Source organism: Peromyscus leucopus, chromosome 8a, assembly GCF_004664715.2.
Source record: "Peromyscus leucopus breed LL Stock chromosome 8a, UCI_PerLeu_2.1, whole genome shotgun sequence".
Taxonomy (NCBI): domain Eukaryota; kingdom Metazoa; phylum Chordata; class Mammalia; order Rodentia; family Cricetidae; genus Peromyscus; species Peromyscus leucopus.
Window position 1 is genome coordinate 42,781,425 of NC_051085.1, and position 144,179 is coordinate 42,925,603.

The following is a 144,179-nucleotide window of genomic DNA, read 5'->3' on the forward strand; positions in this document are numbered from 1 at the left end:
CTCCTGTCTCTGCCACTCATCTCACAGGAGGACTGTTGGGAATATGGGTCCACGTCACTTGCTACCTCTTCCAGGTTTTTGCATGAGTTCTGGGGATTGAACTTGGCTCATCAGGTTTCTACAGCCACAAACACTTTCAACTTTTGAGCCATCTTCTGGCTCTGTGTTGTTTTGAGGCATGGCCTCGTGTAGCCCAGGCTAGCCTTAGATTCCCTGTATAGCCATGGGTGGCCTTGATCTTCATGTGCTCACCTCTCAAATGCTGGTCTTACATGCCTGTGTCTCTATGACCGGTTGGATGTCTGATCTTAGAAGTGAGGTGTTTTCAACTCCCTTCTAAAAATTTTTGGTTCCCCAAAAGCAAAGAAGGTGTTTTTAAAATGTATTCTTGTGCATTTAGTTAAAATAATTTAAGCTTATGATCTTCCAAAGTTGTTGGTCTGGTAGAATAACAGTAAACACTACTTTTGTGGTCCTTATGGGGAGAATTCGCTACTCTATTTCTAGGACAAATAATGCTAATAGCTAACACTTATTAACTTCATCCCAAATTCTGCATGCTAGGTACTTTGCACATATTAAACAGTATCATCTTTATATCAACCTCACATTAGTACCTCTATATCACTGATACCAAAATAGGTTTAAAGAGATTAAAGAATTTGTCCATCATCCTAAGACTAGGAAATAGCAATATAAGAATTTGAACCCAGACAGCCTGGATCAGGATGTGTCCACTCTTGTGATCTGAGGACCTCCAAGCCTAGGGACAAATCCAAGGACTTTCCATATTTTTTAAATGATAAAATATCCTTTACTTTATGGTCATTTTTTTCATATATGTGAAAAGATCTTGATCTCATTAATAATCTGATTTCAGTGAAGAGTTAATTGCTGATTGCCAACTTAGTTAAAGTCAAGAGGATGCTTTATTCTACATCATTTTCCTTGAGCCATCTATTATTTTTAGCCATCAAGAAGAAGAGTTGGGCTTTTGTCTGGGAAAAAAAAATCTGCCATCTCCATTGGCCAGTTTTGATTTCTCGGGGACCTATCTATTGAGGACTTTTGCTCCTGGCTGTCTTCCTCTATCATCATCCTTGGTGACATCAACATCCAACTGGGTGACCTGTCCAGCATCTTGGCCATTTAGTTTTTTGATTACCTGCTTTGGGAGCAATGATTTTTTCCCCCCATTTTTCAACTGAGTTACCTGTTTCCATGGTTACAGCCTAGCCCAAGAGCTGCACTGTCTCTGGCTTCAGACATCTCACTCTACCCAGCACCCACTGTCTTCTCAATTATTTACTGGAATAGCCCATTGCTGCCGGGTTCTGACCTCCTCATATCTTTCATTCATCACTCCTGCACTTTCATTATTACTCTGTAGCTCTCACATGCTCTCATTTTTCTTCCGCCTCCACTTCCTGTACTATCCCGCTCATATTCCATATCCGTTATTATGACGGCTCCCTTGCAAATACAATAAGGTCTCTGTTCTTCTCTCGATCTGACTGGCCTGGTATAACCTTGACCTTGCTTGAAGGTAAATGTGTTCCATTTTCCTCAAAAAAATTGGAACGGAGGAGAAAAATCATACAATAGAGACCACTGGTTTCATTTTAAAACCTTGACCATAAACCTTAGGTGTTTCCTCAATGCTGCTAGGAAGTCCCACTATTTCCCAAATGCTAGCCGTTCCCATGTCACCTAGAAGATATTTTTGTGTCTGAATACTTCTTATGCAATGATTTACTACATAATCTACCTTAAATTGACTCTGGATGAAAATTTAAAGCTGGATGTGGCAGCACACCCTGTAATTTTTGCAATGAAGCAGGAAGATTACTGCAAGTCTGAGGGTAGCCTGGTCTCTGTGGTGAGTTCCAGGTCAGCCAAGGATACGCAGTGAGACCTAGTCTCAAAACAAAAACAAAAAATAAAGGAAATGTATCTCTATCTCAGATTTTGTTCTAGACTATAGGAGGCATGTAGGTCCTTGTGTTCACAGACAAGTCACAGGGAAATCAGGAATATTAACCTCACAGGGTTGTCTCTTCAAAGAGAGAGATGGATAACCTGTTTTCTGCCCAGAACGCTGGGATCAGATGTGATTAATAGCCTGGTGACCTTTGCGCTGTTTGTATGGCCAGGCCACAGCTGCTAGCCTAGCTCCTTATCATGAGCTTGTTTACCTTGAGCCTCTTTCCTTGGTTAATCTACAGAACCTATCTTTGTAGATGACGTCATTTGTACTTTGCAAGAGTTTGGAGTAGTCACGTCTTAAGCTGTGTTGTACGCGGGGGTTTGAGTTAATCACCAGCAGGAAACTTTTTTCCAAGTTCTGCTGCACTTAAATGTGCCTTAAATAAACTACTTGGGGTCAGATTCTCAAAGTTTGAACCAACACCAGCTACTGAGTCCTGTTGGAGTGGATTTCCTTCTTGTCTTCCTCCATTGACACTCTGCTGGCCATGGCGTTTGCAGAGACCGTCCCCCACCCTCACATGTTAGATCAGGGATTACAGGTTGGAAGCATGGCCTATGGGCCAAATCTAACCTGCAACCAGTTCAGGGTGCATGTTTGTGCCCATGTGTGTACATATTTGTGTTTGTCTGTATGTAGGAAAAACAACGTCCGTCAACATCTTTTTACCCTCATTGACTTAGAATTCACAAACAAGGCCACACTGGCTGGACTAGCCCCCTGAAATCTGCCTAGCTCCTAGAACTGGGATTACAACTGAGTATCACTATACCCATCTTTGTTTTATATGGATTCTGGGGATCAAACTCAAGTCCTCCAAGCTTGAAAAGCAAGCACATTCCCAACTTCAGAAAGTTTTATAATCTCTTTGATGCTTTCCCGGATCTTTTTCCCATGGTGTTAATACTTAAGACTCTATTTTCTCTTTGTTTAGTGCATGTGTGTGTATAATGAGTGTTCTATCTTGTTGGAGGAGAGGTCTCCTTTCTTGTTTGCTGCTATACTGTAAACTGCAATGTGTAACTAGTCCACAGCTTCTGAGGAATTCGGTCTCCACCTCTCATCTTGTAGGGGTGCTAAGTTACAGTCATGTGCCACTGTGTCCAGATTTTTTTCATGGGCACTGGAATCTGACCATCAGGCTTATGTGGCAAATGCTTTTACCTAATGAACCATTTTTCCAGCTTTAATTTTGTTTTTTAAACACTACCAAAAAAAATCCAGTGCAAATACATCTAGAAGTTATTATATTGTAGAGCAATATTTGGCCTATTTAAAATTTGTTATTTTTTTAAGTTTATGTGTATGTGTGTGCGCTTGAGTGTGTATATGAATACCATGCATGTGTAGTGCCCGTGGTGGTCAGAAGAGGGCATCACATCCCTTGGAACTGGTGTTAGAAGGGTTGTGAGTCACCATGTGAGTGCTGGGAACTGATGCCAGGTCCTCTGAAAGACCACTGAGACATCTCTCCAGCCCCTTGGCCTAATTTTTTAGAATTCATAAGAAATCCTGCACATACATAAATTAATCAATCCTCCAATCACTGTTTTTACATTTATTATTTATCTGTTTTCATGGAGAAGGGATGCACCTGCTCCGGTGCATGTGTGGATGTGGGAGGACAGCTTTTAGGAGTCATTTCTCTCCTGCCTCTGTGGGGGTCTGAGACGTCAGACTCAAGCTGTCAATTGGTTGCAAGCACCTTTATTCACTGAACACCCTTGAGAATCCTAAGGTCTTTGCTTCTTAAAATAGCAATTATAATTCCCCTTAACAGTGACAGAGAAGGTGTTTGAGTGGGTTATTTCCCATGAAGTGAGCTCTCAATGGCTCTCTCAACCTCTCTGACAGTAACGTTACAAAAAGGATCATGTTTATTTCTGTTATTAAACATGTATGCTCGCATGTACATGAGAAAAAAAAAAGTGGACCTTAAACATAAATGGGATGGACGTTTGTGGAGATCACTGAAAGTGACATTGATAAGTGGCTTCACAACCAGCGTCCTATTACAACAAAAGACATAACAGATGGGGGGTGCATTTTAGGATGAACTGATGACCACAACCATTGTTCATTTATCAGAGAGCAGGGATTAACACCCACTCAGGGACCTTTCCCTGCTCTGACATAGGTTTCTGTAATGTGTGTTTAAATTATTTCTCTTTTTCTTAAGTGACTGAATAGCTATTTGCAGCCTTGTGCTAGGTTTCATTCAGTTCCGTCTTAGTCTATGCCGGTTGCTATAATAAAATACAAAAAAACTAGAATGGGCCACTGTAAACGTAAAACTATTTCTCATAGTTCCGGGGGTTGAGAAGTTCAAGGTGAAAGTGCCAGCACTTCCGGTGGTTCTGAGCTCTGCTCTTTGCAGATGACGACGTCTGGAGGCAGTGTCCACGGCAGCTTGCTGGAGCAACTCTTACACCGGCACTGATCTCTCTTTCTCCTTTTTAAAAAATAACTAACTGACTAACTAACTAAATATATAAATAAATAAATTTATTTATTAATTTTACATCCCAGCTGCAGTTTCCCCTCCCTCCTCTCCTCCAGCTCCCTCCCCTACCCCATGGCCCTGCAATCCACTCCTCATCTATTTCTGTTTAGGAAAGGGCTGGTTTCCTGTGAGCATCAACAAAAATATGGCACTTCAAGTTTGCAGTAAGACTAAGCACCTCTCCTTGTATTAAGGCTGGGCAAGGTGACCCAGTATAAGGAGTAGGATCCCAAAAGCCAGTAAAAGAGTGAAGCATGATCCTAATTAGTTTTATTAATTAAAAACCAGGTGCTGTGGGATGTTCTGTTTGTGCTGTGGGAGCCCATTCTCAGGTTCCTCATGGCTTTACCCAGCAGGTCCGCATAGAGGATGATTAGGACCATGGGCCTGAGTGCAGGTGTCTGAGATGGTCCGCACTTGGCTGTGCTGGGGGATGGTCTGTATGTCAAGTTGCTTTGATTGGTCAATAAATAAAACCTGATTGACTGTGGCTAGGCTGGAAGTATAGGCAGGACTAACAGAGAGGAGAAATAAAAGAACAGGAAGGCAGAAAGAGTCACTGCCTGCTGCAGCCGCCAGGACAAGGAAGATGTAAAGTACCGGTAAGCCACAAGCCATGTGGCAAGGTATAGATTTATAGAAATGGACTAATTTTAAGATATAAGAACAGTTAGCAAGAAGCCTACCACGGCCATACAGCTTGTAAACAAAATAAGTCTCTGTGTTTACTTGGTTGGGTCTGAGCAGCTGCTGGCAGGTGAGAGAGATTTGTCCTGACTGTGGGCAAGGCAGGAAAACTCTAGCTACAACCAGGAATCAGATATTGGGGTAAAGCTGAAAGATCAGAGAAGCAAAAGAGCAGCCACAGTCATTCTTACCTTTCTGAATCATCAGACCAAAAGGGACCGAGATCCTGTCTCCCCCCGTCTTATATTCCTGTCTCCACCTCCCATTTGTGCTGGGATTAAAGGCTTGTGCCACCACCACCTGGCCCTGTTTCTCTTTTAGACTGGTTCGATCTCATGTATCCCAGGGTGGCCTTGCACTCCTGATCTTCCTGCTTCCTCCTCCCATGTGCTGGGATTAAAGGTGTGTGCTACCATTGCCTGGCCTCTAGGGTTAGTTAGTGGCAGCTAGCTCCATCCTCTGATCTCCAGGGAAGCTTTATTTGTCAGAACACAAACAAAATGTCATATAACAAAAGAGTCAGAGACAGTCCTGTTCCCACTGTTAAGAGTCCCACAAGAGGACCAAGCTACAAGACTGTAACATATATGTAGAGAGCCTAGGTCAGTCTCATGCAGGCTCCCTGGCTGTTGGTTCAGTCTCTGTGAGCCCCTGTGAGCCCAGGTGAGTTGATTCTGTGGGTTTTCTTGTGATGTCCTTGACCCCTCTTCAACAGGATTCCCCAAGCTCTGCCTAATGTTGAGCTGTGGGTCTGCATCTGTTTCCACCAGGTGCTGGATGATGCCTCTCTGATGACAATTGGGGTAGTCACCAATCTATGAGTATAGCAGAATATCATCAGGCATTATTACATTGACTTTGTAGTTTTTCTCCAGTCATGCTTGGTTCTATCCTAGGTCTCTCGGTCATCTAGCCTGTGGGTCCTGGTGCTCCAGGCAGTGCCAAGAGTGGGCTTACTCTCCTGGCATGAGTTTTAGGCTAAACTGGTCATTGGCTGGTCACTTCCTCAATCCCGAGACCACTCTTACCCCAGCACATCCCATAGGCAAGTCAGACTATAGGCCTAAGGCTACGTGGCTGAGTTGGTTTCCCAGTCCCTCCACTTGAAGTCTTGCCTGGTCACAGGAGATGGCCAGTTAGGCTACATATTCACTATTGCTAGGAGTCTTAGCTGGGGTCATCCTTGTCGATTCCTGGGAGATTCCCTTGCACTAGGTTTTTACATGACCCTGAAACGCCCCGCCTTTTCAGTAGTCTCTTTCAGTATCTCCCCATTCTTCCCCCTGTATCCTGATTGCTCATGTTCCCATCCATACCCACTTGCAGTCCACTCATGAAATCTCTTCTATTTCCCCTTCCCAGGGAGACGTAGGCATCCCCCCATGAACCCTCCTTATTACCTAGTCTCTCTGGTTCTATGGATTGTAGTATAGTTACCCTTTATTTTACAGCTAATATCCACCTATGAGTGAGTACATACCATGTATGTCTTTCTCTGTCTGGGTTACCTCACTCAGGATAATTTTTTTTCTAGTTCCATCCATTTGTCTTCAAATTTTCTGATGTCCTTGTTTTTAACAGTTGAGTAATACTCCATTGTGTAAATGTACTGCATTTTCTTTATCTATTCCTCAGTTGAGGGGCATCTAGGTGGTTTCAACAAATAAACTATTTATATATATAAACAAATAAACTATGGCTATTACAAATATAGCTGCTATTAACATAGTTGAGCAACTTTCCTTGTGGTGTGGTTGAGCATCTTTTGGGTATATGCCCAAGAGTGGTATTACTGGGTCCTGAGGTAGGTTGATTCCCAATTTTCTGAGAAACTGCCACTCTGCTTTCCAAAGGGGCTGTATAAGGTTTCACTCCCACCAGCAATGGAGGAATGTTCCCCTTGCTCCACATCCTCTCCAGCATGAGCTGTCACTTGTGTTTTTGATCTTGGCCATTCTGGCAGGCTAAGTCATTTTGATTTGCATTTCCCTGATGGCTAAGGATGTTGAACATCTCCTTAAGTGTTTCTTGGCCATTTTGAAATTCTTCTGTTGAGAATTCTCTGTTTAGATCTTTACTCCATTTTTTAATTGGCTTATTTGGTTTGTTGATGTTTAGTTTCTTGAGTTCTTTATATATTTTGGAAATCAGTCCTCTGTTGGATATGGGGTTGGTGAAGATCTTTTCCCATTCTATAGGCTGCCATTTTGTCCTATTGATAGAGTCCTTTGCACAGGCACTGATCTTAATCATGACAGTGAGGTCTTCCTAGAGGCCATGTTTCTTTATAATTTTGTGTGTGTGTGTGTGTGTGTGTGTGTGTCTGTGTCTGTGTCTGCGTGTGTCTGGGGGGTGCATTTGCCTGTGTATGCATGTGTGGAGGCCAGAGGTAGATGTTGAGTGTCTTCCTCTATTACATTCTACCCTATTTTTTGAGATAGGGCCTTTTACTGAACCTAGAGCTCACATAGTTTGGCTAGGCTGCTGAAGCAGGCTCTCTCTGGGGTGCCAACCAGCTCCCAAATAAAGACGCAGAGACTTACTATTAGTTATGACTGCTTGGCCTTATCTTGTGCTTGTCCCACCAGCTCTTATAACTTAGTTTAACCTGCTTCCCTTCATCTACATTTTGCCTTGGTGCTTTTTACCTTTCTTTCATTCTGTATGTCCTGCTTTCCTGCTTCTTCCATGTCTGTCTGTCTGACAGTAGCCTGGCTGACTGGACCCAGGCATCTCCCTCTTTTCCTCCTTCATTCTCTCCTCTTGAGCCTAGATTCCTCCTTCTACTTATTCTTTCTGGCTGCCAGCCCCACCTATCCCTCTCCTGCCTAGCTATTGACTGTTCAGCTTTTTATTAGACCAGTCAGGTGCCTTAGGAAGGCAAGGTAAAACAAATGCAAAGCATCTTTACGTGAACAAATGCAGCATAAACAAATGTAAAACATCTTTACACAGTTAAAGTAATATTCTGCAACATAAAGAAATGTAACGGCCAAGTGGTGGAGGCCAAGTGGTGGAGGCACATGCCTTTAATCCCAGCACTCAGGAGGCAGAGCCAGGGGGATCTCTGTGAGTTCCAGGCCAGCCTGGGCTACCAAGTGAGTCCCAGGAAAGGCGCAAAGCTACACAGAGAAACCCTGTCTCGAAAAACCAAAAAAAAAAAAAAAAGAAAAAAAAAAAATGTAACACATCTTTACACAGTTAAAGTAATATTCTGCAACATAAACAAATGTAACACATTTTTACATAGTTAAAGTAATATTCCCCAATAGGCTGCTGCCCAGCAGTCCTCCTGAGGTCTTTCTCTCTCCTCCAGCCAGTGCTGTGATTACAGATGTATGCTGCTATGTATGCCCAGCTTTTTATGTGGGTGTTAGGGAACCCATCTCAGGTCCTCAAGCTTGCAAAACAAGCACTTTACCCATGGAGCAATTTTTCAGACCCCTTCCTTTTTTTTTTTTTTTTTTTTTTTTTTTTTTTTTTGGTTTTCTCTGTGTAGCTTTGCGCCTTTCCTGGGACTCACTCTGTAGCCCAGGCCGGCCTCGAACTCACAGAGATCCGCCTGCCTCTGCCTCCCGAGTTCTGGGATTAAAGGTGTGCGCCACCACGCCAGGTGGATGACACACTTTTAAACACACGTTAAAGCTCCAAAAAAAATCATCATAGCAATTTTTTTCTTCCCTTTTTTTTCTATTTCATTTCTATGGGTATTTGACCTGCATTTGTCTGTGCACACGCAGAGCCTACGGAGGCCAGAAGATTCCTGGGATGGGAGTTACAGACAGTTGTGAGCTGCCATGTGGATGCTGGAAACAGAACCCAGGTCCTCTTGAAGAGCCATCTCTCTAGGCCCAGTACAAATTTTCTTATAAGAAGCACATGCATTTGCAAAACACACAAGTAAACAAATGTCATGATTTAGAACGCAAGAAACTATGTCTGAATGAAAAACAGCTTTCCATCTTCCTTTCCAGAAGCTACTTTCAGGCTTAAAAACAAAAAAAACTTGTCTCAGCATTTACTTAACATGGGTGTGGGCACTCCAGGATTTTCAGGGTACTTCAAGACAGGGTTAAACACTGTTGGAGAATGAGCTGAATTTCTGCTTTAAGCTCCATGTGCCCAACACTTCTCATTCCATACCAAAAAATATTTGTCTTCTCCTCTCCACACCTCAGTCTGAGTTTGTCCCTGTGGTGGTTTCAATATGTATGACCCCCCCCCCCAGACTCATGTGTTCTAATGCTTGTCCCATTGGGAGTGGCACTATTAGGAGGTGTGGCCTTGTTGGAGGAAGTGTGTCACTGTGGAGGTGGGCTTTGAGATATCTTCTATGTTCAAGGTATGCCCAGTGTGGCACACAGTCTCCTTGTGCTAACTGTGGATCAAGATGTAGAACTCTTAGCTACCTCTTGAGCGTCATGTTTGCCTGCATGCTGCCATGTTTCCCACTATGATGATAATGGACTGAACCTCTGAAACTGTAAGCCAGCCCCAATGAAATGTTTTCCTTTATAAGAGTTGCCGTGGTCATGGTGTCTCTCCACAGTACCAGGACAGTCCCTAACTGAACGTCTCCTCTTCACTCCTTAGCTTTGTCTGCTTGCTGTCTGATTAGGTCCCACTATGATCCCCTGTGTGGTCGAAGATGTAAGTACACATCTGTCTCCCCTCTCCTCAAGACTCCCCTACCCTCTGTTGAGTCATGTCTCCCCTTCCCTGTGGCAGTTTTGTCCCTGGGTCTCCTTGCCACCCTTCCCCTCCATCCAGCCCAACACTGTCCTGCTGCCTTCTTGAAGTTTAGCATTTATGATATTGCTCTTCCCAAACTTACTCGCTTTAGAACTCCTGGACCACACAGTTCAAATTCAGCTTGAGCCCACTTAGGAGCGTTCCTCTTCTGCAAAAAGTTAGAGAATGTGTAAAAGGGAGAACAGCTGGTAGCTCATATCTCTGTTGTCACTGTAAAGAAAAGCATAAATGCACACTGGGATATTATGGACCATAGCGAATTACTCACCCATGGATTGCTCCCACTCATGGAGTTCTGTGAGAAGACTGGATGGGAGCAAGCTTTACTCATTTTACTTCTTTCTTTTGCTAAAATGACCATCATAATGGAATGCTCCAAAGCCCAGCCCAGAAAGCTACATTATGCAGCCCCCTCCGTAATCCAGGCCTCTGAATCCACCTGCCTAACTGCCTAGACATTGTTAGATTCCAGCATCAGACAGAGGCATCAAGAGTCACTGGGTTCACGTCTTAACACTCCAGAAAGATCGAAGGCAATGCTTGTCTGTGTCCATTATGGTACGAGTACTTATGCCTTCACATGGAGACAAATCTTTTCACAACAAGTCTTGAGAACGGTGAAAGCTGAGATCTGTTTTCCTGAAAAAAGTCTGAGGTCAACCAAAGTGATCAGAAACAGACTTCAGCAAATGAAATTCTGCGATAGGCTTTAGAGTTATTGGAGAGGGGGCTTTTTCCAGGCTGGTTCTTCCAGAGGCCTCAAGTTTTCATCTGCTTTGAAGTTTCTTGGACAGTGTCAGTTCATCGAAAATTAAATAAATCCACATTGATTCCCATGTGATGAAAAAAAAAAAAAACTAACTGGAAGGTATGTTTCCGGTGAATTCCACTGAAAATAGGAGATTCCAAAAGCATAGTTTCCACTGAGGAAATTTAAAAATTAATGTGGCTTCAAGCGAGAGTACTGACAGGAGCTTGGATTGAATATATGGCTCTATTACTGTAAGGCTACAAGCCTCTGTGAAGCATTGCGTGGTACCCTGTGAATATGCACGGCTCTGATGTGTCAATTAAGGTAGTATAGGTTGTTTTTTCAGTATTCACAGTATTTAAATTATGGAACCATCCTAGATATTTGGTAACAGAGGACTGGATAGAGAATGTGTGGTACATATTCACGATAGGATTTTTTTCAGTCAATTAGAAAAATTCTGGAAAATGGATGCAACTGAAGATAATCACATCAAGTGAGTTAAGCCAGCCTCTGGAGGACAAATTTTCTCTCATTTGTAGTTCTTAGATTTTGTATGTATGTTCGTATCTGTAAATCATGTGTATATGTGACATAAAAGTAGAAATAAAACTGTCCTTGTGGCAAAGGGGACTCATGAGGGTGCAGAAAAGGTCGTGGGAGGTAGAATGAAAAGAATTATGCTTAGCATACAATTTATACTTGTACAAAACCTCAGAAAGTTGAACAATAATAACCGCTTGTCAAGGTCGAGACACCCTGAGATACATCTAGATACATGTAATGGATACATCGAGAATGACTGGACAGACCTAAGAAAAGCTGCCTCAGCCCTGATTTCATGTGTGTTTCCAGCAGCACATGTGTCCCCCAGGGTTCTCAAACAATGTGACTGTGGGGTTCACGTCCATTTCCTCTAACTAAGGCAAGCTCCTCCACCACATTTAGTTTTCTGGTCTGGGATGTCATCAGTCTTCCATTTGATGGCTCTGTGTTTTTGGCTTTTATTTCATCCCACTGTGACTGTTTGCTTATTTGGAAAACGGATTATTCTAATATCCACTTCCAACTCTCACGGGAACACTTGGAGCTGCTGGAGAAAGGCCACCTGCCTGCGAGTATGTCGCAAGAAGCCACGAGGTTACCTGCACAGCGTTGCTACAGCTGTGCTCCTGGGCAGGGTTGTTGAGAAGGTGGGATGGAAGAACGTTCACTCACTGGGGCAGGCTACATATTTTGCAGAGCCAGGTACAAAGTGAATGCATGACTCTTAAAAAAGAAAAAAACAAACAACAACCAACCCAGCTGAGATGGTTGGACATGTGGCTGAATTGTCTAAGTGCTTGCCTCACATGCATGAGGCCCTGGGTTCAGTCTCCAGCGTTGCCTAAGACCTGGAATTACACTCACGGTAGCAATGTGCACCTCTCCCCCTCTTAAGAACGACTTCTGTCCCTAAGTGTCATTGGCAGCCAGGAGGACAGATCCCTGAGGGATAATTGCACTGTGGCCTGCGGGCCTCCGTGGTGGCTTTGGCCACTGGCTAGTTCAGGCAACAGGCGCCGCCTCCTGATTCTGTTTACTTGTTGCCCCAGGAGACGCACCGGCGTCCCCGGCTCCGTGCGGTGCAGCACTCCGCTTCCTGGGTCCCAGCGGCATCTCGTGGGGGCCAGCCAACATGAGCCACAGCAGCTCCTTGGGCTCCGGGAGCCTGGAGCGCCCCCGCGACGCCTCACCACCCGAGGTAGAGTTCTCGCTGTTGTTTCCTGGGAGGGGCACGGGAGTCTCGGGTTTGCACAGTGGGTGGGAATGGAGCAGCTCAGCTCCTACAGGGAAAGTGGTCAGGAATGGCAGGTCTCAAGGTGGTGCCACGCCGCGGCCCCTCTGACCCTGAAACTGGCTGAATTCCCCAGAGCAGCCTCTTCTGGAGGTTCTTCTCCCACCCTCTCTCCAGGGAACAAAGGGATTGCTTCAAGGAACTGAATTTTCCATTTGGTGCAGCGTCTTTTAACCTAGAGGTGGCGGGATCGGCGCTGGGCCTCACAAGGCCTCCAGCCTGCAGGCTGCTAACAGGTCCCCAAAGAGTGGTTGGAACTATTTCCTCGTTACTCCTAGGATCTACTAGGCATTGGGGACCTTAAGAGGTGTCACACTCCCAAACAGGAAAGGGAAACTTCTGAACCTGCCTGGGGTCCTCCTCCTCGGAAATTGTGTGTGTGTGTGTGTGTGTGTGTGTGTGTGTGTGTGTGTGTGCGCGCGGCGCGCGCGCGCGCGCGCGCGCACTTCTTTCAGAATAAATCTCTAACCTAGGAGGTGTCCTCAGGACACACCCACCATGTACATACTCTGGGCAAAATTGGATGGATTAAAAACATGGGTTGGAGCTGGGCGGTGGTGGCGCACGCCTTTAATCCCAGCACTCGGGAGTCAGAGGAAGGTAGATCTCTTGAGTGTTCGAGGCCAGCCTGGTCTACAGAGTGAGCTCCAGGACAGGCACCAAAACTACACAGAGAAACCTTCTCTCGGAAAAAGAAAAAACCCCAAAAACCCATAGGTTGGATTCTCTAACATGATATCAGAATTCAGTTATTTAGCACACTCGACTGTCACCCCACTTCTAGGTTTCTCTGATCCCCACACATATTGTAGGGAACCAATATCATGCGTGATATGCAAATATATCTAATTTTTCTTCTGACAATATCATATTTGGTGTTACATTTTTTTTTTTTTTTTTTTTTTTTTTTTTTTTTTTTTTTTTTTTTTTTTTTTTTTTTTTTTTCTGACAATTTTATTTTGTGTTACATTTTATCTTAATGTAGTGTCTGTTCTCTGAATTAAGATGGTTGAATCATATATAAGTTATGTAATACATTTGTTATTAATATATTTTTAGCGAGCCCATTCAAAGTAAATTACAGGTCCTACCTCTAAATATGTTCTTGTAAGAATAAGGGAAATTCACCAAAGTGCAGTGGTCAAATTCAGAATGGTTAGCATTATTATAATCATATCGTCTAATGTATATTATTTGCTAAATTTTGGCAATTATCCCAAATATAAAATATTTTACTCCACCCACCCACACACACACGCATTGTGTTTAGTGTCTTTAAATTTGAACCAGCTCCTCAGCTTTTTGCAACTGTGACTCCCCATGAGCTGATGATTGGTAGGAGACTACATAGGAGATATTGTGTCTTGGTACATTACTTCAGGAACTGTGAAATATCAGCATGACCATTATTGTTGATGTTCCCAATAACGGGGACTATGTCTGCTGGATGCTTCCACCATAAAATTCCCCTCAGTGATAAGTAAATGATTATCGGGGCTGGGAAGATGGCTCAGTGGTTAGATCATGTGCTGACCTTACATTGATATGGTGGCTCAAACCAGCTGTTCCTCTAGTTCCATTGGACCCACCACCCTCCTCTGACCTCCTGTGGGCTCCAGGCTTGTACATGGGCACCTACACATACACTTGGCAACACATTCATACATGTAAAAGCACTTGTTTAATCATCATAATCATCATAATTGTGTAATTATCTTTTAGGATAAGCTCCTACCTACTATAAAGGAGAATTTTTGCTACACTCGATATTGGAGCTGGCTTGGAAGAAATAGACTTTATTGAGAAGGGTGGAAAGAGAAAAGCCAGCATTTATTACCATTAGAGTTTGAATTTATAAAATAGTTCATCTGAGATGATCTTAGGTAGATAATGAAAACGTTTCAAATTATATAGTTGGGTTGCTCAGTTGACAAAAGACGAAACTAAGACTTAACTGTCTTCTGCAAGTTTTATGCATGTCCTGCTGTGCTGCGCTGGAAAATGGATTAAAATGCAAAGCATGGACAGGAGGTCCCTTTCTGATAGCAGAGATATCCAAGGGACTGAGACACCAGGCTTGGAATAAAAGCAGGGCTCAAGCAATCTGGATTATTCTACTCCTCCAGAATATTTTGGTTAAAAATTCTTTAGGACTTTAGAACTTGAATGTTCTCACCAGGAAGAAGATGCATTAATGTTACCCTTTTTGCTATGATACAATACCATGACCAAAAATGGCTTATGGAAGAAGGAGTTTATTTGGACTTTTGGTTCCAGAGGGAGAGTCCATGCACGCCCTCTGCATGGCAGCAGGCAGCTGGAGCTAGGAGCTGAGAGACCACACCTTCAAACACACTCAGAAAGTAGAAAGAGCAAACTGGAAGTGAATTCTCAAAGCCTGCCCAGTGACATGCTTCTTCCAGCAAAGCTCCATTCCCTAAAGGTTCCATAGCCTCTCCCAAACAGTGCCATTAACAGGGGACCAAGTGTTCAGATATGGAAGCCTTTGGGGGGGCATTTCTCATCTAAATCACTAGAGAGAGAGAGAGAGAGAGAGAGAGAGAGAGAGAGAGAGAGAGAGAGAGAGAGAGAGAGAGAGAGAACTCATAATACCATGTAGTGTCTTGGGGATTTCATAGTCAATGTGTGAAGGGCACTTAACAGATTGTCTGCTATGATACTAATTAAAGTTAGCCATTAGTGTGCTTCCTGCTATAACCATCACTGGTATTTCAACCAGTACCTCTGCCGCCACCTCAACAATCGGTTTCTTGAGGATTCAAGAGTGAGACTGAAGCTAGAAAAATAAACGAGTTCTTGCCTTTCCTGGAGAGTTAGTTTGTGGTCAAGGGAACTGGAACCACGACAGGGATATTCCTTCTCTGATGTCACATGAGAGTTTATGCCAAGATTTTCCTCAGTTGAATTTACTGAAATCAAATCACCCACCAGAAGAGCTTTCTGAGGCTAGAAAATGTGAGAGCTGTGGGCGGTGTTAGAACTGACCAGAGCTTCTCAGGCAGGGAGGAGGGGGCCGTGCGTTGGAGAATTCATGAATAGTGTGGTAGAACTGGGAAGTCCTCGTGCACTTGAGACAGTAGCGAGGTGTGAAAGCGCCACCCAAGGATGGGGCAGTCGTCAACAATCGGCAAAAGCTATAAAGCGGGAATTTTCTGAAAAGTGTTTTGATTTCTTGTCAGGGCCATGAACTAATGATAGCGTGCAGGCTATTTTCCAATATTGCTGTTTTTACTCATTTAGAGGTTCTGAATGAAAGTTATGACTCCAGTGTGAGCTACTATTGGGAAATGGAGCAAGTCTCTTTCCTCTGGGTATCACAGGGGCTGGAGAGATGGCTCAGTGGTTAAGAGCAGCTGGTTATTGGTACAGAGGACCCAGGCACATAAGGAACCAAACAACTGAATATGTTAAGGCAAAAAGGCATCACTCAAGGTGATGGTAAAAATTGATATGCTAAGATGATAAAGATTTCATTCACTGAGAAATTGTAATAGTTCTAAGTGTGTATGTAGCAAGTAGTATGGCCTCAAATACCAGAAGAAAACCTGGTAGGTCTGTTAGGATGAACAGACGAATCCACACGAGGTAGCACGTGTCCTTCCTTTTGAAATTAAACATTATTGTGTGCATGTGTGTGAGTGTGTGCGTATGTGTGTGTAAGTGTGTGAGAGAGTGTGTGTGTGAGAGTATGAATGTGTGTGTGAGTGTGTGTGTATCTGTGTGTATGTGTGAGAGAGTATGACTGTGTGAGTGTGTGAGAGAGACTGCGTGCGTGCGTGCGTGCGTGCGTGCGTGCGTGCGTGTGTGTGTGTGTGTGTGTGTGTGTGTGTGTGTAAGCCAGAGGATTACTTGTCAGAACCAGCTCTCCTCACTATGGGTGTCTGAGTGACTGGAATCAGGCTTCACAGTTAGTACCTTAGCTCCCTGAGTCATCTCCTTGGCCCTAGAACACTTGCAGCATACCTCAGTTAGGGTCAGGTGGATCAACCAGTCACGAGTTTGGTAGGGGAGGCGTTAAAAGGCTAAGATTCAGATGTCGTTAAGTTATTGTGAGAATAAACATGTGTAAAATAGTGGAAGGCTGGAAGAGGAGTTGGAGAGGAGGGAAAAGGAGGTGGATTTGATGAAAATACTTTATGCACGTATATAAAGTTCTCAATAAACAGACAAACACCAAGCCCTGAACAATAATTTGAGCCTTTGAGTATCTTCACTCGTGTGGGTTGCTGTCGATCTTGACAGCTGCTCCTTCCTAATCTGTATTATTTCTTCACTTTAAAGTTTTATTGCTCTGTTGCAATCCCTATGAGATAAAGTTATCAAGATGTTTTTCTCCCCTGTGCCGAAAGTGGTGTGTGTGTGTGTGTGTGTGTGTGTGTGTGTGTGTGTGAGACTCCTTAGATCATGAAATAATTAGACCTAAGCCTAGAAGTACTTTATTGATGTGTGTGTGTGTGTGTGTGTGTGTGTGTGTGTGTGACTCCTTAGATCATGAAATAATTAGACCTAAGCCTAGAAGTACTTTATTGGTAGGGACTGAATGAAATGAGAGCTTTATACTATTATGAACGAAGGAAAACTATCAAATCATTTGAGAAAGTTAGATAACCCAGCTTCAAAGGAATTTGGCAAAATCCTGGCCAGTACCCTTCCAAAGTGTTGAGGCAGCGAGGGAAGGCTGAGGGGATCTGAAAACCAAAGGTAATATGGGAGCCTGCATTGGCTGCTGGTCTGGAAAGGGCTCTTACTGCAAAGACTGTGAGACCGGAACAAGGCCTGTAGAGCAGTCATACTATAACACTCTAAGCTCTTAGTGTTGATAAATGTGCACAAGCTGTTTCAGGGGAGGCTGGGGGAAGATGTCTTTGATCAGAAAGTCTTTGTTCCGGTTTTGCATCATTTCCAGAATCCTAAGTCATTTCAGAGTAAAATACCTAAGAGGTAAATGAATAATGATGACAGGCTTGCTCATTTACACTTTGACTTGGAGATTTTTATTATACCGTTCATCTGCTCCTGGCTCCTACTCGCCGGCCACCTGGCTTCAGAATGCTGGGGGAGATAGCACCTTCTGGCTTCAGAATGCAGGGGGAGATAGAACCTTCAAAGAATGGGCAGGACTTTTTGAACACCAAAGAGAGAATCACTTTTTTTCATAATATCCTTTAAAGTTATTGTCTTTACTTAGTGTCAGCAAATAGAATGTGGAGGCATTTTCGAACAATAGTGGATGCTTCTTGGTTTGAGTTAAATTGATGCATTTATAAGGACTTACTCCCCCCGCCCCATGTTCAAGGACTAATTTTTTAAAAACTGTATGAGGGAGCCACACTGAGTACACGAGGAATTTTTTTTATGCCATGTTCTTTTGCTCAAGGTTTCCTTCTTTCTTTGTTTTACTTCTAGTTTATCTTCTCCTTTGAAACTGGTGTGTTGCGGCTTTGATCTCAGGGTAGGGAAGTTCAAAGGCATTGCTGGAGTGGACCAGGATACTTCACTCTTTGAATTCCTGATATGCCAGCCCAACGGGCTACAGTCTCGGTATCAAGTTGTATATTGCTTGAATAACTAAAGGTTGTTTATAAAATTATCAAATGGAATAAATAAATATCTCTTTAGGTCAGTAGGAGGGTATTAATTCATAAAATAAATACCTGCTTTATAGTTCTGAGTAACCGAAATGATTTTCTTCTCATTGAATTTCCTTTATATTTTTCTTCTCAAACCTTCCCCATGGATATTCATTTTCAGAAATGTGGCTTTTGGCAGAGGAAGGTCAACATGTTGTAACCTCAGCATCAGTGCCAGAGGCAAGAGTTTTAAGGAACAAGGGCGATTAGGATGTTTCTATAAATCTCTTGGATTTGGGGTCAAAGAGACAGATAGTAGGATTTCTGATTGGAGGTCCTGATGTTGAAACCTAAATGTTTGGATTAGCAAAAGTGAGAACTTGGGAGGAAATGGGAACCACAAGGGTTCTGCTAGTGAGTTGTTGTTATAGCCAGTCACAGGGCAACAGTCTCAGGATGCTGTTGTTACACACCAAAGGCACAGGAGTCCCTTCCTGCAGCCACCGTGGGGCCTGCCTGAAAGTCCGCTCTCACAGAAGTTGTGTGTGAGTGAGAGAAAAGGGTTTATTAAAAATGAAGCAATGAGCCGGGCGGTGGTGGCACACGCCTTTAATCCCAGCACTCAGGAGGCAGAGCCAGGCGGATCTCTGTGAGTTCGAGGCCAGCCTGTGCTACCAAGTGAGTTTCAGGAAGGCGCAAAGCTACACAGAGAAACCCTGTCTCGAAAAACCAAAAAAAAAAAAAAAAAAAAAAAGAAGCAATGGAGAACAGCATTTGAGAGAGTGACAAAGGCTTTGAGAAGAAAACCAGACAGGGTCATGAGCTGAGATTTGTAGGGTACAGGGCAAAACCCACTTGGCTAGGGTAAGGAGGGGTGATTCCAAGGAGACGGGTGGCAATGGCTGAGTCCGGGGTAACCTGGAAGGAGCGTGCCCTAGAAATAGCAGGCCTGTTGATGGGAAAGAGATAGATGTATGTGGTGATATTTTGTCTGTGTCCCCCAATAAAGCTAATCTGAGGGTCAGAGGAAAAAGCCAGCCACTATAGTAAACATAGAGGTCAGGCAATGGTAGCACACGCCTTTAATCCTATCTCTCAGAAGGCAGAGATCCTCTGTGAGTTCAAGGCCACACTGGGAACAGAGCCAGGCATGGTGGTACATACCTTTAATTCCAGCACTAACCATAATGGTCTGGAGGTCTGTACAGACAGACAGGGAGTGACAGAGCTGGCAGGAAGAGGAAGTGATGTAGCTTGGTGGAGAGAAGAAATGAGATGGCAGAACAGAAAGGCATATAGGCGTGGGTATACAGGAAGTAGGTCTTTTTGGTTGAGGATCTCCAAGTGGTGAGAATGTGGCTGGCTTCTGTTTGCTTTTCTGATCTCCCAGTTTTAACCCCAATATCTGGCTCTGGTTTGTTTTTTTTTTTTTTTAATTAGTAAGACCGTTTAGCAATTCGTCCTATAGATGTATTTATTCAAGAGTAGTTTGAGCCAGACATTCTGAATTTCCAGCCAGAAATCCAAGAATTTGGGATGCTGAAGCAGGAGGATTGCTATGATTTGAGGCCAGCTTGGTCTTCTTGGTGAGACTTTGTCTTTAAAACAACAACAACAACACCCACAAAAAATCCTGCAAACAAAAACAAACAGCAGTAGATTGTTTTCAGAAGTGTGGCTTTTGGCACAGGAAAGTTAACATATTGTAACCTCAGCATCAATGCCAAGGGCGTAAGTTGTTGATTAACAACAGCAAAAACAAAAGTTGTTTGTTGACTGATGTTTCTCAGTTTGTGCATGTGCAATGTCTCCATGACTGACAGTTCCATGGAGGCGCACGAGTAGTCCATGACAGTTTATTCCATTACTGAGGATATGAAAGACAAGCACAGGCTGAGGCACGGCTACTTGACAGCCACATGCCATGCGTTCACTGTTACTCTGAGAGAACATTACTGGGATAATTGGTGAATAATTCTGCAGCCTTGTTAAACGTCTTGAATTTGACGTTACGTGGAGAGGAATGTTTTTGTTCTTGGAAAATATGTGTCGAAGGACTTGGAGGTAACGGGCCATTGTGTGTGCAAATTGCTCAGAAGTGATTCAGCCATCAGAATCGTCATTCACACACGAAGAGGTGAGTCAAAGGTCGCCAAATGTTCTCAGAATTGTTGACTGAGTCTAAACGAGTCTTGAGTTCATTGGATCCTTCTTGGAAGTTTTCTTCATCGTGAAGCAAGAAAACAAAAACAACAACAACAAAAAAATCCCGCCAGCACATGCCAGTCAGCAAAGGAGGTTACAGAGTAGAAAGTACTGTTTCTGGCAATTGAGTTTATAGTTTAGTTAAGTGACAAGTAATGAGCAATAAGTGATGTGTGCACAAGGGAGATGCCATGCATGGCGAGTGTCAACACACTCATTCATGGAGGAATCCAGAGGGGTAGACACGAGGAAGCACACACATGTGGGCGTTTGTAGACTAGAGTGTGGGGTGTGCGTGAAGGGAAGCCTCGAGATGAATGACTCCTGTCTTTGTCGTGTGAGAACACGGGATAGGGCCCTACGAGCTAGGGAGAGTGCTCTCACTGAGAAAACCTTGATTTCAGCCTTGCCAGCCTTCTGAACTGGGGACGAGAAGTGTTTTTGGTTTAAGTTGTCCAGGCTCTGGTATTTTGTTATAGTAAGTCTGAGTTGACTGACAGACAGCCTTTGCTGAAGTTAGAATCCTTATTCATGTACTTGGGTCTTACACCCAGCAGATCTGATTCAGGGCAAAGACCTTTGGCAACATTCTGGGCAGTATCTTTAACTGCAGAATCATTCCTCATATGAGGGCTTCTCATAGACTTTGACCACTGTAGCGGTAACGCCCACATTACCGATACCCGTTCACCATGTCTGAGCGAAGGGCTGCGGATTAAAAAATAGAGACAAAAGACAGCGGGTCATCCGTACGATTGGATGTCGAATGCCGTTTATTGAAAGAGGGAAGAAACCTTAAATACGTACAGGCTTACAGCACAAATGGAGGAACCCCCGGAGGGCAGAAGTTCGCTGTCAATGGTCCACATTCCAGACTCAATGTTCTACATTCTAGCATCTAAGTAGTTAACGCCCAAAATGCAGGATACACAACAAGGAACTTCCCTTAAGCATTCAGAAGGGTGGATACCGGCAGGGAATCTGAATAGGGAGGACATCTGATCAAGGTCAAGCAAGCAAGGCTGCAGCCACTCCCAGTCGGGGGCCAGGGCCCATGGCGCCCACAGTTCCCCCTTTTATTAAATGAGCTTCTGACTTAGGTTGCGTGGGACCAGCAGACCACCTTACCCGTCATAGAGACACTTGCCCAGGCCACACAAGTGCTCTGTCTTAGGTTGGTGGCAGCCCCCCAAGCATTACCCGTCTCTGAATACTCATTAGCATACAGACTCAACCATGTGAGCTGTAGAGTGACTGCTGCCAAAGATCTCAAAGTGGCACTGGGCTTGCAATCTGTGCGACACAGAAAAGACCAACAGAAGTCCGAACCCACCCATAGCCAGGAGGCTAAAGGCAATTGAACCATTCCCTTCTTAAACGAGCCTTACTGTAAATAGGAGTCCTTGTAAGGTGGTATCCCATAAGCAAATGGAACTTGAGTTTTAATAATTTACAACTTACAAAGCCAATTATAATGTATAAAAGTGGAATTAAAGTTATCATGCCCAATAAGAAGAAAGATTAACTAACCGTGGTAGCTAATTTTGCTGCCAGGGTCTCCATTGTGCTAGCTGTAGTAACCAATTATGAAATAGCAATCCAGAAACAATACAGCAGTGGCCACCACTGCTATAACAGCAACAACGGCAACAGCGATGTCAGAGTCTCTTCTGGATCGTGTGAGCATCATCTGTGTCTAGCTGCCACGGTCCACTGGCATGGACACGGCTCCAGGAACACGAACCACCAGGGCCCATTTTTCTTGATCCCAGCACTACTTAGGCTGGCAGGTCTGCAAGAGAACAACTGAGAAACAAAGAAAACAGAAAACAAAAACAGCAAACAAGGAGCAGAACTAATGGCCTCAATAATGGCTACATTCAGGCTCACAAATTTTGAGGTATCTTCAAAAAGGGCTAGATGAATTTCAGGAGGCAAATAAATGTTACACAGAGCCATTCCTGAAAAGTAGGTACTACACCAGCTTGAGGGGGGTTGCAAAATGCGAAAAAGGCTTAGCTGGCATGCTACTGTTTACAACTGAAGTTCATTGACCTTCAGAGTTATCCTTAATCTCCAAGGTGTGGTACATTCTCAATGTTTTTTGAAAAAAGGTTACCATACATTACCTTCTGAGGAATCCAACCACATGGCTACAGTTCCTAGGCTTAGAATAATGTTTGCCAAGGCTGGCTGTATTGGGCTCTCAATCCCCATTGGCATCAGAAGGGAGAGTTTTTTACGAAGGCCCAATAGGTCTCTGTCATGTTGGGATTCAGCAGCAGCCACAGGGTGCACACAGCGTTCAGGAACCCAAAGAGGAACTTCATTGTCCTGTGGAAAGACACAAACAGATCCCCGGGCCCACACCGACACGGGATCGCGTCCCCTCCAAGTGCCAGTAGAAAGATCTTTCCATTGCACCAGAGGATGATTTGCAACAGGAGCCCTCCAGTGCTTATCTGCAGCAGATACTCCAGCAGAATCCACCGATAAAAAATTTAAAATATATAAAACAAGGGAAAGAATAGAATGTGGAGAGGAAAGATGAGCCCCTAACTCCCCCTTTTTTACTTTAGCAATATAAGTTTTTAAGGTACGATGGCAGCGTTCTACTATAGCCTGCCCTTGATGATTATAAGGAATACCAGTCTTATTGACAATAGAAAAATCTTGGCAGAATTTTGAAAATCCCGTACTACTGTAGGCGGGACCATTATTAGTCTTTATGTATTTTGGCACTCCCATGTAAGCAAAAGCATGAAAACAATGATTCTTTACACAAATACAATAAGGGAGAATTAAGATCTATATACTGTACGTGAGCCTGTTTCAGGGTCTCTTGTATACGTTGTAGGGCTATACGTCCTTCAGCTGTTAATTTACGGGGAGATGAAGGGTCAGGGTCGCCCTTTAAGACATCATACAAGGGGCGAAGCTGACCTGTTGGAATTTTTAAAGTGGGCCGAAGCCATTGAATATCTCCCAGAAAGGTTTGGAAATCATTAAGTGTGCGTAGCTGATGCATATGCAGAGTAATCTTTTGTGGGCGTATGCCCGTGCGTAACAATTCATGACCTAAATAATGATAGGGAAAAGATACCTGTACCTTTTCTGGGGCTATCTGTAAATTAGCCAAGCTAAGAACCTCTTGTAAATAAGAAAAGGCATCAAAAACAAGTTTTTTATCTTTAGCAGCCATTAATATATCATCCATATAGTGAATTATATAAACACCTGGAAAAGCTTTTCGAACTGGAGCTAGGGCCAAAGACACATAAATTTGACATATAGTAGGGCTATTAGCCATTCCTTGAGGCAATACCACCCACTGATATCTCTGATAAGGTTCCTTAAGATTTTCTGAAGGAAACACTGAAAGCAAAGCGAGGACTGTCCTCGGGATGCAAAGAATGGTGAAGAAACAGTCCCTCAAGTCAACCACAATTAAATGCCAATGCTTAGGAATTGCCACAGGGCAGGCAAGCCAGGCTGTGTTGCTCCCATGAGAAGCATGGTTTTATTTACAGCTCTAAGATCCTGTAACAGCCTCCATTTTCCTGATTTCTTTTTAATGACAAATATAGGTGAGTTCCAAGGTGAAGTGGAAGGAATGATATGTCCAGCATCTAACTGCTCCTTAACCAATGCATACGCAGCCTCCAATTTTTCCTTAGCAAGGGGCCACTGCTCCACCCATACAGGGTCATCACTCTTTCAAGTGATTTTTATCGGTTGTATTATTGAAGGCTGCTGTGCAGTGACCTCTATGGAAAAGACCCTAATCCTCTAGTATCCCCAGGACCCCTAGTGACACAGTTTTTGTCTGCTGCAGGGAGCGGGTCTCCTTGCAACATTTTCCCTAAGCCTTTGTCCGGGCAGTAGCCCTGACTCTTTAGCATCTGTTGTACAGGCTGTGTAGTAAGCACAGCTCCAATACCATCTAACACATCCCGTCCCCACAAGTTCACTGGAATGTCAGGTGGCACAAAGGGTTGAAAAGTTCCTGCATGACCTTCCTCATCCTTCCAATTTAAAAGTAGCCTGTTCTGTAATGGCGTCTGAGCTGTGCCAATACCTTGTAGGTTAGAGGTAGAATTTTTAAGGGGCCAATTGGGATCTCAGGATTCTTGTGAAATTATAGATATATCCAGCACCAGAATCCAATAAACTTTCAATCTCAATCCTATATAATTTTACTTTTAATTTAGGCTGTTTATCATTGATAACTGTTTGTCAAAACACCTTTTTTTTCCCTGTACTTCCAAAGCCTCCAGTTTTATATATCAGCACCATTTTGAATTTAAAATATGAAAGCAATAATAATTGAGAAACTCTATCACCAGCTTCTGTTTTTATGGTCTTTTTTACATATGTCAATTACAAAAGCATTAAATACAATCTCTATAGGATTTGAAGAGGTAAACTTTAGGTAATATTCTTGAGTATTTTTATAAAATCTTTAAAAGAGAATCCTTTCTTATAAATTTCAAGTAACACATTAATGCAAATAAACCAATTATTAACAATGTGGACCAAACAATTTACCTGTATTTTATTTACTGGAAAAATAATTTTGTAACCTCTTTATCAGGAAGAGATTATCATTTATGGGTTTATCTTAGCAACATTATTTAATAGGCTAATAACCCAATCTATTTTAGGTATTATATTTTATAGAATTAAACCAAGAATTTCTAGAAAGCAACTTAAATTGCAGAGCCAAATTTTCAGTAATGATCAACAGACAAGAGCATACCAAATATATATAGTTTAAAATTATGAATTTTGTTTCTTTAGTTTATCTACCATGAAAATCAAACATTTATCCAAACATTTATTAAGACAATCAAAAGAACAGAACATCCTTTATTCAAACAGCATTGACTTAGCATTCAATGTCCTGACCGAAACCATTTTTCACCAGAAGTTAGGCCCGTTTAAACTTTTAGTGCTAGTCCCTTCCCGGCCTCTGCTCGCTTGGTGAGAGCTGAGGCTGCAGCTTAGCTTTGCTTTGCCCACTGTTTGGGCTCTATTGCCAGCGCCTGCCTGGGCCGCACTCCATCACGGCTCTGCCTCCCACCGGCGTGTACCTGTCCGCCCGCTGCTCCGGGCTATCTCCTGCACGCCTTTGTCTGCCACAGCCACTGGGCGCGCCCCGCACACACAAACTCACATTTAAATTTTCTACTCCCATGAAGGGACTACCTAACAATGAGTTATTCCCACCATAAGGGAAAACAGAAAAACATTTCCCACAAAGGGATCCTAAATATTGAATTATTCCCACACTGAGGGAAAAATAAAAAACATTTGAACCCAAATTAAGCAAACAGACAGCAAAACTTTAAGCTCTGGGCTCACTTGCTGTTCAGCCAGCAGCAATGAGGCCTACCTGCCGATTTTTTGTAATTCAGATGCTGCAGCTCTGTACTGGCAGGACGAAAAAACTCAAGAGTTTTCAGCTCTCCTGAAAACTCTACAGTTGGAAAAAGTCTTTACATTTTCCATTACCACGGGAAGAGGCTTCTCTCTTTCCTTCATCCTTCCTCTACAAGACCCAAATCTTTAGGCCTAGTTTTAAAAATTTTTTCTCTTTTTACCGGGAAAATTCTTTTTTCTTGATTAAAATTTTTTCTCTTTTTTTCTTACGGGAAATTTCCTTTCCTTCCCTCTTCTCTATTGGGAAGATTTCCTTTTTCATTTAAAATCTTTAGCTGTCTTGCTCTTAATAATAGTGCCTTGCCGCCTCAACAGTCCAATTAATTGTTCCTCGAGGAGTGACTGTGAGCTAGCGGCCCCCATTCCAATCCACTCTTACCTTAAAATGCCGGCCGGCCTTCCAAGAGTGTCCGTCAGCTGGTCCTCCTTACTCAGACCTCGGTAGGAACCTCCATTTGTAGCGGTAACGCCCACATTACCGATACCCGTTCACCATGTCTGAGCGAAGGGCTGCGGATTAAAAAATAGAGACAAAAGACAGCGGGTCATCCGTACGATTGGATGTCGAATGCCGTTTATTGAAAGAGGGAAGAAACCTTAAATACGTACAGGCTTACAGCACAAATGGAGGAACCCCCGGAGGGCAGAAGTTCGCTGTCAATGGTCCACATTCCAGACTCAATGTTCTACATTCTAGCATCTAAGTAGTTAACGCCCAAAATGCAGGATACACAACAAGGAACTTCCCTTAAGCATTCAGAAGGGTGGATACCGGCAGGGAATCTGAATAGGGAGGACATCTGATCAAGGTCAAGCAAGCAAGGCTGCAGCCACTCCCAGTCGGGGGCCAGGGCCCATGGCGCCCACAGACCACAAAATGTTAAATTGGGTCTTGGAGAAGTTCTTTTCTTTTTTTTAATGTTTTCTACTTTTATTTTATGTGCATTGGTGTTTTGCCATGAGTGGCAATGGAACTGGACCTACAGAGAGTTGTGAGCCGCCAAGTGGGTGCTGGGAATTGAACCCGGGTTCTCTGAAAGAGCAGTCAGTGCTCTTAACCACTGAGCCATCGCTCCAGCCCCCTAGAACTTCTTTTCTTAGAGGACTAGATTCTTGGTGCTCGGCCTTGCAGGACTGCAGGCAATGGCCGCTCTGACCCTTTTGGTTCACCTGAGTTTTCTTCAGGTGGTCAGCAGATGATGGCAAAGTCTGTGACGAGGGCTAAAGTCCAGGGCGGACAAACGCATGAGTGTGCACTTCAGAGATGATGTCGTTTAGGTGAGGAAAATGAAGCTTTTGGTCACGACTCCATTTATTATCAGGAGACATTAACTGAAGTGGAACTATACCTCTTTCCCTGTGCAAGGAAACCCGCCCCATTATTTTCTCTGTCTCCCTTACACTAATTTCTGATGGTGAAAATGATCATGAATATGTTGTCATGGGGCTGAAGATTAGGAACCCTCTTCATGACCTTGTGACCCCCAAGTCTTTCTTCTTGGCCCCCATGGACATCAGTGTTGGCTGGGTTCTTGGCTCTGCCCTGGCTTCTGAGGGTTCAGGCAGCGACCTGGTCCCACTCCCATTCAGAGGTCCTTTGAGTCTCACCTACCTTATTCTTTTAGTTTTTCTTGGGAAAATGGAAAGCCACATACAGTTTCCACCTAGCTAGTTGTCAACAGGGCTTTCCGCTGCCTCCATGCCACTTAAATGGCAGTGTTCCCATTATTCAGTCATCATCCATTCAGACAGAGGCACCTAATACCTCCTGTGGAGAGAGAGCCAATTTAAATGCAAAGACAGTGCTAGATGCTGAAAACAGGCCCTGAAGTCAATTAATTTCCCTGTGACTTCTTTGAGTCCAGTTTGAGAACTATATTGGATAAAATACACACTTCTAAATCGGCCAGATCCAACCTGTACATTTCCGCACCTACAGAAAAAAGAGCTCATCTTTTAGACAGTAACTGGAAAGAGTTATGAATTAAAGTTAAAGCCCTTAACATTACATATAGGATGCAAGCCATCGTTATAATGGTCAGACTAGCAAATAGTAGTACTGGGGGTTAGGGACAAGTTCAATTTATGAAGAGATTATTTTAAACTTTTGACCAGACAGATATAGGATAGTAATACAACAATTGAGAATATGGGCTCAGGAGTCAAGCAGTCTTGGTTTGCATTTGGGTGGATCACTCACTCTTCATTCATTCATTCATCCCCCATACATTTGCTGGTGGCTAGTCACTGGAAAAAGCAGCAGTGAACAAAACTGACATTCTCTTGCTAATAGTCTCTCAGGGGAAATGGATGTTGTATAAATAGTCATTCAGGTAAATCATAGCCACAGTGGACATGACGCAGAGGATAAAGGTTGGTCCCACGTGAGGGAATAACACAAGAACTTACCTTATGTGGAAGGGTCAGAGGACGCTGATTTAGTGGCTAAAGAGCCACCTTGGTTGGAGGAGACTGAGCATGGGAGGGGGTGGTTAGAGTTGAGGGGGGGGAAAGGAGACAGATGGCTCCTTGTCTTCTTAGAGCCTTGTTTCCTTTTAACACATTGTGGACAACACCATCAGCATTACAAGGTGACTCCAGAATTAAATAATGCTGCATTGCATTTTGCTGAGTCCGGGCTCGGTTTCAGTATTTAACACTTGGTGTGTCCTTTGTGGAATCCCTGAGATGGTGTAGACAAAAAACCAGTGTGGGCCAGGGTTGGCTTCTCCAATGGGGTTTTGAGTACAGAAGGGTACAGCACATGACTTTGGGGAAGTTCAAGAAGAAAATATATTTTAAAAATACTATCTTCATTTATATTTTTGTGTATTTTGGTGATAAACCAGATATGCACAGTAGTACACTTTATATAAACATAGTCCTGGCAAGATACTAGCAAAATTATTTGTAGATCCCAAGGTAAAATAATGGGTTTAAGGATCAGATGAGCAGGTAGACTTGAAAACAGCCTCTACAGCACACTCCCTATGGGCTCCTTGGGCAAGACCAAGCTGCTCAGTCTTGTGACATTACTGTAAGGGCTGAATGCTGTAAAATTAGTATAATGACAGTTTATGTTTTCATGTATCCAGTCCTTGAGAAAGGATCACTAATTGTGCCCTTCAAGGAACAAATATTGAATACAGACATCTTTTTAAAGATGTGTATGCATTGCCGGGTGGTGGCGGCACACGCCTTTAATCCCAGCACTCGGGAGGCAGAGGCAGGCGGATCTCTGTGAGTTCGAGGCCAGCCTGGGCTACAGAGTGAGATCCAGGAAAGGCACAAAGCTGCACAGAGAAAACCTGTCTCGAAAAACAAAAACAAAAACAACAAAAAAAGATGTGTGTGTACGATGCTTGTGTGCATGTGTGCATGCGGGTGTGTAGATTTGCATATGTCATGGCATATGTGTGGAGGTCAGAGGTCAACCTTGGGTGTTTTGGTCTTCCTTTTATACTTTGAGTCAGGGTCAGTCTCTCTGTCATTTTATAGTTGTGCAAACCAGGCTTGATGGCTGTGGGGTTCTTTTTCCTGCCTCCCATTCTCCTGCGGGGATTACAGACACTCGCCACTGTATCCAGCTGTATGTGGGTTCTGCGGGTTTGAACTCAGTTCCACATGGTTGTGTAGCCATCGTTTTACCCACTGAGCGCTTTCCCTAGCCCTGGAAAATGACATTTTGAAAGGCCTTTAGAAATCATGAAAAGCTGGTGTCTAAATAGTGACCCTTCATCAGGGACTCCACGAGAACACGACCCACAGAATCAACTGCCTGGGACTCATGGGGAGCTCACAGAGATCGGAGAGCCTGTAGGAGTCTGACCTAGGTCCTCTGCATATACTTTATGGTTGAGTAGTTTGGTATTCTTGTGGGGTTCCTAACAGTGGGAGCAGGGACTGTCTCTGACTCTTTTGCCTACTTTTGGGACCCTTTCCCCCTGCTGGGTGTCTCATCTAGCCATGGTGGGATGGTATGTTCTTGGTCTTAATGTAGCTTTGTTATGCTGTGTTTGTTTGGTTGATGTCCTGAGAAGCCTCTTCTTTTCTGAAGGGGAGAATAGGAGGGTGGGATGGGGGAGGGGCGGATGGGGGAGGGGCGGATGGGGGAGGGGCTGATGGGGGAGGGCAGAGGAGGGATGGGGCGGAGAGGGAGAGACTTGGGGGAGGGGAGGGAGGGGAAACTTCAGTTGGGATGTACTTTATGAGAGAAGAATAAGAAAAATATATAGTGACCCTTCATGTGATGAATCTCAGTTTATTGGTGAAGTGTGAGTTGGTGTTGCTTTTATGTGAGATAAGCACCCAAATCCTTAAAATGTTTATTACACAGCCGTGTTAGCAGACATTGCTGAAGGTCAGAGGTCGAAGCCTCAGCAGGGCCTAGCAGCTTATCTCCCTCCCTCCAGCAAAGCCTCCTGCTCTCTACCCGCCCTTATCTGGAGAATGTCCCTGGGCCTGGAGGACTGACCCGGTCTGAAAGCTCTCTCTAAACCAGATGCCTGATTCATCTTTAGCTTGACCCTTGGCACAGATCCCTGCTGAGAAGACTTGCTCTAGGAGCCCTGCTATAGGACCCTACTGCCACACACTAACTAAGAGTGTCACAGTTAGTGTAAATTAGGGTTTGTCCCCAGGTGCCCCAATCCTATGTATTCCTTATACTCTGGAGTAAAATTGAGCTGATTCACTGAAATCCGTCTCCCAGAGGGCTGTCTCCATTTGTGCTCATGGTCGCCAAAGCTTTCTGTCTTCCCATCTGCCTCTTCCCCTCCTGACCTGGTGGCCAGAAGGCCGAGGGGGAAAGAGGACCTCCACACAGCCATTTCTTTTTTGGGAATTATTCCTAAGAATAAATTAAAATACATCTTTTATGCTGGAATATCATGTAGGTGGTTAGAACTGCTAGGATTGTGGGGACCGTTGGAGAGGGACTAAATGCATTTCATAGTATAAGATGGACATAAACTTTTGTGGGTCCTAGAGTAGAATTTTATGGTGTCTATTTGGGTCAAATAGGCATTTTGGGTGTCTATTTGACAAAGGGTGGACTTAAACCCATGATGATTTATCCTGAATCTCAGCTTGATTGGGCTGTGAGATGCCTAGGGATTACTAAAGTACACTTTGCAGCGTGTCTATGAAGGCATTTCAAAGAGGACCAGCTAAGGGAGAAAACCTGCCTTGGATGACTGTGGCACCATCCTGCAGGTGGGGAGTGTTTTATAGAGTCAACATGAACAAAGAGAAAGCTTCCTAGTATAGGCAATCTTTATTGGTCCACTTCCTGGCTACCATGCCATAAATTGTTCTCCTCCACCATGCCCCCACTCCATGGTGGACTGAAAGTTGGGCTAGACGTTGAGGATTAGAATAGAAATGAGGGAAATGTGGATTCTGGTTAAATGAGAAGTGTGTTATATAGAGCTTGAGGAGTTTATTTCTTACCTTGTTTACCTGGGTAGGTTTTATAAGGATATTCCTATTGATTGTCACCTTGCCAGGATCTAGAATCTCCTAGGGAACAGGTCTCCAGGGACACCTGTGGGAGTTATCTGCTTAAGTTGGCCTCTGGCCAAGCCCATAGGGGATTACTGTGGATAACTGATGTGAGAAGAATCATCTTAATTGTGGGCAGGCTCATTCCCTGGGCAGGGAATTCTAGACTATATAAAATAGAGAACGAGAGCTGAGTTTTAACAAGCATGTCAGCATGCATTTATCACTTCTTCTTCCGATGGATGCAATGTGAGCAGCAACTTCAAATTCCTGCTGCCGTGAGCCCCCCCCCCCCCCCATGATGGACTGTACTTTGAACAATGAGCTAAAATAATCCTCCTCCTCTTCCTCTTCCTTCTTCCCCATTTATTTACATTTTATATGCATGAGTGCCTGTAGGCATTTATATGTACCATATGCATGCCTGGGGCCTATAGAGACCAGAAGAAAGTGTCAGATCCCCTGTAGCTGGAGTTACAGATGGTTGAGAGCCCGACATGTGGGTGATGGGAGCCTACCCTGGGGCCTCTGCAAGAATAGCAAGGGTCTAACTGCTGAGTGTTGCTACAGTCCCCACCCCCTTCTTTATATTGAAGTTGCTTTTGTCAGGGAATTTTATCAGAGCAACAGGAAAGAAAAAGACACCGAGGAAGTAGTGATCAGAGCTTCGGGAAAGATCAGCACGAAGGAAGATGGAAGGAAGTAGGAATTCCTCCTACTCTGTCAGTCTTCACTTGTTTCGGGGTGGGGTTTTGGCAGAGCCATTTCAGTCCTGACGTTGACATGCTTGCTTCAACTCAGGTGCTTGAGAGCTTGGTGAGTTGGTGTTAGTCAGAGGAGGCTGCCACACTTGCCTCACAGAACACACCTTGCTATCTGTCTTAGGGTTTTTATTGCTGTGGAGAGACACCATGACCACAGCAACTCTTATAAAGGACAACATCTCATTGGGTGGCTTACAGTCTTAGAGGTTTAGTCCATTGTCATCATGGAGGGAAATATGGTGCCGTGCAGGCAGACATGGTGCTGGAGAAGGAGCTGAGAGTTTACATCTTGATCAGCAGGCAACAGGAAGAGGGCTGTGACACTGGGTGTAGCTTGAGCATAGGAGACCTGAAAGCCCACCCGCACACTGACACACTTCCTCTAACAAGGCCACACCTACTCCAACGAAGTCACACCTCCTAATAGTGCCACTCCCTGTGAGCCAATTACATTCAAGCTACTGCATTATCTCAACAGGAACCTGGGTGAGGTGATGAGGAATACACACCAAAGGACTTGAATCTTGGAAACTGGGGGCTGGGGCGATAGCTCGGATGGTAGCACATCTCCCTCCCTACTGGCCTGACCTCACTACGTAGACCAGGCTGGCCTCAAACTCACAGATCAACCTGTCTTCTGAGTGCTGGGATTAACATGTTCAGTTTAGTCAGCTTTCTTAGACAACTGAATCACAACCCCACAGTGGGCCGGGCCCTCCTCATCTGTTAACAGTGAATACAGTTCCTCACAGACATGGCCATAGGCTAACTGGATCTGGGCACACACGCCCTCTTTGCAGATGATTCTAGGTTATACCAAGTTGGCAATAACAGCTAAGGAGGATAGCCTCTGCTGTCTTCTTCTTTGAGTCCTCAGCTGCCTTTACTCTCTTCACTGGAGCTTATGGGGAGATTAGGATGTGGGTCCTGGCGGGGAGGGAGGTAGATCTAGTTTAAGGTGGATCTACCTTTCAGAAACATGTGGTTCCTTCCTAAACTGACACCCGTCACTCTCATGCTACATGATGTCAGTGGATGGAGCTTGAGATCCACCTTGACTCATTCTTGACTTATTCTGAAACAAACTATACAAATGTCATTCTAAACACTTTATTGTGAATCTTGTACCTTTGCATAAATTATTTAAAAATTTTATTACAAATTAGTGTGTGTGTGTGTGTGTGTGTGTGTGTGTGTGTGTGCATGTGTGTGCATTCCATTGCCCACATTTGAGGGGTGGATCCAGGGGTTGAACTAAGGTATCCTAACAGGCTCAGCCAGGTCAATGATCCCAGGTTTGCATGATTTCTTATAGGAAGGTTTAAAATTGTTAGAATATTTGTTTCCATGTTCTTAAGATTTCCACACTCTCTTGTGTTCTGAATGAACCTCTGAGAGCCTTTGTTACCACCAGGAGATGGTAACAAAGTCCTGGAGACCATGCATTTCTCTTACCAGAAGAAAGAGCTGCTGGAAAACATGAAGCAACAGTGTTTTCAGGAGGTTTTCCTGGGCAGCACCAAGGCCTTGTTTGGAAGAGAAAACAGGGGTTTGGTTCAACACAGATGTTATTTAGGAAGGTTTTTTTTTTTTTCCCTTCTCTTGTCTGGTTTGTCCTTTGTTCATTGGAGACCTTTTACAATTAGGGAAAAAAAAATAAAAGCATTGAATTTCCGTTTCAAGCTTCTGGGACACTCATATTTTGGCTGCCACATTATTTTTGTTTCCTCTATCAGTGGTGAGTTTTCTGCCTCAGAAAGAAGTAGTTCAAACTGTCCCTCCTCCACAAACACATCCCAAGCACTCCACCCACCCCCCACCTTCTGCTTTATCTTCAATCACCCTAGGGTTCAGGTTCAGGGTTTCTTGTTGCCTCTGCAGCCAATCAGAGCTCACAAAGAAGCCAGGCATGGTGGCACACACCTGGAATCCTAGCATTTGGGAGGTGGAAGAGAGCAGGAGTTCCAAAGTTCAAGGTCATTTTCTGCTACACAGTGGGTTTGGAACTAGCCTGGGCTACATAAGACGACACCTCAAGAAAACTTTGAAACCCAAGAGAACAAAACACAACACCCAGGAGATTAGGAACGTGACTCAGTGGTGAAAGGCTGGCTGTGTAGAGATGAAGACCCAAGTTTGGATTTCCAGCACTACACACACACACACACACACACACACACACACACACACACATACACACACACACACACACATACACACACACACATACACACACAGAGAGAAAGATACATATATGTGTGTATATATCATATATAGACATGCATATATATATGTGTATATATATCATATAGATAATATGTAATATATAATATAGGCAGGCATTGCAGTTTGTGTCTGTAACCTCAGTGCTGGGGATTTGGAGACAGAGACTCTGGAAGGCACTGGCCAGCCAGCCAAATCAGTGAGTTTCTGGGTCAATGAAAGACCCTGTCTCAAAATCTATGGTGGTAAGTGATTATGGAAGACACATGACATAGACACTGGTCTCCACAAGCATCCACATGTGTATGTGAACACACACACACACACACACACACACACACACACACACACACACCCCGACATGTGTGCTTGTATATACAAGAGCATGCACACACATGCATACACACAGAAAAAAACAAGACCTAAAACCCCAAGCAAACAGAGATCACAAAACATACAACTTCTGCGGTCTCTAGAGGTTAGTACGTGACAACTGAGAACTTGGTGATTTAAACTCCTAAACATGCTTCCAGCTATCACTTAAGATTTTTAGTATGGAAGTTCATCACTTTAAAAATCTATTTGGAACAGAACCACAAGCATACATAAAGTGTGCATGTTTATGGGTATCATGGGGTGTTTTGATACACAGATAAAAGTTAATTGTTTTCCTTTAGGAATCATGGACATTACCAAAGTTGCTATTGTTCCTTTTGAAAATTATTTCTACTCTTGACCTCTTCAGCAGTAATTAATATATAGGACACCCCCCATTGGTATCTTTCAGGCCACTAAAAATACTTTGTGTGTGCATTTGTATCTAGAGAAGTTACTATTTCTTTAGCATGTACTTTTAAAACTAAACGGTGGATTCTGGAGAGATGGCTCAGCTGTTGAGAATACTGTCTACCCTTCCAGAGATCCTGGGTTGAATTCCCAGCACCCACATGGCAGCTCACAACCATTTGTAACTTTAGTTCCAGGAGAGCCAACATTCCCTTCTGGCTTCCAGGGGCTCAATGTGGTGCACAGACATGCATTCAGGCAAAACACCCGTATAGATAAAATAAAAACAAAATCTTAAAGACATAGATGGTCTGATACTGTTAGCTTTGTTCTCTAATTCACTTTATTTAAAGATGTATGCTTTTGAAATCTCCTTATGTTGATCACATAGATTAGATTGGTTCTTTTTTTTCCTGAAAAAAAATTTTTTTTTGAGATTTTAATATAATTACTTCATTTCTCCTTCTCATATACCTCTCTACATCCTCTTTCAAATCCCTGGCCTGTTTTTCACTAATTGTTATTGCATGTACACATATATATTCATAAAGATAACCTGTTCAGTCTGTATAATGTTACTTGTGTGTGTGTTTTCACAGCTGACCGTTTGGCATTGGACAAACAATTGATGTGCTCTTCCCTGGGTAGACCACCTCCCCTGCTCCCAGCTTTCCTCAGTTGCCTATAGTTCTCTGTGTTTGGTTGAGGCTTCATGGGCTCTTCCCCAAGCTGTTTGGTGTGTTCGCTGGTCTCCTCCTTGTTCAGCTCACCTTTGAGCAGTCATGTTAGTGAGACTTTACAGATGGAGCTTCTGACGTCACTGGGAGGCACAATCTCACAGCGAAGTCCTTGATGCTCTGGTTCTTCACACTCTTTCTGCCCACTCTTCTGTAATGTACCCCGAGCTTCAGGTGCAGGACTGTTTTGTAGATAGAGCCACTGGGACTGGACTCTACACCTCTACATTTTGATTGGTTGGGGTTTTCTGTCATGGTCTCTATCTGTTGCCAAGAGAAGCTTCCTTGACGAGGTGAAGATAACTCTTAACTGTGGGTATAAGGGACAAATGTTTATAGATTGTTGTCAGGGTTAGTTTGGTTCCTTTAACTGCTTTCTAGAGTCTCATCTTATGGATAGACAAAAGTTTGCTATTTCCTGTTGTAACAAATATTACAGTGATAAGCCTTGTGTAGAACTGGAAGGACTGTGGGGCAGAGAGTATACACAAAAGTGACAGCCACATTTTATACACCCATTCACAGAGTACACATTGAACTCATTTTTATGTAGATCTATAGTTTTTCTTCTCTCTCTCCATCCCTCCCCTCTTCCTCCCTCCTTTGCTCACCTCCCCCCATCTCCCTACTATTGGCTTTTTAAAAAATCTGCCAATATAATTTTCTTTTGTGACCTTACTTTCCTCAGTTTTAAGGACAGCCCCTACTTATAGGGTCATTGTGAATGGGGACAGCTCCTGGATCAGTGGATATTAGTGGTGTATTGTTATCTAACACTCCAGGAGTCATTTTTAAAGCAAATACCAAAAGGGATTGGCATTTATGTATTTGTTGGTGGAATTTTCTATCCAGTCAGCCAGCTCCCAAATAATCACACAGAGACTTACTATTAATTATAAATGTGCAGCTGATAGCTTTGGCTTGTTACTAACTGGCTCTTACAACTTAAATTAATCCATGTTCCTTTTCTATGTTTTTCTATGTGGCTCATACCTTTCTTCAGCAAGGCATGTCCATCTTACTTGTCCCTGAGTCTCCTGGTGACTGTGTCCTTCTTCATCACAGTGCTCTCTTCCTGTCCATAAGTCCCACCTAACCTCTTCTTGACTAGCTACTGGCCATTTAGCTCTGTATTAAATCAATGAGAGCAACACGTCTTCACAGTGTACAAGAAGATTATTCCACAATAAACTGTGACTCCTGCTCACCACATAATGTCTTTAGCAGAGCAATAATATGAAGGTTGTTCAAGAATAGTGTTTTCTTTTCAGGGAGTATATTGAATTAGAAGGGGTTATGTGAATAATAAATGAGTCCAAAGGAAGATAATATGAAATGACATGTTCAGCTTTGTTTGAAGTCCTTGGATTCATGCAGAAATATCTTCTGAAGTTTGCCTATGTCTGCTAAGTTGTAGGTACTTGGGCTGCTTTCTTAGGTCCTCCACCCATCACTTTGCCCCATTAGACATGAATGAGCCCTAGAGACCAAGTGCAGGCAGAGGAGAAAAGCAGAAGGCTCAGGAGAGTCCTGACAGATCATCAACATTTTGACCAGAACAACCATGTCCAACCTCCAGCCAATGGTCTACGTGTCTCAGTATAGGTCTAAGTGTGGTCCAGCACACTTTAGGTTAATGTCATATTGCAACATCAAAAAGACAGACATCTGTGGACTGGAGGAGTGATCAGGTAGAAAAATTTGTTTTTTAAGAAGATCAATGTGCTGTGAATTAAGGAAGAAACTAGTTGGTGAGGAGAAGATGGACAGCAGAAAAGAATATCTTAGAAGGGGTTTTTCACTAGGCAGCACTGGAAACGTGTGTGTGTGTGTGAAAGAGAGAGAGGGAGGGAAGAGAGAAAATGTGTGTGTGTGTGTGTGTGTGTGTGTGTGTGTGTGTGTGTGTGAGAGAGAGAGAGAGAGAGAGAGAGAGAGAGAGAGAGAGAGAGAGAGAGAGAGAGAGAGAGAGATTCAATAATGGAAGAGTCTGTGGTAATTCAGTTGAACATTATGGTGTGGTGTAATGCTGGAGCAAAGGGAAGAATAGCTGTGGGACCCGGAGATGAGAATAGAATGAACCTGAGAGCTTTTGAGTGTCCCATACTGGTAGTGACTTTCCTCTTCTCCTTTTTTTTTTTTTTTTTTCTGTTTTTGTCCATGGGATGATAAGATAGCTAGGCACTGTAGTAGCAAGACTGGCCCGGACACTGCCCACAGGTCAGATAATTGGGCACATTGTGTACTAAATTATGAGTGAGCTCATCTTTGCTTTATGGCACCGAACTTCGAAACTATCCTTTATTCTGAAAAAAACTATGAGCCTCCGGAAAGCAATTTCATTCATTATCATAATAGTATCAGCGGCAGAATCAAATCATATGTAGTTGGCTCTCTAAAATTAATGTAAAATTGCTTCATGCTAGCTGGGTGGTACCTAATGGCTTCAATTGTCCTCATGGGAGGACAAATGGATGGGGCCTTAATTTTGCCACTGTGGGTAGATTGGAAAAAAAAAAAAGATTGTGTTTAATACTTACAGGTAAAGTTGAGGGATTTTAAAAAAAAAAGAGGGCTGCAGGAGGGTTTGATTAAAAGAAACCTCCTGAAATATCAGTTCTCACCCGTGTTCCAATCTGTGCTGTCAGTCACCTCTTTGTCACTGTGGTCTTCACAGAGAGACTGCACAGGAGGGCTGGTGCATTTTAGCTCTGCTTGACCCTTTAAAAACTACTTAACGGGGATGGAGGATGCCATGAAAATGAGGTTCCCCAAATCAACCTGATCAGAGCCCATCTGAGCTCAGAGAGACCGAGGCAGCATGCACAGGGCCTGCACGGGTCTCTGCCAGGTGCTTTGGGTGTATATTGTGGCTTCCAGTTTAGTGTTCGTGTGGGGCTCCTGAGTGTGTGAGCGAGTGGGGCTTTGATTCTTGTGCCCTCTCTTGGGCTCTTTTCCTTCTGTTTGTCTTGTCCAAATCCAGTGGGTGAGTTTTTGTTTATCTTACTATATTTTATTTTGTTATCTTTTATTACCATCCCTTAGAAGCCTATTTGTTTTCTTGTGAGGCAGAAAGGGAGTGAATCCCCGTGGGAGGGGAGGTGGGGCATGGAGAAGCGGGAGGAGTAGAGGGAAGAGAACTGTAGTCAGGATATATTATGTGAGAATATATTCTCAATAAAGGGGGGAAAAGCAACAGAGGACATGCATTCTGATGATGCAAGTAATACACAGTCCTTGTGATGGACCTGGAAAATATGGGAAGAGGAAAAGAATCACAGCATTTCTGGCCAGCATTTTAAAACTTATATTTAACTATACAAATAATATAAAACTAAGCCATTGCACTCTTACCCTGTGTTCAACACTGGTGTCCCTCCTGGAGGTCATTATTACTACCAGGCATGTGTGTTTTGTTCACTTTGATTTGTCATAGACGTACAAATAGGAAATACATAGTAGTATTTTCCATTTTCCTTTCAGTTTATGAACACAAGCATCAGGTTGTGGCTCTATACTTTTTTGGTATTGTTCAGTGATGTCTCTTGGAGACAATATAATGCTCTGATGTGCAGATCTGTCTCCTGTTCCCCATTTTGTGGGGTTCTACAGTTCAGGAAGGCCTTTGTTTAATAACTGTTCATGTGAACAGGAGTTTACAATGCTTTAATAACTTCCCCCCTTTGTTGTTACTATAAATCATGTAATAATAATAATTATCTGTATGCTGTCTCTGTGCACATGTGTGAATAGTTTTCAAGGAGAAATAGCTGGAGAGCTGAGCTGTTGGGTCAGCTTGTTTGCTTGATTTGGTAGTGCAAGAGATTGCCATCAGGGCTTTATACATGCTTGGCAAGTTCTCTGACATGGACTGCTTTGCACCCATACCCATGTTTTTAACTGAGATACATCCGTGTCCACCCATGAACATTTGAAGATGTTAATACTTTTGGTACAGAGCTCCTTTAGATCAGGACCTGCTAGGATGAAGGGCTATTTCTGAACTGTTTCATATGGCTCTTAATATTATATTCAGTGGGCACATTGCATTTATTAGAAGGGATATAAAACAATGAGATAATTACAGCACTTCTTAAATGAGATAATTACATCACTTCCTCAGTGAAATGTGCTTTGTTGTTGAAAGAGATCACAGGCATTGGAGAACTTATTCTCCTAATAAAATTTTTATTAAGTGGTGGGCTGTGTACACTAAGGTTGAAACCTCTCCCGAGCACACTTCAGTCTCTCATGGCCTCATGTAGGAAGTGTTGAGAGTCAGTAGGCCCTTCTGAATCCTGAATGAGGCCGGTAGGACGGGACCCTGCACCAAGAGCTTCCATTCAACCTGTTTTGGCTCTCTCCCCAGGAGTATTTAGCCACCTTGGTTGTGTTGTGACTGTAAACAGGCACACACACGTGGTGCACAGGTATACATGCAGCAAAACACCCAGACACATAACATAAAACAAAATCGAAAACAAACAAACAACAACAACAACAACAACAACAACAACAAACCCAAAAAAACCTGGGACGATTTGGACAGGCAGGGACCCTTACTTTTGCATCAGCAGTTGTCCGTGGGAGCCCAGAACTGTTACCTTCCAGAAGGGCCTAGACTTCCTGTGAATCTCCACCACCCCATCTCTCATCTCATGCATTCACTTAAGTTGCTTTCATGATCTGAGAGTGATTGTGATACTGAGGAAAATGGCAAAATGAACCATTAGGAAGAAGGCGACCTTTTACATGTAAGCCGCATAATTCCTCGGCAAAGAAGTGAGATCGGAAAGCAGCAGCCCATCATCTTCGTATGTGGAAGGACAGTGAAGCTTGCTCCACAGGATGTAGCAGTTAAAAAGAAGCTCTTTTCAGAATTCTTTTCTCTCTCTCTCTCTCTCTCTCTCTCTCTCTCTCTCTCTCTCTCTCTCTCTCTCTCTCTCTCTCTCTCTCTCTCTCCCTCTCTCCCTCTCTCCCTCTCTCCCTCTCTCCTCTCTCCCTCTCTCCCCCTCTCCCCCTCTCTCCCTCTCTCCCTCTTTGGGTTTTTTGAGGCAAAGTTTCTCTGTGTAACAGAGCCTGTCCTGGAACTTGCTCTGTAGAGCAGGCTGGCCTCAAACTCACAGAAATCTGCCTGCCTCTGCCTCCCGAGTGCTGGGATTAAAGACGTGCACCACCATTGCCTGGCTGCTGTTTCTTTTTGTTCTGGGCTGATGTGAGACATTGAGTTAAGTAAAAGGAAACTTGAAAACATTATTTTAATTTACTTTTTTTGTGCATGTGCGTGTGAATGATGTGTGTTCATTTACAGTCAGTGCCCATGGCATGGTTCTCTTGTGGAGGTCAGAGGAAAACCTCGGATGTTGGTCCTTACCGTCCACCTTGTTTGAGACAGGGTCTCTTTGTAGTTGAGTGCTGTGTATTCCAGACTGCCTGGCTGGCCTGTGAGCTACTGGGATTCCTCCGTCTCTGCCCCGCAGCTCCCTGTAGAACTGCTAGGACAGATGGACGCCTGGCTTTTATACGGGTCCTAGGGATTTGAACTCAGGTCCTCACATTTGCACGGCCAGTGCTTTATCCACTGAGCCATCTTCTTAGCTAGGAAAAAACTCTAAGCTAGCCACCTCCAATTCTTGCTTGCTTGGTTTCTTTTTCTTGTTCTGCCACCCCCTCCTCCTCCTCCTCTTCCTCCAACCTCCTTATTCTATTGTTTTGTTTTTGCTTTTTTTTTTTTTTTTTTTTTTTTTTTTTTTTTTTCCATTCAGTTCCTTACCAGATTCCTGTTTCTTGTTGTTTTTGCTTTTTAAGATAGGGTCTCATGTAACCCAGGCTGGCCTTGAAGTTGACAAGTGGTCAATGTTAATCTTAAAGTCCTGGTCCTATTGTCTCCAACTCCCAAGTGCTACCATGCCTGGCTCTCCTCCCTCCCTCCCTCCCTCCCTCCTTCCTTCCTTCCTTTCATTGGAATTCCAACCCAAAGCCTCACACATGGGCTCTGCTACTGAGCACCCACATTATTTTTCTCATAGAACAGTCTAAGACTTATTTTTCTTGTAAGATACAGGGTTTTGCTATGTTGTAGAGGTTGGCCTCACACTCTGGATCCTCCTACCTCGGCTTCTTGAGTGCTAGGATTATAGGTGTGGGCCATGGCACCCAGCTCTAAAGATCAAATCTTAAATGCCTTATCTCTACCATGATCTCGGGTGTGTCTGTGCATCATTATTTCTTGGGCTGCTTCTTGTTTCCTTTTGAACTTTGAGAAAAAGACACAGTATCTACTCGGTAGCATTTTCTATGCATTTGAAATACAAAGGAAACTTCCATCTGAGATACCTTTGTGCAGTCTCAGATGACAGACTGTTTAACACTCCTTTTAATGCTTTGTCTTTTGTGGAAACTCTACCAGGAAACTGCCAATCATCCCACGGAATTCCCAGTCACCCGGGAACAGCTGAACCACTACCGGGATGCGGCTGAAAATGCTCAAAGTGAACTGGCTGCAACTTTGGTCAAATTCGAATGCGCTCAGTCTGAGGTTGAGACGCTGTACACATTCATCACTCAGAAGTGAATTTTTAAAGCCTTTTATAGGGTGAAATGGGTTGCTGAGGATTAGAAATAAGATAGTAAGCAAGGGATTTTTGACCTATTGACAAAGTTTAGACTTACTTTCTTGTGTGCTTAGCACCTCTAACTCCATGCTGGCTTTTAGATTTTAGTGAAGTCTGTATAACCTGGGGACACTTGAGGACTTTGGGTTAAAGTTGCATGGGCCTTGAGGAACTTGAAGTCTCCTTCAGAATGTCTTCCCTTAATATGGGTTGCTTGTATTCCAGAGCTCTTAGAAGGATTTCTGAATTCTCGTCATGTGGGAGTTCTGATTGGGCAAATTCCAAGATTGACTAGTGTAGTGGAGTTTTGGAGCCTCTCTGGAATCATTCTGCCCCAGAGCAGTGGCTGTGAGGGGTCTAGACTGGCCTGTGAGGTAATGAGCAGTGTCACTTGAGGGTGCCAGGGACCAAATGAGAGATGAACTTGTAACATGTGTGTGACTCTGCATGCACGCACATTCTCAGTTCTGAAGAACCACATGTGTGTGAAGATGGTCCTGGCAGAAGAGACCGGACGTTCTTGGTCAGTAGAATGCAAATACCCTCCAGCATTTTGATGCTTCAGAACCCACAGAAGTCCAAAAGTTCCCTTTGCATAATTTCCCTTTGTTGACAGATTTCTCCCAAGAATCTGAATGTTATTTTTCTTTACCACCTACAATTATGGTCAAGAAGGCAAATGGGAGAAATACAGTGATATCCTGAACATCTGGATTTATTTGAGAGACAGTTGTGGCTTAGAGGTTCCCTGAATCATTGTAAATCAGTGCTAAATGCAGCAATACTGATAGAGTAAATGGGTTCCCACTGTGAAATATTTTATTGCTTTTTGTAATATCCACCACAAATATTTCTCGAGTAGCATGAAATCAACTTAAGATGTTGCTCAATTTTATTTTTGTCTGTGTGCTGGGTATTGAATTCAAGGTCTCTCACGTACTATATAATTATTCTTCCACCAGGCTATCACACTAGCCTTCAACTGATTTTCGAAAAAGATAGACTATGACTATTAGTCAGGAATTTATTCAGCCATAATTTCTAATTTGGTAATGCAGACCCAAATTCAAGAAAGAGAAAGTGAAATTGGACTAGGTTATGAATAAAAAGATGAAAATTTAAATTACAATTTTGGTTCTTTTGGTAGGCACTTCCAATGGCACATTGTTAAATCTCCCCCCCTCTTCCCCGTCCCGGTCTCTTTACATTAGCTTCGAGAGCTCCGCTCCAAGATGCTTTCTAAAGAAGTTTGCTGTCAAGAGCTGAAGGCTGAAATGGAGAGCTACAAAGAAAACAGTGCCCGAAAATCATCTCTCCTCGTCTCTTTGAGGGGCAGAGTGCAGGACCTCCAAGAGGAATTGGCAGCTCTTTCTGCTTCTAAAATCCGAACAGAGATCTCTGCTCACACCACGATGAAGGAGAATCAGGAACTAATGAAGAAAGTCCTAGAATTGGATGAAAAATTACAGTAAGAAAGTTGGAAATGTTTCTCTGTTTGCTAGTGGCCATACTAGCTTTAGATCTCAGCCTATGTCTCGAGCGGACTTTGAAAGTTATACATTATTTTTCCTTGAAACTCAAACTGAAAAAAAAAATTACAGACCTCAAATATCCTTTGTAGTCTTGGAAACTTTGCTCGAGTTCAAACGTCATCAAGTATTTCAACAAACACAGCATTGTCTTAGGCATGCTTAGAACCTGTTGGTGAGACCTGCAAAAACTTATGGCATATATTAGATGTGAGAGTTTTCTTAAGTACAAGCTTAACTTTGGAGTGACAGGGAATCCCACAGGAGTATATTTAGAGGTTTGCTAAAAAAATGCAAGGAAGCCAGACATCCCTAAATAGGTCTTATTGGCATTTTATACAGAGAACTCATGAAACTCAGTTTTTTTTTTTTTGTTTTTTTTTTTTAACTTCGTTCAATCAAGAGGTTACTATTAAAACAAAATTGGGAACTTCTGGCTTCCAAAATATATTTAAAAATTCTGTGTATGGCTTTATTTTATTTTATATTTTAAGACAAGAGTCTCTCCATGTAATTTTGGCTATCCTGGAATTATAGACCAGGCTAGCCTCAAACTCAGAGATCTGCCTCTCTACCTCTCAAGTGTTGGGATTATATTAATATGTTTTGAGACATGGTGTTGCTATGTAGCATTGAACTTAAGATGGCTCTGCCTCTGCCTCCTGAGTGCTAGGATTACAGTCATGCCGTGCCATGACCAGCTTTAAATATCACTATTAATGAAGTAGTTGATACTATTTTTATGTATTCCATCTTAAAAAATGAACCAGTGCCCCCAGCCCCGTCCTTTTCTACCTATAAACAAACTTTTTTTTTGTTTGTTTGCTTGACTTTAAACCAGTCTCTCTCTGTGTAGCCCAGGCTGGTGTTGAATTCATAATCCTCCTTCCTTTTCCTCTTGAGAACTTGGATTACAGGAGTTCTTACATCTTTTTATGAAGCGGTATCTCCAGTTTATCTCTTTTCTCTGCTCCACTGAAATTCCTTGGTAATGATCACCAGTAATGGCACAGGGCTGCTGGCCTCTGCAGCATCAGTTATGGCTGATCTGTGAACCAATTTTCTCCCTCGGCTTCCAGAACATTACACACAACTGGTTTATCTCTTCCTTTTCTTTTTTTCTGATTTTCTTCTTCCGCTTGACTTCCAAATATTGGAGTGCCTTTCTCCTTATTTCCATGTTATTTAATCTCCTGCCTTTTAAGTATGAGCTAGATTCGGGTGATACCACAGCAACTCTGTTTTCAGCTTGAAACGCCTCTCACACACAAGACACACAAACCTGGGCATCTTCATGTGGACGCCCAGTAGACATTTCAACTTTATGCATCTGAAACTGGGATCCTGAGGTTCCCACCATATCCTTCTGTACTTATTTGATTTGGTGATAATTTCATTCTTCTAGCCACCAGGTAAAACATCCCTGGTTCTCTTTTTCTTTAATATTCTTCTCTGTTTAGCAAATGCATTCACAACATCTTAAAAAGAAAACTAAATATGAACTATTTTGCATTTGTTACCCCAATCACACTATCATCTCTCATCTGGACTTATTGTAGCAAGAATATACTACTTGAAGACCCTATTCCTGGTACCAGTTTATTCTTTGAGTAATTTAGGGTATTGTTATAGTGTAATAGAACATGTGGCTTAGCCAACAAAAATTTACTGCTCATAGTTCTGGAGGCTGGGAAGTTCAAGATTGAAGTGCTGACTGATTTATTTCCTGGTAAGGGCTCACTTCCTGTTTGAAGACAAATTTCTTTTTTCTTTTTCTCCCCAATGGTAGAGAGAGAAAGAGAGATAGTCTCTTTCTTGTTTCCTTCCAAAAATATAATAATCTTATTCATAGGGATTCACATTCGTGACCTAATAATTACCTCTTGGAAGCCTCAAGTATACATACTCTCTCACGGAGGATGAGCAATTCAGCGTATGGGGACCAGAAATAACCAGTTCAAACGTGTTTTTCTTCTGTCAATGTGCAACCCCAGCCAGAAAAATCCAGAATTTAAGCACACATTAAATCATGTCAGTCCTCAGCTAGGACTCCTCCAGTGACTTCTCTTCTTACTTAGGGTAAAGACCTAGTGTTTTCACAACCAAAAAGGCTCAGACTAACCTGCTCATGTCACCCTCCTCTCCCTTATCCCTTCTGTTCCAGACCACTGGCTTCTTTGCTGTTCCTTGAACTGACAGACACGATCCTTCCTCAGGCCCTTCGCAACTGCTCATCCCATTGTTGCCAAGGTCCTTCTGAAGATAGCGTGGTTATGTCTGATCTAGCCGCTCACTCGGAAGGACCTGGGCATTGAGTCCTTCCAAGAGTGCTATGTCTACAAACTTTTTACTCCCTTTTCTGTTTGATCGTTTCCCTCCAGTCTTTATATGACAATTACATGGATTAATATTCTGATAAGCTTCATGGAGCAAGGATTGTTATCTATCTTGCTCACTTCTGTGTGGGAGCCGACAGAGACTCCCTAGTAAGGCCTTACTCAAAGTCAGAAAGTCTGAGCTTGCTTTACCCAGCGGGGCTGCATAATGGGATCATTTGGCCAAGGGTGTGGTTACCGGCTGTTTGGAAGGGTCTACACTTGTTGGTACTTTGTACCTCCACCTTGAAAGGGGGAGGTCTTTTGCCCCTCCCCGTGGTGATATTTAAAAGGCCCATCATGAATAAAGTCTGGGTGACTGGGTATGGACCCAGGGCCCTCCCAAAGCTATCCTGTGTCTCTGTCTTTTCTCTCCGTCTGTGTCTATATTTCTGTATAATACTTCTTCACACCTCTCTCCTCCCACCAAGAACCCTTAGACAGGTCAAAGCTGGACCCCGACACTTCTGCATCTTTTACACCCCTGATAGGATCCAGTGCATAGTTATGTTCACTAATTATCTCCTACATACATGTGTAATGCAAATGTCATATACTTACTGTAAAAACACCCTTTCAATACAGAAAATCTCAAGAAGAAATTAAAATTACTCAAAACCTTTGTTTATAGAAAATCTTATTAGCATTTTTGAATAGACTTTCTGATGATTTTGCTGAATTGCACTATGTAAGATAGTACTTTTTACTTTAATAGCACTTGGAGCAAGAGGCGGATTCTGTGAGTTGAGCAGCTGTAAATGATCAAAAAAAAAAAAAAAAAAAAAAAAATAAAATAAAATAAAATAAAAAAATAAAAAATAAAAAAAGATAGTACTTTTTCTGACTACTACATTGTTGATGTTTTAAAAAGTCATTTGGTTTATCATCTTAATGGCATTTTATATTCCACTTCTAAAATAGCTTAATTGGGAGCTGGAGAGATAGCTCAGTGGATAAGAACACTTCCAACTCTTTCAGGGGAGCAGGTTTGGTTCCCAGCACCCACATGGCAGCTCACAATTGTCCGTTTATAACTCCAGTTCCAGAGGATCCAGTGCCCTCTTCTGGTCTTAATGGGTACTAGGTAGAAATGTGATGCACATACATATAACTAGCTAAACACTCATGCCCATAAAATATAAATAAAAAAAAATCTTTAAAAGCTAAACTTACTTAAAACTAGTTCCTTGGCTCTTTCCTTTAAACATTTAGATTCATTTCATTAAAAAGTTTACTATAAAACAATCTGAATAGGACATCTGCAGACACTCGAATTTTTACAGTTATGTGGATATTTCCTTAGGGTAGATTCTTGGGACTTTATTCGGTCAGTTAAAAAGCAGATAGCTATGGACATAATTTAGGGACCTTTGCAATAGAGCTGTGATGTTGAAATCTTGTGGTTAATGTGTGGGGTCACCTAGGCAGATCTATCAGAGCCATGGCAGGCATTGTGCTTTTTTTGTGAGTGCGGAAACTACAGATAGATCAACACTAGTCATTTATTAATGCACTTTCCTAAATGGAAATATGATATGCTTTTGAGTATGTGCAATTACATGCTTTGTTAATCTTTGAATAGAGTCAAAAATTTTGCAGTAAACACTTAACGTGGGAAAAAGAAAGCAATAATCATGATTATTGTCTAGAATACTGAAAAATGGTACTAAATTACTGAGATGATTCTAATTTGCCTTAAAAGTATGCCTGTTTTTTGATGATATCTCTCTGAACATTGAAAGCATTGGAAATGCACTGTGCTTTTTCAATAGACCTATTGGAGACCAAATACCTGACATTTCATTGACTTGTCAATTTCCATACATTGCCAATATGCTAAAGATTCTCTGTGTACCTGCTCATATTACTCTTTGCTGGTGCTTGAATATTTTCCTCTCCACAGGTGGAGGATCCCCTGCTTCAGATATTATCTTTGTATGTATGTATGTATGTATGTATGTATGTATGTATATATGTATATGTGTCCACCAGTTATACTTGGCTGTGAACCTTATAGCGACATAATATCTAAAAAGAAAATGAAACTTGGCCTTCTAGCCTCTTTGAGGGCACAGTAGAGGCCTCAGGGCTTGTGGATTGTGACCACACCCATGGTGGAGGGTCTGTGTATGAACTAAGTGCTTGCCTTTATGTCTGCAGATCAGTTGAAAACAGGGGGCAAAGACTCTTCCCCTCCTGGTATTAGATCTAGGTACCATGGAGATTTTTATCTTCCGTAGACTGTAGGTGTGCTGAAGTTGCTTCAGCATTTCTCATTTCCTGCCAGAACTTAGCTGTCAATCATTTGTACTGGGTCATTACGACGTATTGAAAGTGGTAGTTATTCCCCATGGAGAGCTTTCGTTCCGACTTGGTTTGATGAATGTTATCTGCTATAGTGCTAACCCTTGATCTATTTGTTATTTCACTGATAGAAACTGTTCAAAGGAAAGTGAGGAGGCTAAGAAACAAGGCTCAGAGAATCTCCGGAGACATGAGGAATTGCGGACTCAGCTCCGCGACTGCTTGAGCCTAGACAAGAAGCACGAGGAAGAGTCCGATGAAGATTTCATTTTAAAGGTATTTGCATGCAGGTTTAAGGCACACTATACACCCAGGGTCACACTGACATGGGACAGGAAAGGGCAGTGTGGTGGATGGGTCTAGAGTTGGCAGAAGACTGGACAGTAGCCCAAAGGGAGCATTAATTAATGGTGTAGACCAGGGTAGACCATATCACCTCTATGAGCTTCCATTCTCGGTTCTTCACTAGCATTTTTTTGAGATTAATTAGTGTCTAAAAGGGATTAATTATGTTGTCTAAAATGCATTTAGGTATTCAAATGCAATTAATTATCGAAATGATATGTTTGTGCATGAACTTTTTTCTTTTCGTTACAAACACACACCAACAAAATCAGACAAATAAAACATTAATGTTTTAATTTTCATTTGATTTTTTTTAAATGAACACATGTGGCATTAGACTTCACTATTCATCTTCAAATAAAGTGTTTTTGTGGATTCTCCTCCTCCTCTTGCTTTCCCCCATGTTCCCATCCCATCCTGTATCCTTCAAAGATGGGAACAGGACCAGAGGACCCATGCGACACCAAGTGGAAAGACGTGGGCTACAGCTTGTACTTTCGTTACTGCCCCAGCTGCAGCCCTCTGTGTAGTGTGCTTAATAAAATATTTCCTGTAGTCTGAATTTCTCGGGTCCCCGCCCAGCCCCCCACGGTCCAGACAAATCTCTCTCACCCACGGTCCACAGTCTCTTATCCATGGTCCCACAGCTGGTCAGTCCCAATTAAACGCACAGAGGCTTATATTATTTACAAACTTTATGGCCCATGGCTAAGAATTCTTGCTGGCTGTCTCTTCTAACTTAACCCATTTCTATTGATCTATAAGTTGCCACGTGACTATGGCTTACCTAAGGTCTGCTGGCATGTTGTTCCTCGGGCGGCAGGCTGGCGTCTCTCTCCTTCCTTTCTCTCTCCTTGGATTTCCCACCTGCCTCTAAGCTGCCTTGCCATAGGCCAAAGCAGCTTGTTTATTAACCAATCATAGCAACACTTATTCACAGATTACAGAAAGACATCACACAGCAATTACCCCCAACTCTGCCCCCCCCCAAAAAAAGTGTCATTTTAGGCATATGTAGTGAGTAAAAAGCTAGACTTCATTCTAAAGTATTATTACCTTTTACATCAGAAATAATAAAATCTTATCCTTTGGCAGATTGCTATTAAAGGTGGAAACTGCTAATTCTGATGTAATGCTTGGTTTGGTACATGATGATTCATACAGGTGTCTGCTCATTCATAAACATCTTGTGTCCTTATATCCTGACAGATTCAGCCATTCTTAAAAGTCTCCTCCCAGCTGTCTACTAGTCAGCCCTACGGCGTCCCCTGCAAGCTGATTCATTTTGATTTAGCAACAGTCCACTGCATAAAGCGAGGGCTAGAGTGCCAGGGACCCTCATGTGTAGCTGGGGTTATCTCCTGGTCCTGCCTGGCCTACCGTCAGGATGAATCTCTCTCACCTGCCAGTCCTGCAGCCAAGTAAACACACACAGATGCTTATATTATTTAAACTGTTTGACTTAATGGCTCAGGCGTCTTGCTATCTAGTTCTTATATCTTAAATTAACCCATTTGTATTAATCTATACCTTACCACATGGCTCGTGGCTTACCGGTACTTTACATCCTGTTCCTCATGGCAGCGGCTGGCAGCGTCTCCTTGCCTCAGCCTTCCACCTCCCAGCATTCTCCTCCTCCTTGTCCCGCCTACACTATCCTTCCTGCCTGACTACCGGACAATCAGCATTTTATTTATCAATCAATCATAGCAACATATATTTACAGCATACAGGACATCTCATAGCATTCGTGGGTGGTGAATGTTCCTACTCCTCCTAGTGAATATAGGACTAGGTGCTGGCTTGTACGAGTCCACTTTTTGGTGTGGTTTGGGGGACTTGTATGTTTCTTAAGCCAAGTGGTGGGCAAAGCAAAAGGGAACTTAAAATTTCTTTGGGAATCCCTTCCCTGTACTAGTGACAACCTAAGCGTATTTCAGTAGGATCTCTGTTAATCATGCCCCTTTATTTTCTGTATTCCCAATGCTTTGCCATTTGGCCCTTACCTACCAGGAGAGCCCATCCCCCCAAACTCAGCCAGCTCGTGCAAATGGTAGGTGATTCCCTTGGATGGCCACTTTTACATGCAAACAAAAACAAAGACCACTCCTCAGCCGCCTCCTGGATCTTACACCCTTGGCCACAGTCCTGTTGCTCTGCTCACCTCAGAACTAGATATCAGATGGCTCTGAGCAACCCCGGCCCCACCTCAAGTCCTGCAAGTATTCATTCCAGCCAGTCCTCAGCCTGGATCACTCTAGTTTCTTCCCACAGAAGCCATAAGGAAGCCGCTTGTCTGTATTTCCTTGTTCCTCTTCCTTCTCAGTGGACCCAGGGATTCTCCAAGTACTGACCCTTGCAACAAAGACATGTATAATGAGTAATCTCTCCTTTTCTCAAACATTTTATTTTTGTGGTGTGTGTGTGTGTGTGTGTGTGTGTGTGTGTGTGTGTGTGTATGTGTATGTGTGTATACACATGTGAGTACAGGTGTTCCTGGAGGCCAGAGGTGTTGGATCCCTTAGAGATGGAGTCACAGGTGGTTGTGAACTGCCTGACATGCGTGCTAGGAACTGATTTGGGTCTTCTGCAAGAGCAGTCCACACTTGTAACCACTGTGCCATCTGTCCTGCCCTGAGTGGTCTCTTCAATAACAATTTCCTTGTAGGCCTTATCAAACTCAAAAGCAAGGAGACCTATGTTTTTAAACAGAGTACCCCAGCTGGAGCAGGTACTCCCCCTTTTTTTTTTTTTTTTTTCCGAGACAGGGTTTCTCTGTGTTGTTTTGTTGCCTATTCTGGATCTTGCTCTGTAGACCAGGCTGGCCTGGAACTCACAGAGATCTGCCTGGCTCTGCCTCCCAAGTGCTGGGATTAAAGGCGTTCACCACCACCGCCCGGCACAGGTACTCCTTTTTAAAGATCTCACTGTCAGACAGGAAATCTTGTACCTACTAAGCATCCCTATGAGAAGCAGAAGAAAATCCACACTATCACAGTCATTCCTTTACTTTCACATGTCTGTGTAAACACATGGTAAAAAAAATGCGGGGGGGGGGAGCATTCTTTAACAAAAAAAAGATCTTAGTTTTGGTTATGTGTATGTGTGTGTACATCTGTGTGGGGGCATGGGTATATGCTCTTGGAGATCAGAATAAGGCATCAGATGCAAAGAAGCTTCTAGTCCTGTAGGAGGAGTAGGAACATTCATCACCCGTGAGGGTCCCTGGCACTTTAGTCACTCCATATACTGGACTGTTGCTAAATCAAAATGAATCAGCTTGCAGAGGACGCTGTAGGGCTGACTAGTGGACAGCTGGGAGGAGACTTTTAAGAATGGCTGTATGAGTATCTGTCAGGAAGCAACTGGAGTTGTAGGTAGTTGTGAACTGCTTGATTTGGGTTCTGGGAACTGAACATGGGTCCTCTGGAAGATCAGTATATATTTTTTAACTATTAGTTCATTTTTCTAATATCTCCCACATTTAGACATGGTCTTACTATGTCACCCTGGTTGGCCTGGAGCTCTCTGTGTAAACAAGATGGGCCTTGAACTCGAAGAGATCTACATACCTCTGCCTCCTGTGTTCTGGGAGTTAAGATGTGTCACTATGCCTAGCCAGGAAGCAGTCTTCATAATTGATTTGATGTTCATGCATCCATTTTACCAATGTTTAATGAATGTACATTACATGCTGGGCACTGTTCTGGGGATGTGGCAATGAATGCCACAAGGTTAATTCTACATCCTTGGGGAAACACCCAGCTTTCATTGTTATGGGGTGGAGATGGTACCACGGTGAATAACTGTGATGCCATCCTATCTGGTGAAGGGTTCTGTGAAGAAAATCACCTTGTGATGCAGGCTTAGGGAATGAAGGATGCCCGCAGTTTGGGAAGCTGGCGTAGGCAGACCGGGGCACTACCCCAGAGGTAGGGACTTAGATGGATGCTGAGAAGTGAGCATGGGAATGTGAGGTAGTGTGCAAGAGTTGATGGACAGCATTGAGTTGTGACTTGGTCCCAAGTGTAGGGGCTGAGAGATGGGCTACTTCCATGGGTGGTCCACACACAAAAGCTGACCATGCTATCTGGGCTCTCAAGTCCTGTTACGGGCATTGTTAATGGCCCTAGAGAGTGAGCTTATCTACGTGGCTAGTGTATTGGTGAAATTATTAAGGCCACCACTCCACATAGTTAAAAGGGAGGTTTATTTTGTGAGGTAACTTACAAGTGAAGGGATAGGTAACAGGGTCTGGGAAAGGTGTGCCACAGTCCAGCAGTGTTCTCTGGAGAACTCTACTCGGTTTAGCTCCAGCATCCAGGGTCCAGGAACCAAGAGAGCCTGCGCATCTCAGCCCTGCCTTGTAGGTGTGACCATTACCAAAGCCTCAGTGGGGGTTGGAACTTCCAGGTCAAAGCTGGAATGGCTATGCACTACACTAGTGAGTCTTATAAATGCTTCCAGTGCACATTTTTCAACACACAGCATGGAAAGCAAAAAGCCCTGTGAACACTAATCCCCACGACAACCATTTTTAGCACGTTCCATAGGATGCTTACCATTATTTGGAAAGATATTCGTAAACACAACTGCTCTGTTTTCTCTGCGGTGCCCCCATGCCAGCACCTTGCACACAGTGGGTGCAAGTGGATGTGGGCTGAGGGCAGCTCTCTTGGTCAGTGACCTTGGCTGTCTTCTTAGCCTATGGTCTCGCCTCCAGCATACTTCATCTGGCACTCGCCAAAGCTTACTCACCTCCCACCGTCCTTGCCTTGTGGCCTCCTTTGAATGATTTTAATTTGATCACTGGGTCTGCAAATAGTGGCGTGTAGAGGCTGCCTTTGAAAGTGTGACTGTTTGGATCTGTCTTTTTTATTGTTCTGTAAGATCACAACCTCATTAGGCTATAGATTGTGAATTGCTTGGAGAAAGTGGATGGAATTGTCTGTTTTTGTTTTTTTGTGTTTCTTTTTAGCACAGCTGTAATTTTTTTTCTCTTCAGCTTAGAGAGCTGTGCAAGGAAAACACGTTCCTGAAAGAACAAATCAGTACTCTTGAAGAGACTATAAATGTCCATGAGATGGAGGCAAAAGCTAACAGAGAAACGATCATGAGGCTGGCGGCGGAAGTCAGCAGGGAGCAGAAAAGAGCTGCCTCCTGGGCGCTGGAGAAAGACAAGCTGAATCAGGTACAGTGGGCTGAAGGTGCCTCTGTGCCGAGCTCACAGAGCAGAAATGCGGGAGCAGATGTCCTGAAATTATGGGCTACTGTTTCAAAGGGCTGCTCTCAGCAGGAAGGGCGGCCCATTGTGGGGCTAAGTGATCCAAGTAGCACATTTGATGTTTGAGATATACTTTTTATACGTACTAGTTATATATTTCTAATTGCAAAAAAGAAGTACAAAATGTTCTAAAGGATTTGTAGACAGGATGGCCTACTTTGATTAGATAATAAGGATGTTTTTCATATTCAAGTCTTAGACTTTGAACTAATAGGTAATGAGTTTAAAAGATGCAAAATTCTAGTTGCACAAAAGATATTAAATGTCAGCTCCTCCCTCTCTTCCCTTTTCTTAGGCACCCACTTCTCTGGGGAAACTTTTTGTAATTCCTTTTTTATTTAATTAATTGTGTGTGTGTGCCCTACACACGGGTGGAGGTCAGAGGTTGACAATGGGGTTAACAATGGCGGTCTTTCTTTATATCTCTCCACTTTATTTTTTGAAACAGAGTTTTCCACCGAGCCAGGAGCTCGCCAACTGGCCACACTGGATGGATAGAGGGTTCTCAAAATCCCGACTTCACCTTTGGGATTATAGTGGTGTTCTCTCTCTCTTCTTCTTCCTTCCTCTCTCTCCCTCCCTTTCCCCTCTTCATACTTGGCTTTTTGCACAGATAATGGGGATCTAAATGTAAATTCTCTTGTTTATGTAGAAGCAATCTGAGCAATCCTAGCCTTTTTTTTTTTCTTTGAAACACATTTAAAAAATATATATAACCTTCTGGAACTATTCAATGTACTTGTATATGTATAATACAATACACTACACACTGTTATCAACAAGACCATTATGAAGAATTGTATCACTTACTTTGCTGTTGTGATAGAATACTCTAACAAAGGCAGTTTTGGGGAGAAAAGTTTCATGTTGGCTTACAGTTCCAGAGGGGATATGGTCCAGGATGGGAGAGAAACCATGACAGCCGGAGTGAGAGGCCGTCTGGTGGTCAGGAAGAAGACTGATCATATTTCATCCACACACAGGAAGCAGAAAGAGAGGAAACAGGAAGTAGGGTCAGCTATAAAATCCCACCTCAAATCCCACCCCCAGTGATATACTTCCTCCAGGAGGGCTCTGCCTCCTGCAGGTTCCAGAACCTCCCCAATAGCACCACCCACTGGGGACAAAGTGTTCAAACACATGAGCCTATGAGGGGCATTTCTCTTTTAAACCACAATAGTCCTATATATTTTTTCACATGTCATTTGTCATGTAAAACAAAATCCTAGAAGACTTGGCAGATCCAAGTACATGGATGCCATAATTCTGAGAGGTGTCCACCAAAGGAATTGGCTCCTAATTATAAACTTTTGTTTACACAATGAATAGCTTGGTCTTTTCCAACTAGCTAGCCCTTGTTTGAGTGTGAGAATAAATACTGTATGTTTAACACTGTGTAATCTTTTAATTATGTTTTGAATTACGTGTTGAAGAAACTCATTATTGGATTAACACTAACCATTCACTTTCAAAAGCTACAGCGAGTGTAGCCAATTAGGGAACATGCCGTGGCTCTCTCTAGTCATGGATTGGGACTTTCTGATTAGGTACTAACTGGATGTCCCAGAGAGGCTCCACGAGGGAGGAAGGCCCAGTGGCCTCAAGGCTAAGAATGATGTGAGTTGGTGTGTGAAGGAGGCATCTTCCTTACACCTTCCTTATCTACAGCGATGTCACTGGGTCTGACAGTGATCTGCAGTAATGATGATGATTTCCAATTATTCCACAGTCACGATGGTCATTTCTCATTATTTCCAGCGCTCTTCATGAACAAATTCCCTTACCTTTGGCTTTCCTTCCCCGGTACTTCAGCACTGGGGAAAAGCAAAGACTGTCGTTTTCATCAGCTCCTTATCTTGGACAGTTTGTGCTTCTAGAACAAAATGCCACAGGCTTGGCTGGCGATCCAGTGCAGTGAGAGCATGAGAGTCTCACTGTGCAAGCCTTGGGTTCGTTTGATTCCCAGGACTGTAAAAATATAGGGAAATGACACTTAAAAAAATTCAGAGTATATGGCTTATACTAGAGTGAGTTGGAAATGCCAGGTCATGTGCTGGTGTGGCTGAATTCTAATGAGGTCCTCGTCTATGCTTACACATGTAGCAGGGTTTTTTTTTTTTTTTTCTTTCTTTTTTTTTTTTTCTGTGACTCACATGGCAGAGGGAAAGGGAAGGGGATGGAGCAAGGTGGAGGGAGGGAAAGAGCGAGAGAAAGAGGGAGAAGAGGAGGAGGGAGGGAGATAGATGGATCGATAGATAAATAGACAGACAGATAGGCAGGCAGGCAGACAGAGAGACAGACAGACAGATATTTGTCTAGCATTTGCTATGTGGCTCCAGGCTGGCCTCAAATGCATAGCAATCTTCCTTCATTAGCTTCTCAGAGGCTGGAGTTAGAGGCATACACCCTGTACCTGGCTCCCAACTCTTTAGTGTAACAAAAATTTTTTTTTCCCTTCTGCAGTTACCCGAGGTATCTGTAGGGTAACAATTATGAGGTCATTTCTTGCTTTTTTTGTTTGTGATACTGGCATCGAACCCAGGGCTTCATGCATGTTAGTTAGGCAAGTGGTCTACCAGGAAGCTGTGTTCTTATCTTTATTCTTCAGGATGTTAGCATACACCAAATCTTGTCTTGATGAACTATCCCCCAGATAGTGGCAAAGTGATAATTTATACATTGATAGTTCCTTCTAGATTAGCTGCCCCTCCCTCTCCTCCCTCCCTCCCTCCCTCCCTCCCTCCCTCCCTCCCTCCCTCCCTCGATCTCTTGTTTTTCTTAAAGGACCCAGAATCCAGAACAACGCGCTGACTACGTGGATGTTCGGCTGCTATAATTCTATAAAAAGCAGTGTCTTTTTCATTTTTTGACATTAACTTTTATTGTTTGCTTGTCTAACAGTTCTTCTCTCGATAGTCCAAATTCTCTGATCTTGGGCATCTGAAGCTCCTTGGAGATGGCCCTGTGCCCCTGCCCCATGACACTTGTTTAACGCCTCCTTACTTTCAGGACAAAGGCAATATCCTAGGCTTACTTGAAACTTCCAGGTTCCCAGCCCCAACCCCTCAATTCCCTAGAGAACTGGCGTTCTCCTTGTCAAGGAAACAAGGTGCTTTGAGACCATACTTAATCCTGCAGGCGCGCTCACTTCCTGTACATTCACCGTCTCGCAGTGACAGTGCTCAGTGAGATTGTGTGATCTGTTCAAGTTCACACAGCGATCACGTGGCAAGCCTGGGGCCTGAACCCGTGTCGCCACAGTGCTCGGCCTCTGTCAATCATCCTCTTTGCATGGCGGCAGCCGCCACATCATCCTATATATAATTGTGCTGGCAGGATTATTTATTAGCGGAAGAACAATAATAAACAGCTGTGCAATTTCCTTAGTGAGTATAAACTTTCAAAAAGTGTCTCTGGACGTTAGTAGGAAATGAGTGAGAAAGTGTGTCAGAGTGCTACACGAAACAGGAAAACAGAACCCAACTCCTTTTCTTATATAAGTGTCTTTACTTGGGAGTGATCTGGAAACTCAAGCACTTTGGCTCCAGGTTCCTGCCAGCATCATAAAAATTGTAAAATAAAAATATGGGCAATAAAAACCTGAGGTCTTTAATAAAGTGCTCATTCACAGAACTATTACTCTGATGATTTACTATCAAAAAATTCCACCCAGTGCTTCTTACTGACAAGTTAACAGCCTCAGAAAATCTCCAGACTGCTTTCCAAAGCTCTGTTTTTGAGGTAGGAAACTTTATTAGGAAAGTCCAGATGTATGCAAGAGGCTGGAGTAGCCTAGCCTCACAGCTGGGGGTGGTGGTGGTGTCTACAAAATTTGGCTTTATCGCTTTGTTTAAAGACTGTATTAAGCACCAAGTGTGGTGGCGCGCACTTTTAATCTCAGCATTCAGGAGGCAGAGGCAGGAGGATCTCTGTGAGTTAATGGTCAGTCTGGTCTACATAGTAAGACCCTGACTCCAAGAAAAAAAATCCAGGTGATATATCATGTGTAATAAATATATTCTTTGGAAATCTTTAGCAGTTATTTTGTGTGTTTGGGTACTGGGAACTGAAGTGAAGATATTATGCCTGTTAAGCACATGTACCCCTCAGCTGCACCAAAAATGTTGCAGTGTGGTTTTTTTTTTTTTTTTTTTTTGGTTTTTTTGAGACAGGGTTTCTCTGTGTAGCTTTGCGCCTTTTTCCTGGAGCTCACTTGGTAGCCAGGCTGGCTCGAACTCACAAAGATCCGCCTGCCTCTGCCTCCCAAGTGCTGGGATTAAAGGCATGCGCGGCCACGCCCGGCTGTGTGTTTTAAAAGCTGTCAAAGCTTGGTACCTTTTATCTTTGTGATCTTAAAAAAAAAAAAAAATTCAGCTCTGTTCAAAGTAGCCACTTTGCCCATAAAAGCCACACACACCTTTCTTAGAGCCTAGAAGTTAAATACACATGTTCTACTTTAAATAGCCTCTTTTGTTAACACTGTTTCATATTTCCTTGGTTAGAAAGAAGAAACTAGGGGATGGTACTGTTTTTGGATCCAGTTATACCTAGGTTTGGAATGATGACCCTTCTGTATTATTTTCTTCATTATGCTACGTTCAAGGAGTACAGACAGCAGAGCCTAATATGGTGGGCAGAGGAGTTAAGAAGCAGGCTGGAGTAGCTCAAGTTAATGGTCTCCATCTCAAGATCTGGCATCCCCTATTAGAAAAGCCTCAGGGGACACCTAGGAGGGATTGTTTAGCCTCTAGGACGCTTCATGAGAGACTATGTTGATTAGGTTAATTGAGGTTGGGAAACCCACAGTAGAAATGGGTGGTACTATTCCCTAGGCTTGGGTCCTGGACTATAAAAAGGAGAAAGCTAGCTGAGCATATTGTGTATATAATGGGACCAGCTGCTTCATGCTACCACTGTGTTGACTTCTCCAGCATGAGGGACCAACACCATTAAACCATGAGTGGAAAAAAAAAAACCTCTCCTCTCGAGTTGCTTAGTCATTTTATTGTTGCTGTTGTTTTTGTTTTTGTTTTGTTTTTCCAGACAGGGTTTCTTTATGTAGCCCTGGCTGTCATGGAACTTACTCTGTAGACCATGTTGGCCTTGAACTCAAAGAGATCCACCTACCTCTGCCTCCCAAGTGCTGGAATCAAAGGTGGGCACCACCACCACCTGGCTATTGCTGGGACTTTGGTTGTGGCTCCAGAATCATTTGATTATGAAGTCCTTCCCAGGCATGCAACTTTTCTTATGGAACCTTTGGTTTCTTTGAAAATTATCCCTAAAATGGGAATATGACTTAAGGCTATATGTTATATGTATTTTTAGTATTTTTTTAAGTTATAGGTAATAATCCTTGATGTCTGTGGGGGCTCCAATCCAGGATGCCCCATGGAGAGCAAAAAAAAAAAAAAAAAATCTGTGGATGTTCAAGCCATTGTGTAAAGTACTATAGTTTAGCATACATATCATCTCACAGATTTTAGGTTATCTCTCAATTACTTCTAACACTTAATACAATCAGACTAGCACACAACTATTATTTGTTAAGAATTTACAAGGAAAAGGTCTGCACTTAATTTCCTTCCTGTGTATTTTTGACCTGTTGTTGGATCCATGTATGTAGGAAGCCACAGCTACAGAGAACACACGGTAACATCCGTGTAGTACTCAGTGTGCATCCAGTACACAATTTACTTTTTCTTCTCTCTCCTTGTGACTCACTTTTACCTAGAGATTAAAATGAGCATGAGATTATTTGAAGAGAAGAGGCAGGCAGAACAGTTCCTGGAAGTGAGAAATGGTTAGACATAGATTACTAAGGAAACCAAGGCTGTCTAACACCATGTGCCATGTTGGAAGAAACCTTCAGGTAATTTCCTATCTAGACCCCAGCTCTCATAGGAATGTGAATTATCTTTAGTTATTTGTTTTGAGATAAGTTCTCACTATGCAGCTAGTTGGGGCTAAACTATGTAGACCAGGCTAGGCTCAAACTCACAGAGATCAGCTTGCCTCTGCCTCCCAGGCACTGGGATTAAAGGCGAGTGCCATGCCTGTCATATTTTATTATTCCAATTTATTAGTTATTTTTGGCAGTTCTGGGGGTTGACCCCAGGGCCTTATGTATACTAGGTAAGCACTTTAAAGACTTATCTTTCCCCTGCTACCTGGTGGCTAGCCCTTCCTCAGGCTCCCCCAGAGGTGCAAAGTCCCTGATGTTCCTGCACTTCCAGCTGGGGCAGTTCCCCATCAAAAGAGCCTGAGACCAGAGTTTCTACAATTTATGTCCTAATCCTGGTAGTCTCTTACTTCACAGAGCAAGTGGAGATATATTTTCTTCTTCCTCTCCTCTCCCCTCCCTTTTCCCCCCTTCCCCAACTCTCCCCCCCTTACCTCCTCTTCTCTCCCCTCCACTCCTTACCCTTTCCCTCCCTTCCTCCCCCCATCCTTCCTTTCCTTTCTTGTTTCTTCAGTTCTGCAGATTGAACCTATGGCCTCATTCATGCAAGGCACATGACCCTCAGGCATATTTTCTTGACTTAGAAAAAAAAATTCTTGGAGACCAGGTCTTGTTAAATTGCCCAGGCTGGACATGAATGTATTCCATAGTTTAGGCAAGCCTTGACCCTTCTTCTCAGCCTCCCAAGTACCTAGGATTTCAGGCCTGTGCTACCAGGCCACATTGCAAACATTTTGAAGTAATTTCTAAGTTTCTTCCTTTGGCTAAGCAGTCCAAGGTTTTCCCCAGTGCTCTTTACTTGGACCCTCTCTGTGTTGTCTAAGAGGCTGAGGAGTTCCACTCTCCAGATGAGGAATTGGCATGAAAACAGACACGAATATAACACCTGCTCATGAGGTCCAAGTTCCAGCTGTTCCTGGGAGTCTAAAGTACAATCAACACCTGAGCCAAGGAATGATGGAGAAATGGCAGAAGGTCGTTCATTGTACTCCCTGCCACAAAACAGGAAGAATTCAATCCTCTTAATTTTCCACCCCCCTCTGTTTACTTCTTAGCTTTTTAATATATTATTGTATTGACGTTGTCAAGGTTGACATTCTGATATTTATTAAAATTTATTAGATGATTTATCTTTAGGGTCGTTCTAAAAATTTTAAATCAGAACAGCATTTAAAGATTACACGATACAATATTGTTTATTGTGGGTCTAATCTTATCCATGACAGAGTCCATCGCATCCTGCTGAAAAGATCCAGTGGGAACTGTCCGTGGTCCTCCAGGCACAGAATGACCAGCCTAGGGCAGTGTTGGCAGCTCTATAGTGCAGCCCAGGAACACAGTGGCTTCTGGGGCAGATACATCCCCGGTCAGCCAGCACCCAGTTTGCTAATAATGAGACTTTAAACTTCAGCTACCTTTGTCCTTTTCAACATACACAATGCCACTGGGACAGCCCTGATCTGGGAAAGGTCGGCTCATCTGAAGTAAAATGTTGTTCTGCATCTTCTGCATCGCTGAGCATCTGTTAAGAGTAGAACAGAGCAAAGCCTCCTGGATGAAAAGGCAGCCTTTGGATCCCCTGGAGGCATCTGCAGGGTAAATGCTCCACTTAAAGAAAATCTCCCCCCAAAACACAACTTCAAAACTTCCACCAGTCTGTGTGTGCACTCTAGTATGAATGTCCTCTGGGCTGTGGGTTAGGGTCATAACTATTTATTTTGAGTCAGCTCCTGACTAATATCTCTATAGATAGAAAAATAAATTATTAGGAAAACTAACATTTATTTGCATAAAGTGCAAATCCAAATTTCAAGTGTTTGAAACCACAGCCACAAAATGGAGACATAATCACTGTATGGAGAATAAGTGTGGGGAAAAAGAATCACCCAAATGGTACCCATCCTATTTTGAAAGTTTGTGCACAGGAGACTAATAGTGAAGCTCTTGGTTATACAACATTATCTGAACAAAAGTTAAATTCACACAGCTTTGTGTTAAGAAGAAAACTATCTGCAAATATATTGACAAGGAGTGGTGTTTGTGCCAGCATTGAAGTTTGCTTGTGATCACACACTAGCTTTGGGTTTGCATATGAAGTGAGGTAGTCTTGGTTGGACCCATGATGCTTACAGTGGGCATTTACCCACCAACCCCACAGCCCCCCAGAGTTTTCTTGAGTGCAAGCAACAGGAAATATTAGATAGAAAGATTTAGATTGTGGAGATAAACAGAAAATAAAGGATAGCCTCGAGAGGACCTGGAACCTTTTCCAACGGGCCCTGACTGTCTCTGCCCCAGGGTATTTATAGAGATGCCAAGGGGTGGAGCAAAAGACCTCCCCCCCCCCAGCACAGCCTAGTGCAGACCATCTCAGACACCTGCACTCAGGCCCGTGGTCCTAGTCATCCTCTATGAGGACCTGCTGGGTAAAGCCACGAGGAACCCAAAAATGGGCTCCTACAGCTTACGGGAGGGGTATGCTTGGATTTCAAGACATTTCCAGAAGTTGCTGGCTGTGGTGACATGCTCTTCTGTAATCCTAGCTCTCAAGAGAGAAAGAGAGGAGGATCAAGTTAAAGGTAAAGGCTAACCTGGTCTACATTGACCCAAGATAAGTTAAAGGCTAGCCTGGTTTCATTGTAAGTTCCAGGCCAGGCAGAGCTACAAAGAATCTGTCTCAGCAAAACGAAACAATAAGAAAAACAAAGACACAGGACTAAGCCCTTCTTACAAAGATTTGTTGAAACAAGGTTGTCAAGGTGCAGCCTCGGACCTGGCTTCCAAGAGAATTTAAGGTGATTTCTTCACTTCCAAGATATTTATTTTTAATTTGTATCTAAATCAAACAAGAGTAACTCTGCTTTCAAAATCTACCATTAGCCCTGTGTCGGCCGACAGCCCTACACATTCTTCTGTAAGGTCTAGTGTCACCCAGGGACGTATAACTGCATTCTAATTGAATAATTTGTAATATTCGTCACTTCCATACCTAGTAATTTAGCGTATAGTTATGTTTTGGGGACTAGAATTGTAGTTTTAAAAGATGTTTGCATGTTATATTTTATATAAAAAATTTATACCCACATTGTTGTGCTCACACGCGTGTGCTTGCTTGTAGGCACTTGCAGGATTTATTTGTGAATCTTAACTGCAGTGGGCAGAATTAAACAACTGACATTTTAATTTATAAAATTAGTTTAGAATTGGGGGAATTAAGCTTCAGCCAGAAGTTCCCACCTTGACAAGAACTAATTGTATTTTTCTATTTTTTAAGACAGGGTTTCTCTGTGCAGTAGTTCTAATTGTATTTTTAAGAGATAATTTGATCGCAGAAATATGTAAGTCCATATTGTAGTTAGCAAGTTCATGATAGGATTCAATTGTGCATGTATACCATGCATGAATATGTTTGTGTGTACCAGGCTTTTTCTTTTGAGCCACAAACCAGCTCCCAAATCATGACATGGAGACTTATTATTAGTTATGAATGCTCGGCCTTAGCTTATGCTCATTTCTGGCTAGCTGTTGTTTTTTTTTTTTTTTTTTATAACTTTAATTAACTGTTTCTCTTCATCTGTGTTTTGCCTTGGGTTTTTTTGTTTGTTTATTTGTTTGTTTTTTACCTTTTCTTTCTGTATGTCCTGCTCTGTGTCTGCTGGCTGGTGGCTGCCTGGCTTCTGATCCCAGACATCTCTCTCTCTTTCTCCCTCGTTCTTTTCATTCTTCTTCTCCTTCTCTAGATTCTTCCTCCAATTTATTCCCTCTTCCTGCCAGCCCCACCTGTCCCTCTACTGCCTACCTATTGGCTGTTCAGTTTTTTATTAGACCAATCAGGTGTCTTAGGCAGGCAAGGTGAAACAGCAACACATCTTCACATAATTAAACTAATGCAGCAGAAACAAATGTAACACACCTTTACACAGTTAAAGTAACATTCCACAGCATAAACAAATGTAACACATTTTTGCCTAGTTAAAATAATATTCCACAATGTATGTGTTTGTTTGTGTGTGTGTGTATGTCTTGCATGAATGTGTGTTTGTTTGTGTGTGTATGTCTCGCATGAATGTGTATGTGTTTGTGTGTGTGTATGTCATGCATGAATATGTGTTTGTGTGCCTGTGGAGGCTAGTGGTTGATGGAGAGTCTCTCCCTCTATTGCCCATCATCTCATTTTTGAGACAGGACCTCTCATTGAACCTGTAGCTCACTGGTTAGGCCACACTGGTTCCCCTGCCTGCTCTTGGGATCTGCCTGCCTGTCTTTCCCCACCCAGCAGATCTCTTGGCTTTTTCATGTGGGACCTGGGGATTCAAACTCAAGGTTCTTATGCTTTTGAGACAGCTACTTTATCCACCGAGCCTTCTCTGCACAAACCATTGAGAGGCTTTTTTTTTTTTTTGCTTCAGACAGATTTTTGTCTTCCACTGAACACTTCATGTTATTTGTACACAATTTTGTTAAATGTAATGGTGACCTCATTATTGCTTATTTAGTGACTTAGAGGCCTGAGCCTAAAGCTTTGTTTATTATTATTACTATTTTGATATTTTTTGAGACAGGTTCTCTCTATGTAGCCCTGCCTTAAAACTTGCTATGGCAGACCAGGCTGGCCTTGAACTCACAGAGATCCACCTATTTCTGCCTCCCAAATGCTGGGATTAAAAGCATGTAGTACCACACCCAGCAAGGTTTGTTAATTATTACAAAATGTTTTAAGCATTACCTTCTGCCGGGGGGCCAGCCTTTATTGCGCAGATGTGTCCTCAGTGGAGGCCACTTCTGAGCTTTCTGGGAAAGAAGTTGTGTGTTTCTCCTTCCATGTCAGTGTGGTCTGACAGTTGTCACCAGGTCACGCCTAGCCAATGCTCATGTCACCTCATGTCTCATGCTTCAGGGCATCCTTGAGGTAGCCATGCAACGAGACTCCAGTGCGGTGGCTTGCTCCTGGGGACTTGGGGAGGTAATTGCATTTGCAGTCCCGAGGACATCTATTTCCAGTAGACCAGTGCAGCTGAGTCCCAGAGTGATTAATCAGAGCACCAGGGAGTGGCTGTCCCCAAGGTCTGCTGCTGTCTCTGGTTCCTTCATTTCATAGAGAAACAGATTAGAGTTCCACTGGGCTGGATGTTTCCAGAAAAAAAAAATCCAACCAAACTACTTTTGTGATTTTTAGTAGACATTATGATGGGTGCTTAGATTAAAAAGAGGCAGTGCTTTGTTTTAGGGGGGTGGTTCTCAACCTTCCTAATGCTGTGACCCTTTAATACAGTTCTTCATGTCATGGTGACCCCCTAACCATAAAGTTATTTCATTGCTGCTTAATAACTGTAATTTTGCTACTGTTGTGAACTATAATGTGAATATCTGATACGCAGGATATCTGATAAGCAACCACCAAAGAGGTTATGACCCACAGGTTGAGAACCACTGTTGTAGGGTGTTAGATTAAGTTGGTAGTAGATAGTAGGGTAGAAACAGTCTTCAAAGCTAAAATATTTTAACTATGTTTGGTGCTCTTTTGGTATTAGATGACATTTGATTGATCTGCTTCAAATTGTCAGCGAGTCTATCATACTCTAGCATTTGATAGATTTAAATTAAAAACATGTTATATTTATTTATTTTTGTGTGTGTTGCTAGCATGTGTTGCTAGCATACATGTGCATGTATGGAGGCCAAAGGACAGCTTACAGGTGAGTTGGTTCTCTCCTTCCACCAGATGAGTCCTGGAGATTGAACTCAGGTCTTTAGGCTTGGTGGCAATTGCCTTTATCCACTGAGCCATCTTGCTCTGATAGATTTCTTTTTTTAATGTATCTTAAAGGCTTTTTGTAGGGTTGCTTTCAAATGTCACTACTGACAATAAGAGATTCCCGCTTTTGCATGTGGGGGCTTCTTTTCACACACAAGCTACTATGTGATAGTCTATAGTGGCTTTGGAACTCATTCGGTTAACTTTTATCCTTGCATCGAGTTTAGGGCATCCGTTTTCTAAGTAAAAACACGAGTCCAGTTGTTCATTACCAACACTGCTCCTGGCTACCAAAAGTGAGCAAGTGGGCAGATACCATGTTCCTATCTGAAAGAAATCGGTAAACGCTAAAAATATGGTGTCTTTGCTAAAGGACCTTGGGCTGTACTTTAAGGCCTGTGATTTAATTAGTAGATGTGCGGCGAGCTCCTCGCAGCGAAAGAACGACACATGCGAGATCTTCTCAGAACACACTTTATTGGAGCGCCTCTTGATAAGGGAGGCGGAGGTGAGGGGGAGGACTAAATGCAGCTGCTTATATAGGAATCAGGCAAACGTGCCGTACTGTGATTGGGTCCGAGAATGCTAGCACGGGGCACGGGTAGGCTGAGGACATAAGGCAATTACCATACTCGTGCATCATAGCAAATATGGATTGTTTACAGTAGCTAAGGAGCAGCGCCATCTTTGAATAGCGGCTCCCTACAGTGATGTGGGTGTTCTTGAAGAGAAAGGGGAAACCAAGTCCCTAAAAAGCAAAGCATTTTACAAAATAAGCTCCCCAAAGAGTGATTACCCTGCAAGGGGCAGGCTTTTCTAACTACCTTGCCTCTGGGCATTTTTTCTTTCCAACTGATAACTGAGACTTCCTTGTTTTATTTATTTAATTTTAGAATCACCGTAAGAAAAAAGGGAAGATGTTATATTTTCTCTATGAAATAGGAAGTAGCATTTCAGCCCACCCCTTTTCCTGTCTCCTAACTGTTGGTGGAGAGAAATTCCCTTTTAAAGACCATTTCTAGTGTAAAAACAATGACTGTATCTTAGCTAACAGCCAGAAATGTTACTGGCCCCGTCGGGTGAGTCTGTGGTCAAGGATGTTGTCTCTTTTCTGTGCTTTTTGCCCCTCACATTCTATTTTCATTACAAAATAAAAGGAAAGATCCTTAACTAGGTAACTACGCGTCAAGACTATGTCGTAAGGCAGGCCGGCCCGTTGTTGGAGAATTTTCATGTTTTGGCACTCGACCGGTAGTTAAAGAGGTAGGCGCACGTCTCTGTGGCCTGCATTGCATTTCATTTTTCTTAATCTCTGGCTACCTATGGTATTTTTCAAGATTATTTTTCTAAGTGTGGGTCTTATCTCCTCCTTTTAATCTGCCCCCCCCCCACAGTCTTTTAGCCTTTCTTTCTCAGGCTCTGTCAGTTCCCGTTTTTTCTTTCTGAGAGAAGTTAGTCAGTGAACAGGAAGTGACACTTCTAAGAGACTACCAGTCTAGTTTTAAACACAGGATTAAAGCAGCCACTGCATTCAAATAATGTATGTTTGTTTTTGAGACAGTGACCCATGTAGTCCAGGCTAGCCCCAAACTTGCAGAGGATGACTTTGAACTTGCGATTTCCTGCATCTGCCTCCTCATTGCTGGGTTTTCAGCTGTGCTCTACTGTGCCTGGCTTTCTGTGACGATGGGGCTAGAATACAGGGCTTTGTGCATGCTAGATAAGCACTCTATTGACTTAGTCACAAGCTAAGTACCTCAAACAGCTTTTTTTTTTTAAAATAAAAAGATTTATTTATTGATTTTTATATATGTGTTTTGCTTACATGTATGAATGTAAATCACATGCATCCCTGGTGCCTGTGGAGGTCAGAAGAGGGTGTCTGTAACGTGAATCTTAAAAGGTCCTATTAATATAAACAAACCTACAGCCAGGTATTGGGGTGAATGCTAAATGATCAGAGAAACAGAATAAGTCACAGCTTCCTCACCTCATCAATTCTTCAGCTGATCCTGTTTCCTCAGACTGGATGCCTCTCAGCTGAACTGTGCTGCTTAAAAGCCTAAAAGCTTAACCAGCTCTAGTTCCTAGTCCTCATGCCTTATATACCTTTCTGCTTCCTGCCATCACTTCCTGGGATTAAAGACGTGAGTCACCATGCCTGGCTGTTTCCAGTGTGGCTTTGAACTTACAGAGATCCAGATGGATCTCCGCCTTTGGAGTGCGAGGATTAAAGGAGTGGGCCACCACTTTCTGACCTCTATATCCAGTGGCTATTCTCTTCTCTTACCCCAGATATGTTTATTAGGGTGCACAATATTTTGGGGAACACAATATCACCACAGGTGTCAAATCCATTGGAACTGAAATTCTATATGGTTATGAGACACTGTGTGGGTGCTGGGAATCAAGCTGGGGTCCTCTGGAAGGGCAGCTAGTGCTCTTAACCTCTAGGCTCTCTCTCCAGCCCAAGCAACTATATTTAATAACTTTATGAAGCCACGGAGAGACCTTAGAACCAAGATCATAAGGCACACCTAACCCTGAGTTCTTGGAGTCACGTGGGTAGGAGAGGTAAACGAAGACCTCATCCAGTGCGGATGTCCCCATTACTCTTTCCGTTCTATAATCTTTCAGGACTTGCTCAGTGCTGTGGAAGCAAGAACAGCTCTAGAAAAGGAAGCTAAGCTCTCCCGAGAAAGGCTGCTTGCTGTGCAGCGAGCCTGGGACGCTTCGAAGCAAGAGCTGACCCAGCTGAGGAAAAGCTGCCAACAGCTGGACCTGAGCTTGACCGCCAGCAGGGATGCAGCCGCAGCCTGGCAAAGCCAGAGCTCCTCCTTCAGGGAGAAGCTCGCTGCTGCGCTTCTTTGCGGCGGATTGGATATGGCTGGGTCCACGGAGGGTGCCATATTGGAGAGGGTTCGAGAGCTCGGCATCCAGGAGGAGAGCAAGAAGAAGGTGAGTAGGCCATGGCCCCGTACAACTTCTTCAGCATTCACTCCGCACACAGCAGCTGTGTCTTGGAAGTAGTTACTATGTAATGGAGCTGGTTTGCGCCACCTTTAGCGGTACATCGGATGGCCTGAGTCTTTGATGGAGGTGGAGCTGTCCACGCGGTGCCCTGTTTCTCCTACGCGTTTACTCAGGGTGGCGTGAGCTCTGGCAAGACCCAGAGGTCATGGTTTCTGAGATTTTCAGTGACCTTTCCTGTTTCTTTTTCTCTCCCTTCTCCCTTCCCGGCCTCCATGTGTCTGTGTGTGGTGTATGTATCTGTTTGCATGTGTCTGTGTGTGGTGTGCATGTATCTATCTACTTGCATGTGCCTCTGTGTGGTGCGTATGTGTCTGTCTGTGTGTGTGTGGTGTGTATGTGTATCTGTTTGCATGCGTCTGGGACCCTGCAGATGCATGGGCCTATGGAGACTGGAGATACATATCAGGAGTCTTCCTTTGGGACTAGTCAACCCCAAAGGTATGGCCAGCCTCACCAGACAGCTTGCTCTAAGAGAGTCCTGTCTCTGCCGTTCAAGGCTAGGATGACGGGTGAGCCACGGGCATTTAATGTCGGTTCTGGAATCCCGGTTTGGCCCTCTTGCTGACGCAGCGAGCACTTGAACCATGGGGCTAGCTCCCCAGACCCAACGATCTCTTTTTCTTTTTTGCAATACTGAAGACAGAACCCAGGTTCTCACACTGGGAAGGATGCTCTATCAGTGAGCTACTGTCCCCACTTCTTAGATTTTACTTTCTTAACTTATTAGCATCTGGTACAAAGTTCACAGTTCCTGTTCAAAACTGTGAAATTCTTCAGGCTCATCGAGCATTTTCTTTTTTGGGTTAGTGAGTAGTGTTTTTGAGAACGAGTTTCGTTATGGAGCCCAGGCTGGCTTCCAACTCACAGGAACCCCCCTCCTTTATAAGGCCTCCCGGGTGCTAGAATTGCAGGCCTGTTCCACCACACTCCCCAGCATGCTTTCGAATTTAGGGTACTCATGGGCTTGCAAACTAAATATGTAAAAAAGCCATATATCAACCATACACAGCTCTCCATAAGGGGTCTAGACTGTACCCCATTGCCAGCCACACTCACTGCACTACAGCGGAACCTGCAAGCCACTCTGGATGGGATGAATGGAGACTATAAATAACCTGAGCCATTGAGGAGTCGCTGTCCTGCGGGGTCAGGTCAGGCCAAGTCTTGCTAGGAAATAAGTTACTAGTATTTGCTTCCATAAGGTTATTGTTTATTAGAGGCATTCAATGGAACAGTTGTTACATGTTCACACACTGTCTGGCAAATCAAAACAACAAATTAACTATTGCAGCTGTGTCTCCTCCCCCTCTGTCCTTCCTTCTGTCTTCTGCATACCATGTTGAGGCCCTGGAGAGGCAGTGAGGAGACCTGCCCCATAAACAGTAAAAGCGACCATTCAGGTTAGAGCAGATCCATGCTTCATTGCGTCATCATCCACACGGTCAGTAGCTGTCATCAGCAAAGCACTTAGCGGTGTGGACATCAGCCTGTTGCAGGGATCATCAACTCCAAATGATTGGGTCCCAGCTAATGAGGTCGAAGGCAAATGGCGTCGCACGTGCATGTAGAATCCCATGATGGCTAGTTCTTCTTTTGATGTCAAACTCACTCAAGAGGAGACACGTGTGCTTTTGCATCGGTCAGTGTCACTCACCCACAGGTCGGTGCTGTGTGTTTTGTATTCCCCCGTCTCCTCTCCTTCTCCTGTCCCAAGTAATGACAGCTTTATTGTCTACTGCTTTCTATATGTGTTTTAAAGATCTTTAAGATTCTGCACGTAGGTGAGATTATGCAATATTTTTCTTTCTGTGTCTGATTTCTTTCGCTTTGCACAGTGTCCCCTAGGTCCATCCATGTCGTAGTAGAAAGGGCAAGAGGAGAGATGATATATGTACTAATCTGTTCCAAGGTGTTCACTAAATAGGCATCTTGCAACATCTTTATATACCTTAAATATACACACTACATTTTATTTTTAATTTTTTCTTGTTTTTTTTTTTTTTTTTTTTTTTGTGAATGAGTGAATGTGTGTGTGTGTGTGTGTGTGTGTGTGTGTGTGTGTGTGTGTGTGTGTGTGTGTTTATATGTGGAGGCTAGAAGGTGACCTTGGATCAACATTGTTCCTTAAGGTATCATTAAATTTTTTTAGTTTTTGAAATAGAGTTTTTCACTAGCCTGAAAATCATTAGTAGGCTACCCTGCCTGGCCTGTGAGCCTCAGGATCTGCTTGTCACCACCTTACCATGCCCTGCTTTTGATATGTAGGTTCTGGGGACTGAATTCAGGTCCTGGTCCTTTGAATGCAGTGATTTACTGACTGAACCTCGAACTAGCTCCACAATGACTTTTTAAAAAAAGTTAGTTTAGGAATGCATTTGTAAAAAAACAAAACAAAACAAAACAAACAAACAAACAAAAAAAACCAAGCTAAAATTCACGTATGCTCTACAAGTAATTCTCATGGCCCTTTTACCCAGTGCACAGTGTTTTTATAGCTGAGCTGCACTCTGTAATGTATGAGGGTAAGTCCATTTTTTTCCCCTGTGACTCAGTTTACACATAGGAACCCAACTGAGGCAAGGAATTGTTTACAGAACTGGGAAGAACTTCAGGAAGTTGTCTTGAGTGGTAGTATGTGTGCACTGATAGCTCATGTCCCCCCCCCCACTCATTTTATTGCTTTTCATTCTATATTTCCCAGCCTCCCCCTTGCTATTTTAATTCCAGCATGTGAACCATGGCATATGGTTGCCAGCGTGATGTATATGTTTATTTTCTAAAGCAAAGTGGTGTAAATTGGTTAAGCTGACTGTGCCTCCCCCACTTCCCATACAAATGGGAATGATTCAGTCATTTTAGTGTCTTTCTCGACCTCTCCTACCCTGTAATTTTTCTCAATAGCTGCACTTCCCCATTTAAAAGCCCCAAATCAAGCATGTAGCTGGTGTCTTGCGTGACTCATCTTCAAGTAAAATCAGGAGAAAATGGATTTTGCGCATTGTCTTAGAAATGTTTTTGAAGAACGGGAGCTTTAGAAATTGATGAATCTGTTTGTGGAGGAAGCTGCTTCTCCCTGCCAGCTGCCATGGCTACAGGCAGCCAGCTGTTGAGTCATCCCATGCGAGGGCCCTGCAGGCTTGGCCTGGCACACTGTCCACTTCATGTGCGCTCTCTGCCACAGAACACCTCTCTTCCTGTTTACTCTGGGGCTGTGCATGCTCCCTCGGCTAGATGTGCAGTTCTCAGGAGAATTGGGGACACCGCCCCCACTTCTTCCCTAAGTTGTTTCTACTTCTTCCTTCAATTTCTGCTTCTGGCAAAATTTAATTTTCTCTTTAAAAATTAGCTGTACCATATCTTAGAGCAGGGATTCTTAACTATGGTACTATTGATATTTAGACTAGATAGTTTTCTTCTCCTTCTTCTTCTTCCTCTTCTTCTTCTCCTCCTCCTCCTTCCTCCTCCTCCTCCCTCCTCCCCTCCTCCTCTTTCTCTTCCTTTTCTTCCTCCTCCCCCTTCCTCCTCTTCTTGTTCCTCTTTTTTGAAGAGAAGGTCTTATATAGCCAGACTTTTCTTGAACGCATAATCTTCTTGCCTCAGTCTCCTGGGTTCTGGGATTATAGGTGTGTACCCTCACAGCTAGCTCTGTATGGGATAATGTGTGTGTTGTATATCTGTGTGTGTATGTGTCTGTATATATATATGTGTGTGTATGTATGTGTGCATATGTGTATGTGTGTGAGTGTTGTGTGTGTATTTGTGTTTATATGTGTGTGTGTGGCAGTTGGTGGTAGTGTCCTGTGCATTGCAGGGTGTTAGTAGCATCTCTAGCCTCTTCCTGTTAGATCCCAGGGCAACCCTCAGCCCCAATTTGAGACAACCTAGACATAACCAAATGCCTCCCCACAAGGGCAAAGTCATTCCAGAGGAAAGTCCTACCTCTGGATTCCCAGGAATCCAAAAGGACTTTCTGGATGTTATTCTGCCTAGAATTTCAGGTCATGTAACAGATGTTTAAGAATAAAAGGCTTCTTGCACAATGGCTGAAACATGCAACATTTCTACATTTTACATTTTGAGGCACATTTTTCTACAGTTTGAGGTATTTCCTAGCTTACTAATTTGAAGGAGAATTGATTAAGTGTAGAGATGATGTGACCTGATCAATTTCTCCTTGTTTCCTAAACTAACTATAGGAATCACACAAGCTCATTCATCTTGGTGTAGACTTTCTTTTTGCTGGCTTTGCTTAATGCCAAAGCTGGAAAGGCTCTGCAGGAGCCGTGGACATAGCCTGATGCTCCTGAAGGCCTGAGGGAAGTTCCACACCCCCAGTTCTTCAAATCTCATAGCCCACCATCATTTCCCTGGCACTCCCTACAGCAGACATTTCCCGAGAAGCACCAGCAGACTGATGTGCCACTGTCAAAAGTTACTCTGCATGCTCACTCCGGGGTGCAGTGGTGTCTGAACAGCTAGGGGTGTCGTGCCTCCAGCCTCCCTAGTCGTAATTGGTTCCTAGCACGTCATTAACCATGTGCCACTGACTGGGTGGTGTCAACAGAGCTTCCTAGCTCACAGTTCTGGCAGTTAGAATTCTGCAATCAAGGTGTAGGTGGGGCTGGTTCCTGTGTTTGCGAAGCTCGCCTGGCTTCTGATGATGGCCCCAGGCCCTCGCTGGCTGGTGCACGGGTTCTCCCCATGTTTTGACAGTATCTTCCTTTTATATATGTCTGTGTTTGCATCCAAGTTTCTCCCTTTTATGAAGACACTGGACAAGCTAACCAGATCTCACCCCAGTGAGCCAATGCTAACACTATCTCGGTGAAAAGCTTATTTCTAAATAAACTCCGTTCTGAGGGCCTTAGGTACACCAACCTTCCTTTTCTGCTGGTACCAAGTTAACCTGTAACAAAAGTTGACTTGAACAAAGAGGAAGGGAGCAGGGTTAGCTAGTCGACATTGTTGGCCCCACAGACTAATGTAGAGGAAGGGGAACTTGGCTGATAATAAGCCTGGTGTTAAGCTACTGGATAATTTACTTTATATAATTCCAAAATGAAAGATATTATTTGAATAAGAGAAAGTACCAGACCTTGGGTGACCCAGGAGGCTTTTTTTTTGGGCACAGAGCTCTCACGTTGTTTGGTAGCGTCTCAGAGCAAAAGGCCTCTCTGTGGAGATCAACAAATCCTTGTCCTTGGGAGGTGGTGAGTTAGCTCTGAGGGCATTATGACTTTGCTTCCCAAATCTCTCGTTTCTTTTTGGAGGGTAGCCTGCTGAAGTAAGTCTTTAATTAACCAAATTGAGGCATGTGTTTTTTGTGATGCTCCCGTCCCCAAGTCCCTACATCCTCAGTAGAGAAACTTTGAGAACATCAAGTGTACATTCATAGCACACTATGGAAGGAAAAGTCCATTGGCTCTTCAGACTTCTTGGTGTGAAAAGCAACAGGTATACAGTTTGGGTAGGAACGCCCAGGGACTGGTATCTGGTGTTCAAAAGAATGGAGTCAGATGGTGCTCTTAGTAAATTTGAATAAGTTTATGTAACTTTAGTTCTGAAAACAACAACAACCGTGTGCTGTGTGCCCTGACAGCTATGGAAACTTCTGAAGCTCAGCTTTGTGAATGGAGTAGATTGGGAAGGGGCACAGTGTGATGATGGGGTAGATTGGGAAGGGCCATAGTGTGATGATGGGGTAGATTGGGAAGGGCCACAGTGTGATGATGGAGTAGATTGGGAAGGGCCACAGTTTGATAATGAGGTACATTGGGAAGGGCCACAGTGTGATGATAGGGTAGATTGGGAAGGGCCACAGTGTGATGGTGGGGTAGATTGGAAAGGACCATAGTGTGATGATGGAGTAGATTGGGAAGGGCCACAGTTTGATAATGAGGTACATTGAGAAGGGCCACAGTGTGATAGTGGGATAGATTGGGAAGGACCACAGTGTGATGATGGGGTAGATTGGGAAGGGCCACAGTGTGATGGTGGGGTAGATTGGGAAGGGCCACAGTGTGATGGTGGGGTAGATTGGTAAGGGCCACAGTGTGATGGGGTAACTGATTGGGAAGGGCCACAGCTCTTTGCTCCACTCTGGATCCCAGATTAACAAGTAGCCATTTGGTACATTGTGTACAGTTCAACCATCCACTTACTAGTAGTTTGCAAAGTGGCCTGCGTTGGGCTTTCAAGCTCTTTGGAGCATCCTCAGGTCTAACAGGTGGTGTGCAGGCAGGGGTCTCTTGGCTTTGACTCAAATGCTTTTGTCCCTTACTTGTCTTCTGTAGAAAGATTTCTAGTTGACAAAAGACTCAATAGCTAAAGAAAAATAGTTTTGGAAATATGGCATAGGACAATGTCTTTTTTTTCTCTTACTACCTTGAGACAGGATCTCGTGTAGCCCAGGCTAGCCTTGGTCTTGCTTTATAGCCAAGGATGACCTGTGTCAACCTCCCCAGTGCTAGGATTATAGATAGGCATGGGCCACCACATCTGGCCGGCAGAGGAAAATTCCTGAAGGTTTTCCGACACTCGTTAAGGAAAGAGCACCTGGTTGGTTGAATTCATACATCGGATCGGCAATACTGATGGCGGAAACGTTCACACTCATGAACTCCCCAGCACATCTACTGGCGATAGTTCTTAGAGCTGACAAGGGGAATCGAGGTTTGTCAGAATCTTCTGCTCTGTAATAATGGTACACATTTCCCTGGAGGAAAAATAATTCCTCAAATATGGCTCTGAGTGGCCTCCCATCAGATACTGATGTGAAATACCCACTGAAGTATAGAGTGGGCTGTATTATAGGCTAGGTACTCTGAGAGCCATCGAAGTGGAGGATGAGATTTCAGTTTGCTTGGTCTAATGCCCTCCAGGTGTTATTCACTTCAGTCCACTCTGGAACAAGGAATTGATTAGCCTCTCTCCTCCACTGACCTGGATCCACTACCTGTTTGCTGTGTGGTGTCTTTAGACAGCTTTGGTCATCAGAAGAAACATTTTCTTTTCTTGTATAGGAATGCTTGGGCTGGGGGTAGGGGCATGGAGGCAGGGTCTCATGTAGACCAGGACATGCCTAGCCTGTATGAATCTGGGTTCAATCTCTAAAGCAATTCACCATGAAAAACAAAGAAAAAGTTCTCAGCACCAAAAGATGGACGCAAGACCGTCAGGAGTTCCAGACCAGCCTGTGATGGATTCTTTTCTAAATCTTTAAAAAATTTATTTGTTTTATTATTTTAGTGTATGAGTGTTCTGCTGCCTGTATGTGTATGTACCTTGGAGATCAGAAGAGGTCATCAGGTACCCTGGGACTAGAGTTACAGACAGTAGTGAGCCACCATGTGGGTGCTGGGAATTGAACCCTGGTCCTTTGCAAGAGCAACAAGTGCTCTTAATGACTGAACCATCTCTCTAATCCCTCATAATGAATTATTAATGCAGCCTTTGCAATGCTAATCATTTTGAATGATAGAAAATGACAGGAAATGATGCTTAAACCATTACTAGGTAAAAACAAGGACAGGAAGTTGTATGCATGACACAATCTTGACTGTATCATAACAATACAAAACCAATACATTATTTAAAATAGGTAAACAAATAAGTAAATAAATAATTGTCGTCTCTGTTTGGAGGATCCTGGAAAGTTTTTTTTTTCCAATTTATATTTTTGGCCTTTAATGAACATTTTACAGTATATATTTATTGTATTGTATTACATAGGGATGGATGAAAACTTAAGTAAACGTGGACTTTCTTTTCTAATTTATGCTTATTGGCCCTTCACTGAAGATCTGAGTTTAAGTCAGATCATATCTAACATAAAATAGTGTTTCCAAAAAATTGATGGCAGCTTCAGTCTCTTGCATTAAACATGTTTATATAAATGACTAAGAAAAAAGCAAAGCCTGATTTCTGTTCTGGATTTAAACTCTAAAAAAGCCAAAACAGTTGAGGCCATTAGTACTGTAAAACATCTATTACTCTTTTCCTTTATGCTTCCCCAAACAAAAGAAAACACTTTTATTTACCTATGTTTTATCCCAATTTTATTGAGCTCAGCATTTTCCAAAAACCAAATTTAGTAAAATCAGTGGGTGGTCTGAAAGTGTGCTTTAAGTCTGTGATTTAACTTTTGCTCTTTGTTTCTGAGGACAGGACAATCAGGACCAAAGAGAGGAATTCCTGGGAAGGATGTAAATACTGGGAGAATTTTTGGTCTCCATATTAAAAAGAATTTGACCTTTCAGATGCTAAAATGATAATATCAGTATATAATTGTACCACTGAAGTCTAGGATGTATATAACCAATATTTAGTAGAAGGCGAAATAGAAGAAAAACGTCTGTCTGCATTGGAATTCCCAATAACACCTCCAGGCTGCTTCTCATGATAAATTCACCACATAATCTTTAATCAACTGTATGTGCTGAAAGAGTCTCTCTGGGGAAATGACATTTTTGTGGCTCTTGAGATGACTTTTTACCTGAACCTTTTCCCTTCCAGCTTAGCTTTGAAATCTCTAAATTAATAATAGTTTTGGAGACAAGTAAATATTATCTATAAATATTTATTGACTAACCATGTTGAAGGAATTATAGAAAAATGAAAAAAAAAACATCCACCACTATCAGTCTGATAACAAATGTTGGTTTATATCAAACAGAGGAAAACAGCTACAAATGACCTATTTTTAATTTAATTTTTACCAGGACCTATTTTTAATTTAATTTTTACCAGGAATCGGCAAGTGGGTGTCACAGTGGTGAGGCTTCTTGGGCAGAGTGGTGGATCTGAACACTTTGTGTCATCTAAACAAGGCTTTGCCTTCTTCTCCGTCTTTGTTTCCAGATGGTCTCTCAGCTTGAAGCCCAGATATCAGACCTTGTCGAGCAGTTGGGAAATGAAGCCGAGCTTCACCGGAAAGCCATACAGAGGGCCCATGAGGCAGAGAGCAAGTTGGAGGTCCTTCAGGGTCAGCTGAGTCACCTGGAGGGAGAGCTGCTTTCTGGAGACATCGTGAGAGACAACTTGAATCTTGAGAAACAGAAAGTAAGAATGGGATGGCGCGTCTGTGGTGCGAGTATCTGTCATGGGCTGAAACTGTACCTGAGAACATTCTGAACTTTGCAGTGGCTATGAACGGATCATGTCTTGAGTTACAAGCTAATTTCCAAGGAATAATAAGCCTCTTCCTATTGTTTGGGGGTTTCCTTGATTGTTAATCCAGTTAAAGCCAGTATGTATTTATTGTGTGTCCACTATCTATGAGGTTGGAAGGTTTGGGGTAGCTGAAGTATGGATGATGTATAGTTTCTATTAGTAAAGGCTCAGCATTTAATAGAGGAGACAGGCATTAAGATACCCTGCTGTACCCTAGACTATATATATTATAGTTGTCATAGTGTATTAATAAAGTATTGTAGACACTTCTGGACAAGGAGGGGATTTTACAAGAGAGGAGATAGTTCAATTCATCTTTGAAGGCTAAATAGGATTATAGTGGGGGAGGGGGCAGATGCTGTAGGTAGACACTGTTTAAAGGTGTGAAGTCTTACCAGTGCTATATTCAGAGAATGCAGAGTGGGTAATCGTATATGGTAGAATGTGGCATTCTTAGTGGAGCTATGGCAAAGAGAAGAATGGGACGTGAAGATCTTTTAGATCTGAAGGTTCTTTTCTTCTATAGAATACAAAGTATAATTAATGACTGTGAACATCAGAGTGCAGTCATTTGCTGCCTAATTATGCTTTTGGCAGTGGTAGATTGTGTGTATGACGGTGGTCCTCTATGACCATGGTTGGGCTATTGTGTGGTGGTAGAGTGTGTGCTTACCAGGCACAAAGCCCTAGGTCACACCCCCAGCACCTCAAAAGTTAACAAAGACAAACTCATCGAGTGGTGGTGTAACTGTCCATGATGTCCACACCATGACAGCCCTGACTGATGCTGCAGCTTTCAGAACCTAGATCCACGGTGAAGCAATGCATGCCTGGTGGAGCTGAGATGTCGCAGTGGAACTACTCAGAGGAAATAGTACCATTAGGTTAGAGGGAGACAAGAATAGCATGAGAGAATAGTCCACCCTAAGGACCTGAGCCTGAGGCGGGGGGCAGCAGGACTTGGAGATGGTTTTACAGAATGGTAAGTGAGCTCACTTGCTTTGTGCCGAGTGTAACTAGAAGGGAAGGGGTGCAGAGTCACGAGAAGAACATGAAAAGCAGGGTCAAAGAAAGGCTTTGTTGGTAATAGTGAAGAAGTAAGAACTTGTGAGCTACAAGGGTCCATGGAGAGAGGGCAGGGACAGAAAAGGAGGTGCCTAGAATCAAGACTAGGGGGACAAAATTTGTCATGAAAGATACTCTTTGATTGAGAAAAGTGTACTCTGGAAACTCACTCCTTTTCATTCTTCTGAACTTAAAAGAAACTGAGGATGGCCATAGCTACATGAGGGGTCAGATAGGCAGAGATGCTCAAAAGGCCTCTGTGGAAGCCAGTCCACATGAGACAGGTGGACTAGGGCATGACTGGTACCCTTGGTGCTCTGATGGAAATGGATGTGGAATGCGGTTGGAACTTGGAGGCAGGAATAACAGCTTCTTTCTTATTCACATATATGGGGACATGATCCTCCTCCTCCTCCCTCCTCCTCCTCCTCCTCCTCCTCCTCCTCCTCCTCCTCCTCCAAGGATCAGTTCTCATTCTGTAGCTCAGGTTGGCCTTGAACGCCATATCCCAAGCTGGCCTGGAACTCACTGTTTGGTGCAGGCTGGCCCTGAACTTGTGGCAATTCTCTCGCCTCCCTCCTAAGTGCTAGAATTACAAATGTGAACCACTAGGACCCTCTTCATGTAGGTTGATTCCTCTTCCCTTCTTTCCACATAAGTGTACATTAGACTTCATCAAAATTGTGCCAAAATAGTTCTCAGCTATGAAAGCAGGTTACATAAGCTAATTATGTCCACAGAGAGTTTTCCACAGATGCAAGCAGTAAGGGCATGGTGATGTAAAATTGAAAGTAAAGTTGTATAGATTAAGTACCAGATATACTCTAGACCAGTACAATATAGTAGAATGCATGGTCTCTAACTCATGGTAACCTGTGATTCAAATGAATAAAACACACACAGTAACTCCCCTTTTTTATTTCTGCAAAACTAAAGATTTTTAAGCCATTTGGGCATACCTATATTACTAGGGTGCTGAGGCACAGGACCATGAGATTGAGAATAGCCTGGGCTACATAGTAAGTTCAAAGACAGCCTGGGGTGTATGGTGATAACCTACCTCAAAACCAAAAAAAGAAAAAAAAAAAGAAAAAGAAAAAAAGAAATAAAACAACTTTCCATCAACTGCAATCTTAAAAAAAAGATAGATTTATTTTATTTTTAATTGTGTGTGTGGGGGGGGCGGTCCATGGGTTTGTGCACATGAGTGTAGGTACCCGAGGAGGCCAGAAGAGGGCACTGGATGCCCTGGAGCTGGAGTTAGAAGCAGTTGTGAGTCACTTGAAGGGGTGTTGGGAAACACACTTGGATCCTCTGAAAGAGCAGTGCATACCCCCATCTGCTGGGCCACTCCTCTAGCGCCCTCAACAGAACAGCTAATGGCCTCGAAAGAGGCCCTTCCTCAAGCCAGGAGGCGGTGGCGCACGCCTTTAATCCCAGCCCTCGGTAGGTGGACCTCTGTGAGTTTGAGGCCAGCCTGGTCCATAGAACGAGATCCAGGACAGGCACCACAACTACACATAAAATTTTAGATTATTCAACCTCTATTGGATATGTAACTGGTAAAGATCTTTTCGTGTTTTGTAGTCTGCCCATTTGTCCAAATACCCTTGCCCTTTACCATACAGAAACTTTTCAGTTTCATGAAGTCCTATTTATTAGTCGTCCTATTAGTGCCTGTACTTTCAGGGTTTTGTGCAGAAAGTCTTTTCCTATGCCAGTGAATTCAGTTCAGTTCCTCACTTCCTGGTCTATCAGATTCGGTGTATCTGGTTAATATGTTGAGGTCCTTGGTCTATTTGGAGTTGAGTTTTAGGCAGGGCGATAAGTATGGATCTGCATTCTTCTATATGCAGCCATCCAGTTTGACCAGCGTCACGTGGTAGAGATGCTGTCTTCTACCCAGTGTGTATTTCTGGCATCTTTGTCAGAAATTGGTGTCCACAGGTATGTGGCCTCATTTCTGGGCCTTCAATTCAGTTCCATTGATCAACATGTCTGTTTCTATGCCAATCCCACATGGTTTTTATTCCTGTAGTTCTGCAGTACTACTTGAGATCAGGGATGGTGATAACTTCAACAGCTCTTTTGTCATTCAGGATTGCTTTAGCTATCCTGGTTTGTTTGTGTTTCCATATTGAAAATGGCCTTTTCGATTTCTGTGAGGAATCGTGTTGGAATTCTGATGGGGATTGCATCACATCTGTAGATTGCTTTTGGTAGGAGGGCCATTTTCACATATTAATCCTACCAATCTATGAGGGTAAATCTGCTTCCTCCACTTAAAATGCAAGCAATAGCAGCGAGGTCATGTTCAAGCACATATTAGAGGTTAAATAAAGTCCCAAACGGAGAAACCACCAGAGCAAGAAGAACCGACAGTGTGACAACTCAGATGTAAAACTGTCTGTGGCGTCAAAGCGTAGTGAATGATGCTATATTGGTAGTTACTGTAGATTCCAAAGATGATTAAATTGTATTTATCTGTATGCTACTTAACAAAATTGGAAAATATACACTTGCAGATAATTCCATCCTGATGACTAAAATATAAATAGTTCAGGCTTTAAACTGATACACTTAGACGGCAGGAAATGATACTCATTTCACCATCTAATTGCCTGAAAGTGCCAGATGCTGAGAAGTTACTGCAGCAAGAAGGTGGTGTTGGAGATAGAACCCCAATCCTGTCATTGCCGTAGAGCAAGAGCATTGATGGATTGCTTCGCTCATCCAGCACACACTGAGCGTTCTGTGTCCGAATATGCTCAGGTAAACAATAGCAGCTAAATGAAGGATGACCTTTAAGCTTTGTGCAGGTTGAGTTTATTAAAATATGAGCTGCGGGGGCTAGAGAGATTCAAGGGTCAAGAGCACTTGCTGTTCTTGTACAGGACCTGGTCAGCACCCACCCACATGGTGACTCACAAAGAAATGTCTGTCTCTCCAGTTCTAGTGGATCCGATGCCCTCTCCTAGCCACCTCAGGTACTCTCTGCATGTGGTGCACACACATACACATATGACGGCAACAACACACATAAAACAAAGATAAATATTTAAAAGATTTGCAAACTATGACATATATCACACATTTCTGTTTTAGACTGTTGTTCACCCAATTATGTTATACTAAACATTTTAAAGAGCATTTCCTGAAGCTCTCTCCCCATGTATGTGCATGCATGCATGCATGTGTGTGTGTGTGTGTGTGTGTGCGTGCACACACAAAAACATATGTCTTCCTCAGTTGTGTTCCACCTTATTTTTTGAGATAGGGTCTCTCACTGACCCGGAAGCTTACTCATTTGGCTACACTGGCTGGCCAGTGAACCCCAAGACATCCTCCCGTCTCTGCCTCCCTCATGCTGGAATTACAGGCACATTCAGGGTCTGGCTTTTAAAAACAATGTATGTTTTGCAGTTCAAACTCAGGTCACCATGCTTATACTGCAAGCATTTTACCAACTGAGACGTCTTTCCAGCTCCCTTAAAGCATTTTAATAATAACAACAACAACAACAACAACAACCCTTAACTGATGTTCAACTTTAGTATACATGGGGAGAACTTTGGTTTTCGAGTGATTGCTAAGTGCTGGGACAGCCTGGGAGGGGCAAGGTCACAGTGGCTTTTTGCCAAGGCACATAGAAGGCCAGAGTGGAATTGGGGGCACAGTCCATTTGTCACGTGCCAGGGCTTAAAGTGTATTTGGTATTAAGCTGACATCAAGGTTACTGGCCAGGGCAGAACAGAGTATTTGGACAGGAAGGATGGCAGAGAATTGGTAAGGTAGTTCAGACATTCACTACCCAATCCTGGAGTCAGAATCTAGGCTCTGGGGTGACGTTAAAGAGAACAACCTGTAAACTTGTGTGAGAGAGAAGGACTCGGTGAGACCACACCCTAACTCCCGTGTCTCATTTTCATTCTTGTTTTCTGGGTTTAGTATCTGAAGTTTCTGGATCAGCTTTCAGAGAAAGTGAAATTGGGCCAGATAGCTGCGGAACTTGGCTTTGACATGCGTCTGGACGTAGTTTTAGCTCGCGTGGAGCAGCTAGTCCGCCTCGAAAGCAATGCTGTCATTGAAAACAAGACCATCGCTCACAACTTACAGAGAAAGGTAGGCACCGTCACACTTCATAGGACCAAGAAAAGAAACTTCCTGGAAAGCCCGAGTGTTAAAATGATTTTTATTACACTACCATCAGCCGTGTGTTTAGGAAGCATGTTATTAGAAGACTATCCGATGTGTGGATCTATCTATCACTAGGCTCCTGTAAGCCTTGGAATTGCCCATTCTTGTGGAGGTTGTTGTCTCCATGGTTAAAATAGTAACGAGAACCATTTGTCTGTGTTCCATACCGAAGGTTGGAGGAGGGGAAGACGAGGGAAGATGAAGACCCAAGTGATGGCTTGTAAAGAAGATTCTGGAAGATACTAGCTGAACTTACGTTTATACCGTGGCCAAACCTGGTCGCAAGAGAGACTTGCAGACACAGCCGTTAAATCTCATAGTTTCTGCTCCTTTGAGTGAGGAGGGAAGCCTGGGGTGGGGGGGGGGGGTGGGGGAGTGGGTCACTGAGCGGTTCTGCACGCACCAGCTCTATTGAGCTAGAAAGCACAGAGAGAAGCGTTCACTTTCCATCCAATTGACAGGCAGAGTTCGAAATGGTTTCGAGCAAATGGGTGAATGGACAAATGAAAGCGATGAAACCTAGTTATTAGTTGTGTAATTATCGGCCCCAGAGAAGGAGAAAAGGAAACACAGATGTGTTCTTGTAATCCTTCTTAGGAGAAACGTTTTGTGTAGAGGCTGTATAAGATGAGCTACATCTGGGTCCTTGGACTCGGCCAGACTGTGTAATCTCGGGCGAATCACGTACCTCTCTGTTTCTTCATATTAAGATGGGAATGACCTACCCCTCATGGGAGAGTTAATTTTAATAAGAGAAATTGTGAACTGCTGTCTCATAGAATAAACTTCGTTCTTCTCACTTAGCCCTTACCCCAGCTCACTGTATCTGGAGGAATTTTTTTTTTTTTTTTAGAAAACAGAAACCATCAAGGATGTCGAATTGGGCCAAAATTCCTTCTTCACTTCTCCTCAGAAAATTGATTTTGTTCCTTAATGCCCAGTGATATTCCTTCTTAAGAATTATATCGTCATCAAGATTACCCATGTGTGGAATTTATCAGTGGACATTTGTGTCAGAGTGCAATTTGACATGAAGTGGTTCAAGAAAGAGAGTTGGGGGTAGGCCAGATGGCTCAGTGGGTAGAGGTGCTTGCCCTGAAGTCTGACAATCTGAGTTTGATCCTTGGCACTCACAAGAGAGCAAGAGAGGATGGATTCCCACATGCTTTTTTGTAACCTCTGTGGGCTGAAGTTTCCATAAGATCAAAATGCATTGCATATATGTGTGAAAGTTTCAAAGAATAAATAAAAGCATTATTCAAAAATATTAAAAGGGATTTGATTAGAGAAATATCAGATGGGTTTGTGAGGGAGTTGACCCAGGTGTGGACACAGCTGTCACAGACAGGCAAGAAATGCAAAGTAGATTTTCGGTAAGTCTTCCCACCTCAGAACCCTTAGGGGAAAATGAAGGGCTCACCCAACAGTCTCCAGCCTGGGCATTGGGCATTGGACCGCTCTCAATTCCCCCTCCCGGTGTTTGTGACCTGTGAGGGAACTGCCTGGATTTAATATCTGCCTACTGAAGTGACAGGCAGAGCTCAGGAGGCTTTCTCTGCTTGTAGTCATTTTCCGCAACCCACTCCAATGCCCTTCATCAATTTGAATGCCAATGTCAGTGATGTTGTTCCAAGAACTTACTCCCTGCCTGACTGGAGGAGCTCACAGCTTAACACAAAGAGTTCAGAGAAGCGAAATCTTCATGAAGTCCCGTTTTGGAGATTCGAAGTTTGTAAACAATTTCCTTAAAAGTCTCCTGGGTATATCTTTTGCAAGAATGTATCAACTCTCATCCTGGGAGCTACTCAGCCCGGTTCTAAGGGCCTCAAATTATCTAGGGCAAGTTTCCAGTATGATGTGGGATCTCTTGTTTCAGAAGACGCCACTGAGCACTGGAGAGGATTTTGTCTGTGTCTTATTATATTTTACTTATTCTGCTCTTGATAAGCCTATTTTATTAGTCTTAAAAGTAATTTTACATTTTTATTATGAGGCACAGAATATTGGACCAAGCAGCTGCGGAGAGCTGACTTCTCTCACATTTTCTGGGGCTCTTTTGTCCCGTACTTTGTAGCTACAGAATTAATTCTTGGAAAAAATACGAATAAAAAAAATTCAATCAGGGAAAGGAACCCGGTGACCTTTTTTTTTTTTTTGATGGTTTGCAAATGAGTCTCATTGAAGTACAGATAAAAATCGACATTATCTGAGTAATTCATTTATATTTACTGACTGTTCAATTATTTTTTTTTCCAAAAAAAAAAAAAAAAAAAAACAACAACAAAAAAAAACCTCTTGTATCAAACCAGCTAAGGACTCAGAAAGAAAGGCTGGAGAGCAGAGAAGTGCATATGAACCTCCTTCGGCAGAAAATTACCCAGCTGCAGCAGGAGAAGCAGGCACACACAGCCTTGGCTCTGGAGAGGGATGAGGCTCATCTCGCTGTCAGGAAGCTGGAGAAGAAGGTGGAGAGGATGCAGAAGGAGCTGAGTGCGTGTCGGGAACACAACACTGAGCTCAAAGCCAAGTTGGCCGACACCAACGAACTCAAGGCAAGTGTGTGGCTCCTTTCTCTGTTTTCTTTCTGTCAATGCACACCCAAGTGTACACTAAGGAATGGCACCCTAGAGTCAGGCGTGGCTGTGCGTACCTGTAATACCAGCACTTGGGAGGTAGACGCAAGTAGATCAGGAGTCCAGAGTCACTCTTGTTACATAGACAATTCAAGGCCAGCCTGGGTTATATGTATTTTCCTCAAACAAAAGAGGAAAAAAGGTGGAGCTGCTGAGATGGTTCAGTGTGTAAAGTCTCATTCTGAAGTGGTCTGACACATGTCTGGGGCCTTTCCTAGGGAAATTCCCATGTCTCTGGGGTCTGCTGTTTATACAGTCTGAAAGATTAAGAGACCCAAATGTCTCTGTAGAGTATCTTCATTTCCAGCAGGCCAGTTATAGAAATCTTCATTAAGCAGGAGTTTGTTTAGGAGGGGATGAGGAAATAGAAGCTCTACTTACTGAGAATCAGGGTTTTGTCTTAGGGTTACCATTGTCATGAAGAAACACCATGACCAAAAGTAGGTTGAGGAGGAAAGGGTTTATTTGGCTCACACTCCCATCTCACAGTTCATCATTAAAGGCGGTCAGGGCAGGGAGCTGGAGGCAGGAGCTGATGCAGAGGCCACGGAGGGGTGCTGCTTATTGGCTTGCTCCTCATGGCTTGCTCAGCCTGCTTTTTACAGCACCCAGGACCACCAGCCCAGGGCTGGCCCCACCCATGGTGAGCTGGACCCTTCTCCATCAATCACTAATTAAGAAAATGTCCCACAGGCTTGCCTACAGCCTCATCTTATGAAAGTATTTTCTTAATTGTGGCTTCATTCTCTCTGATGTCTCTAGCTTATGTAAAGCTGACATAAAACTAGCCAGTACAAAAACATACCATAGAAGAGGCCCACAGACAGGGGAGGTGGAGGGATTCTGCTGTAATACATGTGTGACGTAGTTCAGTTCTGGATTTTTGCTTAGCATTTTCCCTCTTGTTCAGGGAAGGTTCATTTTATTTATTTATTTTGTTTGTATGCAGGAACTTCACTTTATTGGAAGACACCTACCCATGTTAGCTAGAACAAAATGCAAAACAAAACCAAAACCACCTATCTACTTTTAATATCATCTGCAAATATCCTCCAGGAAACATCTAGAACACCATTTTATCAAATACCTGGACATCGTGGCCCAGCCAAGTTGACATATAGCATTAACCGTTGTAAATCTTTTTGATGGGTGAATAATAATCCATTACATGGATGTACCACTTTCTGTTTGTCCATTTAGAATTTAATGGACATTCAAGTTGTTTCTACCTTGGGGATATTACCAATAAAGCTGCTATGAACATTTGAGTTCCAGCTCTCATGTACATTCCCATGTCCATTGCAAACTAAGGCTGAAGACCTTGACTTCAGGTTATCTGAATATCTCCTTGTAAGACCCATGCATTAAGCTTTCTTGAGTTCTAGACAGAGAAAAAACAAAATCCTTTCCAGACGAACTGTTAAATTTTAAACCATTGAAAATTATCTTGGCGTGCAAACCTAAGTATTATGGAAATACTTTTTGAAAGACAGAACTATTTTTGCATAGATCTCCCTTCTTGTGTTAAATTTAGAATAATTCTATGATGTCATTTAAGACTACATGGATTTGTCAATTGCATTACATTTTTTTTTACCATTATGAAACCAAAACTGATTGAGAAATCAAAGAATTAAAACTCCAAACTAAGAAATTAATGATATTAATTCAGTATAACTGATGATGTTGTTTTACTAAAATCATCATTGACAAGAATGTGTGGCGCCAATTGCGGCTTTCAAGTTTGTCCTGCCTATGAATTCTCCCTGCATGATGAAGTGTGTTCTACCACATGCTTCATTTTACCAGTGTGAACCTCTTTACACACACGGTGATATAGTTTGGCCTTAAGTTTGCATCGATGTATGATTGATGAACTAACTGTACCTTTGTTCTTTTCTCATTAACCTGGGGTTACTAAAGTATTGTCTCTATATCACCTTATAAGAAATGCAGGCACAGAAATCTTGTGGCAGAATTCTAGAGGATGTAGAAGAGGCTTTGTGTAACCTCTCTATAGCCAGATACTTCACAGCCTGCCACAAATATAATCATTTTCTAGGGAATATATTGAAACACCCCATAATGCCAGTGGCTCAGACAGGAAGGATGTTAATTACTGTTTCACTGAAAAGAATCAAGGAGCTGGGGTGGTAACTCAATGGTAGTGTGCTTGCTTGCATGTATGGGCCTCAGTAAAACCCTCAGCACTGATGTGTGTGTGTGTGTGTGTGTGTGTGTGTATGTTTGTGTATGTGTGTGTAAGGAATGGGCATGCCACATTTAGAAGGATGTGTCAATGGTCCTCAGAAGTCTGGCTTATTCTGATTTCAACTGAGCATCCTAACCAATGCTTTCATTATCTCTCACCCTAAGTCCCATGTAGTTTCTGGGGCTTTAGCCTCATTCCAGGTATTAGCTAGGAGGAAGGCCTAAAGGACAGCCTGTTGGCTAGTTTCTGGTAATGATGTAACATCTCTGTCTCCATTGCCCAGAACTTAGTCTCTTGACTTTGTTTAAATGAGATCAGCCTAAGGAGTAGGTCTCCATTCTGGCTAGTGAGAAAGAATGGAAGACCAGCTGTCTGGAGGAGAGCCTCAGCTGTCCGCTATGGCCAACCCTTGTAGGACCCAGGTTCCAAAATCAGCTCCAAAAACTCAGGGGAGAGCCATGTGTAGCTAAAGTTTTTCTGTGTCCCACCCAGTCCACAGCCGCTCAGATCCAAGTAAACACACAGAGGCTTATATTAATTAAAACTGCTCGGCCATTAGCTCAGGCTAACTACTGACTAGCTCTTACACTTAAACTCAGCCCATTTTCGTTAACCTATATGTTGCCACGTGTTCCGTGGCTTTAACCTGTGTGCCATTACATGCTGCTCCCTGGACGGCAGGCTGGTGTCTCCTGACTCAGCCTTCCTCTTCCCAGAATTCTCCTCTCTGCTTATCCCGCCTATATTTCCTGCCAGGCTACTGGCCAACCAGCATTTTATTTACCAACCAATCAGAGCAACACATATTCATAGTGTATAGAAAGACATCCACAGCAGCCACGAGTGTTCCTTTGTGGTCTCTCAGAAAGCACCAGAGCAGACAGTAGCCTTCAGCCACAGGCAAAGCTTGCTTCTTTTTCTGACTTTTTCCATATATCCCCTACACGGAAGCTGCTCCCCATGTTCCTTCCCTATGGACATGGCTCCCACCCAGCCAGTGTAGCCCTTACTCACCTTCCCTGGAGTCAGCTTCATTCTACAGCAGCCCAGATCTCCTGGATTGCTTTTCTCACTGTGCACAGTGAACAGGGCCTGCAAAGGCAGACTGTTTGCTTTTTGTGGTGAGGGTGACTATACTTTGCCAGTTCCCAGAGTGTGGGCTGCTAGGGACAAGGAGGGGAGAGAGACCGAACAATTGAATGTCTCCCCTACATAGCTGTATCTTTGTGGACACAGCATGTTTTGGCCATCAGGACACTCCAGAACAGTGGCTTTCAGCCTGTGGGTCGTGACCCCCAAGGGGGTCAAATGCTAAGAAGGTAGAAAGACACAGATCCATAACAGTAGCAAACTGACAGGAAGTAGCAACGAAAGTAACTATGGTTGGGGTCACCACTGCAGGAGGAACTGTATTAAAGGGCCACAGCATTAGGAAAGTTGAGAACCACCGCTTTAGAACTTTGCAGCCCCCCTTCATGCAGACTCATGCACTCTGCTTGATGCCTGTCAGGGTTTTTTCAGTGAACTGTCTTTAACAACTACAGCTGAGCAATTAGACCCTAGGGTCAGCCGACATGGAAGAGTTCAGATTTAATCACCTTTCCTGTCTGGGCCTTTGACACTTATGTATAAGAGGGAATTGCCCACCAGATTGCACAGTTCTTTCCTGGGAAGCAGACAGCACACAGTGTTCGCCACGAGTGGCACCCTGGGAACCTTCCCCATCCTAGCTGGACTCTTGACGATACATCAATCTTGTTTATAGCCAGTTCTGTCCTGCTGGAGGGAAATTAGAGGCCAATTGCTTGCTGAACTCTGGGCTGCTCTGAGAAGTTCCCTCAAGGGGATTAGGAAACCAACTTAGTCCCACCCCACGCCCAGGAATCTGTTGTTGGTTTGATTTCACAGTCTCCGTCATTCTTGCTGGCTCCCAGCTCCGTCCTGGTGGCTTGACTTGGCACTCCCTTCCTTCGAATCCAAGCAGTCCTCTGAGCGAGGAGTGGTGATGTCCTCAGTGAGTTGTGTGTGGTTGACATGGACACAGCCATCTAAGGACCTTAATGCCTCAGCCCATGGGAGAGGTAAGGCCTTCCCTGGTGAGGCTCAGAGAGATGGGAAAGCCTTTCTGTGGTCTGAGTGCCAATGTGGACAGTGAATGCAGAAAATGTCCACTGTAGCTTTCTCCCTGGGTGTTTATTGCCTGAAAACTGCTCTTTCCAGAGACTGTTCCTATGGAGATTAGGAACACATGCCTCCTTAGTCATTGGTATATAATAACTCTGCTCCTTGTTTATCTGTATGTAATAACCCTACCTCCATGTTCAGCTGTGTGCAATAACCTCACCTCTCTGTTTATGTAATACACATGCTGAGCGTCTGGGTGCTGTGACTTCTCCATCTGAGAGTCCTGACCACTTGATCTAGATGCATGCCCATGTGTTTGCCATTTCCTCATTCCCTGGTTGCCCTGAGTCAGTGTTCTGGGACCTAAGTTATACAAGGACATGGCACCTCTGGGGTGTGAAAAGGCCTCTGATTATTCAGAGTCCTCTCCTGTTTCTTCTCATTAGGACTGTCTCCAAGCTGTGACCTGTCACTTCTGGTAGACATTTCACCATGTTTTTTCAATCTGAACAGAAAGCTGAATGTATCCATTCCAGTAATGCAAGGTTTCATACTCAAAATACCAATCCCAACAGCTTTGTGATTGGGCACAGCTTTTCTCTGCAATAATGATGTAGCATGAATACTAAGAATCTGTGTTTTAACGGGTAATGCCTTTTTTTTTTTTTCCCCAAGGCAGGGTTTTTCTGTATATCCCTGGCTGTCTAGGAATTCACTCTGTAGACCAGGCTGGCCTTGAACTCACAGAGCTCTACCTGCCTCTGCCTCCTGAGTGCTGGGATTAAAGGCATGTGTCACCACCAAATGGAGAATAATGATTTTGTTTTAAAGTTTGATAGGTGTTTAATTCATGAAGTTTACCCAACTTGAAAAATGTTTGATAGTCTATACAATATATTATTTGAAGTAATATGTTTAGGTCATCTATAAATAAATATACATATTCCTTTTTTGTGGGATCTTTAATCAATATAATTCTTTCCCAACTTTTGGCTTTGAAAAGAAGTCTTCTTAAATTGATTTGAAGTGTGTGTGTGTATGTGTGTACGTGTGTGTGTGTGTGTGTGTGTGTGTATTTGGTGGAACTAGAGGTCAGAATGAGAGCCTCATGCATGTTGATCAAGAGCTATACCACTGAGATATATTCAAAGTCCTTTTAAAACCTTTGTGTTTTGAGACAGGGTCTTGCTAAGCTGTCTACACTGGCCTTGAACTCAATCTGCAGGCCAGACATATCTCAAAGTTGGCAATTCTCCTGCCTCAGTTTCCCAAATAACTGGCAATGAAGATCTGTGTCACTAGGGCCAGTGAAAAATTTCAAATCTATAGAACAAGTGTCAATAATAGTATAATGGATATTCTTTTACCCTTTGTGGTAACATTTGATTGATTACTATATTTTACAAAAGAGAATGAGAGATTTAATTTCTTTGAATCATGGGGAAGTGTTCTGCATACATCTTGACACACCACCCCTTAATAACACCCCCAAGTTTCTTTTTAAAAACAAAGTCATTCTCACCATAATGGAATTAGCCATTGAGGAATTATCAGTGAGACACTCTTTGGACACACTGGATTTGGCAGGAAATAACTTTCAAAATGTGGTTTTGACAACATGGGATCCATGAGTGATCACCAATGTTGGATCCTGCAGACCTGGGCATTTCCCATCTTAAGTACCTGCTCAGCCATTTCACTCACCCCTTTTCTCTGTGCTGCCTTCACCCCAGTGGCAGGCACTTTACTTCCTGTCTATTCCCAGAGCTGTAGAAGGTGTTCTTTTGCCCTCTGGACTGTGAGTTCAAAGCTGCTGTCAGAGTCCCAAGAGAGTTCATATCACTCTAGAGCTGTGAGGTCAAGCATGTCTACCATTGACCTCTTTCTGTTTAGATAAGTATTTTCATGAGTGTCATAACAATATGCTACAAGCTGGTTGGCTTATAAACAACAGAAATGTAGCTCTCGGATCTCTAGGGGCTGGAAGGCCCCAGGGCAAGGTGCCAGCAGATTTGATGTCTGCTTTATCTTAGCTTTGTCCTCATATAGTGTTAGGGGCAGAAAGTTCCACCTGTTTTACCGGGACATCCAAATGCCTTGTTTCTGTGTGTTATGAGGGCATCTTAGTCACTGTTCTACTGTGTGAAGCGGCGACTCTTATAAAAGGAAGCATTTAATTGGGGGCTTGCTTATAGTTCCAGAGACTTAATCCATTATCATCATGGCGTGGAGCATGGTGGCATGCAGACAGGTGGTAGAGCAGTTTCTGAGAGCTTTACATCCTGGTCTGCAGGCAGAGAGAGAGAGAGAGAGAGAGAGAGAGAGAGAGAGAGAGAGAGAGAGAGAGAAAACCTGGCTTGGGCCTTTGCCTCACATTCATTAGTGGTGTCTAGAGACACTTCTGATAACGGCTGATGGAGAGTTGAGGCTTGCTGATGGGCTCCCCTGTGACACCATTAGAAGAGCAGGCATTCTTCCGCTGCTATCATTTGTCTGCAAGGCACAGGGACCCACTGGTTAGCATAGAAAGTCCAACTTGCTCACAGGCTTTATTTTAGCGATCTCACTTCAGAACCATGCTGTCTGCAATTTTATTGAGTTGATCTCCCAAATAAGTGTACTCTGCTTTATCATTCATAAGCTACAGTGACTGAGGCCATGCTTGTCCAGTTTATGCTCTTCTGCAAGGTCTTTGTAGCCGCTTGGGATGAAGTCTTTATTCTTTATTCTTTATTCATAGAACAATTAAGTGAGTTCCATTGACTTCCCAGCTGCTGTTGTATACAGTTCTCCTAAAGAAGAACAAGGGAAATGATCCTCATCCTCTTGACTCCTTAGATTAAAACTTTGGAACAGACCAAAGCCATCGAAGATTTAAACAAAGCCCGAGACAAGCTGGAGAAGATGAAGGAGAAAGCAGAGCAAAAGCTTATGTCGGTCAAGTCCGAGCTGGAGACTACGGAGCAGGAGGCTAAAGAGCACAAGGAGAGGGCCAGGGCCATGACAGAGGTGGTCACCAGCGAGCTGAGGACCCTGAAGAAGACTCTGGAAGAAGCTGAGAGGAGAGAACAGCAGGTAGATAAAAATCTGCTGGCGGGATCCTCCTCAGGACGTGACAGGGTGCCTTAAAAGCTGCATGAGACGTCACATACTGAGCGATACAGATGGCTTTGGGAATGGGTGTGCCATCCTGTGCAGGGTCACCCTCAGCTCCCCTGTGCCATTCTAACTTTAGTTTATGTGCTGCCAACGAGAGCATCATTCACACAGTTCTCCCAACACAATTTGTAAAGCTTTCTGTATCATTTCAACAGTTCCGCCCACTCCCCCTGCCTCTCTTTTGGCCAATAATCATTATGAGTTTCTTGGCCAAGAAAAACAATTCATATTTGCATGGCATAGACTATAAGCAAGAGAAAGAAATTAACATGCTTATTAAAGCAATAGAGAGCCAGTGTGGACCTAGCTTCTGGTGGTGATGGGATGTTTTAAATTGTGTTTGATAATTGCCTCTGGAGATTGCCTCGTCACACATTGTTTATGGTTAAGTAGGGTTTGGGACTAATAGGGAAGTTTTATCTCCCCCAGAGATCAGTTGCAGGAAAAAGTCTCCAACCTCAAACAGTGGCACCCAGACTTCATGGTTGACCAAGCGCAGATGTAGGCCATAAAAAAGTACACATCAGCTGTCTGGCTGCAAGGAGGAGCATTTTATCTCCTGAGCACATCAGGTCAGACATAAAGAACTCTGTCCCGGGCAGTCTGACCCCTACTGCCTTTGACTAGCATGTCACTTTCTGAAGCTGAAAGGGCAGAGAATGGACTCTACTCCTAGGATTTTTTTTTTTTTCCCCTACTCTGCTTTGGCTCATGTGTCAGGCAGAGCTGGGAAGAGCTAAACCATAAGAGCAAGTGTTCTCAGGAAGAAAACATCTCAGGAATTGTGAGTTTTGGCCGCATTCAAAAGGGTGGGAAAGTTTGAGAGAAACTCTTGCATTTGAGAGGCGAGGCTGGTGCCTTATTCTATTTAGGTGCTTTCACCAAGCATGGGAAATGGAGCAGTTCGTATGCAGGGCAGTTCTTTCTCTTAGGTCTAGGGCTGGAGATTTAAGGTCAAGACGTCAGCGGATTGGGTATCAGGCTTACAAATGGTGTCTTCACAAACCCTCAAACGGTCAAAGTTCTCTGGGGCTTCATTGATAAGGGCACCAAGTCTATCTTGGAGACTCCACCATGGTGACCTTATCCAAGCCTAATTACCCTAGAAATCCCCTTCTCCCACTACCATCACACTGAGGATTATGTCTCAATATACACTTTGGGGGTGGGGTGTGCAAGTAAGAAAAGCTTTCCTCTCCCATGCTGGACCATTCTCGGGAAGGAAGTTGGGGATAAATGTTTGGATGGTGTTCTGATGATACTCCGTCTACAGGTTGGATCTCATCTTTTCTGAAATGGAAGGTATTTAGTTAGGGCTTGTCTTGATGATACCCCCATTTTGCCTGTGTTAGTCTAGGGCCACAGAAACGACCCTAGAAGAGCATGAAGAGAGGAGATACCCACTCTAACCACTGCCCTGGTTTCTACTTTCCTCTTTCTTGATGGACACCTAGCTACCTCATTGTTAGAACTATACACAGAGTCAGCTGTCTTTGCAAGGTAGTTTGAGAAGGACTGAGAAGCCCTCAGGTTTCCATCAGCTCCTTCTTTCTCTTTGAGTTTCAGAAATTCATTACCCAGTTAACATCCCAATGCAGAAATAGTTATCATTCATGGACAGGCTCACACCAACATTTGTGTAGCACTTTGTAGGCCCCAGGGCATGTACTCAGTTATCATTTCACTTGTCCCAGATGTCAGAACAGACTTAGTGAAGGCAGACTCTCAGGGATGGTTGTTTCTTGGGGTTCTTGAATCTGTAGCAAATACACACATGTGTGGTTGATACAGTGTGCACCCCAATAAACTTATCTGGGGGTCAGAGAACAGAACAGCCACTATATTAAACATAGGTTTAGGAAGTGGTTGCACATGCTTTTAATTCTAGCATTCTGGAGGCAGAGATACATCTGGATCTCTGTGAGTTCAAAGCTATACTGGGAACAACCAGGCATGGTGACACACACCTTTAATCCCAGGAGTGATGGCAGGAAGCAGAAAGGTATATAAGGCATGAGGACCAGGAACTAGGTCTTGTTAAACTTTTAGGCTTCTAGCAGCACAGTTCAGCTGAGAGCCATTTGGATGAGGACGTAGAGGCTTCCAGTCTGATGAAACAAGATCAGCTGAGAAGTTATCGGGGCGAGGGTAGCTGTGGCTTATTCTGTTTCTCTGATCTTCCAGCATTCACTTCAATATCTGGCTCTGGGTTTTGTTTTTGTTTTTTTTTTTTTTTTTTGAGCTGAGGATCGAACCCAGGGCCTTGCACTTGCTAGGCAAGCGCTCTACCACTGAGCTAAATCCCCAACCTAGGGTTTGTTTTTATTGATAAGACCTTTTAAGATTCGTGCTACACATATGGCCACTTGACTCACAAGAGATTATGAAACTGCTGAAGCCCAGGGAATCTGCAGGGATTTTAGAAGTCACTTAGCAGGTAAGCCTCCTTATGCAGAATTTAGAAAACTCTAGAGGCTAGAGTGGGTCATTTGCCTACCTCATTCAAACCTGGGCTTCCCGCTTTTGCTATTGTTGTCGTATTTGACCTGGCAACAGTGATGCATTTTTTTTCTTTGCCAGCTAATGTATCTCTGCTTGATATCTGCAGCTGGTGGACTTCAGGGAGGTGATTTCCCAGATGCTGGGCTTGAACTTGACCTCTCTGGCGCTTCCTGACTATGAGATCATCAAATGTCTGGAAAGACTGATCCACTCACACCACCATCACTTCGTGACCTGTGCCTGCCTCAAAGACATGACTGCTGAGCCAGAGAATTGCTCGCCATGCCACTTAGAACTTCTGCATTGATCGCTTGCCTCCTGGAGGGAGGAGAGGAGAGACGGGGGACGATTCTCAAGTGGTGCAGCTCAAAAATTCCTCATAGTTTTGAAATTTGGCCAGCGTGTGTCGATTATAGACTTTGGTGACACAGTGAGAATATATCACGGGAACAAAAAGTCTTCCAAAGGGCCATCCCTAGGGCCAGGAGACGGCTCAGCAGGTGAAAGCATTTGCTACAAAGCCCGGCAACCTGAGTTCGATCCCTGGGACCCACACGGTAGAAGGAGACAATTGACTCTTGCAAGTTGTCCTCTGCCCCACATACAATCTCTGTGATACAAGTACACACACACACACACACACACACACACACACACACACACACACTAAATAAATGTTGAAAGTGCCAGTCCTAGTTAATATTCAGTACTAAAACCACCTATTGCTTCATTAGCTATAGGGCATTGGGACCCACAGGAATCCCCTAGTTTCATGCCTAGGTTGGGACATATGAGCACAGAGTTTAAAATGGCAGACTTTCTGACCTGGAGCATTACAGATGCCTTTGCATCTTAAGATAACCATGTGCAGAAGTGTTCCGAAAAATATTGTTTAAAATTATTTTATTTTTAGGGTTTTTTTTTTTTTTTTTTTTTTGTGTGTGTGTGTGTGTAGGTGCAGGCAGAGAGCATAAGAGGGAGTCATATCCCTTGGTATTGGAGTTACAGGCAGTTGTAAAGCACTTGATGTGGGTGCTGGGAACTGAACTCAGGTCCTCTGCAAGAGTAGCAAGTGCTGTTAGCAACTGAGCCATTTCTCTAGTCCTGTAAAAATTTCTCTCTCTCTCTCTTATCTACATACATACAATTTGACACATAATAATTGTACTTGTTTATAGATTTCTGAGTGGCATTTCAATCCATGCATACAATGTAATCAAGAGACCAGGGTAACATGGTGAAGTCTTAATGTCCTTACTACATGCTTTCTGAGGCCCGGAGACAGCTGTACTAACTCGGGGTTCTACGTGGTTAGTGTGGGAGCCAGGGTGTACAAAGCAGAGGCTGTAGCTCTTGTACTCTGCAGTCTCAGATTCTGCTCAGGTTTGATACTGGTGCGAATTGCTGGCATAAAGGAAGGGAGGCAACGTGACCGATGTGACTCATTTGAATAACCATCCCGTGGGCTGAGGGCTGGTAGGAATGGTGGCTTTGAAAGTCTGAACAGGGCTGACCTCAGTTTTTATTTCCGTGGGGTAGAGTCTCTTGTTGAGCCTGGAGATCGGCTGCCTGTCACCGAGCTGCACCATCCGCCATCCTCCCATCTCTCCAGGAAGAGTTATAACCACAGCACAATCACAGCCAGCCTTGGGCAGATCCAGCTGGGATCCGAACTCAGGTCCTCATGCTTGCATAGAACTCTTACCCACAGAGCCATCTCTCCAGCCTCATCTTGTATCTTTATGTGCCTCATTCACGTAAACAAACAAACCAACACACTAAAAATCTTAATGCCTCACAACATCGAGGGAAACGAGAAGTATACAGCTAAATGTTAAGTCTGAGTCACAAATAAGGCATAAGCTGATTCAAGACAATGAGGGCTTATGGATACCTATTGGCCGGTTGTGAAGCTGGGAATGAGACTAGATATTGGTTTGAATGGGGAAAAAAGCATGAACATATTCTTGCAACCACTGAGCAAATGGGTCATCCAATTGTTTTACAAGTTACACTGCTTCCCTCATGCCCAGTGGCATACACATGTAATCTCAGTCCCCAGGAGCTGGGCCGAAAGGATTGACACAAGTTTGAAGCCACTCTGGGCCACACAGTGAGTGAGGGCCAGCCTGGTGAAACCCTATCTCAAACCAAGCTAGCAAGCAACCAATGGCTGACTGTCCAGCTAGGCAAACCTCCTGCAACCCTAAACAAAACAAATAACCCTATTAGGCTGGCTTTAGCTCAAGTAGTTACTCCTCAGGCCAGACTTTTATCTGTCTAAAGTGATAAGTGTGTTATGTTATTTTCCCTTTGACTGGTCATTAATTCCATGTCAGGGGGTCATATAAGAGACCAAACATAACCCACATTTGTTATAACTATACTTTATCATGTGAAATCACATTTCGTTTCTCCAAAATCTATGGCGCAAGTGTGTAAATAACAACTCTTGATCCATATATTAATAATTCAATATGTTTGACTATATATCCTAGAGACATTAAGTGGAAAGGACAGATGGGATAAACATAAATAAATCCTGTGCCTACAGATAGTTCATGTACACAGTAACTATTTGCTATTTGGACAAACTGAATATGTGTTAGTAAAGCCATTTCCTTCTCGTCAAAATGCTGGTTTCTGCTTCTCTCCCCTTTGTGCATGCATTCCAGAGTTGGCAGTTTAGCTTCACATTTCTGGGCTAAGTTTTGTTTTTCTATAATATCCATGTATATTTTATATTGTCCAATAAAATGCGTTAGATTAATGTGACTTTTAGATAAAGTCTTAAAATATTTATTACTAACTCGTCTAACAAATGTACTCTCAGGGAATTGCTATTGAGGTTATTGTTCTGGTCACTGAGACATCTAAATATTTTCAGAAAATATCTCACAAAAAACTGTTCCCTTGGATCCATCTAAATTTCCAATCCATTCTTCCAGACTTCTGAGGAGGAGTGGCCAGTGATCCAGACCAGGGGGTGATGGGCTGACAGGCTGCTAGGGACATTTGTGATACTGATGTCCACGAGAACAGCATGCAAAAGAAGCATCTAAGTTTTACTGGGGTGACGTTTTATAGTGGCTAACCTTTAACCTAGAAGGCTTCTTCCAGTTTGTATGGTCGTGTTTAATTGGAGTTACCTTATAATGGGGCAACAATGTCTCTCTCTACTAGATACCAGAGACTAGCAAACAAAAAGACCAGTGTTAGGAATGGGCTACCTCTTCTAGAGCTGCTTGCCTGATAGACCCCCCAAATATTATAGGCTGCCACCAATGCTCTTGGTTACTCTCCAGAACTTGATGGTAAGATCTGATTGCTGAAGACACCACATACATGAGTGAGAGGACATGGAGAAATCAAGCTGGTACTCAACTTGACCCTTCATCCCTATTGGCTAGGTTTCATAGTTCTGGAAGGTGCTCTGCATGCAACCAGAGGAGAAAAGTAATCCATCTCATCCAACTGTGAACCCTGTGAGCAACAATCATGACCAGTCTGGCAAAACATGCCCACTGGCACAAGAGTGACGTGAATGTCATGGGAATACCCAAGCACTTTCTGATTGGATTTAAGGGCCACTGTGCAAGATGAAAACTGTGTGTGGCACCAATATCAGGAAACACCCTGGCTACCACATCCTAGTAACACTTTTTGTGTGTATACACACATATGCATCGTCTTCCCTTTTCCTAGTTTAGCTGAATCCCACTGCCTGTCAGGGCACTCACATCCTTAGCAACCCATTCCCACCAGCAGATTGATTCTATTTCAAGTGTTTGCATCCTCACTGCCATTCATAGCTTATGCCCACCATCCTTAAACATATTCAGCTCTCTCCCCTCTTAAAACACATTGCCCCCTTTCCCTCAGAGTCCTCTCTCACCTTTCTAAGCTCTAGGGGAGAAGCTCCTACTATTGCCCTGATAAATGACCATGACCTATCATTATAGGTTAGTGCATCTCTCAACCCTTATCATGAAAGCTTCTTTTTGCAGTAGATAGAGATTAGGGAGAGAACCCAAATTAGTTCAAGTGTAAGTGCAGAGAATGAGACTGTGAGAAAGAGTAGCTCAGAGCACTCTAATGCGTGTAGCTTCTCGGAGAGTATTCTGTTTAAGTCGATTTCCTCATATTTCTCGAGTGTCTCACGTGACTGCCTTGTCTGTAGAAGAGGCGTGTGGATATGATGTATCCTCACAGAGATCTATGGAAAAGCGTGTGGATCTGTATGTCTATAGCTAGACTTATTTATTACATCATACAAGTACATGTGTTATTTTTGTGTTCATGTTTGAGCAGATTGTGTTTAGACTCGTGATGTGTAAGTTCTGTGTGTTAACTGTGTACTGTCTTGTGTAAAACACCTGATGGTTTAATAAAGTACTGGCCAATAGCAAGGCAGGAGAAAGGACAGGCAGGCCTGGCAGGCAGAGAGAATATATAGAAGAAGAAAACTGGATGGGATCTAAGATTGATGAGCCAGAGAAGAGGAGGACGCCAGGGGCCAGCTACCCAGCTACACAGCAAGCCACAGAGTAAGAGTAAGATTTACGGAAGTAAGAGAATGGGAAAAACCCAGAGGCAAAAGGTAGACGGGATAATTTAAGACAAGGAAGCTGGCTAGAAACTAAGCCAAGCTAAGGCTAGACATTCATAATTAAGAATAAGCCTCTGTGTGTGAGATTTATTTGGGAGCTGGGTGGCAGGCCCCCCTAAAAAAGAGCAAAAACCTCCAGCAACAGGATGACTACGAGGAAATAATGTTTTCCAGAAAGAACAGGGCAGTTGCACATATCAACCCACAGAAGCTGAGACAGCATACACAGAAACTTTCACAAGCCCCGGTCAGACAAAATCCCCCATGGAAATGGGAGTGGAGCATGATGTCTCACCCCTTGCTAAGGAGCCATTGACAGCTGATAACTGCTGAGAGGGGGAGAGTCATCTTTCTTGGCGTGTGGTCCCTGGTAGGTTGACCATGCTCCAGCGGAAGGCCCGATATTCACGAATATAAATCCAGAGAGCCCTCACTGATGGGAACATTCAAACGCACACCACCTTCCCTTACCCCAGCCCTTTACCCCACACTCTGGAATAGCTGATCTTTACATCTGAGTTTCCTGGCTCTCCATTTCCTCCTCGCCTTGTCAATCTTATTCCATCTGCGCCAGCCTGGATCTTATGGTTCATTTCTCCAGCCATTCTCTTTCTAACACCTTTGACTTTCTTATCCCTTTGCTCTTCTGCCTTCAACTTTGAGTTAATCCCAGCTACCAGTGTTTCCGCTGACTTATCTGCCCCACTGAATGAGGCTGGAGAAAATCACATAAAATCGCAGTTAAGTGGCATCCCAAATCCACGGCCCTTGATCTCCGCAGAGCCGTCTCTGCCAGCTGCTCATTCTACACTGTTTTCCTGGTTGGATCTCACTGCCATTTTCTGAAACAACTATTGAAAATATTCGTTTCCTCATGGCCTTTATCCCATCTCTTCCTACTTCATTCTCGGGGGATAATATCCCCTGATTTCACTCAGAAAATAGAAGCCATTACAGGAAACACCCCGGCTACCACATCCTAGTAACACTTTCTGTGTGTACACGCACACACATCTTCTTTCCTTTTCCTAGTTTAGCTGAATCCCACTGCCTGTCAGGGCACTCACATCCTTAGCAACCCGTTCCCATCAGTTGATTGATTCTATTTCAAGTGTTTGCATCCTCATCACCATTCATAGCTTATGCCCACCATCCTTAAACATATTCAGCTCTCTCCCCTCTTAAAACACATCGCCCCCTCTCCTCCCTTTCTTCTTGAATGTCTTTGGTTGGTGTCATTGGTACTTTGCCTTTCTGGTTTCAACTCACATCAGGCCATCATGAACCGGCCGCCTAGCTCTGGCTCCACCCACCCTGCTGATTCCGGCTGGCAAATCTTTGTTACTTCCGCAATGCTGATCTCACTTGAGCTTTATGAAGCACCTTACCACCCCTTGCCTTTTCCTCTTCCTTCGGCTTCCCTGCCGTGATAGTCAACCCATTTTGACCCACCTCTGTGTGCCCGAGCCAGGTCACTTGAGGCTTCTAAGACACAAAACCGTGGTGAGAGATTGGTGTAAGGCAAAGTGGATATGAGTGCCGGCGGCAGCGGCGGGAACCTTGCCCTGGTAGTCAGAGCTTTGTGGAGAATATTCTGATGCTCTGCAAACCTGATAGCCGTAGACTGCCCTAGGAGTAGAGGACTCCATGAAGGGCCCCACGACTTCTTTGTCCCAAATTGCTCCCAAAGTTCCAGGTTTCCTTTGATTCTGTCATGAGGGTTCCACTCCTCTCAGTTCCGGTTCGTGCCGCTTCAGTCAGAATTCATCATGGTCTCTCCACTTCTCCCATCACCTCAGGCTCCCATCACCACAGGCTCCTGTCACCTCAGGCTTCTGCTATTGTGGCCTGCCCCCTTGTTCATGTTTTCTGGTACATTCTGGATAGACTGTGTCTTGCTGCTGCTGTTCCCACATTCAACGGGTCTTATTCCTCTGGGTCTCTTCTGGAGACCCTGGTTGGGTAGTCTGTCACTCTTGAATATAAGGCGCCCCTGATGAAGAGAGACACCAGTGATAAACCTGTGGGTAGTGTGTCTTTAGACAAGGCACCTGTTTCTGGTCCAGTCCACAGTGGTGACAGAGTAGAGTCTTATGCCTGTCTCCTGGCTGGGAATATTCCATGAGAGTCTGGTCTCTGCCTTCCTATTTTATACTTCAATGCATTAGCCTCACAGTGTCAGGTAGACTGTCTCTTTGTGCCTTGTCTCCATCTGTAAAATGGATGTTCTACCTACTTCTTTTGGGTTGAACTATGTCCTGCCAAATGATGCCCAAGTCCTAACCACAAGTGTCTGTATATGTGACATTATTTGGAAATAAGGTATTTGTAGATAATTATGTGACAATGTCATTAGTGTGAGCCCTGATTTAAAAACAAAAAGGCAGATGCCTTTCTAGGAAAATATTGACATGGATATAGACGCAGATATGGGGAGAATGTCACACAAAGATGGAATTAGCCATCAGAGTGATGGCTCTCTATATAAAAGAAGCCAGTTTGTTAGTGAGCTAGGCAAGTGTTTGTACCTCTGAGCTACATCCCTGGCCCTAAAGTTCTAGATCTGCCCAGAGATGCTGGCTCCTGACAACCCACAACTAAGTCCCTTCCAAGGACTAACATCTTGTCCTTTCACAAGGATAGCTCTCATCTAGTGACCGGTTGATATAGGGGCACACAGACTTGGCATTTGTCCCTAGTGCAGCATACTCTGGAAGGTCCTCCCAGCTTTATACCCTTCCTTCCTCATAAGATGGAGTGATTGTTAGTTTTAATTGTCAGCTTGGCACAACCTAGAATTACTCTGCAGGACCGTCACAATTGAGGAATTGTCTAGGAATAATCAGGTTATTTGATGGAGGAGTGTTTGGATTGTCAAAATGATGTGGGAAAACCCAGTACACTGTGGGAGGCACCATTCCCTAGGAAGGGTGTCCTGGACTATATGAGAGCAGCAAAGCAAGCAATCCTACATGCATCATTTCTCTTGTCTTGACTGTGGATACAATGTGAACTGCTTTGAAATCCATCCACTGTGACTTAACCCACTGCAATGGCCCATACACAGAATTGTAAACTAAATCAGCCCTTCCTTCTGCGAGTGCTTGTGATCAACACATTTTACCACAGCATCAGAAACGGAACTAGATGGTCGTGCCTCTGCTGCAATCACACCCTCACACCACAGTGTCACCACACCGTAGGCAGCCTTGCCTTCCCACTTTCTCACAGGTTTGGTTTCTTCTGTATGCAGCTGACCAACTCTCCACCTCACAGTCTTCTCAGAAAACGAGACTCAAGATAGGAGTCACATCCTCTATGAAGCTAGGCCTGAAGACCCTAAACCATCTTGGTATCTCTGTCATGTAGTTTTATGACCCATCCAACAACTATTCTTCCATCACTCAGCACTACAGTGCCTACCAAAGCCCCTAAATAGCAAAACACACATATCAGTGACAAATTTTATTTTTCGCTTCTTTCTTTCACAAGTCTCTATGGGGACTCTTAACTAAGTTCTGGTGTAAGGCCGAGAACCAGACAATAACCTTTTATTTGGAGTGTTCTGTGGTTGTAACAGTTCACAGTACAGAATAGGTACTACTTAGAGCAGGACAAACAAAAAGAGCTCTGTTATAGGGTATAGCACAGAACCCTTTGAGGGCTGGAGGAATGGAAGTGTGGTTGAGCTTTCCAGGGGTTTTCTAAATGCACAGAGCAGGAGGAAAACAACCATAAATCCAGTGATACAGAATCACATGATTCATGTTCTGGATCTACCCTTCCCAGAGTTTTGTTGCTGATCCCAGATACCACCCAGTGCACCTGCAGGTGTCTCAGCCAGGAAGTACATGCCGAGTACCCTCCCTCTCAGGGACCACAAATCTAGCAACCACATGTTATACTTTATGCTAATGATGCCGCAGAGAACCAAATGTACATATCATATGTTCAACAATAGTAGCTGTGGTGGTAGAGGTGTGACTACAGCCAATACCCAGACCTCACACTGAAGCATGTAACTGGCTAAACTCAAGTGGTGTCTGGAGTCTTCTAAGGGAAGATTGCAGGAAATAATGGTGTTCTACTTGTCAGAGGGACAGGAAGGCACACTAGAAGATCATTTCTCCAACTTTTTAACATACTCCCTTGGAAAATTCATTTTACTCACACATCCACACAATCACATCCATGTCTGCCTGAAATAAAGGGTTCACGGGAAATTGTGGTGCATCCCGCTGTGCAGTGCTGTGCTACCCTACATGATTCTGTTCCACTAAGAAATAGCTGTTTTGACTCATCGTTTCGTGACCTCCCAATGGACAGCCACTGGCAGTTTGGAACAACACTTTATGGTAAGAGAGAAATGGATGTTGATTGCCAATCACAACATCCCCAGTCCAGTGCTGCTCCTTCTTTTGCTCATGAATTAGCAAAGAGGATTCAGGGCCATTCGCAGAGGAATCCAGCATTGCAATACAGTTCACAGTACACCTAGGAGCAGGAAGGTGGCTTGTTCTTAGATCAGCACCTTTCCAGTCGTAAGTAAGAACACCATGGTAGCTTGGGGCTGCAAAGAACCCCTTTGGTGTTGCATGGTAGGTGAATAGAGGAAAAGACCATCTGCAGCTTGCAGTTTTTAGTACAGAGTGGACCAAGCCCACATAGTGGTCCTGATGCCAAGTGCATTGTGGGTTACCCACTGGATGCCTTAAATAAAAAAATACTTGTTTTTCATCCAGTTTCTGACTTTACATGTAGATATAAAACCTAACAATTAATCCCAAGAACGTCCTGGTGTATATTGAATGGGAAATGTCTGGCTGGCCTCCTGCCCCATGTTAGGAGGTAATTGTTAATTTTACTGTTAAGGTTTGCAAAAAAAATTTAATCCCTTAATATAGAGCTTTTAGATAAAAGCTCGTATTTGCTAATGATCAAGTCTTTCAATAAGAATGATTTCCTAATGTGCTATAGCTTTGAAGGTAGTTTATTTTATAAAAGAAAAGCCAACCAAAGACATGAGGCAAATAAACATTCAACACATGCCTATTCTAAGACAAATGGCATTTGCAGGCACACTTACCCATATAATGTTCACCAGGAGTTTTAGAGGTGGGATTGAGTCTCATTTTTGCAGACAAGGTAAAAGGGTAAAGTGATTAGCAGGGACTCATCCAAGGTCATTAAAGTAGAAAGTGATGGAATGTGAGTTTATACCAGTCCTAACCGGCTCACATCACACACTTTGTGAATATAAGTGAACAAAAAAAAAAACCAAAAAACCCCAGACTTGAAAATCTCAAAACAGACTTGATTAGCAAGACTACAATTTTTATGTTCTGGAGAAAATATGTTCTAATGGGTCCTCAAACTACTCATTTAATCCACGTCCCAAGCCGTATTTTGTTCTTTATAGGACCTTGACATCTTAAGTGCATTGCAGAATTGAAAAGATAATTTGCAGGCATTATTTTAGCCTTTCATTTTTTTCTTCCAGGCTTTTCCTCTGCTTGTGACACTGCTTAAAGTGACTAGAGGAATTTGCATGTGTTGCGAACTGAATGTCGGTACCTCTTGAAAATTCATATTGATGAAGACCCAAGCTCTGCTGTGGTGATGTTTCCTGGTGGAGCCAGGAAATGGGTAGTCATTTCTCAAGATGAGGGCATGAGGGAGAGCTCCCCCATGATGTGATTAATGTCCTTGGAGGAAGAAGGAGAAGAATCATCATCATCACCACCACCATCATCATCACTATCACCACCATCATCACCATCACCATCATCATCCTTACCATCAGCAGTAGTAGCAGCAGAACCAGCAGCTAGAGCTTGCTCTCTGCCTACCATGTGAGGGCATACTGAGGTGGCATAGGATGGAAATCAGGAGAGAGCCATCACCAAAGCCACACCATGGAGACATTAGGCTTGCAGCCTCCATAAGAGTGAGAAGTAAACTGGTCTCTGTTCTGCTTCCACTTAGTCATGGCTGTCTGAGTTGACTAAGGTAGCAACATGAGTCCCTCAAGTGCTTCCACTCTGTAATGGAGCACAGTGGCCAGTCACATGCATGGCATTTCAGTTCTGTATAGTTGTAGTAATCCAAAGAATGCCATGCCTGTACAGTATGTGAAAAATCCTACAAAGTATTTATGCTTCTCTTAATTCAATATTTATTCTTACATTTTTCTTCTTTTGGTAAAAATACACAACACTAATCAAAATGCAAGAGCACAAGCCAATAGGGTTCCTCACCCATGTAATTTATTCTTATTACCCTCAGTACAGGAGTTGAGCTCAGATCAACATCAATACGATCTATAATTTATGACTTTGACATTGTGTCATGATTTTGAGAATCAAGATTTTGTTTTAGCGCAGGCCAAGTTTATTTAGAAGCAATTCTTGGATTCTTTCTTCTATATGAGTTAGTATTTAACCTACACAATCCTGTTGAGAATTCTCAGAAGGTGGCTGTGATGAACTTTAGGATTGATAAAATCTCGTATGCACCTCTCTCAGAGGTTGGGATAATTAGCAAGGAAAAGGCAGATTCCAGACAAGTTCTGAAAACCCACTCAATCATAATCTTAAGAATGAGAGTTACTGTTTATTTATACGCCAAGGTCTCTGTTGAGCACTTTGTAAGTTTTGTGAAATTTAGTCTTCTCTGAAGCTCCCAGGCAGTTGGCAGACAATTTTGGTCAACGTTCACGTCAAAGAAAGTATCTAAGATGGGAAAAGTGACTGGTGCCAGGTCTCACACTGGATGATTTTATTCTAGAGGCATTCACTTTTGTGCATTGCACTTTGTTTTTGGAAGGTCCTCATATCTCTGTGTGTGTGGGAGGGTGTGTGTGTGTGTGGACAGTGCCACATCTGCCCTATATGACAGCGTATACTGAGTCTGTGCATGGGTCTCAACGACACAAAGGAGAAGAAAGCTCCCTCCTGGCAGAGAGTCCTGCTTCTCTAGGAGCTCCTTCTCTATCCCTGCATTGGGTACCAGACCAATTGACTTGATGTGGGTGTTAAAGACTAGTTTTGAAAGCCACACCTCATCATCGCAGTGGGATGTTAGATTTGTCATCACTGTGATGAAACCCTGGAGAAAACCAATGTAGAGGAGGAAGTCTTTATGTGGTTCATGGTTTCAGAGGTTCTGGCCCATGGTTAGCTGGATTCATTGTTTCTGGGACACAGGTAGGCAGAAAAATCATAGCACAAGGGCTTGGAGAGAAGAGGGTGTGGTAACAGAACCAGGAAAAGCCGTTCACATTACATTCACAGTCTGGAAGGAGAGAGCGATGCATCCTGGTACTCAACTCATTTTCTCCTTTTATTCAGCTGGGAACACAGCCCGTGGATGGTGTCACCCACATTCAGGATGAATTTTCTATCTTCAGTCAAGCCTTTCTGGAAACATCTTTGTAGACAACCTTACATGTGTGTTTCCAGGGTGATTCTAAATCCTGTAGCACGAATCTTAAAAGGTCTTATTAATAAAAACAAACCCAGTGCCAGGTATTGAGGTGAACGATGAATGATCAGTGAAACAGAACAAGCCACAGTCACCTCACCTCGCCAGTCTGATTCTGTTTCCTCAGACTGGAAGCCTCTGTGTCCTCATCTGAATGGATCTCAGCTGTACTTCTGCTAAAAACCTAAAAGCTTAATTGGCTCTAGTTCCTGGTCCTCACACCTTATATACCTTTCTGCTTCCTGCCATCACTTCCTTGGATGAAAGGTGTGAGTCACCATGCCTGTCTGTTTCCAGTGTGGCTTTGAACTCATGGAGATCCAGATGGATCTCTGCCTTTAAAAGAATGCTAGGATTAAAGGTGTGAGTGCCACCATTTTCTAGCCTCTATATCTAGTAGCTGTTCTGTTCTCTGACCACAGATAAGTTTATTAGGGTGCACAATATATTGGGGGACATAATATATCACCATATTTCCCCTTTTTATGTCTAAAAATTTTTAAAAAGCTTATAACTAATACAAGAAAAACTATATCCAATAAGTATATACAATATATATAGTCAAGAATTACATTAATAATGTCTAGGCCATTAACATTTGACAGATTCAGACCAAAAAAACTCCATTATATATTAATAATGTCTAGTCCATTAATATTTGACAAATTCAGATGAAAAATTTTCATTACTTATCCCATTTTAAACAAGTAATTCCTTTTTAAAAGTAGATTCAATAATCTCCCTTTTATCTTATCATGTCCATATCATATTCTCTTTTTTTGAGTAGATCCAAAAATCTACCTCTTATCTTATCATTTACATATCTTCCCTTTTTCCAGAATAGATTCAATAATATACCCTTTTCTATATCTTTTTTCTTTTAAACAAGAACCCTGTATTTAATCTCCTTAGTTTAGCTTTTTTTTAAACCATTAACAATTAACAACTCATAACTAACCATTATGAGCAATAACAATTATCCGTAAGCCATTGAATGACCAGAAAACACCCACCCCACCTCTTGGGAATGTGGGCATCGTTTTCTTAAAATTACTTCCTGCTTTCTGGGGGTGAACACATCTTTAGAGGATTCTGAAAAGAAAATTTTTGGGTTAATTGTCAAGTCCTAAGAGAGGTAGCTGTATCATTTGTTTTCTAGTCTCTGCATAATGGGAAAATGTAGGGCTTGTCTCAAGTCGTTACTTGAGTTGTCTGTGAATCTGGATCATCTCAGCTAGCCCTCTCAAAATTGTCCTGAGCAGTTTGTGGTCCAAAGCCAATCTTTTGGTGATGTTAATCTACTTAATGGTTTTACCATAGTCCATGTACCAGAAACACCTGAATCCCACTAGTATCCTTTCATGATTTAGGATTTTAAATTCTAGAAATTGTTGATGTTTTTGGAATTCAGCTTGTCCATTTTTCTTGGCTTGTGGGAGTCTTCACCTCGGCATCCTGTTCTTCTCCACATCCCATTCTTCTCAGCTTGTGGATGGCTTCATCTCTTTTATTAAATGCCAGTCTACCATTGAGAGGTTAGACTCCATTAGCTTAGTTACTCTTTAAAGAATAACTGTTTCAGCTCTTGTTCCAGTGCATATCAGAAGCCATCAGTCCACTGCATGTTCAGCTGCCTTCGAAGAAAGGGGCACTGTACCTTTTCTGGATTGTAAAGGCCACTTAACAATGGTGCCATATTGTCCTGGCCTCAGAGGATACCTGTTGCTAAAGCCACAACCACACTTGTCTTGGCAAGAATCAGTAGTCCTTTGTTTCGTGTCCTGTCTGTCTGTCCATTTTGTCCTGTTGTCAGCAGTCGATTCAAGGATACTTTGTTGTCCAGTGGCTAACTTTTGCACCAGTGAAAGTCAACTCCATATGCAGTTTCTTCAATGCCCATGTCTTCTCTGAAGTAGATTGGTGCTTCCAGAAGCCGACATATCTCATAGTCATAAAAAAAGAAAAAATTTCTAAGTTATTAAAACATTTTAAATGCCATATTCTGTAGCTCTCTGAAGGGTTTGAAGATGACCTGTCTATCTAAAATATATCTGCTCAATCTTGAAAACATACCTAATATGACTACAAGTTCAATTGTAATGTCTGTTAATTTTCATTTCTTTATATCCTAATAGTTGGTAATAATAACATTCTAGGATTAGCAAATTGCATTACATTGTTAAATGAACGGTATAAGTACAATATCTTGAAAAAGATAAAAACATACGTACAGCATTTTCTAACAATCTCAATCTCAATATATATAATTTGTATACAATATACAAAAATCCAATCCAATGTAAAGTATTTAAAGCTAGTAATTGTCATTTGAAAGTAGATTCAACAATCTATCTTTTTATCTATATCAAAATCCACTCTAATTGACAATTGAGATGATCACAGTTGGTGTGGGTGTTAAGTAAGATAATAGATATGTTTAGTGCCTGGCATATTGTTATTGTCAAAGATCGATTAGGTATTATTTTTAGGTCATCCAGATGCACAATCATCATGGTTTGTATTTAATGACCTTACTTCTACACTAAATCACTTGAACACCTACTTCTCCGCTCTTTGGGGTGGACTATTAGGTGGACAGTTGTATGATTTTTTTTCCTTGGAAAGTTATGAATGAAATTGTACTCATCTTACACAGGGCACTCACTGATGGTAGACCAAAGACACCATTCCACCCAAGCTTAGTTAGTGAACCTGTGGGTTTGTGGAGCATTTACAAGTTTAATATGTTAAAGGAGTGTCGGGGAGGGGTTGCTTGCAGAAGCATGGGATGCTCAAAGGCAGCTGCATGGTGGGAAAGCTCTCCTCAGCATGAGCAATGGTTCACAGAAGATGCAGCCCATAGAGCTCTCTGTATCTTCCAAAGAGCTTGTCAGAGTCTCTTCCTTAGCAGCTTTAAAACTTGGAATCCGTAAATTTTAGGAACTTCCTGAGGCTCTGAGGTTTGTTCTTTACTTCCTGAGTCTTACTCAGTTTACGTCCAGGAGGGAGTGCTTCAATTAAGAAGAAATGCTACATAACCACAGTCCATAGGGACTTGCAGGTATTGATGCCCAGTGTAATCCTCCTCCAGTCCACACTAACTTTTGGTTATTTGACTTGGTTTAGGCCGTAGGATACTGTCAAGTGTGCTGTGAGCAGTCTTGATTGTCATTGTGTACTGGATACCACCCTCTTTGGATCTAGATATCATACAAGAAGAACAAAAGAAGCTAGTCTTTTTTTTTTTTTTTTTTTTTTTTTTTTTTTTTTTTTTTGAGAGGCACCCTAAGATCATTTGTACAGTGAGGTGCAGCCATGCCAATATTATAGTTGAACTCCATCACAAATCCACTTTTCCAGTCAAATGCAACCACAAAGGCATTCTAGTTATGACCAGAGCTGCCAAAACACCCACAGACTCCTGAGAATAAGTTGCTATAGTTTCAAGCCTCTGCTTTTGGGGAGTGGTTTTCTACATAGCGACTGATGACTGAAATACTCTCTGTAATGACATAACATGATGGGACCTCACCTCACAGCACAACTGTGCCAATCAGAGTGAGCACGCTCCTCAGTCCCCTGTGCAAATGGGTAGCTGGAGGGTGGGGATCTGGAGAAGAGATTTCAGAGAGATTAAAGTCGCACTTCTTTCAGCAGAGAAATCTATCAGAAGGCACCTGGGTGATTTCCAGAAGAGAAAGCCAGCAAGGTGGAGGTTGGCCTGTGTGTGTGTGGGGGGGGAGGGGGGAACAAAAAAAAAAACCAAACAGAACGAGATACCAAACACAAAAATACAGGAACACCAACTGCCTCCCACGTAATTACACCCATGTTGCTATTTGCCGTCATACTAGTGATTATAATAGAAAACCAGGACAATTTATATTTTTAGAAACCAGTGTTTTATTTGGAAAATGTCAGTTGTCAATTGTACCCTAATGGTGTTTTGCTAAAATGTGTGGTTGGTAACATGAGCAGGGTAGAACTTTGGGTTCTTTTAAGAGAACTTTGAGCAGTTGACTAAGCATTCTGGGTACAATTGTGTCTGAAGGGATTTAGACATTCTGTTTTGTGCTACGAAGTTCTGATGTGTGACACATGACATCCTCTAATTGGATGGGTGGCTTCTGTACATGTACTGACACCACTTTATCCTCTGACTCAGTTACTCTTTTCTGAATGGCTTTTTGTTTACTATGTTTGAATGAAGGTAGGGCATTGGAAAGTATCAAATTCTTCATGAGAAAATACATTTGATTCATGCTGGGAGGACAGGAATACAAAGGAAAATCCAACCCAAAGAACTAGGTTTTAAGAATCCCACTTTTTAAGAGTAGTTCTAGAGTTACTGAACAAGCCATGTGACCCATGTAGAGATTTTCACATTCTCTGTATGTCTACTTTTCCTGATGCTGTGAGAATGTACCCGACAGAAGTAACTTAAGAGAAAAAATTTGTTCTGGCTCATAGTTCTAGTCGTAGTAATAGGAAGGGGTGGTGGAATTTCTGGCAGGGGGAGTGTGCGGCAGGAACTGTTCATGTCTTGGTGGATTAGGAAACAAGGATGAGACTATATGTGGGGTCAGTCCACATCCTGCGAAGTTCTTCCCGCAATGGCCCCTTCTGCCAGCTCCTAAAGGTTTCACGACCTCCTCAAACACTGTCACTAGGGAGGGACCAGGTGTTCCAGAATGTGAGCCTTGAGGGGACATTTCAGATTTTTACTGTAACATACTCCATCCCACTGGCATAGGCATAGCCTTCCTCACCACCAAAGTGCTGCATCTGAATGCTGTTATGATTGATGAATGTGCATTGATACAGCACTGTCACCCAATATCTAGAATTTACATTAGGGTTCAGCCTTTGTTGTTCATTCACGGGTTTTGACAAATGTATAATCACACACACACACACACACACACACACACACACACACACACACACACACTTCCACCATTATAGTCCATAAAGAGTAGTTTAGTTGACCTAAAATAACCCGTGTTCCATCTCTTCATCCTCCCCTCCCCTCAACTCCTTCTATGTCTCTATAATGGTGCCTTTTCTTGAATCTCGTTAGTTGGATTCCTACAGTACTTAGCTCTCAGAATGCCTCTTTCTTAAGATTTCTCTTTGGCATTCCATGTCTTGAGAGTACATTTCTTTTCTGAGCTCAATAATATCTCACTGCCTGTATATGCCATGTTTACCCATTAATCTGCCAAAAGGCACCTTTGCTGTATCCCAGTTACGACAACAAAGGACAAAGGTATTATAAATATCCGTGTATAGGTAGGTCTCTGTGTAGATGCAAATTTATAGCTTGTGTGGGTAAATACCAAAGAGCCTGCCAAAGAGCCTGCATGTTGTGGCTTAGGTAGCTTTTTAAGGAAGTGACAAGTTGTCTTCTAAGGGCAATTCTCACTAGTAGTGTTGAAAAGCTCTTATTCTAGACCCATGACATCATGTTTTTCTTTAAGTTCGAGGTTTCTACGGCATCTTACCATTGTTTTCATTTGCAATTCTGTGATGACATATGGTATTGAACATCTTTCCACACTCCTTTTTCCCCTGGTTTATGTCTTCTTTGGTGAGGTGTCTGATGGAATATTTGGCTTGTTTTAAAAACTGGAGTGTTTGTCTTCCTTGTGTTGACTTTCAAGACTTTGTATATTTTGGAAAATGGTTCATTATAAGATATACACACACACACACACACACACACACACACACACACACACACATATATATATATATATAATATATATATATATATATATATATATCTTATAAAGCTGGGCATGGCTATTTCCTGCCTGTAAACCCAGCACTTGAGGAGGGGACAGAGACAAGAGAATTCCTGGGCACACAGTCAAGAAAAAGCAGTGTGTGAGGGTACAGTGCAGTTTGGTTTTGCTAGGAAAAATCTAGAACCTTGCAGAGAGCGAGCAAGTGCTTTATTACAGAACTAAAGCGTATAAACCTTTCCACACCCTACCTTACATGTTAAGTCATCTCTAGGTCCCCTGGAAGATCTATCACCATGCGATCTGATACGTTCCCCCAGATGTTCAAGCCACAGATGTTTATCAATAATATTTCAGGACTCCCCTCTCCCTTTGGAATATTTTTAAATTAGGAGGCATCATATGCATTTAGCCCACTGTGTCAGTAGGTTCAACATCCACAAATTCAGATAACCACAGATAGAAAACACCTAGGCAGTTGATGTTAGACATGGAAATGGGAGTGGTCCTGGAGGCCTCTGGGCAATGATGATGCAGCCAGCATCAGAGAGAGCATCCAACAGAGTTCACTGAGGGAGATATGGTCTCAGGATGCACTCACATTGCCTCTCCCATCTGGTGAGTCCAGATACTGCTGATTATGAAAAAGATGTGACTTTTAGACAATCTTGAGTGGGAAGTATGAGTAGTCCAGATGTCCTTGTGCTGAACAACTACAAATAGGGCTTCCTGCTGGAGTGCTTTCCACAAACTGTTCTTGGAGACCTTCAACTCAAATTAGGCTATGGAGCCCCTCCTTACATATGTGTTCATCAAACTGTCCTTTTGCTGATGCCATGGGCCTTAGGTGGAACAAGAACACTTTCACACAAACTAGGCATCCTGAGTGACAACTTGGCAGCAGCATCTCTTTCAGGCAGACCGATGGTGTTCACTGCATCCATTATCCAGTTCACAGGTGCGTATGCCAAGAGCCAATCGGTGGTGGCACAAACGGTAGATAACCAGAGAAATTTTGGCCGAGGAAGACAAGTACAAATTTACAGGTTGTGCCGGTGCTGAGACCATCAGATTTATGATTCCTGGCCAAATACAGTGTGCGTGCGTGCGTGCGTGCGTGCGTGCGTGCGTGTGTGCGTGCGTGCGTGCGTGTGTGTGTGTGTGTGTGTGTGTGTGTGTTTCCCCAACAGAATTTTTCATTCTGTTCTTGCTGGGTTGGTATGTGGTCTTAGAACATGGTATCTGCTCCTAGACAGAATAACCATGCTGTATGGCTGTTGGGGAACTGATTCACTATTTGTATTCATTAATTATAAGCATCGCCACAGAGACTGCAATTTCCCAAACCCAGAATACTTATGAAATAACCCCTTTCATAAAGATACTCCATATTATTTTTCTTTGTTTCTGCGGATCTTGCACACAGGTAAAAACTTAGTGAATACTTAATAACTTGCTTTGTTTTTAAGTGTACCTGGAGAGAGAGTTCTTCTTAGTGTTGACAAATGATGAATCAGTGAATTAAGACCAAACTACTGGGGTACTTAGGTTAGGTTGATGATTAATCTTTTAGGAATGAACTCTATAAAATATTCATATTATAAAGAAGTAATTAAGTCTTACTGAAGACTCCAAAGATAATAAAAAACACTTTTTAAAGACAAATCGTCTTTTTAGTCATGTTTCACTTTTTAAAAGGAAATACTCAAACAATTGCATTTGGAAGTCTGACAAATCTGTGGTCCTAGCACTCAGGAGATGGAGGCCACAGGGGCACAGGTTCAAGGCCAGCTTGGACCATACAAAGAGTTCAAGGTCACACTAGTCTCCATAGTGGCTGCACCACTTTGCCCTCCCACTAGCCAAGATTCCCCTTTCTCTGAATCCTCGACAGCATGTGCTGTCCTTTGTCTTGCTGATCTTGCCCATTCTAATCAGGGTAAGACGAAATCTTAATTCTATTTTGCATTTCCCTGAAGGCTAAGGGTGTCAAACATTTTTAAAGTGTTTCTCAACCATTTGTGTTTCATATTTTGAGAATTCTCTGTTTAGTTCTATAGTCCATTTTGATGGGGTTATTTATTTTCTTGGATGTCCAGTTTTTTGGGTTTTTTAGTTCTTTATATATTCTGGATACTAATTCTTTATCAGATATAGAATTGGGAAAGAATTGTTTCCCACTCTGTAGGCCGCCACTTGGCTCAGATGATGGTGTCATTTGCTGAGAAGGGGAAGTGGACACAAAGTCCTACCCCTAACCAAAAAGCTGTTTGCAGTTTCCTACTGGGAAAGGGAAAATAAGTTTTAGTCAATGGGGTGTCACGGGTATTTCAACCACACTCCAATACAGGCACCATGCCCAGAACAGTTGACCAACACAAATGGACCAACACAAAAAACACGTGTTTGGGGGGCATTTTGGGGGGGTATTTGTTTCTTTTACTGTTGTTGTTTTAGTATTTTTTGTCTTATTTTTGTTTTGAAACAGAAAGAAAGAACGTGAAGTTGGGTGGGTAGGGAGGAGGAGAGGATCTGGGAGGAGCTGTTGGGGGAGAAAGCACAATCAAAATATATTGTAAGAAAAAAGTTAATTTAAAAAAGCCAGCCTGGGCTACATGATGATACCCTGTCTGCAAAGGTGTTTTAGGCCTCCAGGACCACTCCCGTTTCCATGTCTAACATCAACTGCCTAAGTGTTTTCCATCTGTGGTTATCTGAATTTGTGGATGTTGAACCTACTGACACAGTGGGCTAAATGCATATGATGCCTCCTAATTTAAAAATATTCCAAAGGGAGAGGGGAGTCCTGAAATATTATTGATAAACATCTGTGGCTTGAACATCTGGGGGAACGTATCAGATTGTGGTTAGGAGCTTGGCTTTGAAATGTGTATGATCGTGGGCGGTGGTGGCGCACACTTTTAATCCCAGCACTCGGGAGGCAGAGTCAGGTGGATCTTTGTGAGTTCCGGGCCAGCCTGGGCTACCAAGTGAGTTCCAGGAAAGGTGCAAAGCTACACAGAGAAACCCTGTCTCAAAAAACAAAACAAAACAAAACAAAAAAGAAATGTGTGTGATCTAACTTTGAGTTCTGAATTAGACCACAGGTAATGCCTGTCTTGTGGGGTACTCATGAGGTTGAAATAAGAACATGGACGCACAGTGCATGGGAGAAGGTCAACCAGTCTCTGTAATCTCAACAAGCTTGACATGAATTGCAAGCAATAAAATTGTGTTTGCAGGAGTGTAGCTAGAGTTTTCCTGCCTTGCCCACAGTCAGGACAAATCTTTGTCACCCGCCAGTCCCACAGCCACTCAGAACCAACCAAGTAAACACAGAGACTTATATTGCTTACAAACTGTATGGCTGTGGCAGGCTTCTTGCTAACTGTTCTTATATCTTAAATTAGTCCATTTCCATAAATCTATACCTTGCCACGTGGCTTGTGGCTTACCAGTACTTTACATCCTCCTTGTCTTGGCGGCTGCTGCAGGCAGTGACTCCTTCTGCCTTCCTGTTCTTTTATTTCTCCTCTCTGTTAGTCCCGCCTATACTTCCTGCCTAGCCACGGCCAATCAGGCTTTATTTATTGACCAATCAGAGCAATTTGACATACAGACCATCTCCCAGCACAGCCAAGTGCAGACCATCTCAGACACCTGCACTCATGCCCGTGGTCCTAATCATTCTCTATGCGGACCTGCTGGATAAAGCCACGAGGAACCCAAGAACGGGCTCCCACAGGACATACAGAACATCCCACAGCACAGGAGTCAATGCCAGCTCTCCCTGGAGGAGACCGACCGACTCCTAGATTTCGGAGGCCCATTTAGAAGTAGGTTGACTCTGACAGCACATAAGAGCAAGCCTTGACTTGGCACAGGGCATCCTGGGATAGCGTGATTTCTGTGACATTTTCTCTCTCTACCATGAGGGGTCAGACGAGAACACGTGAACGTAAGTTTCTCTTGTGAGGCAGGCATATCTGACCACGCTCATGTCAGGGGTAAGTACAGGACCAAGATACGGGCTGGCTCTGGTTCCAGGTGGCCATCTTTGGAAGGAATCCTCTTGTCCTTATAGATCCTAACTAAGCAAGTCACTTTTGGAACCCAAGACACCAACTCCTGGATTCACATCACCTGTGGATCCCTTTGTTTTCTGTCTGTAGTCGTAAAACTACTAACAGGAAGAAAATGTTGTTACTTTTGTTATTCCTAAATCCTGGCCACAGTGTGCTCCATGGTCTGATGTGGAAGAGCCTGCTGAAGAGACAAGATGTTAATCATGTGAGTTACTGATGCTTTTAGAAGATGTCTAAACACGGACTCTTGAGAATTGCTGCACAGCCCCTAGTTAAAAGACTTCAGTGTAGAACTCCAGAGGCAGATGGCCATGTAAGCAAATCATGTCGGTGTCTGTAATGGGTCTCTAGAAAGGAAGACTCCTTAAGTGAAGAGCTGGCATAAGGCCTGGGGAGAAGACTCTTGCTTCAGTATTCACAGTAGCCAGAAAGCGGAGCCAGCTTAGATGTCCCTCAAGAGTCTTAAAGAAAAGGGAAGGCATGGTGTTTTCAGGAAAATGGATGCAACTGGAAATCAACATGTTAAGTGAAATAAGTCAGGCAGAAAGACAAGTGTTGTATGTTTTCTCTTATATGTGGAACCTAGCTTAAATGATACATGTATGTGTTAGCGTATCTAAAGGGGGCTCATGAGAGGGGAGGCAACAATGTGAGGGGAAATGGGAAAAGAGAAAGCAATGGATAGTGTGATGAGAAAGTGGAGGATGAGGTGGGCATATCTCAGTGAAGGAAGGAAGTCACCCAGAAGGAGCACCAACCAGCAGGTGAGGGCAGCGTGGGAGAGGAAAGCACCACAAAGTTATGATGACATGGATACGAAACCCACTACACTGCGTGCTAACCTAAAACATTCATAAAAAATAAGTCCCTTGTTCTAGGCTTGATTTCCACAGAATGTTGGACCTAAGTGTGAGTCTCAAGGGCAGAAACATTGGCCGTGTTCTGAGTGGATGTGCAGTTCACATTGCTTCATGGCCAGCCAACTCCCTTTGTAAACCTGCTGTGAAAACATGGAGTTTTCCTATCTGATGCTTAGCCTAGTCCCATTGGCAATGAGTTATAAACTATGGTGTGATGCATATTTTAACACATATGCACAAAGACTGTCATGTGTATTCATCCATCTAGGCCCCCTCCTCCCCTCTGTTCATTCATCCACACACCCATATATCTATCTGCCTGTCTGCCTACCTTACTGACCTACCTACCTATCCAGAATAAGATCTCTCTTACCTCTTGTCAAGTTTCCTGGGACTGGCTGTTCTGTGGATTCTTAAGACAGCCAGTTTTATTGTGTTTTTGGTATAACCAGAACTTGTAAATGCAACCTTGATCCTTCAAGGTGTTTTTAGATGTTACATAGATAATACATGTATAGTGTGTATAAAAACTCAAATATGGCCCAGTTGCTCATGAGGAGAAAGAAGAGAAGAATGACTACAACCTGAGTTAAGAAACAAATTTAATAAATAGTATGCGAACAGATTCTCCCTGAGAATATTAACAAAAAAAAAATCAGGTGAAGCTAAAATGTCTGTCATCATCTTGATTGCATTTTCTTATCCAAATACAACTGTCAGTTTTACAAACATTGAGAGAGACAGAGAGACAGAGACAGAGAGAGAGATCTTTAGTAGGGGATTATTTTGGAGTCTGTTTTGAACATAAATGGCACTGTACTTCATGTGTCTTTCTGAAGATTGCTTTTTATCATTGCCATACAATGGCATAATATTACCATAACAGAATACCACAAGCTGGGTAAATTAAACAGAATTTCTTTTCCTCACAGTCATGGAGGGTGGAAATCCAATCAGGGCTGGATTCTGATGAGGTCTCTCTCCTCAGCTCACTGTACTGGCCCTATAGGAAACACAGTAGAGTGCAAGAGTGCCTCAGCCTTTTCTGTGCTCAGCTTCACTGATAGTTTTTTTTAATAAAGTTTTGCTTTTTTTTTCTGATATGGCATCTTGCTTTATGGCCCAGCTTGGTCTTGAACCCTTCTTTTGAAGATTTATTTTTATTTCTAAATCATGTGTATGTCTGTGTGGGTATGTACACATGAGTGCAGGTGCTTCAGAGTCCAGATGATGGCACCAGATCCCCTAGAGCTGGAGTAACAGGAGTTGGGTGTGGGGAAACCAAATTCAGGTCCTCTGCAGAGCAGCATGTTCTCTTAACTGCTGCACTATCTCTCCAGTGCCCTGGTCTTGAACTCTTCATCTTCCTTAGCCTCCTGTGTTACTTGATTACAGATGTGCACCAAGTCTAGCTTAATTTTTCATACAGTGTGAGCCAGACTTCCCTCCTTCCCTTATCCCTTCCTCACACCAATCAATAATACTTCAAAATTGGCTGTACACAGTTTCAATAATTTACAGTTCTTTGAGGAATAACTGGTTAGACCTAGCACAGTGTTTATTATGCTTTAGTATTTTATATTTTATAAATCTTTTGCTAGACTTTTGTTCACATTTGTTCCAGTTTCAGGTTAGATTTTCTCCATCCCATTCTGTTCTGGGAATCAAATCTTGGATCTTATATATGACGGGCAAGCATTCTACCACTGAGCTATTTCCTACCAGCTTAAGACAGGCTTTAAGAGCTATGTGACCTTTCATTTCTCAGTGCTTTAGGAATACCTTTCTAAACACAGATTTTTGTTTTATGTCTAATCATGTATATGCCTATGTGTCTTTCTCTGCGTACGCTACATGAGTCCAAATGTCTGTGGAGGCCCGAACAGGGCATTAGAGGCCCTGGAGTTGGAGTTATTATGAACCATTGGACATGGGTGCAGGGAACCTAACTCTGGTCCTCTAGAAGAGCAACACATTCTTTTAATCACGAGGCCATCTCTCTAGTGCCTAACTCCAGACTTGTTTTTCGTGTCTAGGCTCAGCTGAGATGTTCAGTACTGGTTTACATATTTTCACCAGCGTGTGTGACAACCACCACAGCCACTAGTGGCTGTTGGCATCTCCTGTCCATCTGAAGGGCTTGCTGGTTATCTTTGAAAGAAATTACCAATGGTTTTTGAGAGAGCAGTCTGTGCTTCCTTTGAGTAAATAAAATATATTTGAAAGCAGAAGTGACTCTTCCAAGGATGTTTTCAATCCTTAAGGAAATTGAAAGAATATTGTGACTAGTGGATATTCTTCTGCAATGCTCTAAGGTCCTAAGTGGTCAGACAAATGCATATATAGCTTTGGTCTCTCCCTATAACCAGCTTGATTAGGAATTATATTCTCTAATTAATAATAAAAGAAATTAAGTTTTACTTTTCTACTTTATTAAGTCTACCTTAGACCGTCTATTGTTGTGGTTGCTATAAGTGAATGTAATTGAGTTAAAATCATACATGGTAGAATTCATGTTTTGCAAATTGATGCCTAGGCATGTATATGCTGTATTTATAGGGGGAAATGGTTAATGTTTTCACATCCTTGATGCTTGGTCAGTGGGCTTTCAGAGATTGTAATTTATGACATCAGAACTTTCAGATAAAGAGAATGTTTAGTTTCAAAGGCAATGATAGTCAGACAACAGAATTCAATAGTATTGCCAGACTAGATCTTATACACAGAGAACATACTTTTGTTTATTTCTCTTAATTTTCTTTGTATCTTTGGGTAATGTTCTCACATATCTTTTTCCCAAAAACTCAGATTTTAGATTTAGAACTAACTGCAAATACATTTAATGTGTGAGACCATGAAGTAGTTTTGAAAATACACAGCCAATTCTAGGCTAATGCCAAAAAATTAAGATCCATCCCACAATTGAAAAAGGGAAATCAGTTAACCTGGGTAACTGTGAAAAGGGTTAGCTTTTTAAAATAAAAATTTAATCATTTTCAATTAAAGTAGATCAACTTTCAATCTGCAGTGAAGGTAAATCTTTTGGGTGATAATTGTGTTGCATAATCTTGTAAGCATGCTTGGTCTTGTTGGGGGAAATTCTTCCTAAACTTCCTTGTTGGATGATACCACTGTATGGGTAGCTGTTCCAGCTTTGCCCCTAGAGTAACAGCAGGTAACTACCACACCTGCCTATGACCTTCCCCTGGGGCTCATCTGCCCCTGGGGTGTGGCCGTGAGGTAGCCCCTTAAGACTCAAGGTATGTATGTGTCTGGCCCTTCTGGACACCTTGTGGTCCTGGAAGCTGGATGGGACACCAAGCCAGGGTTCTCCGCTGGATGGTACCTCATCTCTCCCTGATTCTGTAACCAACCCCTATTGGATGTATGCAAGTTATCTCAGAAATAAACCTCTCTTGATTAGCAGATAATTTATGTGGAATTGCCTAATTACGGTAATACACCACTGCTCTAGCTCAGTGTACAGAAGGGAAAGAAAGCATGGTGAGTTAGTTCATGGTAGCAGGTGGAAGCTTCTCACATATTTTGCATCAAGCAGGTATAATCCTGCACTAACACGACGTACTTGAGTTTATCTAACACATGCATTGATATTTTGCTTTTTTATTAAATATCTTGTATAATTTTCTGAATCACTGACCAACTTTAAAAAATATTTATTTGTGCCCGTGCATGTGAGCATATATGCATGGTGTGTGTGTGCAGGACAAAGGACAACTTTGGGGAGTCAGTTCTTCCTTTGACCATTTAGACCTCTGGGGTAGAACTCAGGGACTCAGGGCTGGTGGCAAGTGTGTTTACCAACCAAGCCGTCCTGCTGGTCTGCTGACCAACTTATTGTATGAAAATTTTTCCACCATTAGTTTAAGGGTTATATAATCTCCCCTTCTAAATCTGCCATAAAGGTGAAGGAACTGGCCTGCATTCACCTAAGTGGACTCTAAGTGTTATAGACATACCAATATACGCCTGGCTTAAAAAATTGTTCACTCAGTTTAAAGATGGATCAGATGCAATTTCTGTTCCACTTTGTACGTAAAAGTGGTTAAATACAGAGAGTTTCCTTTTTACATTAAAACCTACTACCTTTCCTTTGGGAGGTTCTTGGCTAACAATTTGTGACGACTAAAGAAATATTACTCTTTTATCTTAAGCCTTTGGTTTTAAAAATATTTTTCCATTTTAGAGAAATGCAAACATGTTCCAAATGACATTAGAATTTTTCATGATTCCCCTCACTTTTATTTTTATGCTGTATCTTCCTCCCAATTAGATTTTTTTGTACAATTGAAAAATTCTAATTAATTTTGTGTGTGTGTGTGTGTGTGTGTGTGTGTGTGTGTGTGTGTGTGTAGAAAGTATACCCTCAACGGCCTGTTCCCCAGGCCAGTCAATGTCCCAAAGTTTTCACAGCCACAGCCTACAAGGGACACTATACATTCAAGCCACGACAGTAGTCAAGCCTGCATCTACATCAGGTTTTGTTTTATATTTATGCTGTTTTTGTGTTGAGTATCAAAGACAGGGCCTCATCCATGCTAAGAAAGCTCCCTACATTGTGGATCGATCCTCAGTCCTTTTTTTTTTTTTTTTTTAACCTTCATTTTGAGGCAGGCCCTTGTTGCATTGCCCAGGCCGGTCTCTGACCCTTTCTGTATCTTAGGCTAGCCTTTGATTTGTGGTCTTCCTCCCTTAGATTCTCAGGTAGCTGGGATTACAGGCTAGTGCCAGGAGACCTGGCTTAAATTCATGTTCTAAATGTTAAATCATATGTATGCATTGAAAAGAAAGCAAAGGTTTCCTCATGGGTAGTCAGCTCAGGGTACAGTAGATAGAAGCACATAGAAGCTGGCCTCTGCTATGCTAAGAAAGCACTGATTGATTGATTGATTGAGTGTGTGTGTGTGTGTGTGTGTGTGTGTGTGTGTGTGTGTGTGTAAAGCTAATCCAGTGTTGGGACTTTCCTCGTGAAAATCTATTAGCCATGGCAGCGTCCCTTTCTGGGTCTAAAGTCCCTCCTCTTAAGTTCTTCTAGGAAAGTTATTCCTCGTTGGATTGTCCAGTGTTTCAAGGGTCCAGCACTTTCCCTATTGAGTTTCTTCTGGTTCACAAATGCATTGGCATTCATCTTATCTCTAGAACTCTGTGAGCAAGGCCCTGAAGGGGAGCTCTGTTCTCAGCTGAGGTAACATCTGGGGTCTTGCTCTTCATGGGGTAATTAATACTGCAGATATCTTTCCTGCCTGTATTCCAACCTCTCCAAGGAAATGATATGAAAACATCTTGGGTCAAGGTTCAGCCTATGTTTTCAAGCCCAATCTAGAAATGAGTATTTAAAGACAAAAGCCAGTATTTTAATATCTGGCACAATTATGACCAGAAGAATAAGCCTGTACATTTTTTTACCTTTTGCAAAGATTTAAAAAATTCATTTGGGATAATAACCACCATTTACTACTGTCTTTATAATATGCTAGAGTGTTAATGCTATGTATAAGATTTTATTCCATTTTTATAATCATCTTATAAGATAGGTATTAATATTTTTTTAAAGATTAATTTATTATGTATACAGTGTCCTGCCTGCATGTATGCCTTCACACCAGAAGAGGGTACCAGATCTCATTATAGATGGTTGTGAGCTGCCATGTGGTTGCTGGGAATTGAACTCAGGACCTCTGGAAGATCAGTTACTGCTTTTAACCTCTGAGCCATCTCTCCAGTCCCCAGGATAGGTATTATTAACTATGTGGTGGCTAATCTTGATTGTCAGCTTGACAACATCTGGAATTAACTAAAACCCAAGCTGCTGAGCCCTCCCATGAGGGATTTTCTTTTTCTTCCCAATATAGGGTTTCTCTGTGTAGCTCTGGTTGTCCTGGAACTCACTTGTAGACCAGGCTGGCCTTGAACTCAGAAATCTGCCTGCCTCTGCCTCCTGAGTTCTGGGGATTACAGGCGTGCACCATCACCGCCATCACCATCACCGTGAGGAATTTACTTAATCAGGTATTTTGAGTAGGGTGATCCAACCTGATGCAGGAAGGCCCAGCCCTCTGTGGGCGGCACCATTCCTTAGACAGACAGTCCTTTGCTGTGTAAGAACACTAGCTAAGCGTAGGTCTGTGAGTGAGTGGGCAGGCAGCATTCCTGCATGGGTTTCTTCCCCGACTTCTCCCCGACTGTGACCAGATGAAACAAATGCCTTTGCTCCCTGAAGTTGCTTGAGTGAGCTTTCTCTTGCTTATCACAGCAAGAGAAAGGGAATTAGGACTCTATCTTCAAGGGTGTATACAGACCTCAATGGGAAAAGTCTTGTGGACTTCCTTCCTGGGACTTGTAGCTGAGAACTATTGGAATTTGCAGCCCCTACCCTCTTTGTTCCCCTCACATTTCTTTAAATTTTTTTTCTTCATTTGAAAATAGATTTTTTTTCCTCACATAAAATATATCCTGATTATGGTTTCCTCTCCCTCTACTCCTCCCAGTTCCTCCCCACCTCCCCTCCCATCTGAATCCACTCTCTTTCTGTCTCTCACTGGACAACAAACAGGCTGCTAGGGGATGAAAATAATAAAATAATATACAATGAAATAAGATATAACAAACATCAGAATAGGGCAAAACAAACAGAAGGAAAAGAACCCAAGCAAAGGCGCAAGAGGCATAGAGACACCTTTGTTTGCACACTCAGGAATCCCATAAGAGCACAAAACTGGAAGCCATAATTGATATGTATGCAAAGGACCTGTAGGGTAAAAAAAAAAAGAGAAAAAAATAAGTGGAAATATAACATTAAAAAAAGCCCTAGCCTGACATTATGAGGCAAGGAACACCCAAAGATGCCATTGAGCTTCTTTTCTGTTGACCATCCACTTACAGTCCTTTTTTGGCCTGTGGTTGAGTGAGTTCATGTGGAAAGTGAGAAACTTTACAACAGGATATCCAGAAAGGAGGTAACTGGGGAGGAAAACCCAGCCCGCGTTCTGTTCTTCAAGGAGGGTCTCTTGGTGAGGGTTATTTTCAGTGAGAAGAGTATTTTTTTCTTAATCATCATCAAGGTTCCCTAAGTGCTTAGCTGTGTCCCCTGGGTACAGCTCTTATTATAGTGCCCAAGATTATAGAATGCCACAAAGTATATTTTTCAAACATCAGCAGTTGTTTGCAATGTCATGGGCAGGGATGAGCACCAGCTGATGACCAATGCTGGCCCGTGACGCTGAAGGAGGGGTGAGTGTCTTCCCCCACCACCTACGTACTGTCTTCCTCGAATCTGCTTCTTAGTTGTTGGAGGGAATGAGATGGAAGGGGCCAAACTGGCTAGGGGACTCAAGGTCATGGCCCCTCAGCTTCCGGTGAGGGGTTATCTCAACATTTTAGGGCAGCCAGTCTTGGCGTTCCTCTCACCTCCTTGCTCTCAAAATACATTTCCCAGGCCGATGTGTTAGTTATGGTCTCATTGCTATGACAAAGCACCCAACAAAAGCAATGTCATGAGGAAAGCATTTGTTTGGGTTTATGGTTCGAGGGTACAGTCCCTCACGGCAGGGAAGGCATGGCGACAGAGCCTGTTCACGTCCCATGGTCAAAGTCAGGAAGCAGAGCTGACCACGGTGCACACTGCTCAGCTGGCTTTCTCCTTTTTTACTCAGTCCGGGACATCAGCCCATGGAATGGCGCTGCCTGTCATCAGGGTGGGCTTTTTCTTGCTTAGTTAAACATTTCTAGAGACGTTAGTCTCTCTGGAGAAGTCTGTCTCCTAAGTGACTCCGGATCTTGTCCAATTGACACCACATTTACCTTCAGTTCTGGGGAATAGTCATGGCGGTGGTTTCAGTTCATTTCATCTTCATATGAATATTTAGAGCCACCACATTGTAAGTGGGGAGGGCAGAGATTAAGAATCTGGTCTGCAGGGCCCAGGTAGGAAGTAGAAGAATAAGCCTTCGGTTGCAGTCCTGCCTGGGTCCTAAGCCAGGCTAGAACTCTGTGTTCTTTGGCTGGCACTTCAGCTTCCAGTCTTCTTACCTCCGCATCCCTCACCCCTTGCCTTCACAGCTATAGGCATAGAGATGGGAATTAGAGAAGAGCGCGGACGAAGAAGCTCAGAGTCCCCTGAAGTGCGGGAGATGCTGAACCCCTTTCTAAGAAGGGATGGACAGTGAACCCCGGACACCAGAGACGGAGACAAACATCCATAGGCAGGGCACTTCACAGGTTCTGTCCAAAATAATTCGCAGAGGATCATTTCAAAGGTCTCTAGCATGTACTTAGAAAATGAGGAATTTTGTTTAGAAGGACAGAAAAAAAAATGTGGGTCGTTCCCAAGCTTCTCTAAAAAGCTCCTGTTAAATTTTTGTGTAGCTAATAAATTAAGTCACTATTTATTCTATGTAATGGAATGCATGCCTGGGTTGTGACTCAAGAGACTCGCTTGGCGGAATGGCCAGGCCCCGGGTTCAGGGTAACAACAGGGCTGGAGTCTCTGAAGGCACAGGGGCCTCAGTGTTCTCACCTGCTGACCAGAGAGCTTGGTCTGGGCCGTCCCTCAGGACAGGCTCTTGCCGGCACTCCTCAGCTGCTGCAGCCTTGGCTTCCCTTTCAGGAATTATCCAGTTCCGTGCGATAACAAAAAATAGAGGATTTTATCCTATGCCTGGTGTCCAAGGGGTCTGAGGTTGTGTTGAAAGGAGGTGGCTTAGAAATAAATAACTAATGGCCTGTGGATCTCAGTGTTGGTTGAATGTTTAAAAAATCCCTAAGTGTGCTTACCTATTCAGCACTTTTATTCCCCAACCCCCCTGCAGACACCAGCATTTTTCAATGTATTTAGTAAGAACTCAGCTTGTATTGATCAAATTCCATTTTCTTAGATTTGGTACCTTTTCTTTCAACATTCTGAAGTTCTCTCTCTCTCTCTCTCTCTCTCTCTCTCTCTCTCTCTCTCTCTCTCTCCCTCCCTCCCTCCTCCTCCTCCTCTCTCTCTCATCCATCTACCTACCTATCTATCATCTATTTGTCTGTCTGTCTATCTATCTATCTATCTATCTATCTATCTATCTATCTATCTATGCGTGTATGTGCACATGGGAGTATGCACACATGAGTGTAGGTGTGCCTCACTGGGAAAAGGTGGAGACCAGCAGAGGGTGTCTTTCTGGAAGCTGGAGTTAAGGTGTTTTCAGGACGCCTCACTTCTTATGTAGGTGTTGGGATCTGACTTCCCGAATTTATGATCATGTGGCGAGGCTCTTAACAGCTCTTTCCGGCCCCTGGTTTCAATTTTAAAAAATGTTATGAAGGATTATTTTTGTCTACGGTTCTGACCACACTGGGTGATGCTTTTCTTCTTGGCCGAGGTCCAGGGTGGCACAGTTATTCATGCCAACAGATAGGGAGCACCTCATCCTTTTTGACATTCACTGCCCGTAAGAACGGGAGCATCTGTGCAGTTTCTTTGGATCATTAAGCAGCCCTTGACATGGGGATGACGTCTGTCCTCTTGCTCTGTTCTGGTCATATCCTGCTGGAGTTCTCGCTGCATTCCCGGAACTGTGTGAGGCTAGTTGTGGCCGCAGGAACATGACTTCATATCCAGAGAAATGGCAATGCTGCTGGAGAAAAAAAAAAAAAGAAAGGCCTCATTGACGCATAGACCAATCAGGGACCAGCACAGAATTCGAGTTCTTATTGCAGTGCTTAAGACTGAGCTTAGAACAAACGCCCTTTGTCACAGATAGCTCAGAAACAGGACTGTGGGCGACCGACAGCAAAACTACCACGACATAATTTTTATTTAATTCTGTTTGATATAGGCTCCTTTTTGTGGTGGGTGCTTTTGTGTCCTTTTGCCTGGGACCCCATGTTTGAAGGATTCCATTCCATGAGGGTTACACCCTTTATTATTGTGCCGGTTACATCACATGTTTGCTGAGTGAGTGAAGTCAGCAAGACTGGAAGCAAACCAACCAATAAACAATGGCAAGAGTGGCGTAGAAGTCAGGAAATATGGATCCTATGGAGAACAACCTATTTGGATTGCGGGGTATGCTGAAAATTTACATTTCCACCAGATGGAAGTGAACACAGGAGGCGGTGGACCTGTTGTAAGAGATAACAAGCAAGGCATCACCATGACTTGCCTTGGATGTGAAAGGTTTTCCATGGGCTCGGGTGTTTGAACTCTTAGTCCTCAGCTAGTGGGAAGTCTATGGGACTTTGAGGATGTGGCCTTGTTGGAGGAAGTAGGTCCCTAGAGGCTGGCCTGAAGGCTTTATAGGATGGCTCTGCTTCTGCCTGGACTCTATTTCCTGCTTCCCTGGTATGGAAGGAAGCGGAGTACCAGAACACCCTGCCACAGTGGTACCAAGCTGCCTGCTGCCATACCTTCCTCGCTGGGATGGACTGTATTCCTGCAAAGTGTGAGCCAAAGCAAGCTTTCCTCCCTTGAGTTACATTAGCCAATTTTTTATCACAGCAACAAAAACAAACCAAACAAAAACACGCCCCAATATGCCACATTTTCAAGTAACTTAAATTACAGACCTTATGTAGCTCTGAAACTGACATAATTTCTAAATTACTATCTCTAATAATATCCCCAAATCATAGAAAAATGATCACGGGAGACACAACTACTAAAATCACACCAGTTTTTGATGAGGATGAAGCCTGAGGTAACACGAAAAGAGAAGACAAGTTTGCACTGGGGAGAGAAACTTCTCAGCACAGATTTATCTCTGATGGGATGACCTGCCAAGCACTTGGTGTTGTAGCCCATCTGATAAAGGTCACCAACTGGACACCCGACAAGCCGATACACACAGCACCTGCCTGACCCCCAAACTGCCTTCTTTTTCTCAACCCAAAGGACATCCTCCTGTCAGAGTTTAAACACCAATAAACTCAATTTCCCATTACCATGCTCGATGTTTTATCTCCTCCCTGTCACACTAGACAGCGATCCGTGTTGCTATGAACGTTAGGAAAGATGCCATGTGGCTGTTGTTTTCTGCTCTCAATCCTTAAAAAAAAAAAAAAATCCCCAAGCTCTCCCACTTCTACACTGGGAAGGTGACAGGAGAGAAGGTCCCCAAAGAGTCTTTGAAGAAGAAGAGGGACAATACATTGTCCTTCCATCAGCATGACAAGTTCGGGTTTTTCAGTTAGAAGTATTTTCCAGATTGGTGCCTCTGACTGTTAAGTGGGTAGGAAATGTGCCAGGTCGCGCTCCCAGAGACTTGTAGACCTCAAAAGTTATTGTTATTATTATTATTATTATTATTATTATTATTATTTGACTGAAATACCAGGTGTGACATTCAAATCCAGCTTTGTGAACATCTTGAATTCTATTTGCACGCATGTGAGGCGTCGGTGCAGAAGTCATAGGATGTGCACTCTTGCTCACAGCTGTCCCTAGCATGCGCACTTACATGCTACGAGCAGCTCTAATTTTCCTGGCCGGGAGCCTCCTCCATTAAACAAGAGAATAAGGTGGCAAGGATCAGAGAGACAGCAGGGTCACAGGGAACTGGACCTGGGCCTGAGCTTCATCTAGTCGTCTGTCTGAGTTTTTAAATGGTTTGTTGTTTTAGAAGTGTCTGTCATGAGCTGTAAATCATGGTTAATTTCATCATTAAACAGGCCTCAGAGATTTCGTTTTAAAGAGACACTACAGAATTCTGATCTCTGAAGTCAGAAGCGTGGAACCCCAGAACTGGGAGTGGCCGGACCTGAGCCAGAGAAGGACTCTGGATGCTTGGTCCAGTAGGTTTGGATGGCTTTGGGCACACAGTTTTCACTCTTGACTGCTCTCCCTCTGTGCTCACTCTCTTTCCTGAAACATCCTGAGATCAGTGGGAGTAAATGTTGATAGTTTGTAATCCATGTAGAATCCATCTTAATTCAGCAGATTTTGAACTAGAGCCCCTATCCCATACCCTGGCTTTTTTTTTTTTTGCCGATGGGTTAAAGAGGATGCCTGGGGGATGGGAAGCCGCACTCTATGCCAAGGAGTTTTCACTGCCTACCCTTTACTCACGGGTTCCTCCCCTTTTCCATGCCAAGATGTAAAAAGAAGTTTCAAATACTTTTTTTTTTTTAAAAGTGGTTTCTAAATCATCTCAAGGCCACTAACACATAATGTTTTGTTAAACTCTCCTGAAGTGCAATGGTATATTAAGATTGATTTCATTTTTATTCATATTCTCTTTTGGGGATATAAGACATTATCTCAAATTATTACCCCAGAGACAGACATAAGAATTTTGTGCTATTCTACCTCTCAAATCATTTTGAGTATTATATTTCATTTCATTTTGCCTCAATCTCTTAGACAGTTATTTTCTTCATATTTCCTTATATCATTTAAAAATTACATTTTACTTGGCCAGGGTCTAAAGAATTGCGTTGAAAGACTAAGGAATTATTGGGAAGAAAAACCCCATTAGTACAATGAGAATGACCAGAAGAAATTGGCTAATTTCATCCGTCTTCTCCTGGGCTCTTAAAAGAAAATGGTTGAAATGTATCTGCTATAAGCAACTGGCATTCTGAAATTGATTTAAGGGTTGGAGCACATAAAAGGAAAAGCCTCACAGAAGAAAATTCAAATCTTAGATTTGGAGATAACTTTTAAAATCTCAGCAAATTCCATGCCGAGAGGATGACAGACATTGGCCTCCGTTCCCACCATTAGATGCGAGGAAATGAGGCGAGATAGCTGTTGTGGAGGGAGAAAAATGCGCTCTCCAGTCACCCTCACCCTGGAGGCTTTTTAAAGTTGAAAGAGTGTTTTGTGATTAAGAATCCCAACTATTTCTATGGGGGAAAGCTGCCTGTTCCTGATCTCTGGTGTAAGAGATACCAAGGAAGTCAGCTTTGGCTGCTTGTCTCATCCAACAACGCCCATTGATGGTTGAGTCCTCCCGGAGATGTAGCCCCGGGAGAGCCCCTGTCTTTTTCTGAAGGTGAGGCAAATCCACGGAGAGGCAGACTTCACCTGGCTGCTGGCTCCCACCTACCATGCCCAGGCCTCCTCTTCCTCCAGGAGACACGTGGCTGGCCAGTTCTTTGCAAACAGAATGAGCGCATGCATGGATAGACGCAGTGGAGCCTGAAGCTCGTACCACTTTCCTGGACCTCAGCCCAGAAGGGTTCAAGGACACAACAGTTGTCATTTGCTCGTGTGGAAGTGGAGCGGGAGGAACTAGGAGGCGAGGGGGTCAGAGAAAGAAGGGACGTGAAGTATGGAAGTGGGATTGAAATGCTGTCAGGAACCAAGGGGAGTCAGAAAGAATAATAATAGCAAAGGGAGCTGGAGGCCTCAGCTTCCCTCACCTTCTGTGAGCTACGGCCTGGGTATAGAAAGTGGCACCGACAGGTTCTTAGGCTTCCTTCCTGTAGTCGGAATATTTTTTTGCTGACTCATCCTTCCCGACTCCTAGGTAAAACATCCATTAGTGCCACCAGGGGGCACTGTATACTTCTGTAGAAAACAATTCTTTTTGATTTAGGTATTTCATTTTATGTATGTGCATGTTTTGCCTGTATGTATGTGTGTGTGTGTGTACCACGTGCAGACTTGGAATGGGAGTTATGAGTTATAGTTGGTTGTGAACCACCATGTCAGTGCTGGGACTGGAACCTGGGTCCTCTGCAAGAACAGCACGTGCTGAGCTATCTCTCCATCTTCTCGTAAGCAGTTTCTTACATACCCCATCACAATGACATTTCATCAAAATTGCTTCTTAGCTTCCTTGCCCACTAGCCAGTCAGTTTGTGAAGGACCATGGGATCCTTTCCATCACGATGACCTCAGCACCTCACACAGTGACAGTTGCCCTAATAAATAAATATTCACTGGAGACCTATAGTTGGGGAAATTTCTAGTTCTCTGAGCTTTGTGGAGTCCTCGCCTATGCTGTGAGGGAGTGTTCTAGAATTTCTAAGACGTCTTCTCACCCTAGTCATCTAAGACTAAAAACCACTGGGCTTCCTGCCCAGTGCTGGAAACAATTCAACTAAGACACAAATGCTACCCTAAGGACACTGAAGATCCTGTGAGACAAACTGTAATCACCTGGGATACTGTTCAGAGAGGACCTTGGTTGGGGTCTGGGAGAATGTAAAGGTACCATTCCCACCGCGCAGGGAGATTAACTCAGCCACTCCTCGTCACACAGGAAGGAAAACTTGTCCACAAATCGACTCCAGTAAGCCAAGGCAAGTTCACTTAGGCGTAGCTTCAGAAGTAAGCCTGTTTCTCCAGAGTGATGGGGAAGAGTGATCTTTAGAGTGATGCGTTTGTCTATATGCATATATTGTTGTATGCATATGTTTGTCCAGTAGATAAATGTTGTTAAATACATTCTTGGACAAAAGGCTGAGGGGATCAAAAGGTAAACCAATCTGGAGGGATGATGAGGTTTGATTATGAAAGAAAGATGTATTAATAATGAAAAAGTGACCGAGACAATAGAATATGGGATGAGATGGGTGATGTCTGTTCCGACCACAGCTATCTTAAATCACCGTAACTTACTAATGGTACAGTATGTATACATGTATATGTGTGCATGTGCATCTCCAAATTGTTGTGTTACACGTTGTGAATGTAGTCAACTGTTCTTCACCACCAGTATAAAAGAATGCAAGGGTGGAACTGGGGTGTAGATATGGCTGTCGGGAATGTTACCCTAGAGCTTCCGGAGGAAGTGGCATGGTGGAAAGGGCTGGGGCTTCTCTCCGGGGTGGAGAAGAGATTTTAGCACTGGGCATTCTCAGGACAGGCATGTAAATCGAGTTGACATTCTCACTTTTGCTGTTTCTTGCTCTGTCTTACTTGGATGTAGCTTTCTAGGGCTAGCTGAAGAGTCAACAGTGGCTACCGCCGTCTGAGTACCCGCTACCACCTCAGTAGAGTGTTGAGTCTTTGCAGACATTCCCTGCTCACCTTACTTACACAGTGACCCCGCCCCCCGGGGGAGGCTGCTCATGGTCTCTTAGCTGGGAAATTGAGGCAGAGTCGTTAAATTACAGTCAGTAGGAATGTTAGGAAGCAATCCGGGGCATGATTCTGCTGAATATTGTCTCAAGCCTTGGATCTAGGGTCTGCGAGGTTCCCCAAGCCAGCTGCGTAGGTCCCCAGGGAATCTGGTTTCATGTTTGAATGAAGGGGCGGGGTGTTCAGGACTCCAGTGCCACTCTGCCTTGATTCAGGGCCTCTGGGGCCCGAGGCGAATACAGGTCTTTGCCACTGTGCTCCCCCTGCGTTCAAAAGGACTCCGCTGCCATCTCAGGGTGCAGACTCCTTTTCAAAGACAGTTCCTCAATAGCCTTCCCTGCTCGCTATGATCTACTCAACTTTCTCCACAATTCCTTGGGTCAGTTTTAGTGATTTGGTTTTTCTAGGGAGGTTGACCAGGCAGATCTCCCCTCCCCGACTGTGGACTCAGGTCTACCTGTATAATCCTCTGAAACGCCTGCTGTTTTCTTATTCTGATTTTCTACACTTTAATTCTTCCCCTCTGTCTTTGTGTCAGGTGTAGAGGTTTATCATTCTTTTCACAGGCGCAGCTCTCAGATTTACTTTTTCTTTCTAGTTTTTGTTGTCTTTCCTTCAGCTTCCCATTTCAATTCCTTTAAATTTGTTTTTATCCATTCTTTGGTTTTCTTCAACTGATGTATATAACATATATGTATACATTATATGTATATAATATATATGTACACACATATATACTTACATAGGAATATATTATATGTTAATTTTTTGCATATTTTAACCACTGAGCCCTTGTTTGTATAAATCTTATAGAATTTGAGACAGCTGTTTCATTTCCATAGGCTGAAGCCATCTTTTCAGATTGTCTTAAAAAATAATTGAAATATTGCTGTTCGTTTCCTTGATTGCAAAGGTTGTCAAAGCATAATACACGCACACACACACACACACGCACGCACGCACGCACGCACGCACGCACGTGCGCGCACACACACACACACACACGCGCACGCGCACGCGCACGCGCACACGCACACACACACCCCTATTACAACAAAAAGATGTTAGCTATTGTTGTGCCCAGATTGAGACCCCCAGAGAGACCACCGAAGAAGAGTGTACTGGAATGCAAAAGCAAGGCTTTACTGGGGAGCAATACAAGCCTAGGCAGGGACCCTGTCAAGCCATCAACGCAGTGGAGGCTGGAGGAGGTGCCCGCCCCTCTGCAAGCTCAGTTTTTAAAGGCAAAAACCACAAAGTTACATCAGTTAGGGGTGCTAGTACGGGTACAATTCTGATTGGCTCGCTTCTAGGGCCGTTCCAGAAGCCTTATCCTCATCTTCCTGCTAGGTGGGTGGTTGTTTGTCAGCATTTCTCATTGGCTGCCCACGGGTTGGGACATTCCACGGTTAACCAGTCACTTGATACCACAGTTCTGAGAATTCGAAACTCAGGCCTATTTCAATCTGGGGTTAGGAGCTTGCTTAAAATGGAGGTGCTTTGGTTCTTCACTGCCTGATTCTACCCGATAGCAACTATTTACAATGCATTGAATGAATGTGTGACTTCTAAATTGCTCTTTGTTACAGGCACATTCACTGATTCATTCAACACACACAGACTGGTGTCGTGGTTTGAATGAGAATGGCCCCTATAGGCTCATGTATTCGAACATCTGGTTCTTACTTGGCAGATTATTTGGGAAGGACTAAGAAGTGCGACCTTGTTGGAAGGGGTGTGTCCCCGGGGGCGGGCTTTGAGGTTTCAAGAGCCCAAGATAGGCCCAGTCTTGCTTTCCCTATGCTTCCATCTTGAGGGTAAGATGGAAGTTCCAACAACTGCTTCAGGCCATGCCTGCCTGTCACCAGGCTTCCTACGGTGATGATCACGGACTAACTCTTGACAAATGTAAGCAAGCTCCCAATTAAACGCTTTCTTTTATGGTGTCTGGTCATGGCAATAGAACAGCGACTAAGAGAGAAGCTGGTATCAGGGAGTGGCATATTGCTGTGACAGGCCTGACCATGCTGTGTATTGGCAGAATGTGGACTTTGGATCAGGAAAGTGATTGAATGGAGTAAGTGGGGCTTTTAACAGGCCATCCTAGTAGGAACTTGAAAGACAGTAGAGCTGAGAGCAATGTCGACCATGGAGGCTCAGCTCAAGAGGTTCAGAGGAAAAGAATATTAGAAACTGTTTCTGTGATATTTTGCAAAGAGTGTGGCTGCTTTGTTGTTGTTCTTTGTTTTGTGTGTGTGTGTGGGACATTTGAGACAGGGTTTCTCTGTGTAGCTTTGCACCTTTCCTGGAACTCACTCTGTAGCCCTGGCAGGCCTTGAACTCACAGAGATCCACCTGCCTCTGCCTCCTGAGTGCAGGGATCAAAGTTGTGTGCCATCACCTCCCGGCTGAGTGTGGCTGCTTTCTGCCCTGGTTGAAAACAACTGCCAGAGGCTCAATTGAAGAGTTTTGGACTAATATCAATGGCAGAGGAAATTTCAAGACAGTTTAGCATTAAGTGCATCATCTGGTTATTAGGGATCACTCTTAAGCAGATCTACAGTGAAAAAGAGCAAGCCAGGCAAAAAGAAATATAAAAAGCAAGCTGGGAGGTGGTTGCACACACCTTTAATCCCAGCACTTGGGAGGCAGAGGCAGGCGGATCTCTGTGAGTTTGAGGCCAGCCTGGTCTACAGAGCGAGATCCAGGACAGGCACCAAAACTACACAGAGAATCCCTGTCTCTTGAAAAACCAAAAAAAGAATAAATAAATAAATAAATAAATAAATAAATAAATAAATAAATAAATAAAAAAAGCACAGTCTCAGGATCCTTAGGGTAAGACCCCACCCAGATAATCTTAAAACTTGAACAAAGGAAAGCTTATGTGGCAAAGGAAAGCATCAAGGAATCAAAGCTTATACAAATTTGTTCAAGAAGGGAGTCAGATTCCATCTGAAGCAAGATGAAGAACTTGTCATCAGCTTTGGCCGTGCGGTTCTGGCTTTATCAGGAACGGTACAGGAGTAAAGGGCTTGGAGAATCTTCCTGCCTGGTGAAGGAAAGCTGCTGAGGCCACGCAGGAGGAGTTTCCGCATGGAGGCCCAGAGAGGCCATTTCTCGAAGTTGTGAAGGCAATGTCTTGATTGTGTTGGGGACCTCAAGATGTTAGCGATGCCAGAGCCTTGGGATACTTGCCAAGGACTGCTACAGGCGGGGTAGGGAGTCAGCCCATGAGAGAAGAGTGTGCTATACGGTCAACAAAGCTGGAGGGAGTTGGAGATCTGGAGAGCCCTCCGACTTCAGACTCGGAGATGCAGGATTTGGAGTTTGCCCAAATTTGGATTTGGGGTTTCAGCCTTGCTTTGGTTCAGTATTTCCTCACCATGCCTCCCTTTTTCTCTTTTTGTATGGAAATGTATATTCTGTGCTATTGTATGTTGGAAGAATGTAATTTAATTTTTTTTTTTTTTACAGGAATTTACAGTTAAGAGATTGCCTTTGATCACAGAAGGGACTTTTGGCTTTTAATGGTGTTGAGACTGTGAAAGACCATGGGGGCTTTTGAAGCTGGGCTAAAAAAAAATAAGCATTTTTTTCCTTATGATGTAGCTATGAGGCTATAGGGGTCTCGGAGTAGAATGTTATGGTTTGAATGAGAATGGCCCCCATAGGCTCTTATATTTGCATGTCTGGTTCCCAGTTGGTGCACTGTTTAGGGAGGATTAGGTGGCATGACCCTGTTGAAGGAGGTGTGTCATGGGGGCGGTGTGGGTTTTGAGGTTTCAAAAGCACATGGCGGGTCCAGTCTTGCTCTCTGCTTTTATCTTCTGGATAAGATGTGAGCTCTCAGCTACTGCTCCAGAGCCATGTCTGCCTGCCTGCTGCCTGCTCCCTGGCCCATGGCATGGACTCACCCTCTGAAACTGTAAGCCAGCCCCAGATTAAATGCTTTCTTTTATAAGTTGCCTTGGTCACAGCGATAGAACAGTCACTTAAGGCAAATGGTTACATGGTTAGGACTGTGAGTAAGCTGCTGGAATGTATTCTAAGATGTTTTCTGAGTGTCTAGTCTAGGGAGTTCCAGATGATTCCTGTCTTCCTCCTTCTCCCTTGACATCTTACCCCAAGCCTCCTTCTTACCACCAGAGGATATTTGAGGTAGAATGAAAGGAAAATATTAATGTTATGATTCTGTAATAATTATATTAATATATGGTATCTTCACAATGTGAAAAAACCTATTTTAGGATTAAAAAAAATCTTAATATACCACCAGTGTTTTCCACTTATTAAAAAAAGGTGTTACCTGACATAGCCCATTACTTTGTAGTATAATTTTGCCATTAGACATTAAGAATGGTTTGGGACCCATAAATTAAGTCAGTGAAAGAAAATTAGCCAAATTCAAATTGCCTTCAGGAATCCGGGCACTAGATTTTAAGGCTGCTCCGTCAGATCACCACCGCAAGATTCTTATGTGGACCAGGTGGGGGCAGCAGAGAGCCAACTGAGGTCTATGGAATGGAAGGCGGGCATCTGTCCGTGGAGTCCCAGGTGCCTGTGAAGAGGCGATAACTTAGGAAGCTGGAGTCAAGGTTTCAATTCTAGCCGAGAAGAGAGTGAAGAACGAGGAAACGCTGCGGAGATCCAAGTGCCCCAGTACACAGATGTGATGGCACCCTAAGAGCATGGTGCTAAAAGCAGAGGCAGAAAAAAAAAATAGAAGAGAGGTGCTATGGGAAGCCAGAGTGCTTCACTAATGTTCTGTGTGGACCTTCCTTACATGGTGGATCAGGTCCCTGTTCAGTCCTGTTCATCTTCCAAGGGTGGTGCCAATGAACTGAGACCGGAGGAAGCCCAGCCACCCATCTCTCCTGAGCTGAGATGGCCACGGAGGCTCTTGTTCCCGTTAACGAATACTGATGCAAACTGAGAACTCTTGGACCACTTGGCCATGAACAACGGCATCACGGCCTGGTGGCGTAGTCCATCTTCTGGAAGATTTTTCTCAAGCGTTAAAGATGTGCGGTTTTGAGCTCTGGTTTACTTGCTGGTCCTACCGTTTGCAACGCGGTGCGCTCCCTGTGTGGTCTCATCATAATTATTTTCAAACCGTGCTAATTAGCCGAGCCAACACGCAGGCAGCCTTCTCTCCCCTGACTTGGCACCCTCACACATCGAATTTAGCACCCCTCATGGGCAGGCATTCTGGAGAGCCCCCATTTGCACCCCTCCCCATTCCCCCATCTCCACACATGTAAATCTGTCTTCCTAGAGAGGCTGCGATCCCATAAAGCACATCTTCAAATCCCAGCAGATGGCAGTTTACCTCAAGGCACATAGACTCCCCCAAATCCTAGGAGAAGAAAAGAGGCTTTTGGACAGTTCCCTGGAGCTAATTATAACCAATCTTGAATTGTGTAGACAACCTGGAAATGGAACAGAATATGGAGAAAGAAAAAGACAATACAGGAGAGAGTTCTGCAGAAGAAGAAAAGTCCAGGGTAGGCTTCAGAACATCCAAATATGAACCCCGATTCACTTGGAAAAAAAAATGGTGGAAAGGTTTGGTTTCCATGATACCAGGAGCCCAGCTGGTCTCCAGTCTTCCCTGAGTCCAGACAGTTTAACTACTATTTCCTTAACAGAGGATTCACCTCTTCCTGACTTGATTTCCCCTTCTGGAAAGTGGGAATTACAGTGCTTTCTGACAAGGTCTCAAGACTGTCTCCTACCTAAGAATGGCAGGTATTCAGGACACATGAATGGTTCTCTGGTTGGAGAGGGTTCCTTGAGTCAATGCCAGCAGGGCGCACATGTTACCAGCAGGGGAAGCCATGTTATTAGTGCAGCTCAGGGTGGGTAGTGTTTCTGTAGAGACAGGCACTAGTTGGGTTGACTACTTCGAGTTGTTCAGCTGTGTTGTTTGTAAACTTTTGGAGTGATTACACAGTGTTTGTTCTCTATTGTTTGAAATACCCTTTAAAAGCTGAATATAGAATTCCAGGCCCCCTGGTTCTGTTCTTTTTGACTTGGCTAAGGTTGATTGAATTTTATTTTTCTTTTGGCCTGTGCTTCTTGGTGGCTTGAAATGAACATGGCTTTCTTTTGTGTTTATTTACCTCTTTCTCCATCGTCAATAATAGACACATGCTGTGAACCTGGTTATAATTTCTGCAACACAGTTTTCAGGAGGAGGAGGAGGGCTTGGGATGAATTAAGAATATTGTGTTGTCTCAGTTTCATTTTCTCAAGGGCCTGATCTGATTCTTAGGAGTTAGCTGATTTTCACTAATGAAAATTCACACATTCTCTTGAGTGGTAGTATTGAATAGGTTAAAATCATCATAAAAAATGCACTAGAACAAATTAATCAAAGAGGTGGGAAGGAAGTGTGTAGAAATAGCCATAGGAGAAGCCAGTGATGTCATGGTCTAGTTTGCTTATGTATGAATGGGGCTTAATAAAACAGGGTTTTTATTTATTTATTTATTTTTATTTTTTATTTTTTATAGCAATTGTGAGAAGAGCTGGAGACATGGCTCAGTGGTTAGGAGCATTGGCTGCTCTTCCAGAAGATCTGGGTTTGATTTCCAGTACCCAATGGAAGCTCCCAACTATTTCTAACTTCAGTTTCAAGGGATTGACACCCCTTATGGCTGCCTTGGATACCATGCATTCATGTGGTACACAGGCATACATGTACGCAAAACACCTAACACATAAAATAAGTAATAATACAAAATTAAAAAAGAAGAGTTCAATCAAATCTCTTTCACTTCTCTGTGCATGTTAGAATCACATGGAGATTTAAAAAAATATTGATACCCATGTCTCTCCTTACAGACCAGGACACTTGAGGGTGTGGATTAGGAATGGACATTTATAAATCTGCTTAAGGCTACAGAAAGGCTTGAGAACCACTAGGAACAGGTATTTTCTACATCTCTTCAAGAAAGGAACCTGAGCCAATGGATCTGAAATTGCTTACAAGGCAAGCTTCCAGCCACAGCTGTGAGCGATTCATTTCTATTAGGTCAACCTCGGAGCATGTCTGTGAGGGATCATCCTGATTAGAATAATTGAGGTGAGAGGAGCCACCCTAAGGGAGAGTGGTGCCATTCCCTGAGCTTGCGTCATGGACTGAATAAAGAAGAGGAAGCTAGGTGATCCTGAGTACTCATCAGTCTTCTCCTGGCTTCAGATGCAATAAGAACCACTGCTTCAAGCTCAGGCTGTCTGGACTTCTGCACCATGATGTTTTGCTTCAGGATGACTTCCCTCCATGAGGACTTTCCCCCTATAATGACTTTCCCTCCATGATGACTTCCCCTCCATGATGACTTCCCCTCCACAATGACTTCCCCTCCACAATGACTTCCCCTCCACAATGACTTCCCCTCCACAATGACTTCCCCTCCATGAGACTTCCCCTCCATGAGGACTTCCCCTCCATGAGGACTTCCCCTCCATGAGGACTTCCCCTCCATGATGACTTCCCCTCCATGATGACTTCTCCTCCATGAGGACTTCCTGTCCTTGAGGACTTCCCCTCCATGATGACTTCCCCCCTTGAACTGAGCCTAAATATATCATTCCTTCATTAAGTTGCTTTTGTTATGATAGCAACAGAAAAATTAACTAAGCCTACTTCCATACAAGTACTTGGGCCAACTTCCATCAGTGGATTTTATTCAAGTCTTTGTGGGTCTCCTCTCTTGCTATTGCTTTTATGTTATCTGACTCTATCTCTCTTTAAAAATCAAAGCTTTCAGAGGCTAGAGAGATGGCTTAGTGGTTAAGAGTGCTTGCTATTATTCCCAGCACCCAACAGCAACTCACAACTGCCTGTAATATGCCCCTCTACCAGCACCAGGCATACATGTGATGCACATGTATACATATGTACAAGCAGATAAAATACTTAAACATAAAAATAAAAACATAAACAAATAACAGTTTTCTTCAGTTGAATTTCTGTGTCATTCAAGATAGTATGAAAACGCCCAGGGAAGCTGCAAAAAATATGGGTCTGTGATTACTTTTCCTGAAACTGGAGTAGAGGTTTTACAATGGTTCTTATTCACTAGTGAAGAGGTAGCTTTTGAGTGTGGAGGACACATTTGTATTTCATCTAACAGTTATAGCCTTCAACCTCCAAGTGAGTTGTCCTCCCCCAGGTGATACGCAGGGTCACAAGTCCAAAATATGTGTCCAAAGTATGGCCCACTTTTTTCTTATTGATAAAGTCCTTATTAAACTTGTGACCCCACTGCACCCACCTTTTCAGTGTACACTACCAGTGCGTGTGTGCAACCACAACCAGAGGACGTGGCTCTTATTGACAGGAACTCATGTTGACTTGGGAAGAAATGGATGGACAGACAGACTTCCTAATGCCATTTGCATCTGCCTGTCTGTTATGACATGAATTTAGTATACAGTGGTAAGCACTTGAGAGAATGGGACTCTGGAAAAGCCAACGTGTTTGGGGTAAAAGAGGTGACAGAGGCATGGAGAGCAAACCTGGGCAAAGGCAAATGATGGGGAGACCACAGCAGCCTGAGGTCAGGGAGGGTGGGGGGGGAGGAGTCAGGGCCAAGCAAGTAGAAGAGAAGTGGTGGTCCTGTGTCACAGGCAGGAATTTAATATACCATCCGCATACCTATGGAATACCCAGGTTTTATTTAATCCCAATCCTTTCTGTTGACCTTTAATTTGGTTGTCTAAATTTGTTATCAAATTTGTCATGTCTAAAACTAAATTCTGGAAACTTCTTTTCCTTTAAACCTGTATATCTTAGGGGGGTTCCTGTCTCGGTTGGTGCTTCGTACATGTCAGGATTTCTGGAGGTCAGAACACTGGGGTCATTCTGGCCTCTCTCTCTCTCTCTCTTTTTTTTTAATCGGGTATCCAGTCTGTTCACAATCATGTCAGCTCTGACTCTCAAATGTACCCAGCATGGCCATGTAAGTGTGGCCACCATTTACCACCCCCAACTCTTATCTAAGCACCTTCGATTCTCATCTGGTGCTGGGGGCAAATGCTAGAGTCCTTCTTGAATTCACACATTGAAATCCAGCATTTCCTGAGATGGTATCAGGAGGTGTTCAGAAGTGGGGCTTTTGGGAGAACATTAACAAGATGGAGCCCTAATAAGAAGAGACATGAGTGCTTGCTTTCTACCCATGCTCTTTGATGTGTGAGGCTACAGACAGAAGAAGGAGGCCCTCACCATGCACCAGATCTGTTGGCGTCTTGATCTGGGACTTCCAGCCTCTAGCACCATGAGAAATACACACCTGTGGTTGAACCACCATGGTTACTTCTTCTTCCTTCCTTCCTTCCTTCCTTCCTTCCTTCCTTCCTTCCTTCCTTCCTTCCTTCCTCCCTTCCTTCCAATGATTTATTTATTTATTTATTTATTTATTTATTTATTTATTTATTTATTTATTTATTCTATACACAGTGTTTTTTCCTATATGCATGTCTACATACCAGAAGAAGGCACCAGATCTCACTATAGATGGTTGTGAGCCACCATGTGGTTGCTAAGAATTGAACTCAGCACTTCTGGAAGAACAGTCAGTGCTCTTAACCTCTGAGCTATCTCTCCAGCCCCCTCTCCTTTTTTAAAAATTTATTTTTATTTTATGTGCATTGGTGTTGTCCTGCATGTATATCTGTATGAGGGTATAGGATTCCCTAGCCTAGAACTGGAGTTATAGTTGTAAGCTGCCATGTAGGTACTGGAAATTGAACCCAGGTCCTTTGGAAGATGAGCCAGTGCTCTTAACCACTGAGCCATCTCTCCAGCCACCATGGCATTTCTAATACAGCTGCCTGAATGACCTGAGACACCCCAGTTGTTGCAATGTTCTCACTGGCTCTTACCTTTCCCCATTTTCCCACCCACCCAGTCTATCCTAATCAATTATCATGTGCTTTCAAACATAGGGTGGATCACACACCTGCTCACAAGATTCTGTTGGTTTTCATTGATTCAGGACAAAAGTCACTCATTCTACTTAGGATGACCTGTGAGTCATCCCACCTCATGACTCAACCATTTGGCAATGACATCTATTTGGGGTTTTGAGATTTCAGCATGCATGTGAATTTTTTTTTGGAGGGGGGAACATTAGCTTTAAATCCAAAACAATTTGTGCCATTCCCTTACTCTACTAGAACCTAAGCTCTACAAGGTCGATCTTCATCTATTTTCATGGACCCATCAGTTAGAATAGTACTTGGCACGCTGTAGGTGTGCAATGAATATTTTTTTGGTTGAAAAGATGAACTGGAACACATAATCTTTAGGAACCTACCCAAGCAAC

The 144,179-nt window shown here is 43.2% G+C and overlaps 1 protein-coding gene across 1 annotated transcript; it reads left to right on the top strand.

Annotated features, from left to right (window-relative positions):
* Positions 1-12,287: 12,287 nt before the first annotated feature.
* Ccdc170 (coiled-coil domain containing 170) lies at positions 12,288-96,627 on the top strand. The gene is made up of 11 exons (XM_028890224.2): positions 12,288-12,424; positions 42,174-42,302; positions 43,590-43,846; positions 48,718-48,862; positions 53,937-54,122; positions 68,570-68,890; positions 77,825-78,025; positions 83,150-83,323; positions 85,708-85,950; positions 93,206-93,442; positions 96,135-96,627. Exons 1-11 carry the CDS (start codon positions 12,359-12,361, stop codon positions 96,333-96,335), a joined length of 2,160 nt encoding a protein of 719 aa, XP_028746057.1. The 5' UTR covers positions 12,288-12,358; the 3' UTR covers positions 96,336-96,627.
* Positions 96,628-144,179: the final 47,552 nt, after the last annotated feature.

Excerpts from the sequence above, each read along its gene's own strand:
- Ccdc170 (XM_028890224.2), top strand. The coding sequence starts at position 12,359 with ATGAGCCACAGCAGCTCCTTGGGCTCCGGGAGCCTGGAGCGCCCCCGC. Across the intron at positions 12,425-42,173 it reads GCGACGCCTCACCACCCGAG|GAAACTGCCAATCATCCCAC; the intron begins GTAGAGTTCTCG and ends AAACTCTACCAG. Across the intron at positions 93,443-96,134 it reads CTGAGAGGAGAGAACAGCAG|CTGGTGGACTTCAGGGAGGT; the intron begins GTAGATAAAAAT and ends TGATATCTGCAG.